Below are 144,179 nucleotides of genomic sequence, written 5' to 3' on the forward strand. Positions count from 1 at the left end.
TAATTGCTATGTAATTTAATGTAAATGTAATTTAAATTGTAAAAATTGCCTGTTTATAAGCATTTGATATTGTTTTGCTGAATACTTGATTTCAATCTTTCTATTACATTCTAAAATGTAATTTGATTTATTTTTTAAATGAATATTAGTTTTCAGGTAGAAGAACCTATAGACTTCTATTCTGTGATCATTTGCAAGTAGAAATTCTCTGTGGTGTCACCTGATCTTTGTCATGTTTTCCATGGCCAATATTGAAGAGCACTTACTGCTACATTTGTTTTTTTACTTTTGAGAAGGCCTATCTTTTCATTAAGATCTTCCTGTGCAAAAGAGATGTATTTTCTCTTTGCTTTCTCTCACTTATAGGCTTTATAAGAATGTAGGTGCTATGAAGATGCTTTGTAAGAAATGCTTCGGTCATTGTGCAAAAATCTGCTATTAATTAAACAGTCTGCCTTTTTTCAAGCTTCTGTGGCAGCTAAAAAAAAGATGTGGCTGTTTTTAAGAGTTCTATTTCTTAAGATATTGGCATGTTCTTTCATCTTCACATGGAAGCTTTAAAGGACAGATGCTGTCCAAGTCTGAAGCTTTTGTTCCAAATAATTTTCAAACTGTGCATAGATACATTGCTTTACATGGAGTGTTTTATTTTACTGTTAGTCCTCAATTTAAAATTGTTCATTTAACAATTGTTCAAACTTACAACAGCACTGAAAAAAGTGATTTACCATTGGCCCTTGCACTTATGACCACTGTCATGTGATCAACATTTGGGTGCATGATTTAAACAAATAGAAAAATATCATAAAGTGTTTCCTTGGACAGTAAGAATTCATTTTTGCCCATGCAATAAAACAAATATTCACTTAAATTGATAATTTATACTTTATATCTATTTTATCATATAAATGACTGTTTTAACTTTATAATATTATCCCCAGATTTCCCTTGACTTGAGAATCACCTTGGGAATTCAACAATCTAATCTATATTCTAATTATCTTCCAATATTGATATTTGATACCATAAGAATGTAATGTTTCAGTCAGTTTGCAGGGTAATACCTTTTATTCTGGCTGCATATGAATTGGAATACCTGAAATGAATTAGAAACAATAGTTAAATAGTTAAATCTGGATTTTTTCCAAAGCAGCTCAAGCCCTGTTTGATCTGGCTTAATATGAAGCTTAAGATTTAAAACTTTTTGACTGGCAGGATTTTAAACTCTAAAACCTGACCATGAGAGTTATGCACAAAACATGCTGGCCAACAGAAACTGTACTACAGTATATGCAGTCTTAATTCCTATATTGTAGTTTGCTGTAGTATTTGTTGGCTGTATTTTTCTAAAGAGTATAAGGACATGGTATTTGTAAGTCTTCAGTTTTGGGGTAGTAATCCTTCTGAGTGCATGGTTTTATAAATACAGATGAATTTGTTGTGTAAAAGTTATCCAAGCATTTTTCTAAATTGTGAAAGGTTTAATTGATTCATCCATTTGTTGGTTTACAACTATTACCACCAGCTACAACCAAAGCTATGTCATTACAGATTAACCATCATCACTCCAAGTGAGTTGCCTGTGAGAGACTGAGCACCATCACCCCACATGAACTGCTGTTGTTAGAGATTGACTACCATTATCTCCTGCAAGCTGCTGCTGTCAGAAACCAATAACTATTACCTCACATGAGCTGCTGCTGCCAGAGACTGACCACCATCATCTCACGCAAGCTGCTGTTGCTAGAGATTGACCACCATCATCTCATGAAAGCTGACCACCATCACCTCATGAAAGCTGCTGTTGCCAGAGACTGACCACCATCCTCTAATGTGAACTGCTGTTCCCAAAGATTAACTACCATCTCATGCAAGCTGCTATTGCTAGAAACTGACCATTATCATCTCACGCAAGCTGCTGTTGCTAGAGATTGACCACCATCATTTCATGAAAGCTGACCACCATTACCTCATGCAAGCTGCTGTTGCCAGAGACTGACCACCATCATCTAATGTGAACTGCTGTTCCCAAAGATTAAGTACTTTCTCACGCAAGCTGCTATTGCCAGAAACTGACCATTATCATCTTGTGCAAGCTGCTGCTGCCAGAGATTGACCACTGTTAAATCCGTGGGTTAAAAGCATTGCGAGGAAACGAATGGTGTAACAGAACTGTCGCTACGTGAGTAATGGCCAATGTATCCCATATGTATCCCAACGTATCCCGGAGCTGGAAGACCAGCAGAAAGGAGAGCCCCGGAGACGGAGCCAGCCAGTCGCCATTGCCGCATCGGCACCGCCCAGCTGGAACCTTGCGGGAGGACCGCCGTCGCCAGAGGACGACTGTAGAGGGAGGAGGAGAAACACTAGGCCCTTCTCTCCTTGTGACCTCTGGAGGGCTACACCCTTTCATCGTGTGGCCATGTTTGTCGGTCCGGCCTTGCGAGACCAGTGGGGCTGCCACGCACCACGGGGGGGGCTGGCTGGCACCATCCCGTTGTCATTGCTGCCGTTGCTGCCGGGGGGGGGGCTGGCTCTTTGTGACTCTTGACCTTGATTCTCAGAATCTTTTAGCTAGTGTATGCTGATTGTATGATTGTTTTTTAACCTTTTTAGTTTATTGTATTAGGGTGTGTATGGGTGTGAGTGATGGAGCTGGGAACAAGAACTGGTGCCCCCTCTGCTGAGTGTGTAAACAGAAGTGGAGGGGGGGCCGGATGTACTTCCCGGGTCGATTTGAATGTGAGATGTGGCCTGCCGGGAGGGGGGGATGGTGGGAGGGAGACCTGCGGGGTGGGTGGGGAGTTTTTGGGGGTGGAGGTGGGCTGGAACATCCCGGTTATCGTAGGGAGAGGTAGATATGGCGGGAGCCAAGGGGTGGGCCATCTTCGGGGAACAAGGACTCGCTGCATTAGAGCGATTACCTGTTCCGATCCCTTGGACTCTTCTCCAATACCTGGAGAGGGGGGTGTTCAGGACCCTGGCCTCAGGCTGCTGCTTTTTAATGCCAGGTCGGTTATTAATAAAGCCCCCCTCATCCGGGATTTGATACTGGATGAGGAGGCCGACCTGGCATGTATTACTGAGACCTGGCTGGGCCAAGAGGGAGGTGTTCCTCTCTCAGAGATGTGCCCAGACGGGTTTCAGATAATGCACCAACCGCGACTCCAGGGAAGGGGTGGGGGAGTGGCGATTCTTGTCCGAGAATCCCTGAGACCTCGCAGGATCCCAGCCCCAGAGGTTGTTGGGTGTGAGTCCCTTCTCTTGAGGTTGGATTCAAGGGTTCAGTCGGGTTTGTTGTTGACATACCTGCCTCCCAGCTGTGTGACAACAGCCCTGCCTGAGCTGCTGGAGGGGGTAGCCGGGTTGGCGGTGAAATTCCCCAGGCTTATGGTGCTGGGGGATTTCAATTTGCTGTCACTCGGCGAATCCTCTGGTGTGGCTCAGGAGTTCATGGCTTCCATGACAACCATGGACCTGACCCAGATAATTCAGGGTCCGACCCATAGGAGAGGACACACGCTCGACTTGGTATTCCTCTCGGGGCAGTGGAGACGTGATTTTGATTTAAGGGGTATAGTCACTTCTCCCTTGTCATGGTCGGATCACTTCCTGTTGAGGTTAGATTTCTCAGTCCTACTCCCCCACCGCAGGGAGGCGGAACCAATTAGGTGGTTCCGCCCCAGGCATTTAATGGACCCGGAGAGGTTCCAAATAGCGCTTGGGGGTTTTCCTGATTCCCTCCTCCACGAACCGGCTGAGTCCTTGGTCGCTGCTTAGAATAAGGCGGCATCAGGGGTGTTAGACCGGATCGTGCCTTTGCGACCTCTCCGTGATTGTGGATCCCGGAGGGCACCTTGGTTTACCGAGGAACTACGGGAGATGAAGCGTCAGAAGAGACGTCTAGAGTGACGCTGGAGGTCTAGTAACTCCGAATCCGACCGGACACTTCTAAGAGCCTAAATTAGGACTTATTTAATGGTGATACGAGTGGCAAAATGTTCGCATTTTTCCGCACTTATTGCGTCTGCAGAATCTTGCCCCGCCGCCCTGTTTAGGGTGACCCGTTCCCTACTTAATGTTCGGGAAGCTGGGGAGCCCTTACAGGGTAGAGCGGAGGAATTTGTGCAATTCTTATCAGACAAAATTGCTCGGATTCGGACAGACCTAGACTCCGATTGGGCAGGGCCTTTCGAGATGACTGGGGCAGGTTTTAGCTCAGTTTTATGGGATGAATTTGAGTCTGTGACCGCTGAGGATGTTGACAGAGCGGTGGGAGCAATGAGCGCCTCCACTTGTTTATTGGACCCGTGTCCTTCCTGGTTGGTCTCGGCTGCCAAGGAGGTGACACGAAGCTGGCTCCAGGTGTTGATCAACGCTTCGTTGAGGGAGGGGTCTTTTCCCCAATCCCTGAAGGAGGCGGTTGTGAGGCCCCTGCTCAAGAAGCCTACCCTGGACCCGGCTGATTTAAATAATTTCCATCCAGTCTCCAATCTCCCCTTTGCGGGGAAGGTTGTAGAGAGAGTGGTGGCGCTCCAGCTCCGACGGTCTCTGGATGAAGCGGATTATCTAGACCCTTTTCAATCTGGCTTCAGGCCCGGCTTCAGCACAGAAACCGCTTTGGTCGCGCTGATGGATGATCTCTGGCGGGCCCGAGACAGAGGTTATTCCTCTGTCTTGGTGCTACTTGACCTCTCAGCAGCCTTCGATACCATCGATCATGGTATCCTTTTGTGACGACTCGAAGGGGTGGGAGTGGGAGGCACTGTTTTACGGTGGTTCTCCTCCTACCTCTCTGGCCGGTCGCAATCGATATTGGTGGGAGGGCAGAGGTCATCCCCGAGGCCCCTTGAATGTGGCGTGCCACAGGGGTCGGTCCTCTCTCCCCTCCTATTTAACATTTATATGAAGCCGCTGGGTGAGATCATCAGACAGCACGGGGTGAGGTTTCATCAGTATGCTGATGATACCCAGTTATATATCTCCTCCCCGAGCTCTCTCAGTGAAGCGGCCGATGTGATGGGCCGTTACCTCGAAGCCGTGAGGGTCTGGATGGGGATTAACAGACTCAGGCTCAATCTTGACAAGACCGAGTGGCTTTGGATGTTGCCTGCCAAGGATCATGTCGACTGTCCAGTGTTGACTCTTGCGGGGGAAAATATACCCCCTTCAGAGCGGGTTCACAACTTGGGTGTCCTCCTTGATCCACAGCTGAATTTGGAACATCAATTGACGGCTGTGGCTGGGAGGACCTTTGCACAAGTTCGCCTGTTGCACCAGTTGCGACCCTACCTGGACCGGGAGGCTCTCCTTACAGTCACTCACGCCCTCACGTTTGGACTACTGCAACGCGCTCTACATGGGGCTACCCTTGAAAAGTATTTGGAGACTACAGTTGGTCCAGAATGCAGCCGCACGAGTGATGTGGGTGCTCCTCGATACACCCACGTTACACCTATCCTCCGTGAGCTGCACTGGTTGCCTATTGGTCTCCGGGTCCAATTCAAGGTGTTGGTTATTACCTTTAAAGCCCTATATGGCTCAGGGCCAGGCTATTTGCGAGACCACCTACTACCTCATAGCTCCCTACGTCCAGTTAGATCCCACAGGCTGGGCTTCCTTCGGGCCCCGTTGGCCAAGCAGTGCCATTTGGAGGGGCCGCGGAAGAGGGCCTTCTCTGTGATGGCGCCCACGCTTTGGAATCAGCTCCCCCCGGAGATTAGGACTGCTCCCACCCTGTTGGTCTTCCGTAAGCTACTTAAGACCTGGCTTTTCCGGCAGGGCTGTGGTTTATAAAACCTTACCCCTGGATGATTGTTTTTGTATTGTTGTTTGTTATGTTTTATGTGTTTTTTATTGTTAGCCGCCCAGAGTCCTTCGGGAGTGGGGCGGCTTATAAATTTTAAAAATAAAATAAATAATAAATAAATAAAATAAATTACAGCTGGGTTGTTATGCTAAATTAAGTTGTTGTTTTTTTCCTTTGTTTTGGCATTGATCTGCACCCAATTAACATATGGAACAGGAATGCTCCATCACATATCTTGACATTACAAAGGCACTTTGGCTAATATGAAACCAGTCATGCCATTACTATATTAACATATTACATTAAAGCATAATTTGACCCTGGTTTGTTTAAAATTGACTGGATTTGCAAAACATACTAAACCACAGTTACAAACCACATTATGGTACATCAAGGATAAAGAAATCACTTGTCTTACTAAAGTGCACTAAACTTACAGCACCATTGGTTTCAAAGTTAGTATTAGAAACATTTTAAGAATGCAACCACTTACTTTGGTAGTCTATGAACTAAAGAGAAGGTCACAGTAGTTAGTTATTTTTTATAGGCATTATTAAGTCACTTTGTTTTTTTCTGATAATATAGATCCAGGAAAGCTATTTATTATTTCTAGAAGAAGTGGTTGAAAAGTACTTGTGAGAATATTTAGTGAATACACAGATATATAATTCAGCTATATATTAATAAAGGAATACAGTGGTTTATCAATGGCTGTACAAATATTTTATGGATTGGATTAGACTTAGTCAAATTATAACTTCTCTATAATTCAATTGCTTCTGAGTCTTCATGAGCCATTTCTTAAGAAAATGTCTGTCAAAGACTTTCAGGGAAGATATGTCAAACTAAAGATAGCTTCCTGAAAGCAGATCTGACAACTATAGCAAAGATCAAGCTTGTTGATTTGGCAATTCTTGTATTCTCTCTAGTTAGATATTGTAAAATCTGTAGTATTTTACTAACCATTGAGACAAGCTTAATTGATTGATAAGTGGCACCTGTTTGAACATTATTTAGTATCACCCTTTTTGGTACTGGAGTATAAATTGATCTCTTATAGTCTTTTGGCCATTGCTGTTTTCTACGCTACTTGCCACAGGCCACATTGAAGTGCAGCATTTTGTAAGCTTTTAAATAGTTCTGCTGATATTTCATCAAATCTTGCAGCCTTGATTAAAGTATACTTTTTCTAGAGATCATTGAACCTTACTTACATACCTTTGTATGTGTAATTTCAGTTTGTGACTTTCTTATTTGTATCTTTATCCAATAGTTCTTTGTCTTTTTTGTCTTATATCTTGCCCATCTTTGTATAAAGATTTCCCTTGATTCCTGTAATTTTCTGAAATACGTTGTCCATTCTCACTTGATTATCTTCAACTTATTTGCACTACTTATTTACATTTTTTCTTTTCTTGCTCTTATGTAGAGCTTGACATGGGCAAATTTGTCTCTATTTTTCTTCAGCTATTGTCAATATGTTTGCATATAGCTATTTCCTCTTTCCCCCACATTTTTTTTTGCTTTAATGTTATAAATTTAAGTTCTGAGTTATTCTTTATTCATCAAATCTACTTTCACATAGTCATATTGAATACTGCAGAGATTCTATCTTGTTGGTTTTATGATTGTGTTTATTCTAGCTTAAGTTGTAATTTTGCAATGAGTTTATGATCTGAGTTGCAGTCAGCTAGATCTTGTTTTACTAACTGAATATTGCTTCTAGAATGTACAGAATTCAATTTCAGTATTATTTATATGGTAATATCCATGTATCCAGATGTCTTTGAGATTGTTAAGAGGAATTCATTTGTTATAACCATTGAATTTTCTTGGCATAAATGTATTAGTCTCCTCCTGCTTTGGTTCAGAACCAAGGTCAGATATTCCTATTATTCCAGATGCTGTTACTTTAACATTTCAATCTCTTACAAATAGTATGATACCTTTTTGGTTTTTCTGTCAACAGGGTTTCAAGTCATCATAAAAGTGTTGCACTTCTTCTGGATTTGTGGTATACATTAGGAACATATTTATTGATTTGCTTGCTTTGGACTCAAACTAAAATCATATATTTTGGTTTGTATCTTCACCTTTTTGTTTAGAATAATGACTATTTCATATGTTCTCAGTATATCTTGATGTTCTTCTCATAGTAAGTGATACATTTTGGTAATTTTGAACATTTTGTTGTTCATTGCATTCAAATGCATCTATGTTCTATCTTGATTATTTCCTCTAACAATATTATAATTGTCTTGGTTTCTGGTTCTGACATTTTATGTATGGATTGTATACATATCCTGCAGCATCAAACTTTTATTTTAGTTCTGGGCATATTTGTAGCATATTGTCCTTTCTGCTTTAAGCCAGTGCTACTTATACTTACTTTTTCCTCCGGTAGCTTTTGGGATATCTTCAACCTGAGGCTCATTCTATAGTATCATACTGACATTTTCTTGGTCCTGAATGTCTATATTGCTTTTATAATAGAATAGTGGAATCAGATACTATTTTATTTTCTAATGAATATTTAGCTGATAATTTATATATTACCTCCATGCTATGGGTTACCATTCATATACTTCCAAAGGTATAGCTCATATTGTTACAAACCCCTTTCACCAATACAAGTTCATAGTCCATGATGGGGCTTAAATATGCCAATTGAAATCAATAAGATTGTTAAGTTAATTTTAATACATCTGATCTGGATTCAGACTAGACTCAGTCCAATGTACATCTCTCTCAAGAAAGATTAAAATATACCCTTATGCAGATCTTTTAAGAGTAACGTATTTGCATACAAATCGAAGTGTCAGTCATAAAAAATACTTGTATACATTAATATAAAGTAGCCCCCTTTCTAGAAATATAAATAATAGTAAAATGTTTATATACTTTATATCTTTATATACTGGATCATCATCATGACATTCCTTTCCTCTAAAAGCTCATTGGTTTTAACCATACATTTTGTAGAGCAGGATAAGTGTTTATTTGAACATATGCAATCAGAAATAAAAGGGTGAGTTTTTAAATATCAAGAGGAAAATATCAGTGGAAAATATAAATATATATCAAAGTTTTTATGCATTTCAATATTAAGGTGAAGGAGTGAGTTTATGGTATTCAAATAGTAAGATAGAATTGATATGCACTGCAAAATAATGTCAACACTTTAAAAATATGTACCATTTATTAAACAGAATGTAGGTTTGTGAATTTCTAGTAGGAAAAATAATTGGAAAACAGACAATGGGATTCTGATACTTCTAATTCTTCTGGATTCCTCAATACTTTACAGGCCACAGTTATCAATGAAGACATCATCTTTAGCTTATTATTCAGTGAAGTGAATTTGTGAACCAGTCAGCTCTGCTTATTTTTTTTGAATGGGATTGTGTTCCCCTGTAAAGACCAGCTTCATCTGTGACATCATACAACCTCAAAATTAAACTGTTATATTATGGTTTAATGCAATGGAGACACATCTTTGAACATAGTTTGGAAATCTAAATCAATATGAATATAAGTGATTATATCAACTGATTTAAAAAAAAATCCTAAATAGTAAACCTATGCAATGGTTTAGATTTGATGGCTGCAAAAGGCTGCCATGTGTTCATAGTAACAGATGTGCCTGCTTCAAATGTTTATTTATTTAATGGATGGCTGAACTCCTGTATGACTCTTTGGCAGCTTACAATTAAAAAAAGCCTCCAACATATAAAATGAATACAAGAGACAAGAAGAGCAAATACAAAGACAAACGAAAACAAATCAAACCTATCCCAAAAGGGGTGCAAAAAAAAAAAAAAAAAGAATCTCTTGCAGAGTTGCAGATGGGTATTATCAATAAAGGAGAATATTTGTAGCACAAGATTGAAATGTGCACTGATGATGTTACCTAGTTAGGGTAATGAAATATCTGCAAGAAAACAACCAAGCTCAGAGACCACCAAGAATCCTCAGATAGGTGATATGTTCCTATATATTCCAAAGCACCCTTTTGGAATTAAATACCAGCCTGGCAAAACACTCAAAAATACTCTGAATCTATGGAGATCTATTAAGTGAGTTGTTTCTATTGCTCTCACATCTGCATTTGAGTTCTTTGCATGAGGCCTGATACATCATAGCATATGACATAGCAACACATCTGTTGATATGTCATATCAACACATAGCCTTCTACTGTAGAATTTTCTACCAAGAAACCCATATAATATGCTACTAGATTTCTGAAAGGAGATAACTTAAATATTATATGTTAAGGGATGGGAGAATTCAAATACATTCAAATACATTCAAAATGGCTATATGTCACAAATCAATTTTATTAATTTAAACGCAAAGTGAATGGAGGAAAGATTCTGTACATAATGGTTGACACAACACACTGTTTGTACAATAAGGGCCAGACATACTTTTAGTCAGCATACAGATTAACTCCCTTCCCCAAAAAGGAAGGGGGAGCAGGAAAAAAAATCCTTAGTTTTGCCTAAAACAAAAACCAGCTTTGCAACTGAAAGACTTACATGTCTGCTTAACCACAGACTTTAAGCAGTCCTAGCATTGGCTTGTTTTGGGTAGATCAAGTTACTGAAGATGAAGGGCTATATTTATAATCAAACAGTTTGAAATAAGTCACAAAATAATGTAAACTTTAGCAGCAATATGCATCCCCCACAAAAAAGGAATTGCCCCAATAAGGCTGCATGAAGCTTTGATTCAAATTGAGGGAGAATCATCAAATCAAATTTTCACACAAGTGCCTATTTGAATTTATTCAGCTAAACTTACAGATTATGGATGTGAATTGAATTTTTAAATTGAATTACAAGTTCAAGTTGGATCTTGGCCGAATCACATACACTTATTGCCTAATAGCTATTTTTGCTACTAGCTGGCTTAAAAGCTGGTTTATTCTACAAAAATAAAAATCTAGAAAGTAAAATATATCTAAAATATGTATTACTAGATAAGCCAGCTGAGCCTAATATTAAAATTTAGGCCAAGAATTTATACTCATGCATAGATTCAGGCAGGTTTGGTGTAATAAGGGCTTTGTTTAGTCATGGGTTTAAACATGGACGCTCACAGGATATTACATATATTTTCTCAACCTTTGCCAATTTTTCCTTCCCATTTATCAATAGCTAAGAATCCTGATTAAATATGAAAACATACTGCTGTTGGTATAATATAGTAGGAAATAATTTTTGAGGAAGATACAAGATGCATTTGTTACTAATTCTGGCCAAGTAAGCCAAACTGATTTATCTAAATCAGGTCAAAATAAAACTGTCAGGATTGTCGCAGATTAGTAAGAAAGGATAGAATTAATTAAACAACTACAAACAATGAAAACAAAATTGGCAATTACAATTTTACTGTGCCCATTGCCAGCAATGGACCAATACAAAAATCTGATTGTTAATGCGAAATTGTCAAAATTAAGGATCTTCCAGACATTTGCCATTCTTAGTTTCAATTCAAGATGTGGGTTTACAAATAAAATCATTTCAAAATGCTTGCAGGTTTTAAGCATTCTAATGCTTAAAGAAATATGCATCACCACTATAGCTTCTTATTTTAAGTAAACACCACATGGTTTGGGACATATTGTGCTCTCATGTAGAGTTAGAAAAGATTTGGAATTTCTGTTTCTAAATTACCCATCTTAAAATTCTTAACTCCTACTGTGCCTGGTCTTTTCAATAGGAGGTGTTAATGAGATTTGGGACTGCTATAATTGACATGCTTACTTTCGAATTAAGCTCATTGAATTTGGTGCTGGCAAGGCATATAGAATATGGTTATTAAAGTGTATAATTTTTTTGCAACAAATTGGTTATTTTTAAAAAAGTAAGACTAGTTTCCATAGTCAGTATGTATTGACTGACTCCCCAAAAGCATTTCCTGTTCTATTTTAAGATAAGATATTTAGGTTTTGAGTGCAAAAACATCTTTTTTACTTTATTAAATCATGATACATTACACAATGTTATCTTTTTAAAAAGTTCTCTATATTTCTGACAAAAAGAATAGATTATTACTCCACATTCAATATTTGCACAAGAAGACAATGACTTGAATGCAAATATTTTTTCATTGGCAGAATTCCAGTAATATTGCTCCTGACAGTAAAAATAGAAATAGGGAGAAGTAATTTTTGTCACTCTCTCCTTTCTCCTAAAATCCTGTTCTGGAACTTATCCCATTTGTTTGCAACATATTTCTGGGGATTCCTGGGGTACAAATAATAAAAAAAATGATTTTATCCATTAGGAGGATTCTTCTATTGTATCAACATCCTTCCATGGACAGAAGCTGTTCAGTTTATGATTCAAACCAGTTAAACAAAAGGAACAGAACACTGTGCTCAGTTTGCAAGCAGTACTAATACATATGATTCATATTAGTTAGGAATATATTTTCATGTGTAAACTTGCTACTTTTCTTGGCAAAGTACACATAAACAACGACAAATCAGGCCTCTATATGCACTTTAAAAGAAAAGTAACAATTTAACCAAGCAAATTTTTCTCATCTGATTTAAATGAAGTATATTTTGCACTCGAACCTATATTTTCAAGTACAAAGTATAAATGAGAAGGTAGCCTATTATAGGCAAGGTAAAATTAGGGATTTGATATTGTGATATAACAAATTTTCAAAGAAAAAACCTAAAAGAATGAATAAAAAGTGATTCCTCATTGACACTTGACAACCATGGTTTTGGTCTTGATCTTAAAAATTTCAATTTACACATTATACACAATTCTTTTATAAGGCACAGCACAATAGTTTGTGCACACACTGCCTCATTCTTCACCAAAAATCCATTACTACTATTCAATAATATTTGTCTAAACAATATGTAAAACATTGTCCATTAGAAATTTACACAAAAACATTCTTCCTGTACACGATTGTCTCAGTGATGTACTTATTTGCTTAAATTAGAAATACTTCTACTTTGCAATGTGCTAAAACCAAAATCTTTCTGTGATCAGAAGGCAATGACGAGATATAGCCTTCCCACATATTGTACATATCCACATTTAAATGATGACGTCAAAACAGAATCTGTTCATAAATAAGTAAAGATTTACAGAGTACCCTGGATCTGAGGAAAAAAACAAGAATAAAGTAAACCTTTAAAAATGTGTCCATGTTTTTTAAGTTCAGTCTTAGTTGTGCAATCAGGTTTGCTGTATTTAAGATGTGTTCATACCACATTGGAGATTCTAGAAATCACAAAGCACTTCCCAGTCTCTTCACATGTATGAACATTTAAATGTAGTGAATGTGGTAAGAAGACTTCGCTAAAACATTTTCATAATGGCTTGTTCTCATTGGATTCACAGTACTAGAATGAACAGCTGCTTCTGAAGAAAAAGATGTGATCTGCTATTTATTGAAAGGGCAAAGGTTAAGACCATCTGCAGCTGCACATCAACATGATGAAATCACAAAATTCTGTAGGCCAGTGCTGAAACAAGACTCAGGAACACCGTCCACAGATGTGAGGGAGGTTCCAGAGGGTACAAAGTGCTACTATAAGTATTCCAGTTCCAAGGCATGATGAAGCGCCATAAGGTCAGAGTGACTTGAGATCCTCCAGAATGGCATGGCATGCTGTGACAATATAAACACATTATAGGGAAACAATGTTACATGCTGTTTTATTATCACACTAGATTTAGCTTTTCCATATTGCAAACTAAGTCAACAAGAATGCAAAAACATTGTCAAAAATCATCAACCCTATAAGAAATGCATACTTAATTGTAAACAAAGAAAGACATATAAAGGCAGATCACACTGAAAGCAAGTACGTTAAATAATGCAAACTTACTGTGTTAAAGTCCTGTCTATTTTACTTTTTTTTGCAAGTATTATTACAAATATATCTCGAAATGGATTCTATTCAGGATAATACTTTCCATTAAGAATTCTAGCTTTTCACAAATAAAGATGCTGGAGCCAGGTGCCGCTATGGCCGATGCACAGAAGTAGTAATGCCTAAAGCAATCATTTTATTCTCTAGTAACATTTGAAAAATATTAATAATTATGCATTTAGTCTGAAGTGTGAAATGCCATGAACTACCCCACTAATGCAAAGTCACACTAGAGCAGGGGTAGGCAACCAAGCTGGCTCAGGAATTCTGTGAGTTGAAGTCCACGAGTCATAAAAGAGCCAAGGTTGCCTATCCCTGCACTAGAATAATAATTTGCTATGTATCTATGGGGATTTTCAGTTAGAACTGAAAAAGCTTTTTGCATGAGAAGCAAAACATCTTCAAGGAAAAACAAAGAAAGTCCAATTGCCTTTTGAAAAATCACCTTTGAAACAATTTGTTATGAACTTCATTATGTATTCAAATTTAGGACTAATGTTCTGAGATTCTTTTGCTAAGTGACTCTAAGTCAAGCCTATGTTTCCGAATACAACAATCTCAAAATAAAACAAAGTGCTTTGATTAAAAAAATGCTGAACCAGAGTGTCTTAAGTGAGCTTCATAAAGATAATACAGGTTGTCAACAATATCTTTAGATGCACTAATTCTTATCACTTGTACAACGTATAAAACAGCAAAATAATATTCATAGTTGGAATCCAAAGAATAATTACTAAGTGTTGCTATTTACAGTGCGTACGTGAATGATTGCCAAATGTCCTTTTAAGCCACAATACTTTACACTTCATTTAAATTCCACTCCAGAAGTTTCCATAACCATCACGACCAACTATAAAATGGTTAAAATAAGACGGGACAAATAATCTTTAAACCATGTGCAGCCCTCGGAATCCTAGCAAAGGTTCATAAAATTCCATAACATTCCTAATATTCATAAAATTCCAAAAATGCAGCTTACTGTTTTTTACCTGAACAATTAATTGTTTAGACTATAATTTTTTAAAATCTCTATCAGCCTATATGTCAATAGTTTAATCTGAGAAACAATTTGGAAATTCTTTTTAAATAGTCAAGTAGGCCAGTTTGGTAGGATTAGAGTTAGATTTAGGAAAGACAGAAACAAAATAAAGAGAAACAGTCTAAAATGATTAATTTGGTTACACATTTGGTGTGATGATTAATGAACTATTCATTACTAAACATTTTGTTTCTGTCTTCTTGTTGACAAATAAGTAGTCTAAGAAAAATCCTATAATATAATTATTTAACTTAATCCTTTCCTATTCCTTCATAGCACATGGACATAGGTAACATTGACCTTCCAACAAGAAAATTAAATATACAAGGAAGTATGCATATAAAATTTAAACATATTTGTAAATAATGCAAATACTGTCAATGACTGTACAAATACTCTGTACTCGTGTCAACAAGTTCTTATATTTTTTTATTACAGATTTTGTTCAAGGGACTGTTTTTTAACATCTTTCTTTATATGGCTATCAGCAAGAAACAATTGTTTGAAATAAGAAATATCACAACACAGGCTACAGCTTGGGATAGACTTATAAGTACCATATATTCCGGTGTATAAGGCAACCCGGCGTATAAGACGACCCCGGACTTCGGCGCCGAGTCGCATGCCTAGAAAGTCATCTTATATGCCGGAAACTACCGTTATTTCCGGCGTATAAGATGACCCCCAACTTCGGCACCGATTTCAATGCTTTTAAAAGTCGTCTTATACGCCGGAAAGTACGGTATAAACACATATTTTAATATTATTAAGATTGCTAAATTTTTAATTACAGCAATTAATTTGAATGGAAAATTAGGAATGAATGTAAAATAACTCTTCATCGTACCATTAGGTTAGACCAGGCCAGAAAATGAACTCCATAGGAAGATTAGCTACAATAATGGAATCTTCCAGTGCTGTTCCTCCTTCTCATCATCTCCAGCGAATCAGAGCAGGGCTTGTTAAACTGCTTCTAAATATTATTTTGTTTCCTAAGACTTTAAAAAGGTTTTAACCCCCTTTCTTTAGGTAATAGTTCTTGCCTGTTTTTCTATAGCACCTCACATCTCCAGTATCAGTAACATACTGATCTTACATACTACAAGCTCAAACTGAAAAAAAAACCCCACTCCTTTATTTTCATGCTTGAAAAATCACAATATGGTAATTTGGGAAAGGCTAGATAAATAACTAAGCATTATGATAAATATTGGTAATATTCAGATGTAGATATTTTCTAGTATGGTAAGCATGTCGTACATATAGATAAAAAAGTTCATACATCATGATTCTTATCTGCATCAGTTATCCTGTGAATTAGTCCAAGTAGTTTTTCTCATTTATTATTACATGGACAAATATTTTAATTATCCAACTGCCATGTATCAGCCTTGCATACAATACTGATTCTGAATACCTTTCATCTATTCTCCAATACAGAATAGTCTAGGCTCTAAGCCATAATATTTTAACAGCATACTTGAATTAGTTTATTGGCAGCAGAGATGACTAGAACATCCAGTTGAAGAGCAGCTGGCAAGATAGCAGCTTGTTTTTTGACTGTCAGCTGTAGTCAGGGTGGAACTCTAACTTGACCACTTGAGACAAATAGCAACTGGGATTGAATAAAATTAGTTTGTGTGGTATGTAAGAGTACCTAACTTAAATCCTTTTATTTTAGTTTGTGTTCTGACTATTCATACAGCAACGGAAGGAACATTTGCAATTCTTTGATTATATAACACCATCTGTGTGCTGTACATGTGTTATAAAGAGTTCTGCCATGGCTCCAGCTCACATCTTCCTGCAATTTCATCCAAACTTAGGCCAAAAGAATAGAGAAGGTACATTTGCTATGATGGGCAAAGAGCCAGCACAGTTTGTTCTTTCACCAAAAGATCAGGCATACGGGAGGAAAATCTCCCTGCTGGCAGCATTGGCAGCGTGAGATCCACAGGGTTTCCTTTATTATTCTGGATTCAGCAAAAACCACAATTGAGACCTTTACATTGAAGGCATATAAATATAGTCACAGACAGCCTGAAAAGTAGTGTTTTGGGGGTGAGGTAAGAATATGAATGGTCACAGACTCGGGAGGATGTTTTTCTCAGGCATGAATACATATGGTTACCAAATTCATTGTTGATATAATCCCATTTAATTCACTGTTGTTTTGCCAGGAGAAAATGTGGCTGCTGCCTTGTGTCCTAGGCTGGAAATTTCTTCCGGCAACAAAGAACACATGAAAGTAGTGCCTTCTGAGGATGGTTCATATTTATTTATTTATTGTATAAGCATCCAATTATATGAGAAAAAGCTTCATCAAAGTCATGAGAAAACACGATAAAGATTGCACTGTAAGTTGTAATTTACATTTTAAAAACTGCTTATTAAATGTTAGCACAAATTTAAGTGCATAATTCTTTTACCAAGCACAGTATGCTTTTCAATTATCACAACACAAAAGAAATACTGTTTAGACTAAATATAGAAATAGATTGCAAGGTAAATATTTGCAAGGGAAAGACTTTGGAGGACCGGACAAAGGGACGTTGCCAAGAGAATGGTCAGATAAGAGACAGCATAGCCTGCAGATAGAAGCAAGAGGTTCTCAGGTGTTAAAAGAGATGGGGAGGGCCATACTTTCAGACTTGCAATATTTTGTCACTGTAGCTTACAATAAAGTAGAATTAGCTCAATTAATTGTGAGTCTTACCTGGCTTACCCCATGAGGCCAACAGCAATCTTGCTAGGCTGAAAGCATAATTCTCCTCCCCACCCCCCGCCCAAGGTCTTTCCCACGTTCGAATACAATACTTGATTTTAAAATTTATCATTAAAGCTTAAAAATAATTTTATTTTCGACAGTTCTCCAACATTTTTCCTTGAACAATAGCTATAGCAGTGCAACCCAAAGGAAAAGACGTTGTTGCTCTAAGAACTTACTCTCTTCATCAAAGTTTCCCTAGTTAAAATTACCCAAGCAACTTCATCTCATGAGAACAAAGATCTCAGTATTTATCAAATCTCACAGATAGCAAACAGCATGAACTAGAAGTGCTAGACCAAGAAGAGTTACAAGTTATGGAAAGAATTTAAAGCCTGTAATGATTTAACATTTTGATTGTTCTAAACTTGAAAGAAAGCCCTTATGTTCTTTATTATATTATAACAAATATTTTCTTTCAAACTCCATTGTTTTAACTGTGGAAGCAACATGGATTTTAGTAGGGCTCTCATTCCAAATCTTTTGAATAAAACCAACCAACTATGCAACTATGGCAGATAGGCTGTCCCTGAAGTAACTGCAGGGGTTTATAGGTAATAATCAACACTTGAAATTGCATTTGGAAGCAAAGCAGCAAACGCTGCAGTTTGGAGAATAGAGGTGTCCCATGCCCACATGTTCTAGACCAGCTGAAGCTTCTAAGTAGTTTTCAAGGGCAGCATTTTGCAGTAGTTGAGCCTGACTAGGGCATGAATGACTGAAGAACCACCTAGTACAGGAAAGGCACATTGGCACAAAAATATTGCTCAGCAAAGGCTACCTGGCTACAATTGCCACTTTCTTTTTAAGCAGAAGTTGTGAGTCCAATTGGACTTTTATTCGAGAGTATGAATGGAAAGTCCTCAGATCCAGGGGTCCAAATATCTACAGCCCAACATCAATGTTGGTAGGATTGAGTTGGAATTAGTTCCTCCCCATATTCAGGCCTATTCAGCCCCTAAGCACTGGGACAAATCTTCAGTTTCCCCATTTAGCCAACCTGGATATAAATGGGTATCAGCATATTGATGGCACAGCATTTGCTGCTGCTTTTTGGCAAAGACAAAAACGCTGCTTGCACTTTGATGCAATTCTCCTTTTTCAAAAATCTGTTATGGAGAGATTAAAATTGATTTCAGTAGATATCGTGAGTGAAGGCAGGGATTATAAGAATGCAGATTGCATGTTATAAATATAAATAGAACATCTAATTCTATTAATGATTTGGCTGCCTTGGTGCATGTTTTTATTCTTTGAATTATATTATGTCCGAATGTAGTTGAATTTAAGGATGATTTAAAATTTCATTGAGGTTTTTGCTGTTTTGGACTGATTTGAGCTTTGGTATATAGATACCAACGCTCTTGTGTTTTGATCCTATTGAGCTTCATGGTGTCTTTAAATACAGATTTTGATAGTTTGTAAAGCCTTGGGCAGTGGAGCTTGTTTTTAAATTTTGGAGCGCTACTATAAAATAAAGTTATAAAATGAGTAAAACATCAACACTGGAATTTTTGCAGCTTTAATATGCAAACTGTCACAAATGGTGCAGTATGAAATCTTTTGTGTATATTTTGCAACTTTGCAAGTAACTATGCAGACTGCAAAATCAAATGTGTTGTCTGAACTTTTTATGTTAACACACACACACGTATATATGCATGTATAAGATGGTAATCCATAATGAGGTGGTAATCTGTGCTGACTACTATCTGCTATCCAAACTACATTAAAAGACAGCCAGAAACCCTCATAAGAAAATATGTTTCCCATTTAGTTCAAATATGTAACAAAAAGCCTTTCTTCTCTCACTATTTTCTGCTCCAAGTATCAGTTTTTATGGTTGCTTTTCAGGAACCTTAGAGAGAAAGTGTCTGAGAAGACAAATATGTATATTACCTGAGATAGCTTGGTCCTAAGAGAGAATGTTCAATGCAGTGTAACTAAAAGTTCATCATTTTCAAAGGAGGGAAGAATAATAGATTGCATACTAATTCACCACTACAAATGCATAGTCCTTGGAACAAGCCTGAAGCCACCTGTATGTATATATGAAAGCAGATAATGTTTATGTTTGATAAAACTTTTTATTGATCTTGAGGTTGATTGTTAATATATAATTTTATGTTATTTGTTGAACTATATCTAGTTCACTAAGTGGCCAAAATATTATTTGAGCAACATATTAATTTGGCTGGGGGGGGGGGTGGAGCTGTTGATTTCTTTTAAAATCTTTGAAGAAATGATTTGCATTTTCTGTTTTTAGCTTGTAAGTGTAAAACATTTTTATTTTATTAACATGGTTTATTTACTAGGTTTATGAATTTAAAAAACTTAAAATCAATAATCATGGATAAAAGAGTAAGCTATACTGAGCACCATGGGATCTACTTATGAGGAAGTATACGTAACAACTTTCTCTGACTTGATTGCCTCCAAATGTCTTGAAATGTCCTTCCAATTAGCCACAGTCACTATGGGCATGCTTGGAGGGGAGACAATGAAGATTTTAATTAAAATGAACTATACTTTATTTGAATAAATTATATAAGATTTTTTTTTTAAATCTTGTGTCATTACCTTTTTTGCTCCTTGTTCTTCTTCCACACCATCTCCTATGACAACATAAACTACTTTTCTTCCAAATCTTTGAATTATGCGCTCAAAACAGCTTTCTTTTCCTAGAAAGTTCAAGCATATCATCAAGCCCCAATTTGGGAAAGAATAATGTAGTTTATTTCAGTTTAGGAAGCAATAAAATGGCTGGACATGTTTGTTTTATACTGTAAAATAATTATTCCTGAACTCCTGTACTTACTAGGTAAAATTGATTTAACTTGATGCTAAGATCATTAAGTTATAAGTGGGCAATTGAAATAAATGTTCTTATAACAAAACCACATATAATAAATAAAAACATAACAAACCATTTAATGATCCAGGTCAGAATTATCCATGCTTATCAATAATGATTAGTTCTAAATAATTATATAATCAGTTTTAAATGCTCAATGAGATTTGGAACTTGAATAGTATGAACTTGAACATGAATAACAGATTCTGTTCATTGTAAACACTCACCTATTTTTGTTGCACTGTAAATATTTTCTATTGGAAATACCACACCTAAACCATATAGCAAGACTTTGGCAAGAGCTGGGATAAGCTGAGTAGTCGTTACTAAAATATTGACACAATTTGTCCTAGGAGAATGTAAAGAAGTATTTTATTATAATCAAACAAAAACTGCAATACCATCAACAAATTATTAGTTTCATTTAAAAACCTGGAAGGAAAATTTAGTCTACAATTAAGGCTAGGAAGGGTTCATAGATGGAGAAATAGTATTTCTATGGATCCAATATACAATAACTAGGATTCTCTATTTTCTGCTTTTTTTCTGGCTCTCGGTTCTTAACAAGGCTGATACTTGAAGGTATAAGGCAGACCATCAATGATGGATATTTAAAGGTTCCCAAGAATTCATGGAGACTAAGTCCACTGTAGTATTAAATCAAATTCTATGTTTATTATAGCATTGCTCCCTCCCCCCTCAAAAAGTACCCTAAGGCTGTTTATTCTACTTCAATATAGGGTCATATTTCCCAAAATGACCTAGAACAGAGAATGTCATTTGGTAAGGCTGGTAAACTGCAGGAGTTTAATTAGAATGTAGGTATTCTTGCTATCTATTCTGGAAATCCCAGTTTTTCATAACACAGAAATACTGTGTCCCAATAGTGAATATTTTGTAGTTTGTTGGACATATCACAAGTTGGACACTTGCTGTGGAATGCAGATGTAGTGCTACTTAGAAGAACTAGGAAACTGTGGATCAGATTAGGAAGGGCTATGTGACTGAGCAGAGTGATAAGAGTGAAGCCATACATTCCTTATGCAAAAGGAGGAGGAAGAAAGAGTATATATGTCTACATGCCAACTACCTACTGCAAAACTCTGGAACTTGGATGCCAGTAGATGCTTCCAATTATTAATGGGGTGGGTAGACTGGTAGGATCTGCATACATTCCTAGCTTGTCCCTCTCCCCATCTTGCTAAGCAGTGGAAAGAAGGATTAAAAAAAATTATATAGATAGAAGAGAACCCTTTTGAGTTCCAATAAGGTTTTTGTGTTGGAATCATATAGATCCTTTGAAAAAAAGGATGAGACCTTTATTGGGCTGCTTGATGAGATATAATATACCAAAAGTAGAGAAATCTTGTCCTTATGCCCCATGTTTCAAATGCATGGAGGTAGCACTCACTTCTGTCCCTGGAAGAAGGCTATACTGGATGCTATTGGTAAAGCAATGGTGTGTCATTATAGTTTATAACTATTCTGTATGCATCATAGGACAGAAACTAAACAGTTAATGCAGTACAATAGAAAAAGATTTATGAAATATATGGATACAAAGATAGTAATTGGCCAAATCTACCTTATAGGGCTATTATTGTGAGGTAAAACTGTTGCAAGTGGGGAAGTGGTCTCTAAACTTCCTCAACTTTTCTGGAAAAGACAGGCTATGAACCTAAGAAATAAATTTAATAAATTAAAGAGTTAAATTTTATTGCTATCTTGCCTGGGATATATAGAAATAATTCTGTATAATAAGTTAAATAGCAAATTTTCTCTTCATCTGTCACTACTATCAACTAATCTACTACAGCATGATGCTATAGGGGGAAAATGGAACAATTCATGTCCACTTTTATAACAACACTGCACATCAATTCACCAATTTTTAAAATGCCATATTTTATAAAACTATAAATTTTAATTAAACCAGCTATTCCTAGCAACGCATAATATATTAATTGTAACTTACAGAATTGGAAAATGTATATTTACATTTTAGATCCAGTTAGTCCAGGGGTGTCAAAATCGCAACATCACGTGTTTTGATGTATCACGATTTTTTTTCAATTGCCGGCAATGGGGTGGGCATGGTTTCACCATGACGCATCTGGCCTGTGGGCCGGCAGTTTGACACCCTTGAGTTAGTCTGTATTACTACTTATGTGAAATCTACTTACCTAGAGTGAATTAGTGTCAGTGCTTTCAGTGCAAGCGTTAACCACGAATCTGTAAGGGCTTCAATTTCTGTTCTAAGCTGCAACCAAGCTTCTCTCTTTGATGGGCCCAGAAGACCTGCCAGGGAATGAGTGAGGGAGAACAAGCACTATAGCATTTACATGTCAACTATAATCCCTTGTCATGTTTTACAGTTGTAAATAGGTGGGAAAACTTAACCACAAGATTCAAAAACTTCACACTGCAATGAAACAGTAATTACATGGACAAGGATATGATGGGTACTTGCCTCCAACATTATTTTTATATGTGTTATAGATTTCTTTTACTCGTCTGTATCGGAAAGCTAGCTTTCTCATCCAGTCCACTCCTCCACGCACCCCTGTTGCTAAGCATAGATTAGCACTGGTAGCTGCTGCAGGAAACCCATCTGTCCCAAAGTTATAGGTGCTGTTTTGGATGTAAGAAAATTTTAAAAATTATCAGATAGTTGAAGATAACTGAATTTATGCTGGAATTTTAGATGTCTTGGAAAAGAATAGAAATAACAGTATTCGGAAATTATTATAAACAATTTTATATTATAAAAAGCTGAAAACAAGCAGGCAAACAAAAACTTCTATTTTTTCTATCACTGTCCTATATTAGTGTAAATTTACCTTAAATCCTGGCCATTATCATCTGACGAAACATCATCAATATGAACTTGGTCACATTCCTATAATAGAGGAAAATCCACTATATTTACTTTAATTTGCCAATTGCAATACAACAAATACAAATAACAAATAGCAATTTTTAAAGACAATCATATTTACTTTTTATATTGCTATAGCTGAATTGATAAAAGTAATTTTAGACACTATTGTTAGAATTTAGAAAAAAAACTGCATTTGGAAGGAAGGTTGTTAAAATAATTATGTACATTCTTATACATTTTCAGCCACCCTCCAGTTTTAAGTTATTCCAAAGGGTTTTCAGGCAGTGCAGTGTATAACTCAAACCAGACTTCTTGGTAAATGTAACTTATTAGAAAAATTAAATCTGATGCTAACCACCAATGAAACTATGACCTCTGATTGCTGTTGAGCCACACACTAACACAGCCTGAGGCTAACATTTTAGAAGAGTGCAGACAAAAAAGAAAAAGTTATTTATTTTTCACTATTTCTGCTTTTTCTGAAAAGTGCAAACCCAGAGTAAAGTAGAAGCACTTCGAAGATTTACAGAATGCTCTAATTTACTTCTTAAATCCACTGCATAGAACAAGTCCTTTATTTGCTTATAATTGGGCAAATAAAAATACTTTATTATCTCAACATTAAACAACAGAATCACTATTACTGTTAGTACTGATATTTTACTGCTGATAAATAAAACAGCGTTCAGAATTGTGTTTAATCTAACTCCAAAGTCTATGGTTTCTTTTAAAAGTCCTAATGTAAATACCAATAGCAAAGATGATCCATTCGTAAAGTTGTGATACTCCAGAGATGCATATTTCTGTGTTACTGGTTCTCTCTGAACAATTTTTTCAATCTCTCTATGGGCTTGGAGGGAGGGAGAGGAGCTAGAAGTGGAAAGAAACTCAAAACAGCTGTTCTCTAACAGAATTAAAATCATGACCGTTAACCTTTTTTAAAAAACCCTTTTCTCAGCCAACCCTGTCCCAGCAAGCAGTGAGTTCCAAGGAGGAAAAGACTTTGACCCTATAACCTTCTTCACCTCTCCTGAGGTCAACAACCTCAGATAAGAAAAAAAAATGAAGAATGGCCTCACATTATGACTATGAGTGTAAGTCTTTTAAATAGAGAAAACATAGGCTACTTTAGAATAGCATTAGGACTTATATACCGAATAGGCAGGATGACAAAAGAGATATTGGATAAAATAAAAGAAAACTGCTACAATCTGTCTGAGGTTTAGTAAAATCAAAGTCACAAACTTAAAATAAAAAAATAAAAATAATTATTTTAAAAATTACATATTTGTTTCTACAATTCTGTATATTTATTCTGATTAAAAGTTTTATACCTTGTTAGAACAGAAATCAGAAACAAAGTAGGAGAACAAAATTCCATTCCCTAAGACATATTTCTCAGTTTCACGCCAACAACTCTGCACTAAAACAGAAGTGTATTTAATGCAAATAGATATTTCCATCACCAATAAAATTAGCAAAAGTACAATTATTTGCTCTTTACAGGTAGTCCTTAATTTATGACTGTTCGTTTAACAATTTTCAAAGTTACGATGGCGTTGGACAAAGTGTCTTATGACCTGCACTTGTACTTACATCCCTATTGTCATGTAATAGTAATTTGGGTGCTTGGTAACCAGTTTGCATTTACCAGTGGTCATGTGATCATGATTTTCAACTTTTTTTGTTGATTTCGGATAAAATAACAGCATAAGGGAAGCTGGATTTGCTTAACGAGTGCTATAAAATTGTCTTAAAATTAGATCTGACTCAATTTATGACTGCAATGACTTATGATGGAAATTCTGGTCCCAATTGTGGTTGTAAGTAAAAACCTATCTGTAAATTTGCATTTGTGAATGTGTGTTCAAACATACGTACACACTTTGCTTATTTATGCTAATTTACATTCAAATTTGCAAGTAGAATAGTTATTTTTGAATAACATAAAAAGTTCAAGAATAAAGTTTCCTTTGTTGATATTTTCAGGACCTTGCAAGTAAAGAAGAAAATAATTACATATAACATAATCAGCTTTTTCTGGAAAAGAAAATAAATACTAATTTAAATTCAAAAAAATCCTTTTATAAAAGTAGTGTAGGGGAAGCAGGGAAAGAAAATGGATGGGGTACAGTTTTATTGGTTTGTCTCTTATTTCTGGAGCTTCTGGATTATATCCTACACTCTTTTGGACAGTTCTCAAAGTCTCCAAGGAACGGTTCTGTCACATGTTCCAACTAATGAAGCACTTCAAAGAACTTTCAGGCATGTTTCCTAAAATCTTTATTGCAGAGCTACAGTTTTGCCGGTCGCCATGATGGACTGGTTGATGCCAGAATCTGAACTTCCTTTCGCTGGCATCAAGCTTTCCTTGCTAAACCCCTCCCTTCTCATGCAGTCACAGGTCACATTATCCAATTAGTGAGAAGGTCAAAAGTTTGCTTCCTCTTTCTTTCCTGGGCTTTTTCCCCCGCCCAGTCTAAGCTAAGTATTAACCCAATAAATGCCAGACAGTTTTGCATATTGTCAAAGCAAGAATATACAGTATTTGCAGCATTGACAGGTTCTTTAAGCTGAAGCAAATGAAATGAGAAAGGTGACTCAAGAACTATGGATTCAATTGATTTTTCTTCTTCTCTTCCTTTCTCACAGAAATTTTTAAAAAAATATTTAAGAAAGAGGATTGTTGTTTTAAAAGATAGTTACTACCTTTATGATAAACTTTATTATAATAATTATTTTTGTTTGTTTAAGTTATGGATAATGCTATTATAGTTCTTATCTTTTATTAACAATGACTGAAACTAATCTTAACAAATATATTCCTTAGGGCAATGGTTCTCGACCTTTTTAATGCCGTGACCCCCCAACTGGTTGTAAGTCGAGGACTAACTGATCGTAAGTCAAGGACTAAACCGGTCGTAAGTCGAGGACTACCCAACCGGTCGTAAGTTGAGGACTTTCCCTGCCCGGGAGCGCCGTGCATGCATGATGCCGCCCCCTGTGCCGGCCAAGGCGTAGCTGGCAAGCGGCAGAGACGGAGCAGGCTGACCACCGGCTGGGCCACCAGCTGGCCCAGCCCAAGGGAGTAAGGCACCCGCCGGAAAAGGGGAAAAAATGGTGGACAGCCTTGCTTGGCGACCCCCGTGAAATGGTCGATCGACCTCAAATGGGGTCGCGACCCATAGGTTGAGAACTGCTGCCTTAGGGTCAAGTTACAAATAGCTTATTTTTTTAGCTGCTTAGGTAGGTCTGCTACTAAACCCAAATTTTCTAGGCCCTGTTATAATGGTAATGCAAATGTCAACTAGATGATGGTAGATAGATACAGTAGGTAGGTAGGTAGGTAGGTAGGTAGGTAGGTAGGTAGGTAGGTTAGATAGATAGATAGATAGATAGATAGATAGATAGATAGATAGATAGATAGATAGATAGATAGATAGACAGACAGACAGATAGATTTTAAAAGGTATACTTAAAATTCTAGGCAATATCTATTCCACTATTTGCTATTTAATCAGTGTGAGATTTCTAAAAATGTTCTTTGACTAAATTTCAGGTGTTAAATAAAAAAACACAAGTGAGATGCATTATTGGAGCACTGCTTTGGATAAGAAAGTTAACTTGATTGCAGGGAAAGAAATAGTAGGAAAAACAATTCAAAACAAACATATATAGAAAGGCTGAAAGAAGAATGATTGTGATAGAAAAGAGGAGAAAATGTAAAGAGAAGTCATTCTCAGTTAAGAAGACAAAGGGCACCAAGTCTGGGCTATGAGGTGTCTGATCAAAAACATCCTAATAGAACTGCTTCAAAAGTTCTTGGGTGGGTCTAGCAGTGTGCGGGTGAACATTATTGTGAACCGACACCACACCAGAAGTCAGCATGCTCTAATGCTTGTTATGAATAGCTTGTCTGAGTTTTTGTAATGTTTCACAGTCGGCTTCTGACTTGATGGTCGAACCATGCTCCATGAATGTCACTGAACAGTAGTCCTTTGGCATCTTCACATTTGGCGCGATTTTCTATGGCACCACTTCCGATGTGGTATTGGTTCACGATAATGCTCGCCTGCACACCACTAGACACACTCAAGAACTTTTGAAGCAGTTTCATTGGAATGTTTTTGGACACCCCCCCCCATAGCCCAGATGAGGCGCTGAGTGGCTATTACTAAGGAATTTCAGATTTGGTGTATAATTAAAGTTCTGTATCTGTGAGTGGTTGTCATTGATAACCAAACAGAGGTTTATTTCTGAATTGCCCTTGTACATGTTGGTCTCCAAAAACCAGATTTCCTTCATATACAACATTTGGTTCCTTAGTAATTAGATAGTATTTAGCTCTAAATTATGTTATATGGTATGAAGGGAAGAGGGAAAAAAAAATTAGATAGGAAAGACTGAGGCTTATTTTTGCAAGAATCTAATTATACAAAACAATTAGTTTACAGGTCCTTTGTTTTTATAAACTTAAAATAAAAGTGAAACATTATCTCAGTATTTTCTTATAAATATATAACTAAATAGAAAATAAGAAGTAGAAATTTGTAGCTGACTGAAAGCAGGATCATATTCATTTTATTCAAATAAATAAAATAAATAAAATAAATGTAAAGCAAAGATATTCTCAGGCAAAGTGAAATGAAGGACATAGAAAGTCACTAAATAACTTTACACTTGATTAAAAGGGACAATATGAATAATATTACTAATGTAACCTCTTCTGAGAATTGGAAATCGTTACAGACTACAGATCCAAACATGCTGATCATAGTTAAAATGCAGTCCTGTGTTTATTTAATCTTTCTAATTTACCATGAGAAAACTAACACCATGCTGTCAACTAATTGTTTCAGTGATTTGCTTTACAAAGTAAAATGAGCTGACAGGGAAATGCTCCATCAAAACTAGCTCTTTTCCTCTATCCTTTACACATCACAGTGTCCTTTGAGACTTGCTGGACATTGGCCAACTCATAGGAAATGATCAGTGGATTCTCTGTTCTCCTCCTATCTGTCATTATGCAATTATCCTCCTGTTTCATTTTCTCTATTGAACGAACAGTAGAGAAATTTGGTCCAACTATGTGTGAGAACAAAATGTTTAAAACTGCAAAACTTACATATCTGCAAAAGCTCTGCTTAGTAAAAAAAAAAAAAAAAAGAGAACACTTTAAATTCAGACCAAGTATTTCAAAGAAAGAGCTTCATGTTTCGTTCCAAAATATGAATATAACATAATCATTTATTAAACCTACTAAAGTAAATGTTTCAAGAAAATTCATCTCATTTCTAACCGAAACAATACCAGGTATGTGAAATGATGTACAGTTTTCCTCTCCTTTCCAGTTTTTCTTTTTCGTTGTTTCACTACTAACTCATTTTAAAGGTATAAACCTACAGAAATGTATTTTGTTGTTAATATTTGTTTTTTAAATTGCATGGGGTTTTCATCTGGCAAAAACATGAGCAACATGTATGGTTGGTGGTGGTGGGCAGAAGACAGACATGGATCTATCCATAAATAGGTTGACAAGGATTTTTCATTTCCTATAGTTTAATAGAAGCAGCAATTATCCCAAATTATAATATTGGAATGAAAAAAAAACCTTCATGTAATGAGTAGATTTTTGAACTCGTAAAAGATTCATAATAAAAGTTCCAGGCTCAGGATTAATACCTTTTAATTTTGGTTCTTCAATCTTGGTGAGACATTTAAGGAATCCACAAGTTATCAAAATGCAAAACAGTACATGTTACTAAATAAAAAATGAAGTCATATTTCTCTTTGCAAAATGGCCCAATAAACAATATCACTGGATTCAATATCCCGACTTTTGAAAATGTTCAGAGCTGCCGCTATGTATGAAGTTCTTTCTAAAACTGACTCAAATTTTACAAAACAGTTGCCTGTTTGCAAATCCTAAAGAGTAGTTGAAAGTTGAAAGTAAAAAAAAGTAAGCAAATTAGATTACAGCTATTATTTACTTTTGTAACTGAAATACCCAAGTCAGTTTGTGTACTATTAGAAAACATTCTGACTGTCCTAAAAGCTGTTCTAAAAGCAAACAAACATTTTAAAAATCACTCTTCTCACATTTTGGAGATATAAATTCCAATGTTTAGAATCAACGTGTTTCTACAGTATCTAACATAGATCTCTTGTGGAAAACAGGAGAGATATCAACATAGACAATCATATGAACAAGATTAGAACTTATTTCAGGTAATTGCTAGGTAATTTGCTAGGTAAATCAAAACAAAATTATGTAATGTGCCTCTATTAAATATTATCTCACAATGATGATTTAAAATCTCTTTCTAAATAGAATTTTGACATTGAACCATAATTATAGCTATGTTGGACTCTTTTCCTCATTGCCAACATAGCTATTATTTTCATGCATAAAAATGATTTAAAAAATCTGCTTTCTATTTTCATGCTATTAAATATTAATTGCATTTCAATAATAAATGTACTATTTATAATATACTTTTGCACATAGTTATTTTTGCAAGAATTAAAAGTATTTTACTGCACCTTTTATATATTTATATGTAAGGTAGCTCTTGCTTTATGACTGGTTAACATAGCCCATAAGACTTCCAGTAATTGTAAAATGTTGTGCTGCCCTCTTCTCCATCGTCATACTTTAAGGTGCCTAACAAGCACATGATTTGCAATGTTTTTTGCTGGTTTCCAACAAAAATATGCATTTGGGAGAATGGATTCAGACTATTGACTATCTAATGTGCTTAAAAATCATCATAAATTTGGGTCTGGTTATTGTGGGGTCTTGTGTTCCAGATATTTATGATAAAAATTCCAATGTCAATTGCAGTCACAAATCAAGGATTATCTGTATGTATAGGCCCAAACCAGAAGCAAAAATTCTTATAAACAGTCATACAAAATAAATTTGCAAAAGTATATATCTTTATATGGAATCATAATGTGAAAAAAATATCAGAAATGCCCACTGTTTCTCAGTTGAAAACAATAAAAGCTTAAAATATGATGTATAACCCATGATCACAAAAATCTTTTTAAAATACAACATAAATCCATGTGAAAAAAACAGCAACCATTAGCAAACATGCCATCTTTGCCTGGTCTGTACTTTGCATTTTCTCATAATAATTATTCTTTTCAGAGAGTAGAGAAAAGATACAGATTACCTATGTGATAGGCACAGATATAGAAAACAAAGAGATCTCTTGAAATCCAATTCACTGAATTTGACAATTTGTGGATTAACAGCCAAGGAATTAAAACTGACCTTGAAGAATTTTCTTTTAAAAATAATGAAATGGATTTATAGAATTTATATTCCTACAAAAACAAAATAACAACAACAAAAAAACAAAACAAAACAAATGACAGAAATGAACACTATGAGGACAAAGTCTAAGGTGAAAATCCTGAGAGTAGAAATTAAAGTATAGGAAAGTGCTTGATTTTCTGCTTATGAAATCTGAATGTGTATGCTTGTACACATAATTCTTCATGTAATATAGAAGATATTTAGATTATCACCTCGAAAACTAATTCATTTATACTGAATATTAAATATAGTTAATATTTTAGGTATATATTGATGAATTTTAAATAGTAAAAATTAAGTTCTGCTGAAATAGGAAAACTATATATGCACCAAAATTAAAATTAAGATGCATTGGTAAATAAGAATTATTCATGCTTATGTAACAATGAGGGCATTCTGAAACACAGCAGTCTATCAGTCCAGATTAGCTCCTCATGTCTGTAGACACCGCCAACAAACCAGATGGCTCTGTCTAAGTTCATTGTGATGTGTGACTCAAAAATATACCAAAGTCAGAAGTAATGATTCTTGTTCTTTTATTCTTATTCTGAGATGAAAAACAAGGATATCTCATAATAAGACAATTTTGACAGATGCCTGACTTTGTAAGCTTTGCCCATCAGCCAAAGATAGAACACCAGTAGGATGCCCATTCCTGGTCTTCCATAATTCTTCAGAATTGTATTTTAGCAGTGAATGTGAATTCTTCCACTGTATTGATCAATATTCCTGAAACTTCTTAAATCTTAGCAGCTTGTTTTAACAATAGGCTTAAATTGTGAATCAGAATTCACATGTTATATATTACCCAGAAGAAGCCAAATTACAGTTTGGACAAACACGCTTTTGAAAAAAATATTTTTTAATAAAAATGTTCAAGGAAAACAAATCAAATGCAACCAACATGTAGATTAAAATTAGTCTCTACAATTTCTTCTAGACAATAAATATATTTTTTTTCTCAATGTAAATAGATATTGATGATAATCTTATATATTCTAACCTGCATAATTGCACTGAATAAAATGTATTGTATTTCAAAATAATATATCGAACAGAACTAATTACCAAATGGGGTCTTTTTTAAAAAAAAATCAAAATGAATATAAATTGAAAAAAAGAAAATAACTAACAGAGTTTTAAATACATTTAATTGACAATATTTCAGAGTGCACATTCTTTAATTCTATACAATTCCTGCATTTAGTATAATTGGAAAGTACCAATTACAAAATTCTTGGCAGGTCACAGAGAAGTTACTATTCGGTGGACAACCAAATAATAAGAATTATCCTAGATACAATGCTAGGAAACTAAGCAGGATAAAGTCATGTCTTCGCTTAATGACCATAATTGGGATTAGCAAACCTGTTGATAAATGAAGCAGTCATTAAGTGAGACTTTATGTGACTGCGACAGATTTATAGCCTCACTTCTATGGTCATTAAGTGAGTCACCATAGGTCATTAAGCAAGTCATCACATGAATCCAACTTACAATTTTACTACTGGATTCTCCATTTACCCTCTATGAGAAGCTGGCTGTGAAGCACGCAAATGATTACACATGACCATGAGATGTTGCAATATAATAAATGCCTACTGATTGTGAAATGCCTGAACCTTAAATCATGTGATTGCAGGAACATTGCAGTAGGCATAAGCAGTAGTGGGATTCAGCCAGTTTGCACCACTTCAGCAGAACCGGTAGCTAATTTTTGTTGCCCAGGCCCAGAATGGATTTCTGGAAGCGGCATCCAGACAGAGAACTGGTTGTTCACATGTTTGAATCCCACCACTGGCCATAAGTGTGTGGATCAGTTGGAAAGTTACATTTTCAGTTGCATCATAACTTGATGATTCACTAAATTGGACAATCATTAAGTGACTGTAGACAGTGTTATTTCGTTTAAGAAACTAAGGCCAGAATATATCATCACTATCTTCAATGTTAACGTATTTTACAATATATAAATAAGTTGGATACTTTATTATTATAAACCTTCCTGTACAAGTTTTTCATACAAAACAATGTATCTATATATTTAATCTTACCACACTTAAAAAAAAGAAAAATACAGACACAAAGAGACCTTTGAATAAACAGGCATAGTTGCAAAACACTGCCTCTTCACACTATTAGGTATAAAATGCAGATTTCATCATATCTAATAAAAAGTTTTAATCTTTTTATTTTCTCTTAATAATGTTCCTCAATAATACTTCTAACCATTCTGATGTAGAAATTGAACAAAATAGAAATTCCCACCACAAATATTAAACTCCTTGCAGAAGTTGAAGTCTTTGTCCTGAGAATGCTGTAGCCTACTCATATTCCTTCCATCTTCATACTCCTGCCTTGAAATTTCTAATTGAAATCTGGCAAAGTCGAATAATTAACTCAGATCTAATAATTTATCCTGTAGTCTGTCTATTCAGCTGTTGATAGAACTCTAATCAGCAGATGTTTACCTAGATTACCTTATTCAGCAACAGTGGTAGATCAAAAGCAAACTGCTGCTAAATCTGATCTATGTGTCTATCAGATAACAAGTCCAGGCAGTAGCATCTCCTTAAATACTAGACTTTTGTGTGGTTATGGGGCATTATTAACTATGGTAGCTTTATATAGTAGTCCTTGTATAGTGGTTTCTTTCTAGTGTTACTGTCTTCTGGGAATACAGAACAAATAATTGCTTATCTACCTCTTTCATTATTATGCTAATGTCACCTTACGAATCTCTGTTATTCAGAGCCAGGTAAAGGCTTTGGTAGGAGGGGGATATGTGGGACTTCAGACTTACAATTATCTCTTCATTCAACTGGACTGTAAAAAATCTAGCCTCCCTAGCTGAGAATGCACTGTGGACACATTTTCCACCATATCCAAAATAGGAGCAGCTCCAAGGAAGCCAATTTATCTTTGAAACAAAAGACTTTAAGTAGTACTTTAGTCTGCTCTTTGATCCTTCTTTCTATTCTTTTCCTTTTATGTTGCAGTTTTCAGATTGTAAAGGACAGAAGTTGTCTTATTAATTTTTATGAGATGGCCTATGATTCATTAGGCATGAATACAAATCACTCGTACGTAGATATCCATCAAATTATTTTACAAGTCTCATGCTTTTAAAAAAAATCTACATATTTTCATCATTTTAATATGCATTGTTCTATCATCTTTAGTATTATCTCTAATAACCCTTTGCCTCTTTTTTTTCACTAAATTTGTAATCTTTACTAATCTTGTAATCTTGCAATGCAAGAGTATATAGTCCAAAAGTTTTGCCAAAAATTATTCATTTGCAATAATATTAGCATTTTTTTAACTGATAGCAGACTATGAAAACTAGCATTTAAGAAAACGTTCATCCCTTGCTTATTTTAATATATTGGGTTTGGAAAGAAAAACATCAAGTGTTACCAACAATTCATTTCCAGAATTATGCTAATCTTAGAGTAAACACGATACGGTAGAGCCGAAAATGACATATCTCACACCATAATTATTTTGTAATGATTTGAAAGGCAAAACAATTTATTTTTACATTAATTCTGAATTTTATGTTTTGTTTCTAGGCCATTAATCTAAGCTTTGAACAGATGTTTTTCATTCACTGCAATCTAAAATCCACATAAAATCATGTATATTCATAGTGACAGGAAAAAATGGAACATCCTACTTAAGTTATACTTCCAACTGTGGGAATGTTCATATATAAATAACATTCCCAGAGAGGATCATGGAAGAAATTGTATTTACATGAATATACTAGGACCTGCTGAAATGGGTGAACAATTATAATAAATAGGATCTGATTCCAGGAGAAATAAATGTTTCACACATTAAAATGACCAAAATAACAATCTTTATTGAATAACAACAAACCTTGGAAGAATGGCATTCTTCTGAGCAAGTTGTTACAGTTATACCATAATATTTTTTGTGATCTCATTTTAACAATAGTTCCAGATTGGAAAAATAACAACTTTTCCCAGAGGCAATGTGGTTAAGATGGTTCCTGACAAACTAGAAAGAATGCTAAGAATTATGGAGATAATATAAATTGAAAAAATGTAACTGAGAAAGCTAAAACATACTAGCTAGTCTCCTACCTTTTATTTTGCACTAAGAATATTCATACAAATTCACAAGATTGTGCAACCAAGCATATATTTTTGAAGGTCTCGCAATTGTAAACTATATAAAAACTTAATTTTTCATTTTTTGCAACAATAAACAATAATTATCTATTGGAATAATTCAGCGGGCTTATCTTTATTATCATGGGATGTCGCATAGTCAATTTCCTTATCTTTATCATCCTTCAAGGTAATGAAAGGTTTGTGACTTTTGACCATTTATTAAGAGTCCACTCAGGACATATAATCATAGGGTAAATTTAAACAATAGGTTGTTCACACATCAGATCCATCTCTAGAAGAACATTTGACCTAAGAAGTGAAATTAAATACTCCTTTAGGTTTCTGGGTTTTCTTATTTAGTTTATCTAACTAGATCATTTGTGCTTGATGGTTTTTAAAAGCATTACAATGATATGTTTAGTCCTGGCTTGCCAATTTAAAATTAAGACAGCAGAACAATAATTCAGGACAGGAGTCTAACTATAGGATCATGCAAATACTATGACTTTTATCCTATGACTTGCAAAGACAGCATTTGACTGATAATATCACCATGTACAAATCATTTTTTTTTTGTCATCATGGTTTGTGGTGAATGCTAAGCTATTTCCTCTACTTTTACATTTATTTTTCAAAAGTTTACTTCATTTTTCCATTAAAATGTTCAGGGTGGCTTAAAGTCTAGTAACAAAATAGCAATAATATTATTACCTAATGGGGTAATGGTAATGTGGGGATGGGGAGGACAAAATTAATAAATATTTCAGGTTAAAATAGGATTTTTACAGATTTATAATTTCCCATTGGAGAGCAGGAAATAGAGAACAGAGAATTCAAATAATACCTTTATGGTGATATGTATTAAGAATTATTTTGGAATTCTAAAAATAAAATACTTTTAAATAAACCTTTTATTTTACTTACAGTTGCGTAGAGCATGAATGCATATGTATAATACATTTATCCTAACCTGATTCTGAAAAGGGAGTTTTCTGTAAAGCCCTAAATTTTGGGGAGTCAGGATGAGAAGAAAAATAATCTATTATTTATGGCTCAAAGATAGAGTAAGATCTAGTTATCTTGGTAGTGAGTTCCAGAAATTAAATTAAAACAAAATAAAATAAAGGGACAGAAATGCTGTCCCTTTATCATTAACAAGGTAGCCTATATACTGATAGGATGTAAAAGAAAGTCCTGAAGAAATCCTTAATGAGGCAAACAGTTTTATTTGAAATAAACATTTTAACTTTTTCAGTTTCAAAGATGCCTCATGCTTTAAAAGTTGTATAGAACCATTTTATCTGATCTGAAAATGAATTGAAGTCAGTGGAGCTTTTATAAGCTCCTAATATCCAGTTTCTGTCAACAGCCTAGAAAAATCTTTTGGGGCAGGTGAATTTTCAGACACCTGTCAAGGACAGTACCATGCAAAGAACTTGGCAGCAGTTCAATTATGATGTAACTTCACCACCTGGCCGCCTTGAAATTAGGTTTTCAGATATTAACTGAAAACACTGAGTTTTATATGCCAACCTAATAAAAAAGGTAAAAGCTCATGTATAAAATGAAATTGAATAAAGGTACACTTTTGGCCATGGATGCTGCCTGAATGTTCATAACTCAGATTCAGAATTATGTCCCAGAGCAAAACTGTATTATGTTGTAACTTTGTGTTAATATGGTAACACCTAATCCAAGAAAAGTTAATTCTTATGTCAGAATCAGTAGTTTTATCAGCCAGGGGCACCTATGTGCTTTATGGATTACATTCCAAATTCTTATCAGTTCAACCTCAAAAAGTTCAGCACAGAAAGAACAGAGTTGCTATTATGATGATGAAACTATTCCCTAAATACCGAGATTACTTGATTAAGCCATAAAGGAAAAAAACCCTGCACCAGGGCACTATATAGAAATAGTTGGACATCTCAATGCCAATAATGTCAGCATGAATCACTATATTTTGAAACTATTTGTAACCAAACTAACAATGAGCCTGATGCTGGGAAAGATTGAGAGCAATAGGGGACGACAGAGAATGAGGTGGCTGGATGGAGTCACTGAACCAGTAGGCGTGAACTTAAATGGACTCCAGAAAATGGTAGAGGACAGGAAGATCTGGAGGAACATTGTCCATGGGGTTGCAATGGGTTGGACACGACTTCGCAATTAACAACAACAACAACCAAACTAAGAAGCTATACATTAAAATACAAAGTGATTTGTGAATATTAAATAAATAAACTGATGAATTTGTATTTTATTTTTCCCTCTAAGATATTTTATATTGAGATTATTTCTCAAAAATACTGTAAGTCTAATGCTCTAAATTCTGCATGGCTTCAACATCATTTAAAGATAATTATAGAAACTTTTTTCAGAAAGAGTTTTTTAAAAAAGGTTTTTAAAACAAAGATTACAAAAGGCACAGAAGAAATAAGAAAATCTTTTTCCTTACAATAAATTATAAAATAAATCATAATGTTTTATATTTCTGCAACAGAATGCATATTATATTTGTATATATATATATGGGTATATCACTGCACCATTCCTTTCAAGCAACACAGGGATTAATTTAATGTATTTTTCACAGTAGAAAAATAAATAGTTTAAGGAACATAAGCAAGTGCCTTAGTTCTAATTTAATGATAAACTTTAATAAGTATTTTTTTAATGTTAGCAGATATTATGACCAGTTCTTAGATCATGAATTGCAACACTATTTATTTTTAATCCACTTTGAAACAGTTACAATTAAGTTAATTATCAATAAGACATTTTAATAGAAATCCAAATAGAGTCAATAAACTATCTTGCATACTCATAAAAATAAGAAACCCATAAATTTAAACTTCTGGATAGAATATATATGATTTCTCCCTAAATTATAGTCAGTATCAATGTAGAATTATTCTACAAAAATTATCATTTTGAGATTCTCTAATTAAAATGATGACTTTAAAAGATTTTCCAAATTGTTGAATTCTTTTCAGCCTTAAAATGAGCATCAGACCTAAAAGGTATATGCTATTTCAATTCATCTTAAATATCTATGACAAACTGCTTCCAAAATGTTGCCAAGAAAACTGCATGGACTTCTCCACACTGTTGCTAAAAATTCAGACTATCTGAAAGGCACTATAGAGACACACACAGCGTATTTTAAGGAATAAGTCATATTACTTTAAAACTTAATTCAGTGAGAAAGTGTTTACTGATGCCAATGTATTCAGCATAACTGTCTGTTCCATCATAAATAAAATATCAACACTGGAGTGTAGAAATCTCATAGATATCACAGTGTTTTTTTCAAGAGTGTAGGATATTATAGAAAAATCATAAGATGAAAAAAAATGAAAATGATATTGCTGCAATTGCATAGTGTCACATATTTCAGCATTTTATTTATTTAAAAAAATTATATTGCTGCCTACTCTCACATGGCAACTCAAGGTGGCTTACAGGAAATGAAAACACAATATAAAAGAAAAAATAATAAAATAAAATAACCCCCACCCACTATCCCAGCGACAACACACATTTATACCAGCCATTTAATGCAGAGTTACAATTATTTTTGAAAAGACATAATTCTAAAGCCCTATGCTTGCATCAACTTGCTGTCACTATTTGAGAGTGTAAGTGTGCAGATCTAGTAAGTTTGTTTGCAATTTCCACAAACCTGCAGGCATAATACCAATGGCAAGTTGGCTAGTGAAGAAAAGAGGGAAAGCAAAGGATCACATTATTTTTAGGATAAGAAGCATTTCAGCTCATGTCATACTATACAAACTAAAATGTTTTGCACAGGTAATAGCTGAAACAAGCAGAGATGTATATGGATATATACTGTTCTTACCCAATAGAGATAACAAACCAAAAGGTCAAAAATATTGTATTGCAAGCCCATACATAATTCAGTGCTTTCAGATAGCTGAATAAACTGATGCTAAAAACACCATGGGAGCTACAGTTTTTATTCATTGCTGCTTCATGTTCAGTTTATCTATAACAAAAGAAATTTATGATCTTACCACTGGGCTACATTAGAAAAAAAAAGGAGGTGCCAGAAACAGGAAGATCCAGAGCCAAAGGGATCATAGTACTAAACTTACAAAGGTTTACTATTGCCGATTAAATGAAAAGAGACTCAAAGCTTAATGCAGAGGGAAACAAATCTTTCTAAAGGTTTGAAAGTCTCAGATAACTGCCCTGCCATTGTTTTACATTTTTTCATGCCTCTACACTTCCTGGTTCTGCCTGAGACCAGATGTGCCAAAATACTTTAATAAAGAGTGTTGTCATAGCTCAGCAAGAAGCAGGAAACATAGGTAATCTTGTAAGCAGAAATAAAATCCCCAAATTTAAAACATCTGCATATATTTTCATTAGACCTAATATCTATAACATAGCCACTTTGCCTATTAATCCATCTATCTAACATCTATCTATCTATGACCTATCATAAATAAAACTGATGATTTCACTAGCATAACATGCCTGCAATTTCAATATTTATTACAGCATGCTGTTTTCCAAAGCTATGTTAAAGAGTAGGTGCAAAAAATTACCACATATTTTCCCTGTTTTCAACACAAGATAGATAGCATAGACAAATTATTTAAACTATTTATGTTCAAAATTATGGAATAGGGATAATCAGTTTTGGGGGGAGGGGAAAGGGAGGGTTGAAATACAACACAAAAGATCCCTCTGTCAAATAAAAAGTCGCTGTAATCCAGTATTCTGCACCATAGAGCCAACACATGGTTTTCAATGGTACTTGTAGCTCCATTCTAATGCTTTTCCTGACCATAGTGCAGGGGTCTTCAAACTTGGCCCTTTTATGACTTGTGGACTTCAATTCCCACAACTCTCTTCAACACTGGCTGAGGAAATCTGGGAGTTGAAATCCACAAGTCATAAAAGGGCTAAATTTGAAAACCCCTGCCATAGCACCTCTGAATTTATTGGCTGTAGCTACAATAACATGTAAGCACTAATACCTCTACCTTTCATGAATCTGTTGAGCTCATCCTAAAGTCAGCTAAGTAGTGACTATCACCATAATTACAAGTAGTGAAATCTATAGGTTACATTGCTTATCTGAAACTGCTCAAAATATTACTCCTTGTAATATATCCTAATTAAATAGAATAGCATGACTCATAGCAATAGTTCAGACATGTTCAATTGGAATCCTAATTCTTGATGCTATACCAGAAACTCATTTTTGTAAGATCCCTGTTTCAAAATCAATTTTATGGATTGAGTGAGGAACTACTACTCAAAACAATAAAACTTAGAAGTCATACTTGATACACAGTGGAGCTGACCAAATCCCTGAAATGTTGACATTTAACAATTAAATTAAGATATTTATGCTCAATTATAGTGGTATGCAATTATTTAAACATATGGATGTATATTCCATTTTGATTAGAAAAAACTATAAGCTAATGGGCACAGATAGAATACTCTTTCAGCTAAACTTGGGCTAAATTATATATTGTATATTCAGAACACAGAAACAGAATTTCATATATGCACTTGGTCAAGTTATCTTGTATTGAAACATGTTTATGTTTGTGTGTGTGCAACATGAAATTACCATACTGGCAACATTTGAAAATAGTGTTTATTTTAAATATTTAAGATACAATGTAATAATTTTATGTTAACTTGCTAATGTATCATTGAGCAGTTTCTTTCATAAATAAAACTGGAATATAGGACAATATAGGAGAAACCATATTTAGTGGTTGCACACACTAATTTCAAGTAACATCAGCTCATCTATTAAATAAGGTACATTTTGTTAGATTTGGGGAAAAAGAAACATCAGGGAATATTTAAAGGGCAATTGTTGCCAATTAACTTTGATCAACAAAAGTTGTATGTGAATCTTCAGAATTCTTTTGCCTGCCTAGAATAATGTATATTTATATTTTCTAACAAAATAATACTGTGATGATTAATGCTTATTGGCAACGCTCCCCAAGCTTGTTTAGTGGTTCAGTTTTAAATAAATAGCTGCCTTTATTATGACAGAAGCAAAATTTGACTGTCTTACCTGAGTTTGAAATTTTAATGAAAATATCCAAAAGTCTGTTTTTCCATTGTTAAATGAAAGAAACACACAAGTTGGAAACTACTATTCACAACCAAGGAAGTTCTTTTAGAGGGGAAAAAAATATTAAGACCAAAGATTTTAAGCTTTTGATATGGTTCTAGAAAGTTTGACATTACAACTAACTGCTAGAATTTCCCACGGTTCATGCAAAAGGCCTACTTATGTTTATTATTTACATAAACATTGTGAGCTGAAACATTTATCATCATAACTACAAAAGTATGAACCAGTTATTCAAGTTTCATTGTGCAATTACTGTGCTATTGATAACAAATATGTTCTTGTTTTGTTGTTTTCCTAATCTTGTGTTAGCAATCCAGACTTGCAATTACTGTATATGCCAGCGTATAAGACGACTTCCGGAAGCGCTAAACTTGGCGCCAAAGACGGGGGTCGTCTTATACGCCGAGTCATCTTATACGGCGGAAATACTGGTAGTTTCTGGCGTATAAGACGATGTTCTAGGAAGGCGACTTGGCGATAAAGACGGGGGTTGTCTTATATGCCGGGTCGCCTAATATGCCGGCATATACGGTATGAGATGGATGGCAGTATAAAGCAATGTAATAAATAAAATAAATTTTACAACAAATACACCACCCACAAGATACATGATAAAGAAATAATAGCATAGTGTGGAATTGGGAAAGACAGAAACCCAGTTTCTTACAGGCATTTAACATATGCAGTACTACTGAATTCACATAATTTCAACACAGTTTCTCACTCTGATTTGTATTAGAGCAAATGACCTAGGCAAATTAATTTAAGTAATTATTAGGAAGATAGCATGCTTTCTTAATAACTATCATATGGTTACATTTTAATATTTAAAATTTAGTCAAAATATTAATATCTTAATAACACCAAAGAAAATTATGATGACCATTAAAATTTCCAACAAGTTTTGCAGATATTATAAGCATTAAGCCCAGAAGTAATAAATGATAAATTTATATTTTTGAAAGAATATATATACATACAACAGTAGATAAAGTTTAAGTTTCTTTAAGTGGACAATACAGCTAATTGAGTGTTTTGGGTAGACATAATGAGAAAAGAACCACAGGAACAAACTGTGTAAATATTGTAGGGAAGGAATTATTTGTGGAGAAATACCAATATGAAGGAGCAGAAGAATTGTATCTATCTCAACCTATGCCAGGAATCCAATAGACAGCTACCTGAAACCAATGACAAATAGTGGGTAGCCTATTAGTTAGCTATACCTAGAAGCAGACAGCTAATTATCATGAAATTAGTATAAATAGAATGATAAAGAAGGACTCCAGAGCACTAACTTTGCCAATGTAAGTCTTCTTTTAAGTCCTTTCATAGAAAGTAGTGGTCACTCGGCCATTATTTAGTCTTTCAAAGATTATGTTTGTCGTTCAAATAATAATTACTTACTTCTAAATCATTAAAGAACAGATGCGTATCGGCCAAGTTGAAAATCATCTCCTCCATCCTTAATCCCAGTGAAACAGAAGTAGGGGGGTCCTCATAAAAGAAAAGAAAGAAAAAGGAAAAAATTAGACTTATCAGAGAACAAGCATCTTCCACATAACACTTTAGACTTAATCACTGTCAAGAAGAAAGGCAAAAAAGTTTGGATAGTACATGTGGCAGTACCTGGAGATAGCAGAAGTGAAGAGAAAGAACTGGACAAAATCACCAAACACAAAGACCTACAAATAGAAGTAGAACGACTGTGGCAAAAGAAAGATAGTGCCAATAATAATAACCACCTTGGATACAATTCCAAAACATCTGGAGCACCACTTGAATACCATCAGCATTGACAAAATCACCATCAGCCAATTGGAAAAGGCAGCTTATGATACCTTTAAATATTATTAAACAACATCAGCTTATCCCAGTTCCTTGGGAAGGACAAAAATATCTAAATATCTAGATGACTATGTGATAAACCATAACACAATAACAATAATAATCTCCTGTATGGACACCCATAGTCATGGAGATAGGTCTTGCGGTACTCTGTTGAGGTTGACAGCTCCGCTGGCATTAGTCTATTTTATCAGAAGAGTCACTCAGGCTCTGTCTGTATCTGTCAGCCCATTAACTATAGTGAGTAAACAGAAAAAGAATCCTGTACTAGATTCAATGACCTGATAAGTCATTGCTTGTTTCAGCAAGGACTGTATCAGGTGCTAGAGTTCCTGGGTAACTCTTGACAAGTGGGCAGCAGGACTGTGATTCAAAAACCAAGCCATTATGGCCTATTATAAATTCGAACCAACAACATGAAGCTACTTAAGCAAATTTTTAAATTTTAGAAAGAATTTATCCAAATTCAAATATTGCTGAACAGCTATTAGCAGACAAAAGGAGATTTATTATTAGAAATAAAATATTCAAGAATGCAGAACTGAAGAAGTTTAGAAAAATTGTGACAATGGAAGACCCAAAAACAATATAGATAATCCATACTCAACAACTATTTATTTAGTGACTGTTTGAAGTAACAATGGCACTGAAAAAAATAATGTATCACCAGTCCTTGCACTGATGACTGTCACAACATCACAGTGACTGTGATTTGGATGCTTGGTAACTGTCATGTATTTATGATGGTTGCAACATCTATGGTCATGTGATCGCCATTTGTGATCTTTCCAGATGACTTCCAACAAGCAAAGTCAATGGGGAAGAAAAGGTTGCAAATAGTGGTGATGTAATGTTGATTTAACAACCATAGTGATTCATTTAATGACCGTGTCAAAAAAGATCATAACATTGAGGATGGTTATGTGCTATCTTATTTAATAACCATACCACTTGAATTTTCTAGTCCCAATTGTGATCATAAGCCAAGGACTACCTACAGTAGTTTACTATCTACAGTAGTAGAAAACACTGAAATAACAATTGGAAATATAGAAGGACTAGCTGATATACGTAAACAATAAAAATGGTAACTTAGAAAAGGGTTGTCCAATTTTTGGGCCACATCAAGTGAAGAGGAATTGTCTTGGGATGCATTTTAATATTTAATATAATTAATGTATGTGAAAAACAAATTTTATTTGTTTATATTTTTTATGATCTTATGGGGTCATATTATAGTTGTCCAAGGCTTATGCGCCCCATGGGCCAAAAGTTGTTAGAACAAGTAATAACAAAAGAACTAGTACAAAACTGACTTTTTGAGAAGAAGAATCAAAAGAAAAAATTATGGCATTATAAATCACTAGTAGAAAGACAAACTGCTAGCACAAGAAAGTGGTGCCCCCCCCCCAAATTTTTTTGTGGCACCTATAATGAAAGATGAGTATAAGATGCTTGCAAAGATCAAGGTAAGCCTGGGACAGCTTTCAAAATAACAAAGCAACAAATAACAGTAAAAGGTAAGAAAACTGAATGCTATAAGGCACAAATAATCAAACTGAAGCAAAATCTACTATTCCAATCAGACCAGAGGTGATTCTATCAAAGTGGCAATAGAAATTCTAAAAATGGAAAACAAAAGAAAAGTGAAACAATCCAGTTTTGGAAAGATCTATGGGAAACTCAAAAAGATTATAATAAAAATGTTGAATGGATAAAATAATTTGAATATGAACTTAGTAAAAATCAAATGGCAGAACTAATAAAAATAGTAGAAAAGATTACAGTGAAACCAGTGAAAAAGATTTAAAAATGGACCTCTCCTGAAATGATTAATTTGCTTTTGGGTCAAATATTTGCTTAGCTTACATCCAATTATTAGCTTAATAAGTATTGCATAGAAAAGACATCAGCATCTGGTTAATAAATGCAAAAATTTAGATACGTTTTGAAAAATATCCCAGCAAAAGGAACAAAATCAGGAATCATAGGCTGATAATATGATTGCTTGCAATGTTTAAATTACTCACTAGCATAACAGTGGGCAAAGGTGGGCAACATACAAGATTATTTGCAATAAAATTATTTTACTTAATATTTAAACTTAGCAAACCATAAACAAGTAAAATGGAAAAACAATCTATATAAATTCCTATTTGTAAGCTTTCAAAAGATAACTAATTCAGCTGTTTGAATTAAAACAAATGCTAGATATGTAACTGTTTACACTAATTGAGAAAAGAAGTCTTACATTCATAATTTCTGGGTCCAGTGGTGAACAAAGCTTGTAGTCCTGAATTCTTGTCTAAACTAACCAATTGTCTACATGATTAATTTAATTATCTCCATTTCTCCCACATTCAAAGTGACAGAACCTATTATTATGATTAATATCGGTTTTCTACTACACATTCTCATATACATTGAACTAGAACAAAAAAATTATCTTCAGTATATTTAGAACTGATTGTGTTTTAACCCTCTACAAGTCTTTGGAGATAAAATATCTTTGTTCACTTGGACCCTAACAGAGAATCTAAATATTAAATAGCACAATTTTTTTTAAAGGTTGTATACTTGAACACAAAAACAATAGTGGCTAGAACTGGTTAGTAGACCGAGATAAAATAATGGAACATTAGAATCTTAATCTTTGTTTATTTAATTCATTTCTGAATAATTATTGCAAAATTAAATGTTTGAAAAGTGCAATGAACCATTTAAAAAGTACTATTTATAAATATGAATGGCATATTTATTATGATTTATTACTACACACATTAGTACGTCATCTTAAAATCCTTGCTCCTTTTGTTTTCTGGTGAAGGAGGAGTTGAAAAACAGGAAAGTTCACTTTTTGTTCCTGCCTCAGCTTATTTTCCAGTTAGCTGGAAAGTCAGAACTGAATACTTCTGTGGGCTTTCCCCTTCTTTTTATGTAACATGTTATGACATATATCTCCTAAAATTAAATCAAAGAAACAAAAAAACTTCATATTAACACTACAAACTTCAAATGATGAAGTGTTGAACCACAAGTACTGCTACATAAACAAATTATCAGAATTTTAGCTAAGTGTGTCCCATAGTCTTCTTTTAATGCTCTTCTGCACAGTGATTTCCTACCTCTTTCAGGATCTGAATCAATTTAGTTTTCATTTAATCTAAACTGGCAAACAGTTTTCTCTTTGAAGAATTAAAAATCAGTATTTGATAATGAGAATAGGAAAGAATCAATACAAAGCCTGACATTCATTTACGTTTTACTTTTCCTACTTTCCATTTCTTGTTCCATTTGTTGCAAGGGCAATTTGGGCTTCAAAAAATCAGTTGTCAGGTAGGAGGACCTGTCCATCTCACAATACATCCCAGCTAGTCACTGGTGAACTAATAAATAGTAAACAAATAGCCACCGATGCACAGAAGGCATCACTGCATATATTCAAAGAACATCTCCCACTAGTTCTATACTTTATTTTCAGCAAAATATCTACAGAGCTGTTAGTTATTGTTGCATGTGATTTATATTCAAGGTAGTGCTCAAAGAAAACTGTTTTTCAACAGCATTCAAATTATATACTTTATTCCTGAAAAAATATAATAATTCTCTCCTCTAGGGCTTTTACTGCTATCATGATTAGTATGAAAAAAATATTGAATCTTATAAACAACCCTTTGCTTATATCCACATCAATAATTATATCCAAAGTTATGCAAGTAGCTTTCTGTTAATGTAGACTTGCTACCTCAAAACCTTTTCTTTGTGTAACGCCCACCAAGCTTTATTCAAGGCTATTGCTGGAAAATCTAAAACCATACACTTTTCTTTTAGGACTGATGGATAAATAACTGGGAAAAATGTAATTTAGATTATAGAAATATGTAAGTAATAGTCTAACCACAGAGGGAGGAGGAGGAGGGGGAGGAGGAGAACCAGAAGAAAAGTGAGTGGATTCAGTTGCAATGGCAATAAATGCACCATTAGAAAATGGGAGAGACTGTCATGGAAAAAATCTAGCTATGTGGTCACTAAAAGTTAATAACTTGATGACATATAATCCATCCATCCATCAATAAATTATTTTATCATATCATAACCTCTGTACCATGTATAGCCCATTTATTTAAGAGCAAGATTTAATTTATTTTTCATTATAGTGGTATTATATTAGTACAGTTTGTAATACTAATCTAAAAAAAAATGAAAGATAATCCAGACAGGCATATATAGAGAGTTCTTTATGTAGTTCCCATAGAATATTTTATTTATGTCCAGTATTAAAAAGCTGGAACGGAACATTTTTTTAATCCATACCATGTTGGATTTACTTCATTTTAAAATTCTAATAACAAATTGCATTTAATAATTTTGTACCTTTTTTCTTTCATCCAGTGGAAAAATAGAGATTACCGGTATATGTATTTAGAGATATGCTATTATTTAGAATGGCAAGTTTATAAGTATATAAATAACTTTACTTTTACAATTATTTGGTAAAAGTTTTCTGAATTCACTATCAGCTCCTGCTGACTACATGGAAACATTTGTACTGATTTCTTTACAAAGTATGGGTATTTCTAGAGTGTTATTTCTTTTCCAATTTCCAGAAGGTTTCCAGAATTGACCATTTACTTCCAATGTTTCATAAGCACTGAAACCCCAATGACAATTATTGTTTTTATTTTACTTTTAGCTTCAACACTTCATCCTATTACACTAAGTTTTTACTTTTTTCTATAGATTGCTTCTGATTGCACACATATACAAATGTTGTCTTTTATACTTACTCTTCCATATCTATTAGCATATGATCCTGTGAGAAGTGAATGGAAAACGATGATTGTCTCATCCAAATCCCAAATGAATACTCTCTATAAAAATAAAATCAAAATATTTATACTTGTCATGTTTTATAAAGTTGGTAACTATAGTAGATTTACCTAAAGGAATTGTTCTGAAAGTTGTACTTATTATAAGCTTATCTATTTTTATTCAATTTCAGACCAATGTCCATACTATATGTCAATAATAATGTCATAATGCAAAATTTCTCAAGATTTAAAATGGATGGTTGCTTATTAAATAGCCATATCTTTTTCATGATTATGCAAAGTTTTAAAAATAATTCAGGTACTGGGATATGCTAAGCTCGTGTTCCTCTGCTTTTCAAAATATATCTTCCAAATCATTTCTGAAGTAAGCATATCTTTAGTCCATACATATAACTGTCATAAAATTAGTTCAAGCTAGATGCAAATATTTATAGCAATAAGGGTAGATTCAATTAATTGTTGAATGTTATAAATTTAAACACAAATTTGACCATAAAAGTTGCTTTTCACATGGAAACCCACACTCTTAGTTCATTAGTTGTTTGTTTTATCCATAAACACAATCAACTTACTAGAATATTAATTGTAATTTAAGTTATTTCTTTTTAAAATGTGATATTCAAGATTTGAACTGAACTATATAACTATATATAGTCATGAAAGAATTATGTAACTGTTTACCTTGAGAAAGAAACAACAGTTCAGCTAGAGATGAATAATTTTGTAGAAGAAAACTCACTTGTAAAGATACAGAAGTGGTGCTAAGTATTGTTTCAGCTAATTTTACTTTGTTTTCAACAGTTTTCATGAATTCATCTTTGCTTTCCTTACCAACTCTCTCTAACACTGCTAAAAAGGATAAATCAATGTACAAATAAATAGCTATTTTGCATCCAATACCTCTAGGTCAGAGTCAGGTGGTGGTGAAGGATTGTTATTCCTTCTGCCTCGGCCACGAGATTTGCCATCTGAGCTGCGACGCAACCTATCTGCCTCTGAATCTTTAATTGGTGTTGTAGGAATTGTACTATACTCTGCTGAAAAAGAGAAGAGAAAATTGCTCATATTTTAATTCAATTGTAGTTTTCTGAACTTCATTATTTTAAGTAAGCTACACAGATTTGGCCAATTTTGTGTATACTGTAGCATTCATCTTGTGTTAATATTAGCATACCTGGAAGATCTCTTTCTAATCTTATCCACAACAATCAATAGATAATAGAAGTTTACTTTTTGTCTATAATCAAGTGCTTTTTGCCTAATTTTTTTTTTTAGAACCCAAAATATGTTCCAGTTAAGAATGTCTAAATTTTGGTGATATCAATTAAATATACTTTTTTGTTCCCCATTTTTTTAAAATTATCACCATAAAAACTTTTACTTTAAGTGGGCTAGTGATGAATGAGGTGTAGCAATTTTTATAGAGACAAAAAATAAATTTTGGTTGTTTATTGGAGAGATTTGAAGAGATCCTTCCAATTATTTTTTTTCTTAAAAAAACCAGAGTGGTGTTTTTCAGTAGCCAAAAGAACTGTCCATTGTACAAAGGAAATTTGGGACAGAATTTGGTTTTAGTGCTTATCAAAATAAATAGCACATGTGCGGCTAATTTTACATTCTTACTCATGGCTTAAGCTCATGATCAGTTTTAACTATATTATAGGGTTAGTAAAAATAATACGAATTAAGCATTCCCATAGAGATTTTTCAGGAAGGTCAAGGTTCATAATATGATAGACTTACAATAATAGTTTCAATTTACCTATGCATAATTAATTCAATTTCTTCAAGAAATTGAACATATATATATATATATATATATATATATATATATATATATATATATATATATATATATATATATATATATCCCTCTTATATTTAATCAGAATTGTTTTCAAGAGTTCTTTCCTATAAGGATCCTTCCTCAATCTATTGCATTTACAACCCATAATCAATCTAGCGTGAAGTAGGAATATTTTCCTTTGGGAAGAGGAGACAAAAGTCTCTCATAGTTTTATGACAATGTTCAGATGATTAGTAAAATGCTTGTTCGTTTGGAAGCATTGATATCAGCCAGTAAGAGCTACTTGATAACTTTCTAAGAGAAGAATACTAGCTCAGTATCTTAACTCGGCTTAGTGCATAAAGCTCTTATCAGAATATGCCAACTCTTACTTATGTAATGTCTCTAATTCTAATCATACACAAGCACATTTAGCCACCGAAATCAATGAAACGAATTTTCAAACGTTTCCTTATCGCATCTGCTAGTCAGAACAACATTTCTTCAGAGAGATATAATCTGGTATGTCATCTAAGTCCTGACCTTAGTACAAGCATAATAAAAACTGGGAATAGACAAACAAGGTGTTCAATACGTTGAGCTCTCTATGGACAAGTTGTTTTGGGATTGTATCTTAGGTGTACTACCTTTTCTTTAGTACATAGAACAAAGGATAATAGGGTTGGAAGGGATCTTGGAGGACTTCTAGTCCAACCCCTTGTCACTGCCATTCTACTTCTATTTGCAGTCTTTGCATTTTTGTGATTTTCTCCAGTTCTTTCTCTTCTCATCTGTTATCTCCATGAGAGAGAACAAATAAAAATAATAATCTTTTGAGCCTAACTTGTTGGAATTAAATTTACTTTAAAGTTATACATATTCTAATTTGAAATTTTGGTTGTGCTTGTAGTTCCCTAAATAGAGCAGCCAGAAATACAATTCTATATCTTTTTCCTCTCTGCCCGTACCAGGAAAAACCTGTACGTAATGTTTTGTGGCCAAAGATTGCTTTTCTCAAAAATGTCTTGTTCTGGAACTATTTTTATGAGCTTATTCAAAACAAATCTCTCTGGGTTTGTTTAAGCATACTCACATACAGTATAAGCAGCTACAAAACTGCACTCTTAGCCCAGCACCTAAAATAGTTTAGGTAAGGAAGTCAGACTCTTTAAATACTATTCCTCATCTTGCAATTTTTATTACTGCAAACTTTGACTATTTTACAAGAACTGTAGCAAATCATGCACCTGAAAATTCATTGCTATACAATTTATCTTTAATCCATCTTTTCAGTACTAACAAAACAATAACATAAATTTCTATCTTTATGCATCCAATATGTTTATTGAGACAATAAAATAGAGCAATTACCTGCTGGAGGATCTGTTACAGCTTGATTTGTGATGCCAGTTGGTGGTTCTTGAAGTTGGTAAGTTGCATTGGAGGAAGGAGTTGTTGGGCTGGTGTTGCTGCTTGCCACATAATGTGAGGGATATGGAGAGCTATTATAATACTGTGCATATTGACCCTGGCCAAAGGTGGGATAAGATGGATATTCCTATCAGAAGCAAGAGAATGCTGAATTACACTTTCCATCAGCATGCAATTACATTTTATTTACTTCTAATATAAATTCAAATTCTGTATGCATTTTCTGTTACCTTAGCTTTAAATAAATTTTGTTCTTACTTTATTTTTAAAGAACAGTTAGTTATAGAAATTGTCTCTACAAAAATTGAACTACTGTAAATTCCGAAAATGAAAGTTATATACTGAATTTTAAAAATTTTAAATTTTAAAATTCTGTTACTAAAATAAAAGTAAACTCCAAAGTTCTAGATAATTTCAAATTGTCTTTTTCTTAGTGAAGTACAGGTAGTCCTTGACTTACACCTTGACTTAGTAACCTTTCAAAGTTACAATGACACTGAAAAAAAGTAACATGACTATTTTCACACTTAAAACAGTTGAAGCATCCCCTTGTGATCAAAATTCAAGCACTTGGCAATTGACTCACATTTATGACTGTTGCAGTGTTGCAGGGTCACATGATCTACTTTTGCAACCTTCTGACCAGCAAAGTTAATGGAGAAACCGGATTCACTTAACAACCATGTTATTAACTTAATACCTTCTTAACACCTGACTTAATAACTGTCTCACCTAGCAAAAGATTTTCATGCTGGTTATGAAATGCGTAGACTAGATATTTACTGTTCAAGTACAACATTCGGAAATGTACAAAGGTACATTTATTTCATTGAGTCTGTCTCTCTCTGTGTTTGTGTGTGTGTATGTGTGTGTGATTATTCTAAATACCTGAATCCCAGGTGTAAACATTTTTTAAAAAATCAATAAAATTAGTGAACTCCGGGATATAAAATAGCCTTTTTTATTACTGAGCTTTTGTCAATTTGCTGTTGACATCATCAGAGTAAGGGCTGAAGATTGGAAGAGCTTACAAACATGCTTGTGTGACTGTTTTAACAGTCAGGTCATGGAACGTATGGTCAGCACGCCCACCACCCGCTCATCTGTATTTAGCCTCACTAGTTCCGGCTTGTTGATATAAAAGCTGGTCTCGATCTGAAATTTGAAAAATTCCTCCTCACAGCTGTTCGGCGCGTCAGTCTCGCTGCACTGCGTGAAGCCGCATGTCAGTTGTTAGTGTCCTCGTGATGCAACCAGGCAGATTACACGTCTCATGAGGACACTAACAACTGATGTGCGGCTGTGCGCAGCACAGCGAGACTGGCATACCGAACAGCTGTGAGGAGAGATTTTTCAAATTTCCGACCGAGACCAGCTTTTACATCAAAGCCGGAACTAGTGAGGCTAAATGTGGGTGAGCTGGTGGCGGGCGTCACCATATGTTCTATGACCTGACCATTAAAACGGTCACACACACACACAAGCTCTTCCAATCTTCAGTCTTTACTCTAATGATGTCAACAGCAAGTTGTCGAAAACTCAGTAATAAAAAAAGCTATTTTATATCCCAGAGTACACTAATTTTATTGGTTTTAAATATACACACAATATACATATACATACCTGAACAGGGCTTTCCATTGGCACCTGGAAGGTGGTATGCAGCCATGCCCAGCCTATCCAAGTATAGTAGGAGAAGGAACAAGCCAAAGCGGCGCAGCACAGGACTTGCCATGAGAGAGTCCTTGGGATGAGGCAAAAGCCCCATGATCGGCACTTCCGGCACACCCGGAAGAGAAAGGAGGAGGAGGGGGCAGAAACAGCAAGGGATATAAAAGGGATGGATGGATGGAAGGATGGTACAATGGAAGGGAGAAAATGAAGGAAGGAAGGAAGGATGGGACAATGAGAGGGAGAAAAGGAAGGAAGGAAGGAAGGAAGAGACAATGGAAGGAAGGGAGGGAAGGAAGGAAAGGACAATGACAGACAGGGAAGGAAGAGAGAAACAGACAATGGGAGGGAAGGAAGGGAGGATGGGACAATGGGAGGAAGGGAGGAAAGGAAGGGTCCCACCCCCCTCCACCAGAGACCCCAGGATCCCCTGCACAGCCCCCCCCACCCCCCACGCGCTCTGCGACCTGAATGACGTTGAGCTAGCCACGTCTCCTGGCCATTGACTTCACTTATCAAGATGTAAAAAGTGATCACCTGACCCTGGGATGCTTTGACCATCATTAAGTATGAATCAGTTGCCAAGCATCCAAATGTAAATCACATAACCCTGGGGATATTGCAACAGTCATAAGTGTGAAAAATAGTCATAAATCACTTTTTAAAATGCCATTGTAACTTTGAATAGTCACTAAGTGAACTGTTATAAGTCGAGAACTACTTGTACTTTATCAGTTTTTCCCCTTTTTTTGGTCATCAAGTTTTTGATATCTTGCTAGTGGTGATACTCGAATATTGCCGTATCTTAAAAATGGTAAATTTGTGAAAAGGTTGAAAATCCTTGTACTAGAGTAAATAGGCTTTAATTATGGAGTATTTTGAATGAACATACGAGCTGAAAATTGATTGCCAAAAGCAGTGATGAGTATATAATAGAAATGAAGGAAGTGTAAGAATAAATAAAATGATTCAATTTAAATAAAAAGCGAGTTTGATTTATGTATGTTGGTGGTTTATATTTGGATAAATCTATAAGGTACTGTGGCAACATTAGAGGTGTGGATTAAATACAAAAGTGAATGATTCATACGAAGAAAATACACTGAAATGGTTTGATCACAGAGAAACTAGATAAAGATCAAATCAAAATGGCAAGCAAGAGTAAGTGGATCAAGAAGAAAAGTTTGCATGGAAGTCTTAAAAAAGTTGAGCTACTTCATTGAATGGCAGAGGGATGCTATGCTCATGCTTGCAAGACATCCAAAACACTTTTTTCCCACAATCCTACCAAGTGTTCCTTTTTATGCTTTTCTCTTTCCATTGCATATTATTTTTGTCATGTTTTTTAAGATTATAAATAATGGGCAGGAAGTCAATGTTCATTCTTTCAGGAAAGGTACACTGAGATTTCAATGAAAACCAAGAAAAATATTTCAAATAACTTCACCTCTCATATTTACCTGCTGCGAACCATTGAATCCAGTAGAATTTGTAAGTGAATTATTTCCAGCATATATTCCAGATGATGTTGTGAAACTGCTTCCTGAAATAAAACATTGAAGAGAAAGTATATAAATCTTTAGTATAACTACATTCAGTCAGATTAAAACATGCTGAACAGGGATATACAACACATTTTGAATTTGAAATTGAAAGATTGAAGAATAATCTCAAGATTAACATAGTTTTTCCAATCTTAATGGAAGTGTTGCAGTGCTGTTTTAACAACTCCATTTTGTGCTCAACATATTAGCCCCATTTGACCTCAAAATACCAGTTGCAAATCAGAAACAGAGCTGTTCAAAGCTCAGAATAGTAAGGTGACAACAATCTGTTCTGAGCTCAAGACAAAAAAATTAAGTTTAAAATACTTTGAATTCAAAATGTAGTGCATATTCCTAATATTTAGTTCAAGGACAGGACATAAATGAAAAAGCATCCCTTTCTTGCTTTTCCCACAGCTGGTAGTCAAATGACAGAAGTCTCTCTCTCTCTCTCTCTCTCTCTCTCTCTCTCTCTCTCTCTCTCTCTCTCTCTCTCTCTCTCCCTCTCCCTCTCCCTCTCCCTCTCCCTCTCCCTCTCTCTCTCTCTGTGTGGTAGTATGTATATGACATGCTTTTGACTTAAAACAGTAATTCAAGAAAAACAATGTGATTAGTCTGACTGGGTACATATTGGATGTAATATGAAAAGATTGTGTCAATATCACATGTAAAAATAGCTACAAACTATTTTAAATTAATTTCTGTTGATCCTGGAAGAAACTAGTTATCCAGAGTTTTAAATTTAAGCAGTTTAATATCACTACGTATACCTTCTTGCTATAGAAAGAGAAAGTTTTAGCTGAAGGCAAACCTGTGTCGTGTCTAATAGTGGCACAGAAAATTATAAATTATTTTAGTGTTATTGACTATATAGCCTTGGGCAGCACTTTTCTCTTTCTTAAGAAGTTACTGTTTCTCCTGATACACAAAGCATTATTACAGTACATGGCATTTCAAACAGAAAGGCTACTGACTAAAAGGGTCTGGATACTGCAATTCACTGTCAACTTTGTTTCCCAAATGGACAGATGGTCCTCTTGTTTTAATGTCTTTATCTAAAAAGCTGTATTTTCTTTTAAGCTCAAAAGCTAATTTGAACATATGGATACTTAGAAGGAAAACATGTGGAGGATGAATTTTAAAAAAAGCAATAAAGAAAAAAGCTGTAAGTGATAAAAATATTATATATACAGAAAAGATGCAGTAAATAACCCTTTAACTGTTTCATTCATTTGATAATCTTGTCAGATGGAATTATGAAAAGGAAAAAAATTTTAGTGGAACGATGATCAAAATTACCGGATGATCCATACATATATGGATCCCCCAATACTGTATTCTTGACACATATTAATAAACCTGAGTACAACTAACCAACATATATGCTTATTTAATATATTCATAATATGTGGAATTATATAGCAATGTAAAACATAACTATGTAAGAACTAAATAAAATGAGTATTTCTAATAGTATTTGTTACATCTTGATTAAGTTTTTTCTTGGGCTGGTTAATGACTGCAGTAGAGTTATTTAAGATTAATTTTTGAGAATATGCTTAATGGAGTCTTTGCAATACTTATAGTCTAAAGGACTATCAGCTTCAAAATAGGTCAAAAAATGAAAAAGCATTTTATTTTGACTGATGTAAGCCCCATTCACTTTATTTTTCCAAAACACTGAAAAACTCTGGAAGTGGCAAGATAATTTCAGTATTGTTTCTAGGGATTCAGAGACAGGAGTTATCCTACCATGGAGCAGCTTTGCACTGACTGGCTTCAGGGACTATTCCACTTTCCCCCCCTGTAACCTTCAAATATCCCATGCATTCACACATCTCTTTGGTGGCAAGAAGTATGAGTTTCACCCTCATCTGCAAATGATGGATCTCATTATTGGTGCTACTATATAATAGTATATGATACACCTTTATAGAGCAACTGAAATTACTTTTACAATGCATTGTTATAGATGCCCTTATCTTTATCTATTCCTACATAATCACTTTTCTTTAAGCTCAATTTGATTTGCTCTGAGGTTAAAATTTACAGAATTACATCTGAAGCACTGTATATATCAGCGGTTCTCAACCTATGGGTCACGACCCCATTTGGAGTCGATCGACCATTCCTTGGGGGTTGCCAAACAAGGCGATCCGCCATTTTTCCTCCTCAGGGGGCGGTGCCGCGCATGCGTGCCATGCATGGGGGCGGCACCCCCATGTGCGCGGCGCTGCGCATGCGCGGCATGTTTGTGTGATGGGGGTCGCCGTCACACAAACGTTGAGAACCACTGGTATATATAGTCTCTCAAGATTCATCAATTAATAATAATTTTAAAATGCATATTAATTAGTAAATGCATTTCAGTATATTTCACAAAATCATTAATAAATGCATGAAGCAACCCATGTCTCATTTAGGCTTCATTAGTGTGAAAGAGAAAATTAATATTAATATCCAAGCATTGCTACAATATCTAGGCAATTATTACAATAACTGTCAAATAATTCTTGATTAAAATTCCTTTAACTATTAATACTTTTGGAACTGTGCAACGGTCCAACATATATTCATAAAAAGTGCAAAAAAGCCAATGACAACTATTACTGCATCTAGAGTAGCATATTATAAAGAATGGTTTTTTAATGTTATAGCTATTACTGACTGCTACAGAGAATGAGTAAGACTCACAAAAAGTGTAAGAAATAGAAAAAGGATTTCTGAAATCTGTATCCAGGCCACTAGAGTAGAAATTCTTTCATGTTTGCCACATCTTATCAAGGTTTATCATGACATAAAAGTTTACTGCTCTTCCATTAGTCATTAAGAGCCTACAAAAATAGTAACTACTGTATTCTAAAATACAAAATCTTTATTGTAACATTAAATATTATACAGCTTTGAAAACCAAAGATATGTTTTAGAAGGGGCGTTGACTTACCTGAACGCCTTTTCTCAGCACGGAGATGGATAATCCACGCAGTGGGTTGAGACTGTATTCCTGGCCAATCAGATCAGTCAGCCAAAGTTGCCACGCCCCGTCTTGGACCATGATCCTTTAGTCTTGACTCGAGCGCAGCCATTAACTGACAGTAAGACGTTTTGGCTCCACTAAATATACCCTATTATTCTAGTCTATAAGGGTGGGTGTGGATTATCCATCTCCGTGCTGAGAAAAGGCGTTCAGGTAAGTCAACGCCCCTTCTCCAGCACTGGAGATGGATAATCCACGCAGTGGGACATACCAAAGCCTATTGTCCCTTGGGTTGGGGAATAGACTGGTCCCGTGTGCAACTTTGGTCTAGCACCTGCTGGAGAACCCTCCTACCGAAGGAGGCCTCTGCAGAGGAGTACCTGTCGATTTTGTAATGACGAATGAATGGAGAGGGCGAGGCCCAAGTGGCTGCCCTGCATACCTCTTCAATAGAAGCCTGCATGGCCCATGCTGCTGAGGTGGCAGCACTCCTTGTGGAATGGGCTGTGATATGCTTGGGGACTTGCAAGGACTCCGCCTGGTATGCCCCCGTGATGCATGCCCTAATCCACCTACCGATGGTAGAGGACGAGACCTTCCGGCCCCTAGTAGCAGGGTGGAAGGATATGAAAAGCGCTTCCGAGCGTCGGAATTCCGCTGTGCGTGAAATGTAATGTCTTAGTGCCCTGCGTACGTCCAAGGTGTGCCATTGTTGTTCCAGGGGATGAGCTGGGTTTGGACAGAAGTCTGGTAGGACTATTTCCTGTGATCTGTGAAAAAGGGAGTTGACCTTTGGAATGAATGAAGGGTCTATTCTTAGGACTACCTTGTCCCTGTGAAAATGGCACAGGTCCTTCCTCATTGAGAGAGAAGCTAACTCGGATATCCGCCGAGCTGACGTGATGGCTACCAAGAATGCTACCTTATGGGTCAGATAGCGAATGTCACATGTTTTGAGTGGTTCGAAGGGCGCTCTGGTAAGAGCTTGTAGTACTCGTGGTAGTTCCCACGATGGATACCTGTGCACGGTTGGCGGTCTGATGTTTGCAGCCCCCTTGAGGAAGGATCGTATTAAGGGATGCTTGCCCAAGGATTCACCGGGGCTGGCAGAAAGTATAGTTGAGAGGGCGGCGATTTGCCTGCGCAGTGTGTTTGGCGAGAGGTCCCTCTCTAGGCCATCTAGTAAAAATTCTAGGATCTTGGGAATTGTGATCCCTTCGAGTAACAATTCCTGTTTAGAGCACCATGATTGGAAGCTTCTCCACGTGGCCTCGTAGATACGGTTCGTGGAGGGGCGCCTTGATGCCTGTATGACCCTAATTACACCCTGTGAGCAAGCCCCCTTGGCTAAAATTGACCGTTCAAGAGCCAGACGGCTAGTTGTAGCCATTGTGGCTCTGGGTGGGAGATCTCCCCCTGCTTGAGGGAGATCCTCTCCGGAGGAATCCGCCATGGATTCGTGCAGGAGAGACTCCTCAAGTCTGCGAACCAAGGTCTCCTTGGCCAATAAGGGGCCACAAGGATTACCTCGGCCCTTTCCCGCAGAATCTTGCGTACTACCGCCGGAAGGAGAGGTAAGGGTGGAAACGCGTACAGGAGCCCCCTTGGCCATGGGCTCCGTAACGCGTCCGTCTGCTCTGCTCCCTTGGATGGGAATCGGGAGAAGAAGCGAGTTAGGTGGGCATTGGAAGGAGAGGCAAAAAGGTCCACCTGGGGAAGCCCGAAGTGGTGACAGACCTCCCTGAAGATCCTCGGGTGTAGTTGCCACTCCGAGTGATCTATTGTTGATCTGCTCAACAGATCTGCTTGGATGTTTGCCTCCCCCGATATGTGGTCGGCCTTTATGGAGGCCAGATTTTGTTCCGCCCAGGCCCCCAGTAGGAGGGCCTCGGCCGAGAGCGAGCGAGAGTGTGTGCCCCCCTGACGGTTTATGTGGGCCTTGGCTGTCACGTTGTCCGTCAGGACCAGTACGTGCCTGCCTTTTATGCTGCTGTGAAAATGCCTTAACGCTAGGTGAATAGCCCGCAGCTCGAGCCAGTTTATGTTGTGTCGGAGATCCACCGCTGACCAGCGGCCCTGTGTCCACTTGGTCCCCAAGTGGCCTCCCCAGCCGAATAAGCTCGCATCTGTTGTGACTACTACTCTGTCTGGTTCCCTGAAGGGGGACCCCCTGAGGAGAGCTGGAGATAGCCACCACCTGAGGGAGTGTCGTACTCTCAGAGGTATGCCTACCCTCTTCCGGGATGCACTGATTTGTTGTCTCTGAAACGGGAGCATGAACCATTGCAGTTCTCTTGAGTGCAGCCTTGCCCAAGGAACTATTGCTATGGTCGATATCATCTTCCCTAGCAGCTGGGAGAGGCAGACCAGCGTCACTGACTGCCCGCGGCTTACCTGTTTTACGGCTTTCTTTATGCTGCTGAGGCGTTCCTGTGATAGGTACACCTTGCATTCCTTTGTGTCTATGACCGCTCCCAGGTGGAGTATTCTCGTAGTTGGGGTTAGATGGCTCTTTGGAAAGTTCACCGAGAAGCCGTGGTCCTGCAGCATTTTTATCACTAACTTTAGGTCCGCCCGAGACTGCTGGGCGGACGATGACTGGATTAGAATATCGTCCAGGTAGCACTGGACTCTGACTGGTACGTTTCTTAGTTGTGCTGCCAGAACCGCCAGAATCTTGGTGAACACCCTGGGCGCTGATGACAGGCCGAATGGAAGTGCCCTGTATTGAAAATGGTGCCCCCTGTAGGCAAACCGTAGAAAGCGGCGGTGAGCCAGAGAGATAGGGATGTGCAAGTATGCCTCCGTGAGGTCGATCGATGCCAGAAAATCCCCTTTCCTTACGCTTCCAAGGATGGAGCGTAGTGTCTGCATTTTGAATTTGCGGTATTTTATGTAGAAATTTAGCCTTTTCAAATCCAAAACGGCTCTCCAACCCCCTGAGGGTTTTGGGACCGCGAAGAGGATAGAATAAAACCCCTGGTCTCTCTGGTTCATAGGCACCGGCTCTACGGCCCGTATGTTTAGAAGGTGCTGAACGGCCTCGTTCATGAGCCTTCTCTTTGTTGGGTTTGTGGGACAGGGGCACGGGCGGAAGCGGTTCGGGGGCTTTGAGAGAAATTCTAGAGATAGACCATGACGTATGGTGTTCCTGACCCATACGTCCGTGGTGGTCTCTTCCCACTGGGGAGCAAACCCTGCTAGTCTGCCCCCTATGGGAAGGTCTGGGCGGGAGTCATCTGGTACGGCGGAAGGGGCGGTTGTTCCCCCGAAAGGGCCGTCTTCCCTGTGTTTGCCTATGTCTTGTGTTCTGTCTGTCCCCCTGTCTTTCCCTATCCTGTCTAGCTTGGAAGGGTTGGGAATTTTGAAAGTAGTTGACCCTGGCTTCCGTACGAAAGGATTGTTTCCTTCCCCAGGAGCCGGGTCTCTTGTCCTGCCTTTTAAGCATGTGTTTAAGGACCTTGCGCTTGTCCTTGTTCTCTGTCAGGTATGGCGTTAGTGCCTCACCAAACAGCTTTGCCCCTTGGTACGGAGCCGAAGCCAATTTCCACTTGGATTTGGTATCCGCCTGCCAGTTCTTTAGCCAGAGGATGCGCCTGCTCGTGTTGTTTGCCGCCATTGCCTTGGCTGAAAACTTGGTCGCTAAAAGTGTTGCGTCCGACGCATATTCCGTGGCCGCTACCATTTTGCTGAGTTCCTGGTGAGTGCGTATATCCTCCATGGGAACCCGGCCCTGTAACTCACGGAGCCAACAAAGTGTGGCTCTGGAGAAAAAGGACGCAGAGGTAGACGCCCTGGTAGCCCAAGCTATTGCCTGGTGCGTTCTCCTGTAGTTGGACTCACTCTTTCGGTCCTCGGCTTTAAGAGCCTCAGCAAAATCTCCTGATATGGCCGTGTCCGATATCAGGGGACCTATGGGTTCGTCCACCACCGGCACCTCCAATGTTCCCTCTAGCTCCCTTGCTACGTTAAATAGCTTCCTCTCCGCATTGCTAGGAAGCGGTAGGGAGGTTGGCGCTGCCCACTGTTTCCTTATTGTGTTTAGGAACATGGTCGGGCATGGTATGCGGTGTTGAGTGGTTACCTTTTCGGCGAACGTCGGCTCAGCCTCCGTGTCAACTGTGACAGGCTCCGCTGGTGTCCCATGCCCCAGATGGGCTGTGGCCTCAGCCTTGCGCAGAATAGTAACAAAAAGAGAAGGGTTAAACAGGCCGCTGAAGGACGGCCCTTGAGGTGAGGTGTCCTCCTCCTCCTCAGACATTTGAATCCCTTGTGACGTACCTGGCTGGTCCAGGTAAGCTTCCTCAGAGACCGACGAGTCTGAGATGGAGGAGAGGTCCTGATGGTCCTCCGTTTCCTCCCGATGCCTCGTTCTAAGTCCTAGAGGCTTGGCTTTTGAAGTTTGAGCCCTGGCCTCAAATGCACGGTCCACTGCCTGTGCTATTAGGGTAGCTAGCAGATCCCCTGTCAATGCAGGAGGAGTGACCATTGCCTGCGACCCTGCAGGTGCTGTGGTTAGCATGGTCCTCGGGGTTTCCTGTAACCTCCGTGGGGAGGGGGATCGGGAGAGCGATGAGAATTTGCCTATCCCACCCTCTGTTTGGGACTGTGATGAGTTCCCTAATGACCAAATGGCCCGTGGGGATGAAGGGAGACCCAGCGGTAGGTCAGGACCTATTCCCCCATTCTGCCTATTTTCAATTCTGGCCCTTTTCTGGGCTCTGTCGAACTCTTTTTCTAGGGCTTGGTGTCTTCTGATTGCCTGTTTGTCAGCCTTCTTTGATGACTTCCTTGCAGCCTTTCTAGGGGCTGCAGAGGATTCCGAATCCTCTGAAGCAGGTGCTCCAGAGGATGAAGGCGGGGCTCCAGTGGAGGGAATGATTGCTTCCTCCATTCTCCACTAACGCTGGGCCGCGATAGGGGGGACCCAGGTAGTAGGAGAGCTCCAACTTTGAGTAAGGACAGGCGCACTACTGGGGGCGTCTGGAACTCAGGAGCAGACTCTGCAAAATTGTCAGAGTTAGTCACTGTGCACGGATAAGAACAGGCACGCTAATGGGAATGCCTGGAACCCGGCTTGACTATGGTGGGTAAGGACAGGCACGCGACTGGGGATGCCTGGAACCCACCACTAAATCCAGAGGCGTACGGGCCACTAATGGGGGACCCGAAGTCTGGGAGGAGCCAAAGGCAACTAAACACAGTTAGTTATGAAAGGTTCTTATTTACTTTAGGTAGAAGACACCAAGTCCTGGAACCAGTAGCTATGTGTCTGATTTGAATGTCTCTGAATGAATAATAGATGCTTTAGTACCCCAGTACTGCTTGCCTATTAATTCACTCCAGCGGCTGAACCTAGCTTTCTTAAGGAACTTTAACTCCCCTGTTTGGACAAAAAATATGGCCGCCGCTGCCAGGAAACTACTGCGCATGTGTTAACAAGGCTGCCTATGCCACGTGCGGTTGTAACAAAGAGCTGCGCGTGCTTCCAGCTGTGCAGACAATGGCGCCTCGTTTAAAAAATCCTGAGCAGCCTGGAGTGAAAAGACTGCTCCTTCGCACGCCAGCTGTTTCCCTTAATCAATCTCCCTCCCAGCATGCGTCCCCTTTGTCCTCCGCTTCCCTTGCTAACTGCTTGCCTTTCTGTCTTTTTTTTTTTTTTTTTTTGTTTGTTTTAAACGCGAGGGGTTGCCCGAGCCTCCCCGTTTGTTTAAGGCGGCTGCCGGCTGCTGGAAGGTGGCTGGGGTTGGTTAGGGAGGGGAGTTAGGGATTTCCCCCTTTTAAGTGGGGGTGGTTTCCCCTGTAGGAATCTGACTTCCTGAGTTTTACAATTTAGCAAGGAAATTTTTGAGTGGTCAATTAAATTGAATTAAATTATCTCTAATTAACTTTTAAACTAAGCAATTTCAGCTACTAGAAAAAATCCCCCCTAATGGAAAGGAACTATACCTGCCCAGGAGCCAAAAGTTGTAGATGTCTCGCATGGCCAGATCAGTCAAGACTAAAGGATCATGGTCCAAGACGGGGCGTGGCAACTTTGGCTGACTGATCTGATTGGCCAGGAATACAGTCTCAACCCACTGCGTGGATTATCCATCTCCAGTGCTGGAGAAATGAAACATGCTCAGTTGCTGGCACCTGGAAAATGCTGAGATCATCATCATTTATATGCAAAGAGATTTTTGCTCATTACTTCCATAAAAAATACCCCAGTAGTTTATATTATTTTGTAAAAGTAAAAAGTTGAGGTTTGAAGTTGATATTCGACTTTACTGCACCAAAGGAAGTCGGAAGTCAGTGCCTTTTTTCTCCCTTACTTCACTTCCATATCTTTTCTGCTATTTACTTTCATTGCATTGTATATGATAAACTAATAAAACTTTACATTAAAAAATATCCCACTAGTTATATGTTTGTTACACACTCCTTGGGCTATAGAAATATCTATGATTAAGGTCCAAAATATATGAAACAAAAATCAGCACTTGTGTTTTAAGGCAAAACTACCATGGACAGACAGCATTATAAATGTATAATTAATTGCTGTTTGTATTTTTCTTGTTTTTAAGGTACTTATGACAACCTTAGTTTTCACAATATCATCCCCATAATATATGCCTAAATAATACATATATATTTGGAGTTATTTCTAAAACACCATGCAAGCAGTATTATATTCAGCTTTCAATGTGGTGTGATATAGTTTCTTTAACAGTAGTCAAATACAACAATTATTTAGGCATATAGTGGAATATATGTCTGCCTGTATAATAACATACACATACCTTTTACAGTAAGTCTTTAATGAGAAAAACAGAATAAGCAAACAACTTATTATTTTGGAATATTAACACAAACAATGAGAAATATAATTATCCATGAGAGGTTGGATTAAATGACCTACAAGGTCCCTTCCAACTCTGTTATTCTAAGTCATATGACAAAATATTCATTTGAATATCATGATGGAAGCCATAACCATGACTTTTGACATGCCTTTGACATTTAGTGTCCTAATTTCTAATTATAACCCAAACTACCCACATTGTCCTCTACAAGTAGCCCCCGACTTATAATTATTTGTTTAACAATGATTCAAATTTGGAACAGCTTCGAAAGAGGGGACTTATAACCAATCTTTAAAGTTGTGACTGGGGCATCAGCCTGCGCTCCTATGATCGCAGTTTTAGCATTTGGTAACCAGCCTGCATTTATGACAGTTTTATCATTTTGCAGCTATGTGATTGCAAATTATGACCTTCTCAGTTGGCTTTCAATAAGCAAAGTCAAATGGAGAAGCAGAATTTACTTAATGATGCACTATTCAGTTAATTATCATCATCATTTGCTTAACAACCAAGTGATTTGCTTAACAACAATAAAAATGGTTGTAAAAATTGGTCTCGTCATGTGATGACTCACTTAATGGTATTGCTTATTGATCAAATTTCCAGTTCCATTTGTAGTTCAAAGTTGATGACTACCTGTACATGCTAATATGTTTGACTCTCTCGACTAGTTTCCATGTTAATTATTATAATTATAAATTCCTATGTTGGGATCAACTATTAAGATTCACATTTTATGTATTACATGAACTTGGTACAAAATTAGTAATAACTATAATAACATAAAAAATGATAAAGAACACAAACCACAGGGATTCATCATTGATTGCACTAAAATATTATTATTTGCTTTTACACAAAGCTTTAATAAAATGGTTAAAGTCAAAAATTATCAAAATAAACATGAAACTAAACCTGGATTTTCTACCTCAGGGGTCCCCAACACCTGAGCCGTGGCCCATTATTGGGCTGTGGCATATTTGGAATCAGGCTGCATGAGCAGCTGGGGTAGCTCAACTCCTGTCCCCCCCCAGACATGCCGCCAAGCCCCAAAAGTTGGGGGCCGCTGGTCTACCTGACAATTTCAAAGGCAAGAATATTAACTTGTCAGTGTTATATTAGAATTTAAATTTTGGGTTGTTTTGTACTGATGACTGACATAAATTGATCATTTCCTGTTGCAGAGTAACATGATATCATCTAGTAACCATAGGACAAGGATTAATAGATTTATCAGACTGGGATTAATTTCTGGTGAGGCCTACTGAATTCATTAGTATTTACTATAAATGTCAGACTGCAGCAACTTATCAATATTTACGATTCTCTTATTTGTTTCAATTAAGCTTGCTTCCTAAATATATAATTTAAAATTGCAAGCCAATGAATGGATATCAATACCCTAATAATTTTCCAGAAATTATTAACAACCCAGTTTTCCCCCAGATTTGGGGAAAGGATGGCTGAAGAGCCTCATAGTTTTTATTCTTTTGTAATTATAATTATAATAATAACAACAATAACAACAATAAAGTTGAAAAGGACCTTGGATTAAATCTAGTCATCTAGTCCAACTCCCTGCTCAGGCAGGAAATCCTATACCATTTCAGACAAATGACTGTCCAGTTTCTTCTGAGGCTGTGTTCTAATTGCTTTTGAGGATTTTGCCATGTTGTTTTTCTTTTCCTTTTATCTGTGTGGTGCCCCAAATCACTAATAATTCAGATGGCCTCTAAATAGAATAAATAAATAAAAATAAAACTAGTGTGTTTGTATATACTTATCCATGTGAGTTTATAGACTTTCTTAATCTTAAAATGATGTGCATGCATGTGAATATGCCCACTTAGAACTGTCAAAGAGAAAGAAACACAGTTTACCAAGTGTTTCATTCATGTAAACGTGTGTCACATATCTCTTTTGAATGACTGAAACTGATCTATAATTATAATTCTTTAGGCCTCACATAAATACCTTTCTGTTCTCCTAGCTTGTAATCATTCTGAATAGACATTATAAGACTTGTGATCTGTAAAGCACCAGTGTTGTGTGGGCTGACATGTTTTAAATAATAAAAAAGTTATATATCTTTGAAAATGTTTGCTAGTTATTCAAATTGTATTTAGCGTTCACAAGGGATAAAAAAAATCATATATTAAGAACAAAAATAGTACAACACATTCATTACCAGTTGCGACCTTACCTAGACCGGGAGGGTCTCCTTACAGTCACTCATGCCCTTGTCACCTCACGTCTGGACTACTGCAACGCACTCTACATGGGGCTACCCTTGAAAAGTATTCAGAGACTTCAGTTGGTCCAGAATGCAGCCACGCGAGTGATAGTGGGTGCTTCTCGATACACCCACGTTACACCTATCCTCCGTGAGCTGCACTGGTTGCCTATTGGTCTCCGGGTCCAATTCAAGGTGTTGGTTATTACCTTTAAAGTCCTATATGGCTCAGGGCCAGGCTATCTGCGAGACTGCCTACTACCTCATAGTTCCTTTCGTCCGGTTAGATCCCACAGGCTGGGCCTCCTTCAGGTCCCGTCGGCCAAGCAGTGCCATTTGGCGGGGCCGCGGAGGAGGGCTTTCTCTGTGATGGCACCCACGTCTTGGAACCAGCTCCCCCCGGAGATTAGGACCGCTCCCACCCTGTTGGTTTTCTGTAAGCTGCTTAAGACCTGGCTTTTCCGACAGGCCTGGGGTTTATAAAATCTGACCCCTGGATGACTCTTATTGTACTGTTTGTTTTGTCATGTTTTAGTGTTTTTATTGTTAGCCACCCAGACTCCTGCGGGAGTGGGGCGGTTTATAAATTTTAAAAATAAAAAATAAAATAAAAAATTAGTACTTACACTTTTAATCTGTCATGTTGTTATTTAGCAAACGTAGAATAATTATATGATAAAGTCATTGTGCTCAACAAGATTAAAGCAGCAATTGTATATCAGAGATAAAAAATATAGTTTAACCTTAATACTTGATCATCATCTTCAGCATTAAAATTTACTATTATTTCAGAAAGTATTAACCTTGCTTTCCAGCTAAGGATTCTGTATATGTTTTCTAAAAGATAAGCTCGACCTCCATTAATATGTTAAAGTTTCTGTCCTTCATAACAATTGTGTAAGTGTTGAGGTTGTCCCACTTTAAATTTATAGAGATTATGTTTCTTTCCATTTGTTATTTCAAAAGAATACTATTTTTAAAAAATACTGGCATAAAAATATACAGTTTATTAGAAAAAATGTACACTATTGAAGTTAATAACATTTAATCAGTAATATTTTATACTTAAACAAATTCCAAAGCTGTCTTCCAACATTAACTAGATTGTACTGACAAGTTAATTTGAGAGATTATTTTAAATTTTTAATAACAAACCCATACTTATGAATACAACTGTCTCAAACTTAGATTTATATTCTTGAAAATTTTTCCACATTATTGTATTTTATTGTGATGGAGAAGTAGACTTTAAGAAACATTTTTGAACCTATTGATATTCCAAAATCACTAAAATTGGTGAATGCTTATTCACAAATTGTATTCAGACGTTCAGACACAAGAACAATGAACTGGCAATAAGCCCTGCCCACCTACAATTTATATATGTACAGATGGTGTAGCAGTCAAAAACACATATAAAAATGTTTATGTTTTGATTTCCAGACAATAAAAAACCTGTACTGTCACTGTTTCTGCTCAGATGGAGGCTAGAATATTTACAACCCACAATTCCTTTAAAGGTATTTTCATCATAAATATCTATGTTGTATTCATATAATAATTTATACAATGTGTGCATAGTCAGGGGCTTATGTGGAATGACTAAAATGCAAAATATATAAATGTACAACTGTCATCAACTGATTCACTGAATGAATTGAAGTCCTGAATTTAATAAATCAAAACAATATGTTAAAACCAAATGAATTCTAATCATTTATACAGACCTTGCATCTGGTAACTGTATGGAGCCTGTCCTGGTTGAGGAGCGCTAAAGCTTGCACTGTAGCTCAGAAAGCCTGTCTGACCAGGTGACTGTGTTTGTGTCAATCCACCTTCTGTCTTGATGCCTGCCCACAATGCACCTAAATCAGTTAGTGATAGCAAAGCTATTTGTTCATTTTCAACACTTAGAGGGCATTAATAAATCACATAATGATCCATGCATTAAACCACAATTCATCATTTAAATTACATCATTGTAATTTAAATACTTAATCTACAGTAATCTAGTATGATCAACAAATCCTAGATTATATTATGTACAGTGCAATTCTATGAATGTCTACTAAGAAGCAACTTCAATTGAGTTCAGTGGGGCTAGTCTGAAGAATGATCATAGAATTTCAACATAAAATATTACATTTATGCCCTTTAGAATTTGGTGGGTTTAATTGTTGAGTAAGTAAAAAACAAGGGCCTTGTGAATACAGATCTTACTCAAATGTTTCTCTATATAGAAAGAAACACGATGGACAGCATGAAGTAGAAATAACAAAGCATCGTTTTAGTTTAAAAGCATGAAGTATCTGATGAACTTTTTCTCTCTCATTCCAACTGATATAAAGTGTTTCCAATTAAACACTTTATGACTAGAAACTGATAAACACGAAGTAGTAGTAAAAAAGAAGAAAGATGGAAGATATGTGGTTCTAAATTGAAGCTCATAATAAGGGATTTATCTTGAATTAAAACTGATTTTCCTAAAACTTAAATATTATAAATATAAGAATGATCTACTAACAGAAATAAATTCAACATTTTGATTTAGTTTATGAACTTTAGTATGATTAACTTATAGATTAAACAATGTTTGTATTTATCAATTGCAAGGATCAATGTATACACATTTAAGTTTTCTGCAGTTAGCACTGCTTCTAACATCAAATTATGACAAAAGAGCCATTTAAAAGAAGGGCGTCTTTTTCAGCCTGGAATGGACTTAAGAATACATGTCCGTTGGGGCTGTGCCAGGATTCAAAATAATTGGGAATATATGCTTCAAAACCATCTCTGCTGTTCATTAAAGCAACTTTCTTAACTTTACAGTCTTTTCTTCAAATTTTTCAGGAAGAGATTAAAATAAACCAAATAGGGTTTAAATACTTACTAAAATGAAAATTCATATCCTATCCCAAAAATGTTCACCCTTATTAAATTAAAAAAAATATTTGCAAATATAGAGATGCACTCTAGAGAAACTTTCTTCTCCAGCATAACAATATTATAATAATAATAATAATAATAATAATAATAATAATAATAATAATAATAATAATACCAGGTGGTCCACTGTTTCTTCGGCCGCCTATGCAAAGAAGCTGAAGAAACAGTGGACCACCTGGTAAGCTGTTGCAAGAAGATTGCACAGACTGACTACAAGCAGCGGCATGACAAAGTAGCAACAATGGTGCATTGGAAGATCTGCAAAAAATATCATTTGCCTGTAAGCAAAAAATGGTGGGATCATAAATTAGAGAAAGTCATTGTTGTTGTTGTTGTTAATTGCAAACTCGTGTCCGACCCATCGTGACCCCATGGACAATGTTCCTCCAGGTCTTCCTGTCCTCTACCATCTTCTGGAGTCCATTTAAGTTCACACCTACTGCTTCAGTGACTCCATCCAGCCATCTCATTCTCTGTCGTCCCATTCTTCTATTGCCCTCAATCTTTCCCAGCATTAGGCCCTTCTCCAGTGAGTCCTTCCTAAATTAAACTGCTCTGGGACTTCAGAATTCAAACAGACAAGCACCTGCAACATAACACCCCAGACTTAACAATTGTCGATAAGAAAGACAAAAAAGTCTGGATAGTGAACGTGGCAGTGCCTGGAGACAGCAGAATAGACGAGAAAGAACTGGAGAAGATAACAAAATACAAAGACCTACAAATAGAAATAGAAAGACTGTGGCAAAAGCAAGCAAGGGTAGTACCAATAGTCATAGGCTCCTTGGGTGCAATCCCAAAACAACTGGAGCACCACTTGAACACCATTGGCATTGACAAATTCGCTATTAGTCAATTGCAAAAGGCAGCCTGACTAGGAACTGCTTCCACCCTGCGACGATATCAAACATCCACATCTGCCTATCCCAGGTCCTGGGTAAGGACTCTATAAGTAGACAAAATGCCAAATCCAGTCTGAACATCTGGCTGACTGTGCGATGATCAATAATAATAATAATAATAATAATAATAATAATAATAATAATAATAAAAAAAGTTGGAAGGGATTTGGAGGTCATCTAGTCCAACCCCCTGCTCAGGCAGGAAACCCTATACTATTTTGGACAAATGGCTGTCCAGTCTCTTCTTAAAAAATATAGACATTTTTTTTAAAAAAGTCCTATTTATGCAGAGTCAGTCTAAAGATATGTTAAGATGTCTTTAGTTAAGATTATCAAACTATTAGCCATAATATTTGACTATTCTTTTCCAATTTTAGGGACTGCAAGAAAAATCTGTACTGGAAAGTAGTTATGTATTCTTGAGACTTGGAAATGCTTTATGAACTTTTATGTATTGCAGCCTTGTACATGACTTTCACTTTGTGGTTGGTTTCCATACCACAAGTCATTGTATTACATTGCAAAAACAATCTATTTGGAATAAATAAATATAATGACTTGACATACAGAGGAAGCTCATCAAGTGGATCATGCCAATATTGTTTCAAGCTATACATGAGCTATTTTTGTGTTATGAATAGGCCTGAAAGCTTCTTCTCCTTGAGGCTTATTGAAAAAGGAAAGCTGACATTATGGAAATATTACATACAGCACTGGTGTAAATTTTTATATGATCCTGTTAGTCTATGGGATGGCTTTATTTTAAAAGAGTTTCTTAATATTTTACTCTCTTTATTTATCTTTAGAAGAAAAAAATATAAATGATATTATTCAATTTTGGTAATGATAGTAATGAGAATTATGAGGATCTACATATGCATATTGAACCCTAATATAAATAAAATGAAGGTCCATTAAATATGTGAAAGCAATGATATAAAGAAAAATACTGTGGAAACATTATAGATCAGAATGCTATAGACTTCAATCATCTCTATTAACATTCCCCATTTAGCAATACTATATTACATAATGGGGGAATGGAAAGAATCCATTCAAAAATGCACCACACTAAGGTACTCCAAAGTAGGCTGATATGTATGTAATTAAGATTTAAGAGTGGTTACACTGATTTTATTTTGTATTAAAAATGTATATTAAAATAACCCCACCTTTTTTTGTTTGACTATTGTACTGTATAAAATTTGTTTTCATCCAGAAGTAATATATCTATAACCATTGGTGATATTTATTTTCCAAGGTATTTTAAGTGACTCAGCAGTCTTTCAATATATTTAGGTCATAGATCAATCCCAATTAATTGACATAAGTAATGGTGCTTAAGTAAAGCTGTTAAAGCCTGTGTCCGCTATTGGTGGTCAGCTGCAAAGAAAGTTTGCAGTTCAAGATTAACTAGGAAAAATCTGTTCTGCATTTATTACATTTTAAAATCTCAAAATCTTTCTATCATTTTAAAAAAGAAATCTGAATTTTAGTAAGCTATTTAGAAAAGAGGTAGCAACTTGGTACAGGCATAGTATATATATTATACTTTGTAACTTCTATTATTGCATATTACTGATGTTCTTGCATTGAGTGTGGCTTTTATTTACCATTTAGCACAGCCTGGCTGCAGCAAATTATAAATTCACATCTAAACAAATAGAATTGGGGTTGTATAAACCTTTCAGAAAATGTTAAAATGTTAAAACAATTGCATCTTTTGATAGGTTTGCACAACTGGGATGTCATATGCTACCTATCTCTATATATGCAAAAAGGACTGGCATCAACTTCCTAGAAAAAGATGCAGCTGCTTTAACAATTCAAAAATGCATGTATTTGCACAACTTCTTTCAAACAATATACACAGCTTTAGTGATTACTTCAATTTAGCACCATAACTTGATTCAATGTATAGATTTAAAATACTCAAGCCTAACTAAAATCTTTTTAAAGTTTTACAGTTATATTTTTAAAGTCAAGTTCTTTTTGTACCTTTAAAATAATATTTGCAAATTGTGTCAGCTGGTTAAATAACATTCTGCTTATCCCTCTGTAATAGGGATACCTGTTGCCATTTTCCAGTTTCACTCACCATATGATGGGATTCCATAGTGTTGACCAGGCTGTGGGTATGCTGAATAAGTAGAAGCTTGTTGCATTCCAGTGGTAAACTGTGTCTGCCCATAGGCAGCCATAGTTTGCGAAGAAGGGGTAGGGAGAATATGTGGGTATGGTCTGCTGTTACATGCAAAAATGATAGAAAATAGAAAAAAAATCTTTGCATTAAAATAACAATGATATATTGGTAAAAGTATTATCTAAACATTTTAGTGATATATGAAAGTATATTAATATAGTTCTATAACTAAAGATTTATTTTGTTATTTTGAAGTTCATTCTTTTGCAATAGGAAACTGATTTTAACTACAATTTAACAGATGGAGTCAATCACAGCAATAAAAAGCTGGATATAACTTTTCTTTTTCAATTTAAAATAAAGATATCTTACTTGGAAGGATATAGCTGAGGTGAGGAAAACTGGTGAGTTTGTCTTGGGCTGAAGCCACTGCTCCCAATTGCTATAGGGAAGGGGGGGGGGAAGCACATGGAAATGTAAGCACATATACAGAACATATCTAATCTAAATATTATTTTTGTTAGAGAACTTTAGACATTTAATTAAACTAATATCAAGTGGTAATTTATTAAAGTCAGACTAGCATGACAACTTCCTGTATCTTTATTACAAATTACATTTTTTCAATTGCTCCTAAGGGATCATTCATAATTTTTACCTCCTGTCATACTTGGCTCTATTTAATTAATGTTGAAGTTACTTTTTTTCTTTCAACTTCACTCTTCCTTAATACTCTACATTTTATATGAGTGATATTTTAATCAGAAGCTAATTATCTTTAACTAACAATCTGATTTCCTTTTCCTCTCTCACATGCTAAAAACCTAGAGCTGAAATTAAACATTTATTAATGTAAATGAATGATATCTTTAAAATCTTGACTTCAACAAATTTATACAACTCAGGATGTTCTTTATATCACTGCAGATTTTTAATCCATTACTTTCTAAACCAAAACTGAGGAGTATTTTTCACCTAAGGGCCATGTTTGTTGTGTTTAATCTTCAGATGAATCATAGAACTCATCAGTCAGGGTTCCCATTCAAAGCACAAATGATTAGGATCTAATTACTTTATTTAAGGCACATTATATGAGACTCAGTTCTCCTATCAAGTTTGTAATGCTGTGAAAGTATAGAGAAGAAGATGGCAATTAGTAGCAGGATAGATGCAATCAATTATACCAGCAACAAGTGCACCTCTGGAAAACCTGAAGGGCTAGGCTGGAGACACATTATCCTGGTGAAGGTCCATCTGTTTACTGACACCAGCTTGATGGTACATACTCAAATTTTCTTTGAATCATAAATTGACAGCACTGTTTTTTTATATGGACAGATTGGCACACAGTGCAGAAATTCTTATAGAGGACTGGACAGCAACAAAATAATACAATTTTTAAAAATAGCAATTCAGTTATGAATGTAGCAACATTTTTAGTTTCCTACATATTCTACCTAACTTTTGAGATAGCAAGAGAGTGGATGAATTAATTTCCTAAGCAGGATCTCTAATCATACATTTGCTACCAAAGAACTAATGAATTAGAATTGGAAGCCTAGCAAATAGTATCCGAGATTTTCCATTTCTGTTGCACATTATTTGACAGTAGTCTCCCAGGGTTACAATGGATCTTTTCAATAATATGTAAAGATCTGAAAATTAAACATGGGTCCAGTCTACATATTTTCTACTGAAATTCAGAAAGATATGCAGAATATCAAGAAGTTAAACATGGTACTACAAAGAAAGTTCAGTGCTGAACAGAATCTTAAAATGTAAGAATATTCAGATTGAAAAGATGTAAACAGTATATTTTCAGAATAAGATTGTTTAGTCCCCCGAAAATATGCAGAAGCAGCAAACTACACAAGCTGCTTGGTTGTTACCCATGAAATTAACAAGAAGAAGTCATTCACTGTAATATCTGGAGCTCAACTATTTTATTCTTTATTCTATGAATATCAAAAGGTTCAGGAAAACTATTTCCGTATTGTGAACTGGATTAGACTGGCAGGTGATTACTTCACAGTTTCTGCCATGGGAGATTCAGAGTTAAGCTGCTCCTACTGTGCTATGGATAAACAAATGTTTATGAGAAGTTCTTAAGTGAGATAAGCAAATAATACTACCTTACCTCATCAGCAACTGGTGTTAAGAAACATAAAGCTTTTTATACTAGACCTAATCTATATTAAAAATAATGGTCATTAACATATTTATCTTCTATAAATTTGTCTAATATCTGTTTAGGGCTCTCCATGCTGGTGAAACTTATTACATGGTCTAGAATTAGATTCCAGAGTGTAGCTATATACTTCATTATGTAAAAACAAATCCTGTTATTTGTTCTGAAAATATTATGAGAAAGGGTGAGAAATTCTCTTCATACTATACACCATACATGTCCTACATGCCTTTCTTGTATTTTCCTTGCCTCTAATTCTATTCTGCAACTTTTCTGGTTCTGTGTTAATCTTTTTCAGTTGCAATAGTTAGTCAATATATCAGTATGATTTAAAACTATTACAAAACTGACAGATTTATTTTTTATTCTTTTCCTAATGATTCCCAGTAATAAAACTGTTTTTATAGCAATCACCCCATGGAATATTTACAACTCCAAACTCTATTCCTAGCCAATTACTATAGATCCCAAGAAAGAAATATATATTACATACACAAACGTACACACACACAAAGACGCACATACACACAAACTCCACAGCTTGGAGTTTGATACTGACTGGCTCAAGGTTGATTTAAACTTCCATACTTCAAGGTTGGTAAAATGAGGACCCAGATTGTTGGGGACTGTATGCTAACTCTGTAAACTGTTCAGAGCGCTGTAACGCATTATGGAGTAGAATATAAGTCTAACTATTACTGCTATTGCTATATAATTTTCTGCCATGAAAACAACTTGTTAAATAAATATTAAAACCATTATTTGTTTTATTTATGAGTCAGACATTTAGATATGGTGAAAATATTTTATATCTTACCTGATCCTGAGAAATTCTCTAAAGACCTGTCTGTTGTTGTAGTAGCAATTTCACTGCTGCTCATTGGCTCTGTTTTAACTAAAAAAACCACAAATAACATGTGTTCTATATACCCTATTATTTGTGCACAAACCCATGCATACATGCAAAACACGTACATACTATAAGCACTCAGTGGGATCACATACAAAAATGCAACACATCACAAACCACAACAAGTACATTTATAGAATACAGAATCAAGAAATGTTTAAGTTAAAAGTAAGTAAATAATTCATTAATAATTAGTTAAATGATACATTATTTTTCTAGAGAAATATCAAAAGCGATGAACATAGAAGATAGTCAATATTCTCAGATCTGAACTGGATCAATCCAGTTGTATAATTTTTGAATATATATTACATTGTAATTAGAAACCAGACTACTTTAATTCTTTATATGCTGCAGGCTTTTTCTTATATGTTCCACTTGCTGAATACAAGCAATTTCAGAATTTTGGTCCATTCAATATTATCTACATTGATCAACAGGTGGTTTTAAGGATTTCAAGCAGGAACTTTCCCTATTCTATGGGTGATGGAAGAAGTTAAAATTTAGGATCTTCAAGAGGCAAAGCATGTGCTTTATTCCTGGTTTAACACTTGCCCTAATTGTAGTGTAGTTTCTGGAGTCTATTTTATTGTGAGAAGAAGACATTTATATTAAAAATAGTTGTTCTCATTATCTTACATTAAAACTGTTGCATATATAAAAAATGTACAAAAAAGCCAATTAGATGGTTAATACAGGATGTATTATAAATGTGGAATAAAATGAATCAGTATAACAATAAGAATTTCTAAAGATACCTTTTTAAAAAGAAAAGCTGTAGCTGCTTTCTCTGTACATAAGAAGTGTAACTATAGTTACCTTTCCCTCCTTTTTGAGTTACTGAAGTATATATTGGGTTTTCCCTTAGAATGAAATCTCATATTTCTACTGGCTTGGTCAGAAAGTGTTTTATTCCTGAGGAATTGTTTTTTATAGTTTTATTGACTATCAAGGACTCAAATGCTTATGGTAAATGACAAACGAAGCCAGTCAGCATAAAAATTTAACTTTTTTTGAAGAGTTTTCTTGCCTCACATTGTATGATATGATAAAAGTGCTTCAGGCTTCAAGCATCTATAAAATATTAAACAATTTACACTGTTTTTGATAATATAGAATGTAGAACATACAGTAGTTACTTTATTTCTAAAAATGCCAAATTGAGCTAAGACAATGAAAAGAACAAAATCTGACACTTTATTTTGTAAAATATGGAGCTGGGCTTTTCTCTATTCAACTTTTCCTACTATTAAGGAAAGCCTTAACCACCAAATATCATGAAGACAAATTGAAAAAAAAAATCAAACTCAATCAAACAAACACAATATACATTTATACATTATTGCTTTTTTAGATTTTTTTGCATACACAAGCATTAAGAAACAGAGAAAAATTGTTTTGCTGCACATAACAGTTGCTACAATTAAAAGTACAGGAGTACTTATGATACAGGAGTAAGAACTTGGAAGAATTTTCTAAAGTTTGGCAGCAAAATGACATATTCTCAAAGTAGTCTCAAGAGTGAAAACAGAAAGATATTGTAAGACATTTCAACATGCATTCTTTAATTCTAAAGAAAAATATGCTTTGGAATGCAGCAAATGTGTATAAAAACCACTTTACCACATTTAAAAAACTCCACTATTTGAGCAAATGGAAACCTTATTCAATCACTGCAGGAATTTTGCCTAGCTTTGACTATATTTTTCCTATATTGCCAATTATTCCTCTTTCCAAATCTAACATGATCTTCCAATATTATATTTCCCTTATCTTAATTTTATCCCTTTTATCCTGATCTTGTTACAATGGTTACTACATCACTACTACACTTACAAACATAGACAGAAACAAACATTTGATAAAGATCAAACTATGCTTTATGCTAATTATATATTCAACAGTTCTCTTAAGCAAACAGGACCTAAATCAGACCCGGTCAGAGCAAATACACTGCAGACATAATTTTCTCCAGAACGAGATACTTTAATAAAAAATAAAATGCTCCCTTCCCCTCCTCCAACTGTCAGGCATAATTTTGCTTGTTTTTAAAATAAATTTATGGGCCTAATCTAAATCTAGATTCTCATATACAAGAGGTGCATAAAAATGGAAGTCAAATGAAGATTGGGCACATGCTACACAATGATATAACATAGTTAAGCACCAAGATAGCAACCAGATGTCTTTAAAGCAGGTGTGTGGGTGAGTTCTATATGTGGCCACCTAAAAAGTAATGCAAGTTATTTTATGAAAAAAGAAAACTGAATCCTAAGCCATGTCTATTGCATTTATTTCATAATACAGAATTCTGTAAATGTATTAAAATATATAGCATTTGTTTTTCAGTTACTCATGCTTACAAAATGTACAGCTATCTCCTTTTGAGTGCCAATATGTAATGTAATGACAACATTGAGGCCCTTCCTTCCTTCCTTCCTTCCTTCCTTCCTTCCTTCCTTCCTTCCTTCCTTCCTTCCTTCTTTCCTGCCTCCATTTCCTCCCTCCCTCCCTCCGTCCCTTCCTCAATCTCCTGCACATATGCCTCTATTCTTTCCTTCCCTCCTCCCAATATTAACAGATTTACTTATAGATGCACAGCAAACAATGAAGAACCTAGCAAGAAAGAGTCTAGACCAACAATAGTAACAAGATCTAAATATAGATAAAGAGGCAAAAGGAGGAATTGAGATTATATCCCTGAACGTTAATGGTTTTAACTCCCCACTGAAGAGGAAAAAATTTCTAAATAAATTGGGTAGGATGAATTTAGACATAATAGTCCTGCAAGAAGTACATATTAAAAAACAGCACCAAATGGACATGAGGGAAGGCAAAGGCCTATTGGAAAAGCATACATACGTGGTTAGAAAAAATATTGGGCGAACAAGTGGATTTTAAACCTGAACTCTTTTTACTAGGCATTATGTCTGAAAAGACTAATAAGCAGAAATTATATTTAATTCTACATATTACCACAGCAGCAAGAATAATTTTTGCACAATACTGGAAGAATGAAGGATTGCCATCAGAGGAAGAAATAATCACGAAAATATTGGAATGTGCAGAGATGGACAGACTAACTATAAGGCTAAAAGATAAAGAAGATACGGACTACTATAAAATTTGGAACTTATTTTATTCTTGGTTAGAGAAAAGAATGAAGGATTAGGAATTGAACATGTATTAGCTTAGCAAACTCCAGACAACTTGTTGATTGGAAAAATTAGCATATGTTGATGGAAAAAAATAATAATAAAAAAGATTGTTAAAAAAAATAAAAATAAAAAACAGCACCAACATCTACTAAATTGTTCCAAACTGGGAAAAATGTTTGCAGCACTCTCACAACAAAAAAAGCAGGAGTAGTAGCATATATTAATGAGGAAATTCCAACAAAACATACATATAATGATGAAGATGGCAGAATCTTAATAATAGAAGTAATTTTGAACAAAATAAAAATAGCTCTAGTGGGAATCTATGCTCCTAATGAAGGCCAGAAACAATTTTATAAAAAATTATATAGCATTATTAGTGGATTTGATTATGACAACTTTTGTATAGTGGGAGACTTCAATGCGATTAAGGATAGACAATTGGATTATAAAAATCATAAGACCAGAAAAGGAATTAGACCAACACTACCTAGTACTTTCTTAGAAATGGCGGAGGAGTTCAACATTCAGGATATTTGGAGGGCGAGGAATACAGGGAAAAAGCAGTATACATATTTTTCGGGGCGACACCTCTCATGGTCCAAGATAGATATAGCGTGGTTGTCAACAGATCTGAATTTGGAAGTGAAAGATGTTATAATTGATACAAATTTGTGGGCCGACCACAATCCAATAGAATCAAATGGAGAGAGCAAAAGAAAACAAGAAGGTAGACTCTAAAAAGAGCAATTTTAAACCACAAAGAATTTAAATTAAAATTAGAAGAGCAAATGGGCCTATTCTTCCAGATGAATAAAAAGGAAGACACAAATTCTCAAAACTTATGGGACACAGCCAAAGCCTACATGAGAGGTGTCGAAATTGCTTATATGGCTAGGGGAAATAGAACTAAAATATAGTGACAAAGAAATCTTGAAGAACTTAGTAGAGTAGAGGAAAATCTACAAAATGAACCACAAAGGCGTGACCTGAAGCAACAAATAGATTTAATTAAACATAAGATAAATATTATTGAAAAGGAAGAACTGGAGCAACAAATAAAATGTACCAAACAAAATTTGAAAATGCCAATAAACCAGGTAGATGGTTGGCTTACAAGATAAAGAAACATAATGATAAAAAGAGGATTAATAAACTATACAATGAAAAAGGAGAGATGGTTTACCAGAATGAAAGGAAGAAAACGGTGGCCTATGAGTTTTATAAAAATTTATATGACAATGTAGAACGGAAAAACAAGGATGACATATTAAAATATTTACAATTAGCTGATCTACCAAAAGTTCCAGAGGAGACTAAAAATACATTAAACAAAGAGATAACACCTTTGGAACTATTCGAGGCAATCAAGAAACAAAAAAATAATAAAGCCCCAGGTCTGGATGGTTTACCAACAGAAATATACAAAATAATGCAAGAATCTCTAAGTCCAGTGTTAATAGACCTATTTAACGAGGTTCTAAAGAATGTGAAGATTCCAAACTCATGGGAAGAAGCAACTATCACTTTGATCCCCAAGAACAACTCAGATTTGGCGTTCATTAAAAATTACTGTGGGTGTGCGATTGGATTCAACTGGAAAATTGGAGATTATTAAAACTGGAAGGTCATGACATGCAGACGGGATGGCATGCCATGTTATGGGATGAGAAGCATAAAGTTTACCAGTACTTCCGGAGGCACTACATCAGACGGGCACTAATAGATGTATGGATCAAAATTCGATGACAGAACTACAGGCAGGTCCTAATTGGATCTCAATATTAGAAATGTACATACACCCAAGGTTAATTCAGTTGGGGAAAGTAATAACCTATAAAAACATACTAGATGAGAGAGGAGAATTAAAATCGAGGAAGAATCTCCAAGATGCAGGAATAGAATTAGAATGGTGGGCATACCTCCAACTACAAGCAAGATATAGTCAAGATAAAAAAGAGTGGGGTATAAAGATAGAACCGACAGAACTAGATAAAATTTTATTATGTCCCGAGGATAAAATGATTAAAAAAATATATCATTTTCTTTTAGATCAGACAATGTATGAAGAACAGGTTAAGGAGACCATGTTAATTTGGAGTAAGGATTTTGGTTTTAGTATCGACCTACATATTTGGCAAGAACTGTGGGAAGGGAATAGGAAACTCACTTTAGCTACCTCATATAAGGAAAATCTTTACAAGATGTTCTATAGATGGCATTTCCCATCCGTAAGGTTAGCCAAAATGGGTTCAAACATTTCACCCCTATGCTGGAAATGTAAAACAGCATTAGGTTCATATTACCATATGTGGTGGGAATGCCCAAAGATCCGTGAGTATTGGAACAGGACACGAAGCTGGTTGAGGGATATATTAACACTGGACTTAGAGTTAAAACCTGAACTCTTCTTGTTGGGAATAACGACAGAAAAATATGACAAGGGAACAATCTACCTGCTGTTACACATCCTGACTGCAGCTAGGCTTGCTTTAGCGCAAAAATGGAAGAGCAAGGAAATTCCCACAAAGGAAGAGTTAATACATAAAATATTAGCATGTGTGGAAATGGACAGGCTCACAATGATATTAAAAGATAAATGTGGATCAGTTTATTATGAAACCTGGGATAAATTTTTAACCACTGGAGGAATTTGAAGAGGACAGTAGGGATTAAAGACGAATGTTAAGATAGAAATATATGTTATTTTAGAACAAGTATTGTATATAAAATTTAGATATATATGTAGAGATGAAGAATTGATTGTAAAAAGTGGAATAATCTGATAAGAATGTATATACTGGAATGTCACGTCAAATCCAATGTTTGTTTGTTTTTAATTGTATTATAAATAAAATTTGTTAAAAAAAAAAAAGAACCTAGCAAGCAAAATTAGCTATTTTAGAGCAGAATGAATAAAAATCATTTAATATCATGAAGTTCACAAGTGAGTACTGCAAAATAGCACATATAGTGCCAACAGTGTTTTCTGATGTATATGCTATGTTTTTGTTTGTTCTCTTTTTTTATAACTTTATAAAGTTAAAAAGAAATGAAATTCTTACATATAATTGTCAAATCCATACCTCTTTACTAAAAACATATTTGATTAGTAATTTCCTATGAACATTCACTTTGAAACAAATGTACTGATTACAAATTGCTACAAAAAACAACAGAATACTAACAGGAACAGTTTTGAGCCATAAATAGAAAGCTTTCATTGAAATAAAAAATGTCTAGAATAAAAATACAATTAATAAAAGAACATTTAAAAATTGATTTGCACCAATTTCAGATTTTACTCTAAACAGATTATAAATTTTAATATAAACTTAAAAGTTAAAACCCTCAATCCTTTTAAATACATGACCCTTTTCTTTATAAAATATACGAGGTGTTTTACAGAAAAAAAGTTGGTTTAATTGAAAGTCTAAATATTTAACTATGCTACTTGCCATTTATTTATTTCTATAAAAATATTCAATATTTATGATTCTGTCAAACAAACATGGACTTTTATGTTTCAATCCAGTCTATATAAAACTGACAAGCTCTCATTTAGTCATACAATAATGTAATATTTTCAATAGATTCTCATACTTCTGCCTGAAAATATTAATTCCAGAGAAATTTTATTTAATGTATATAATGCTTTATATATTATATGAGAAATATTATGATCTCCAAATTCCTTTCAGGTTTGGATTTTGATCAGCTCTGGTAAACCTTTGCTTTAGTCCCTTACCCTATCTCTTTTAAACATTAACTACTAACAATGGAAAGAATGAACAGAAACATCTTTTTAGTACCATTTTACCTACATACAGACAAGAAGACATTAAAAATAGCAGCAGTGAAATAATAATAATAATAATATAATAATAATAATAATTTACGTCTCACCATATTTTTTATGGGAGAGACACTCTTTGTCTGACTCCTCTGATGAGACCTGTTCAGTATGGTTGAACCTCTGGCATAACTCTCAATGGAGGAAATACCATAAAGGCAATCAACACCTGGGCAATCCCAGTTATTAGGTACACAGCTTGAATAGTGGACTGGACTCAAGCAGAACTAAAAGCAATGGATAGGCAGACCAGAAAAATAATGACAATGAATCATGCCCTTCATCCACGCAGTGACATTGATAGACTTTATCTACCAAGGCAAATAGGTGGGCGGGGAATGCTACAAGTACATCAGATGGTTGAAGAAGAAAAAATGGCTTTGGAAGAATATCTGCAGAACAATGATGAAGATGCACTGAAATTAGTATATCAGGAAGGCTTACTAACTACTGGAGAGACCAAACTGGCCTACAAGAAAGACCAAATGAAGAACAGAATAGAGGCATGGGAAGACAAAGCACTACATGGCCAATACATGAAAAAAATAGATGGGAAAGCAGATAATAATAAAACCTGGCAATGGCTAAGAGCAGGAAAATTGAAGAAAGAGACCGAGGGACTAATTCTGGCTGCACAAGACCAAGCCTTAAGGACAAATGCATACAAAGTCAAAATTGAGAAGACAGCAACAGACAGTGCCGCCTATGCAAAGAAACTGAAGAAACAGTGGACCACTTGGTAAGCTGTTGCAAGAAGATTGTACAAACTGATTACAAGCAACGGCATGACAAAGTAGCAACAATGGTGCATTGGAAGATCTGCAAAAAATATCATTTGCCTGTAAGCAAAAACTGGTGGGATCATAAAATAGAGAAAGTCATAGAAAATGATAAAATTAAACTGCTCTGGGACTTCAGAATTCAACAGACAAGCACCTGCAACATAACACCCCAGACTTAACAATTGTCGATAAAAAAGACAAAAAAGTCTGGATAGTGGACGTGGCAGTGCCTGGAGATAGCAGAATAGAAGAGAAAGAACTGGAGAAGATAACAAAATACAAAGACCTACAAATAGAAAGACCGTGGCAAAAGCAAGCAAGGGTAGTACCAATAGTCATAGGCTCCTTGGGTGCAATCCCAAAACAACTGGAGCACCACTTGAACACCATTGGCATTGACAAATTCGCTATTAGTCAATTGCAAAAGGCAGCCTTATTAGGAACTGCTTCCATCCTGCGACTATATCTGTAATACCATCAAACATCCACATCTGCCTATCCCAGGTCCTGGGTAAGGACTCGATAGGTAGACAAAATGCCAAATCCAGTCTAAACATCTGGCTGACTGTGCGATGATCGATAATAATAATAATAAAGTTGGAAGGGGCCTTGCAAGTCATCGAGTCCAACCTCCTGCTCAGGCAGGAACCCTACACCATTTCAGACAAATGGCTGTCCAGTCTCTTCTTAAAAACTTCCAGTGTTGGAGCATTCACCACTTCTGGAGGCAGGTTGTTCCATTGGTTAATTGTTGTAACTGTCAGGAAGTTTCTCCTTAGTTCTAAGTTGCTTCTCTCCTTGATCACTTTCCATCCATTGCTTCTCGTCCTGCCTTCAGGTGCCTTGGAAGATAGTGATTCTCCCAAGGTACTATTACAATTCCCAGAGGGCAGCACAATAGGCTGTTTCTTTTTTTGCTTTTAATTTTTGATTGAGGATTTACATATGCATTAAATGCACTGCTTGAATGAAAGAAAGCTTTATATCCCATATTTTAATCTTCTGATCAACTTTAGAGTGAAGGTAAATTCTATGTAGAGGCAAATTCTCTCCATAATATTTAATCCAATTAATTCTTTTTTAAAAATCCTACAAACCACATTTAAAACTAATAAACTCTAAAATTCTATGAAGACAGCAGTAGTATCCAGACAGAAGACAGTTAACCGAAAGTCCTGGAATAAATACTTCTATGGCCAGTATTGGATATTCATAAGGGTTAGTTAGCATCAACTATATTTGAACAGAAACAGAATTTTATAACCACAGCAGTAAAAACAATTTAATCAAGATTTAAATTACAATATGAAGGAAGAGGAAATTAACCCTTTAATTATGGTGTAACTGTATGTTACAGAGGATTTAAATAGCATTAAAAATACATTTTGGTGGCATAGTATCTGATGAGCAGATTGCATCCCTTGTCTATTAATATAACATGCGAAGATCATCAAAATAACTTATAAACTTAAACTTAAATTATATTTCTAAATTTAAAATCAATCCAAAACAATGTATTATGAAGTATCCCCAGATGACTCTTCATAAAAAGTACCGAATGTATCCAGACTGAAATATATAAATTGTTAGGATGTCTGTTTCACTATGTGAATATCACATTTTTTTTGTTTTGTTTTGGTAGCACTAGTAAATTTGTTTCTGTTTTAGAATGAATTATTTATCATTTTAAACTAACAGATAAGAGCAAATATTTCTCTAATCCATTTAATTTGTTAAATAGTTAAAATATTGTTATATTTTAAATATATAGAAAACAAAATCTATGAATATTAATAAAAATAAGGATTTTTGATGGAATCAGCTGAAGCTTAGTGAAGCTGAAAAATTAAGTCAGCTCTGAAATCAGAGAGTCAGGGAGAACTGCAGTTCTTGCTTTTGCCATTAAACAGCGATACATAGTCTAAAACCATAGCAGATTTTTTTCAATGCTACCATAATCCTTCCTAAGATTAACATTTTTATTAGTATAGAAGCAAAAGAATCTTGTATCACAGACATTTATTACTTTTATTAAAGGTAAAGGGTCTTTCATCACTTTAAAAAGTAACATATCTGACATGGACATCTCAAGTTATTTATCTGCTATATACTTTATGTATTGAAATGCTGCAAGTTATAGAATAAAATTTCAATAATTTCAGAGGAGGCGATAAAAACAATGCTCTAGTATCAGGATCTTATCATTTATAGTCTTATAGTTTTAAATTAGGGAGCAGATTTAAAGCAGATGGCTTTAAATTCCAGAGAGAAACAGTAAGTAGGCAATACCTATTTTAAGTAAGCAATATTTTTTCTTATCAAAACCTATGAATCCTGGAAGAAGACTGTCACTGAATCATATTAGTTATGTAGGTGAATCTATTTGTATATATTCTCTCCCTCTCTCTGTCCCTTCCTCCTTCCATCCATCTACTGAAAAGTTCTAAGAAATGTTTCCAAATTTTGGTTTACTTTAAGGTATAAGGTATACCTTAAACTATAATATGTTATTATATTTCTGCAGTTAGATTTTTGAACAGGACCAGAGATACCTCATTTTAATATTACTTGATTTTTGTAGGGCAAAGACTATGTAAAATTTTCACAGAGATGTAGATGATATTTGAATGATACATCCGAGAGTAATATTCCAATGTTGGCAAAATCTGGACAATGGAATGAGGTAGGACAGGACAAATATATAAAATATATTAAACAGTGTAATGTGGTAGTTAAGGTGTTGGATTAGGAGCACTGAGACATAGGCCATCCTGAGCCATGGAAACTCATTGGGTAATTTGAGGTCATTCAGTCTCATTCTCAACTCAATCTTCTTCATAGGATTATTATAATTAGGATAAATAAAGGGTTATTTCCATGTACAGTATGTAATTCTAAACTCCCAGAGAAAATGCACCACCAACAAAAAACAGCAATAGGTTACAAACCAGACAGACCCCAAATGGATACTCAGCTTTAAGATTTGACTCAAATACAAAATACTCAGTAAAACCTGCATATTGGTTTCATCAGTCAACATTGTTTATGTTAAAATGTATTATTCAAACTATTATAACTAGGTAATATCTGTTTCACACATAACTACAGTTTTACTTATAATCATCATCTATAAATATTTTCATTTCTTATTTTTCCATTTTCTCTTTTCCTCTCCTCAACAACCTGTCATGCATGATCCCTCCAAAGCTTCAGATATAATAAACTCATTATTATTTATAATGATATGAAGTTACTGGTTACAGCTTGCTAGTACATCTAACACTTTGTAAATTATTTTTTCTTTCTGAATGAATAAATAAATATATAAGGGTAACCAATTTTCAAAAAAAGTCACATTCAGCAATTTTGCTTTGGTCTACTATTAGAAAATTAATATACTTTCCAATTATTGTTTGCATTTTAAGGATATAATTCTGAAAAGTTTTGTTGATGATTGTATTGCCACAATGTCATTAGTACTGTGCTTCATCTATAAATAATACACAGCTGCAACTTATTTTCTAAGAATTCTTCTATAAAAATATTATAGCAGAGTATAAGTGTCATAAAGTAGATAGACTTTTATTTATCCATGTTATCAAGGTGATTTAATTATGAATATGAATGACCAAATATGTAATTGCAATTTTAATTTCAGCTAATGGTTTTGCACTAGACAATTGGAAACAAGAAGAGATAATAAACTATATATCCATATTTAGAAAAAAATAACTTCAAAAGTCTACTTTCATCAATAAAACAAATATTAATATTGCCATTTCTAAAATATGCAACGAAGTTCAGCCCCATGTATCTTTACAAGAATTCAAAATGCATTTCTTGCTTATAATAAAACTGCTCATACAGGTTCAAAGTGGACCACAACAGCTTAAGGTTAACATACACTTTAAATAATTATTGCTAATGTTTAATAGCAGAGTACTTTGGTATTCAGTGCAAGAAAGGTGGAAAATGATAAAAAATGTACAATGCATTCTTTGCTCCATTTCCAATTGCACTATAGGTCTTCTAGGCAACTCTCTCTTTGCAAGTGTTTGGGAAATAGAGTGAACTGCTGTTTCATCTATAGAAACTGCCCATATAGCTTTTATAACCCTAAACAATAAACTTAAACCAGAATGTTATTGTTCTAAAACTGTTACTTTTCTCCACTAACATATTTCTTACCAAAAGGCTGTTTCTGCATAACCATTCATTACATCTTTTATCCACAAAAAAATCACCCATGCAGGCACATTACATATTTTGGGATTGAAGTCTAAAATTACCTAGTTGTTTCAGATAATTTGCTTTAACACAAAATCCCTCTTCTGAAATTTGCTCTTCTGTAGCACCTTTTTATCCATAATGCTGAACTTTTGGGGTACTGTACTTGCCTTGTAAAAGACATCTACTTCCAATGTAAGATAGTGTATGGAATTTCTAAGAATGATGCTACATAAGCAGGTGCACAATAAAAAGAATAATGCTGTGGTGCAAATGCAACATTTAAATGCAACATTTAAATCACTAAATATAACAACTGATAAAATAGCACATACTATCATCATTTTTGTTACAATAATCCAAAATCAGTGTCTCATATCAACTAGTTAACTTCAATATTATAATCATTTTAAATCTTAACGATGAACAAGTTTGCCTTTGAAGAAAATTGATACACTCTATAGAGAGGTCAAAGAAGTCTTTTAGTGTGCTTCTCCTTTCATAACACTGCAAGTGAGTCTACTATGATCATCAAATGCTTTTACATTATAAGTTTAGACTCAAAATGCAGGGTGCATAATCCCCACTGTACTTAGAGTAACCTATCAGGCATATCTCTCATACCAACTTCTGCACTGAAACTCTATTTAAATAGTTAAAGTTTTCTATACCAACCATAATATCACATAGTATATAGAAAATTGTACTTGAATAATCTTTCTTGTGAGGAACCTAAGTATCTCTGCCAATTTTTAATTAAGCTTTAGTTTTCTATAATACATCACATTTTAACCTGGGAAAATATATGAGAAGGAAAAATATACAAGTAATAAACCAAAGTGATGTACAATAAATTCTCAGTTATAAAGCATGAATGAGTTTCAATTACTTCAGGTTAAAACTGAAGCCTGATAGGTTACTCTAAGTACAGTGGGGATTATGCACCCTGCATTTTGAGTCTAAACTTATAATGTAAAATGCTACCTTACACATAAATAATACTGATGCAATTCATGTCATGTCCTATCAATGTGATTTTGACTTCCTTCTGAATAAACATATTTATGCAAAGGCTAAGAAAATGTTCTCTGCATGTTGCCATATGACATACAGATACTATGATTTACTCTGAAGTCCTATGCACAGTGAGTCTAATTGAGTTCTATGAGTTTATTTTATTGTTTATTTTATTTTTGCTAAGTGTGTTTAAACCAAACTAGTACTTTGATGGGAGACCACCAGGAACGCACAAGGCTGTAGGCAGAGAAATATTGTGGAAGAGAGGAATGGAAAACCATTTGCTTATTGTGTGGATAAGAAAAATTAGAGAGATATAGTCATCAAATGTTTAGTTTGTGTCAAGGAAAACTTTACCTTTATTATTTTTCATATAAACTAAATAGGTTTGACCTTATTTATTTAACCCTAACCCCTTACACTATAAATTCACATGAAGCATGTGAGAACAAAATATGGATTGCAAAATGCTTTGTTCAAACCCAACATTATCATTTAAAAATGAATATTATCTGTCTATTGTAGAAAGCTGAATATCCTCCAAATCCTATAGTTGTCAAAATAATCAAAGTAAAGCAAGAGAGAAAAGGAAAGGAAACTCCTCTTAACAAATATCAAATTCATTTTAAGGAGATAAAGCAACACTCGCTGTATGCCATAGGTGCTATATATTTTTTATATAGGCACATATGAAAATTGTATAGCAATCAATGGAGCTTACTTCAAGTATGTGTACATAGTACTGTGAATTAATTACCTTTCAATAAAGTTAACAGCACTAACAAACAAGAGTCAGAATCTTAAAATGCATGCTAGAATTTTGCATTCATTTTGGCTACACAAACCTGCAGTGGTCTGTGTATTAACATTTAACAACCAGTCTGCAGTGTTGAGCAGAGTCATGTCACCTAAAGGAAAATTGCAAAGAAAATAAAATGCTAGTAGCTTTTCCATATATGTCACAGAATCACATCTATATAATATCCATCAGAAAAGTTTTACTTCTTTTAAATTGGTATGGCATGTTAAGCTCTGTTTCTTCTCTCAATCACTTGGAATTGTTGCATTAAAATAATTATAACTTAACATCCTGATAGGTTTAGAAAGAAACCCCCTTGTGGATTTCATTAATTAAAGTTGTTAACTCCAGAATATAATAGTTATCATCATACTTATACTTGCAGCATATACAGTACATGCAAATCCGAAAGATTTTTTAAAGTAGCACCCCATCTCCCATTTAATTTTTAATTAAAACAGAGAGCAAAGATGATTGGGAGACGGGGAATGACAATGGTCAGTGGAGGGGTATCTCTCACTTAAAGGAATGCAGTATATGTACAAGTGAAACAAAACCTTTTTTCTTTTAGTGTATAAAAAGAAAAATACTAAGTTAATATACTAAACTTTCTTATAAAAAAGTTAAATTTTTCTATTACCTTTTTCACATATTTCAAAGGAAATTGTTAATTTGTTCTACACAGCATATTGTATGTATAGTTTCCCTAAAATATTGCCGTGCTAAGATCCTTATTCAATGCATATTGGAAAGCTAACAAGCCCTTTGCATTTGCATCTCCTATGGCACCATGTGTTTATGCATTCTAACCTATTAAATTACAATTTTGCACATTTTCATATTAAATTATCTTTTTAAAATATATACGTAAACTGAGATAGCAACAGAGTAGTCTGGATTATTTTCTTTATATATCACAATATTTCATTTAAGTGGCAAATTAACCATGTAAATGAATGTGCAAGATAAAAAAAATGTTGAAAAGTTACCAACAGCAAGCTTCAAACATCTATAAACTACTAACTAATTATAACTGGTCTCTAGCACCACCTTATATTCATTAAAAATGTACACAGTAGCAAAATTTATCTAGTTAAGCATTCTCTACTAGAGATGTCTGGTTTCCAAGATGCTAAACCTGAAAGTCATGATAGTAACTTTCAGATGCCAAAACAAAGCTGCTGCTTAAAATCAGCAAACAAACAGCTAGGTGAAAAAGTTGGTTATCCCTAGCCTTTATGCAGACAATTGGAGAAGGATTCCAGCATACGTTCACCACTTTCATTCAAATAGTAAAGCCCAAATGTAATGGGTAAGGCCTAATATAAAATTTCATATTAAGTTTACAAAGTATATATTGATATGTGTGTGTGTGTGTGTGTGTGTGTGTGTGTGTGTATCAATCAATCAATCATAGGCAACATACACAATCAGGAACTAACCTTCTGTGCCATTCGGTGTCATGGAATTATTATTTAGGTGAGAATTATCAAGTTTTGGACCATTAGGAGACTCACTGCCAGCACTCAGACGGCTATGTGGGCTGGCTAAATCCTGCATTTCCATAGGCCTAAAAAAAGAAATAATTTAACTTAGAAACACAATTCAAGACTTTTCACATACTATAGCTACAATTAATTTTTCTACCTCAAATACATAATCATTTCTATAAGTGCAAATCTACATATATTTATAGCTTTGGAAAGTCTGTAAGAAATAAAATCCAATGGATCGTATTCTCAGGTAAAGAGTTTTGCACCTTTCCATACACAATGCATTAATGTCTAATGAGAACTTTAACATAGCAAAAACAAGTTTCCTCTTATAATATATCCATTATTTGTATAAATTATGTGTCAGAGGCAATAACAGTACATTAAAAGGTGAGTACCCAAAGCAATACATTAACACTGCTTGCTTGCATATAATTTACCAACCAATTACAATTTAATGGGCCTCCAAACCAAAGAAAACACTTGAAGCAATAGTTGAACCTAGTCTACTGACAAGGAATGAGATATTCCTGATGTATGTGTTTACTTTAGCAAACTACTTAATTGTTCCTCTGTTTCCATTGAAACAAATGCAGCATTAAAATATTATTATGTCTGTTCTCATGTTTGCTTTGTGGATTACATAGAGTGTGCCCCACTGAAAAGGGATAAGACCAATGCACAATGAATGGTTTTAGCATTAATATATCTTAGCACTTTGCGGTATTGTCATTTAAATAACATAAAAATTGAGCTAAATAAAAATTTGCTAATGTTTTGTCCTTTAACTATGCTTTAGTTTAAATGCAAGCATTCTTACACATATCAGTTTTTATAATAAATTTCCATTTGTGGTTTTAAAAACATAATCATATAATATATATAAGATTAAGTTAAGGCAATAGTCAAAACATATATTCTGAAATAAAAATGATTTTGAATAAAAATAGTTTTAGAATAGTTTATTCCTTTTTCCAATATGAAACATCATTGGAATCAATTGTAGACTTTCCAAAATGCTAATAAAACTGGTTTGGATTTTCAATTTTGTTTGAAGAGGGTTTTTTGTAAAATGCTATCTGAAATTATACTTACAGGTAGATAAAGTTCAATAGTGCAACTGAACTGAATCTTTCCAGACTTACCTCATATTCTGTCAAACCCATGCAAACAATCATATTTTTCAAAATTTATTCTGATGTATTTAGTTTTCAATATTGTAATTGCTTTCTTGTAATAAATTCTTTTGACAATGGCACTGTTTATCAAATTCATATTTAAAAATGCACTAATTTTCCAACTTATATACAAGGCTCTGTGCTACTGTGATTTAAACATTCCAACCAGCAGAACATTTTTTAAAATTCAGATAAGTATTTTTTGGAAATAATCATTTCAGAATATTTAAAGCATTTTCCAAAGATAACATTTCTCCAGTTAAAATTTAGAAAAAAAGCTCATTCGTATATTTGTCACTTGAAGTAAACAACACAACTTCATTCTAAGCTTTTCTTTCCATAGAGAAGTGACTTTCACTTTAACCTTACCTGGGAAAGGATGAAACAGCAACATCTGAACTGACTTGGGCTTTTTACACCTGCAAACCAGGGACACAAACAGAAACCTATGTTATCCTATGTTCATGTCAGGTCTTAATCTAACTAAACAAAGAAATCTTCCTGGGGATCGTAATGCTGTTTTTTAGCCTAAAGAGGAGGGGGACAGCACTTCGGTGAAAGACATATTGTCTTTAAATTGAAGCCTCAACTGTTGTTTCCTCCAGCAAGACTATCCCCCTCCTGCCCATGTCATGAGGAAGGCAGCCAAATGACGGGATAGTGATTCATCACTTGTCTATGACAGCTGCACACTGCATTACCCCTCCCCCAATCAACATGTAAAGCTGTCTTCCTAGAGTAGTTTAGGAAGAAGTGCCTAGGTAAGGAAGCTATTAACAGAGCAAGCAATTTTAAGGGAAAACGCTCTAACACTCCTACAGCCTCTAAAGATCTATCAGCCAGCTTTTATTATCACTAGCTGAAATATATCTCCCTCCCACTCTTTAACTCTTTACAGTCTTTTATGCCTAGCAGGTTAATTTTTATCTTTTCACACAATTTATGTTTTAAAGTTCAGATGCCAGAAAGTTTTAAAAGATTTCAAGTCAGTGCTAAGCATGTAAAATGCAGCTAAATTATATTTCTATAAATCATCTGTAAAGTTTCTTCATATCTAACTGGGCCAGAGATTCTATAGCCTTCCGATCTGTGCCCTCCTCCTCCAATTAAGCTAAAAATAACCATACATGCCTCAGAAAAAAGGAACTTTATGGAGTCTTTTAAAATATGAATCCCACATATAAAAATGGTATTGCTAAATAAACTACTTTATGTTCTAAATGAGTATCATCCGTCAAGACAATTAATTTTTTTCAAAAATATCAGAATCTTTTCAAACTTCTATAATGTAAGACTAGCTTTTAAATTTGGAAATAACCTGTAAATAATCTGTGTTTAAGAGCAGACTTGATAGAAAATTTGTTTCTAAAGAACAGGTGATATATCTCAGGTGAAGATCCGCTGCTAGCCTGAAAGTACAAACAAAACTTCTCCAACTATGGCATATATTATTTTTTTAAAAATCTGAATCTAGAATTTCACCCAACCTTAACTGATATTTCCTAGATGATCACAGAACAAAGACAAGAGAGATGAGGCATTTTAAGTGCCATAAAAGTCATCTAAGCAAATCTCACTTATGTGTTTGTAGTTTTTGTTATTTTTAATCTTAGACAGAATTACAACTTTAGAAACTCCTATAAGCAGCCAGACAACATATAATGTTATACTTAAGGGCAAAAAGCATGCTGTTACAGAGCTAGAACTACAATATTTTTCTTGTGCTGTTTTAAAATGCCGCATAGTGTATTTTTAAGAGACCATAAAAAGCTAATTCAAAGTATCAAGTGTGTGTTTGCAACAGCTAAACCTTCTTTCAAGATTTTTTATCAAGATTTTTTTTTTAAAAGACCTGTTAAATGGAAACTTTTTACTCTAACACTCAAAATTGCGCTGTAATGCCTTTAGGATATGTTCTCTTATGCTTCTTGAGTACACTTTGAATAAATTATAGGTGGGAAAGTAACATACTTAAAACTATCTGTTCTTAAGAATACAGATATTTTAGTATTTTAAATTAACTGCTATAATATATATTTTATATTATTTGTATAATATTTAATATATAGAATATAATGTGCTAATCATGTACAATAATATGAATGTGTCTTTTGTAAGCTAGAATTACATATGATACCATATATAATACAAATATTTGCATAATTTTCATTATAAAAGCTGTGAGAGTTAATTTGCAAGATCTTCATACTTCAGTTGCAATCCTTTGCCTATGAAGGATTATTTAAGGCATGTGTTATACATTATGCCATTTAAAAATAATTCTTTAATCAAAATAACTTTAAAACTACTAATCTCCTATTAGATTGGTCAAATGAATCCACATAGTGGTACAGGAAAAATAAATCTACTCTCAAGAATGCAAATGCAAGCAACAATTAAACACAGATGTTGGTGACATTATTATAATTTACAAAATACTATACTTCATATGTTTTTGGAGGACTATGGGAGATGCAAAATTACTCTGTAGTGAGTAATTGCAGTATGACCAATTTGTAGAGAACATGTGGATGAATGACACTTATTAGTACTTTAATTAATACACATTTACTAGCTTAAAATTGTACTCAGAAATTGTAGGTGTTCAAAATCATGGTTGTACTAGTCAAATCATTCCATAGATCAAAAGCTTGCAGCAATAATTAGAATCAACTAAAGAATCGCTGCACTAAAATGGAAGATAGTGCAATATGCAATATTATTGCAATATGCAAAAATTTCATTGTGAAATCAGACCAACAAGTTTTGAAAAAGCAAAATCTGGAACTTCTTTGTCATATAAGTAATCACTACATGATCATGATTCAAGAACTGAATATAAGTTAATAAAATGCAAAATTGCTTTTTAATTGTTCCTAAAAATATGATGAAATTTTTAACTTCATTTAGTAAAATTACAATGACATTTAGAATAGTGATAATAGACTTATGTAGCTCTGTAAAGTTTATTTGTGAGCAGGCCTGCATAAAAGTGCACTGTTAAATATCTTCACAAATAATACCAAATTGTGACCAACTTATAAAATCTTTTCAGTTGGTCTTTTTTTCTAATTAACTTCATAATTCTTCACAGATGTAGGTTTTGTTGATATTCAATTTGTCTCTCTCATTTTGTTAAACCTCACATAGTACTCCAACAATCCAATGAATAGCCACATTAAATCTGTTAATACCATGCTCTTCAACCCCAGAAATTATTTCCAGAAGGCAAACTTGCTTTAAGAGTTCATCAAACAGAACTTAAGGTACACATTTTATCACATTTTCCCTACCACAGAGCTCAAGATGCAGAAGAAAATTCATGACTTTTGCACTGTTTATTATAGTTTGGTAAATTACAAATCAAAAGCATCTGACAGAAAATCATGTATGAAGCCAGAAACTTAATAATGTTCCGTGAAAAGTAAACTGTAAATGGGAAGGGTTTCTAAATCTCAGCAGCACAGAGCAAGTAAAGTGAAGATACTTGTCTAAATGATTGGTTTTCCAGACTTTTTAAAAATTGCTAGAAGCAATCCTTATAAAAAGGAATTTATAATTTAAAACATTTCTTCTAACCAAAAGGAATTTCTTTGAAGTAAAAATACTCTATAGTTCATATTTGAATTAATAAATTATATTCAGCCAGTTATAATTTAAACCCCCAAAGAGTTCTTTAGTTACTTTTTTCAAACAACCCCCTTTTTTTTTAAAAAAAAAAGTTGACTTACAAGAGTCACAAATGTTGCCAGTCTCAAACATGGAGTTAGTTAAAAGTTACTTTACAATGCATGTATCAAAAGTGCTCGAATTATTAAAACTGATTTTAAATAGCATTGTATCTTCACTCAACTGTTATTGGCATTACTAATGAAATATATTGACATATGACTCAAATATAAAACTGAAGACTAGATCTTCTGAAATAGACATGGAAGTCAAAATAAAATATTTTGATTTGTACAGAATGGACCTTTCTTTTGATAAATATATATATGATCTCTGCTCTTGAATCAGGGATCTTTTTTAAATTCTATGAATAATCCCAAAAACATCAAACAAGACATTCCTCCATTTTTCTGTACCACCTGAAATCATGTATTTCCCAACTGTATTTATGAAAAATGAAATAATGGCTTGTTTTCTAAACCTGTCATTGTGCAGGGATTCCTAAGACTGATCATTTTAAGGGAGTACTGCAACTCAAATAATACCAAGATTTGATAATACATATTTTGTTATAAACAAACATTGGGACAGGAAGACCTGGAGGAACGTTGTCCATGGGGTCGCGATGGGTCAACATGACTTCGCAACTAACAACAACAAAACATTGGGACATGGATTAACATAAACTATAATTCCTTCAGAAAAATAGGAAAAAAACTGAGCAGTGTTAAGATGCATACTATAGAGTATGTTTTCAAGAAAAATACAAATATAAATAAAATATTCTAATTTCTAAAAAGCTATTCTTAAAATTGATCAATTTTTCTTTTGCAGAAAAATATATTTAATTGGTTTAAATAGTGAAACTGTGAATTCAGATTTTATCATTTTCTTGTAAAGTGCACTTAAATTTGTTATCTGAAGCTAATTTAACATGATTATGGTTTGGGTATTTTAAACATGTAGTGGCATTTATAAAATAGGTCAAAATGAAACTTACACTTTTTTATGAATGATGAAAGTCAGAAGCTTCATGTAAATACAGTAATGCATTAATGCTATTTACTCGTAAGCATTTAGTTTTCAGAAATACCAAAATTTTACATTATACTTATGTCAGGTAGCTTGATAAAGTCCTCCTTTAATGCTCAGCAATTTTTCCAGGATTTCCTCCTTCAGAGTAAGCTGTCAAGATTTCTGCCACACATCCTTCCTCCAAATTTATTTTCTTTCCTTCTGAATTGTCTTTCACCAATTCAAGGATCTTTTTTAAATCACTCATCACTGGGTTATTTATTTTCAGTGACCCGCGAACACTTGAGAAAACTAAACAGTCATATCAAGCAAATTTAACACAATAAATACTTTAGAAGCACAGAACATCTGACTTGAAAGACGTCTACATAAAGCTGAGCCAAAATATACTGAAAAAAATGTGACGTATATTAGGTATTAATAGGAACGGGGGGAAAGAAATGTGCATATGGTACCTCGGTGGCGGATCACTTAGTTGCTTGGAAAACTTGTTTTTGCAACATAGGACATTCTTGCGGGTGACTTCCTTATAAAGCTTCAGTCGGGCCCAAAAAAAGTGTGTGTGGGGGGGCTTTTCTCACCGCTTTACAAGAAGGGAGAGTTGTTGTCAAATCCATGCAGTTTTCGAAACAGACAGGTTTGTACTTACAGCGAACGGCTTTGCAGCATCCACCAGGATTAGGTACTGCTTCACGTGAACCAACCAGTGTTGCTCACATCGTTTTATTCTTAAAAGCTCAACAGACTGTCTTGGTTGAAAAACAACAAAACAAACCAGTAACCCCCGACCCACTCCAAGCGCAGCCTAGAAGCGCCGCTCGCTCTGGAGGACAATTTCGCGTTTAGGGCGAGGAGCTGGTGAGGGTGACTTCTGCTGCTGTTGTTGCTGCCGCCGCGGGCTGTGCTTGCCAAGCGTCTGTGTGAGGCAAAGGACAGAGGGAGAGAGGGAGGCGGCGGCGGGAGGGGCGGGGTGGGGGAGCCTTTGGGTCTCCAGAGCGAAATTGAAAACAGCCAACGAGGACTTTCCCAGGAAGGCTTAAAGTCGGAAGTGGCACTGAGGGGTCCGTCTGCGGCAGCACCCAGTTCCCAAATCGGCGCGCGCCTAAGTTCCCGCTCAAATCCTCTCTCAGCAAACCAAGGCGCTCGCTCGCTCGCTCTTCGGCTGTCAGCAAACGCGGCCGGAGAGACGGTCGCTGAAGAACAGACAAAGGAACAAGCCGAAGTCTCGTCGCGCTCGCTTGTTGCTTCTATGTTGGCCCAGGCTTGGAGGTCTGCCCCAATCTAGCCCGAAGGCTTTTCCGCCTTCTTCTCCCCCCCCCCACACACAACACACCCCTCCTGCGACTCGTCCCCTTTTGTTTATTCCTAATGCAAACCACAGCTAGTCTCTTGCCCTTATTGGTTTGAAAATGCGAACAATCGAAGTTAGCCTTGGGCTGACTCGTCGGAGGCCACCTTTGCTGGCAAGCAATTTTGGTATGCAAATGAAGGATCCTGAGGCATGTGCATAAACAGCTGTGGAGGGGTGGGTGGGAGAGAAGCAGCTGAGCGCGCCCTGTCAAGAAGCGGGCCGGCGGGCTGGCTTTCTGCTGCGGAGGCACCGGCAGTACCGAGCCACGTAGAGCTTCGCAGAGTAGGCGGCACGGAAAGCCTCCTTTGCACCTTCCAAGCGGGCTAGCCCGGCAGCGGACTCCTTAGCCGAGAGCAGAGCTGGGGGATGGGAGAGATGTGGATGGACTTAAAGCCTTGGCCCGATCCTCAAAGCAGGCGGCCAGAACGGCGTTCACGGCACTCTGGAGATCTGCTTAAGTACCGCTAAAGAGGGCGATCCAGCATTACGAGCAGGCAACTCTTGCGTCGCCACTTTTTTGGATGTGTATCGGATTGGTTCCTGGTTGTTCCTTAAAGAGGCAAAAATACGAAAGAGAACAAGAAGGCTAAACGCTAAACCCCTAGCCCGTGCCAACCTCCAGCAATTTGTCAGAATAACCACCAAACTTTCAACTGTTAATAATGCAGGGGTAAAAACGATGGTGGGCAAAATGTATTATTTAAATACACTCCTACTTGGATTCAATGTTTATTTTTTGGAGAGGGCGGGAGTAATTCTGCATTATCCTTATTTCTAGCCATGTTTTGCACAATGACTTTGTTTATATAGTTGCGTTTGCGTATGTTAAACATTAACATTGAATGTGAATACTTTAGGAACAATTTTTAAAGCTAATTCTTAGATAAGACAATTATCTAAAATCCAGTTAGCTAATATATGTTGTTTTGAGCTATTTTAACCAATCTCAGAATACAGACCCATTTCTAAATTAATTCTGGTCCAATTCCAATACAAACAATGTACTATCAAAGAGAAAAAGATTGTTAAATCATGTTAAAATACCTGTAAAAACTGTTTCTGAATGAAGGTTATAGTTTTGCCTGAATGTATTGTTACAAGAAGTAATATGAGTACCCACTTGAATACTGGAATATTGTACAAAGTTAGCTTCAAATTATGTTTGTTATAAATAAAAGCGTATAACCTCAACATACTTTACAAAAATATTGTGCAATATCCAGTTTACATATTTTCAGAAAAAAATACATTGGGTAAGCTTTCCACTAGGCAAGGGAATTGTGCCATGACAACCTTGAGCAGAACTCTGGTTGCTTAGTGAAGGCAAAAAAATAATGATAGACACCTTCCATATATGGAAGGTTAAGGTTAAAATCCACATATGTCTGTTAGGTCTGCTTCTGTAGCATGGCACATATATTCATAGATATCCCCTCTTTTAATTCTTAAATATGTTCAAAGTGGAATTTGTAATGTTATATTAAATTGCATTGGCAATAAATTCATATGCAATATTTCAATACTTTACTGAGGTAAAATACTTTTAGGATGACAGAGAATGCTCTTTATTTTGGGAGTTCTTTTCATAAGTAATTTATTTAACTAATTTGTAGTAATATATACAATCATGTCCTATTCCTCAAGTATATGATTAATACAAAACTTCCTTGGAAAAAGTGGTTTTATGTTTATTTTGAAACACATATTATTAATTTTTCCCCAAAAGGCAAGAAAGGAGAATATGAGGCAGTGTGGCAAACACTAGACTTGTGCTAACCACACTTTCTTACAGTGCAGACCAATTCTGGCCAATTCAGTTTACTGAGAGTTATGCTCAAGAAAGTGAGTATAAGATTGAAACCAAATCCTTTTTAGAAAATATTTTAAAATGTTATTTTACCAATGAAAATACAATATTAGATATTTTGCATTTTTCAGTATTACAAATCAATGATAATGTTATATACTTGATAAATTCAACCTGAATTTATTTATGTTTAAATAATGTCTATTCATATATATTTACAATAATTAACATATAAGCTACCTCAAATAAGACAGATGCTTTTGATTTGCATTATTTAGTAAAACAATGTATACCTACTATATACTAAATAGAGCTACTGGTAATATGCTGCTAAGCAATTATATGTCTGTGCTAGCAAATATTTAACAAAGTGTTATACTTGGTAGTGGCATTAGAAAATGTGTTTTATACTAACATTTATTTTAATACAGTGCTTTTCAGCAGTTAGCCACCTACAATATTATTACCTGGGGGGAATAGAATTTTAAATATTTGATTTTATCTTGTCTTCTTTATAGTAGATGAAGCTCTTGCACTCAGTGACTTTTTATAACTTGACTGTGTATTCTTTTGTGGGAGGAGTGTTAAGTATTACTTATCATTGATTCCTCCTCTTTGTCACTGAATATCCAATCCACGCTCTCAGATTATACTACTTATGCATAACATATCTGGTAGAAAATTCTACTGAAATCAATGGGGGTAATTTAATGTATTTAAAATCAGGGTATCATACTTAAGTGAACTTCTTTGACCATTAAAACAGTTGAACCAGACTTTAAGTGCTTTAGTTTATGAAGTGAACTTGCATAGGCCCACAGTAGTTATTCTGAATATGTTTAAAGAGTTGCTTTCTCCAGAGGACAAAGCAGAATGCCATAAAATAACAGTAAAGGGTAAGTTTTATTTGTTTTCAAGAATGGTATATTTCCATTCAAACATCTTTTTGGAATACACAAATCAACAAGCATCACTAAGATACAGTGCAAGAAAATGTTCAAAAGTCTTTTTATGCTGCTGGACTAAACCAAAAGCTTTTTGTTTGCTAGTACTGTAAATATCAGAAGGGGACAATTCAGCCTGGTCTCTAGGGTAACTTCCGGAGATGAAGAGAGAATGGTCTGTCTGGTATTCTTGCCAATCTGCGTATGGAGTATTGGGATATAGATTACTCCCTATGATGTCCAAAGCCAAACAATCTGGAATCTCTTACATTTCAAATATTGAAACAAAGGGCAAAAGATGGTTAGCATAAGGCAATTACAGATAATATCTTACTATCTTTGATTTTTTAAAATAGCAATTTACTTCATAAGCAGCTTTATTTAATACTGAATGGGAATCATTTGCTGGCATGCAGATGTTGCGCTAGCAATACTGTACATACATGGAAATATAAAGTTATATTATGACATGGCCTACAGTATTTATTTTGTGAACACACAAAGAATATTAAAAGAAGTATTAAGAAAGTATTCTTTTTTCTCTCCTTAATATGTAAGTTTAGATGAAAGTTAGTTTAGGCACATTCAAGCATTCTCAGTACTGTATTCAATGAAATACTTTTGAACAGCTGTCCCTAGTGATGTATCACAAAACAGCTTCTGAAATACTGTGAAGTTTCAAAACGTGATGCTTCTGTTTGCGAATTTGCACAGGATATATATGGAACTGACATACTGCCAATATTCACAAGAAGATGTGGTACTTGGGAGTTTTGATAAAAATGTATATCAGACCAAAATCTGAAGACAATGATTAAGAAAATTATTTTAATTTCGGTGTTATTTCAGTTCTGTTAGATCCTAAAGTTACCTATATTGATCCAACAATTCATTTTGCGTTGTAGCAGAAATACACACATATAAACACATTTATTTTAAAAAGCTTAATTGCTTCAGGTGGTAGTTTAAAAGTAAATGCATGGCTTGAGTAAACAAGTAGACAAAATTAAGGAAGGACAAATCTGCCATTTCTTTTTTCTCGCTTTTTAAAATCTCAGTTCCAGTTACTACAGTTATGAAGAAACGTATAAATTTCAGGAGAGTGTTATTCAGAATGCTCAATTTGAATAATATTAACCATATATTCAAATTCAACAGATATTATTGTTAACCACATTGGCTGTTGTAAAAATAGTGGCATCTGAAATAATGTATCTGAACCCCAAATTTTAAGGATAAATAAGAATATTTTCTTTCATTCCCACTAGATTTTATTGAACTCTCAAGCTCTTTCCACTGTTTTTAATGCAAATAATAAAAATAATTTAATGAATGTTTATCAAGAAAAAAATGACCCAATTACAAATCTTATTCATATCTTTGCAGAGTGAACTTTCAGATCCATCCCAAGACCACAAATTCTTATTTCATGGCTTGTTATAGTTACTTCTATAATAGGAACCAGGAGGCAAATTCTTTATATAAATTGATTGATTAGTTATATTTTTTCTTTCTCTTCAAACTACTTTCAGAATGGCTTGCTTTCTGAAGAACATTCAATCAGGAAAAAATATTAGTGACAAGCCACCAACAAACTTACTCAACATAAATTTGATAGGATGGATCCATATATATCATTCAGATCTCATTCCTGACACTTTTTAAGCATCCAAACTTTTCATAATTCTTTCTTACTTGCATCTATAGTTACTATTAGAATAAATTTGACAGCTGTGACTTCTTTGCTTGTCTTGAGGAAAGGTTGATGAGATTGCGTTTGTTTAATGAATGATTGTATTTTACAGAGATAAAAAGTGCCTACATTATTTTGAATTATATTTTCATTAGACTTTCAAAACTGAGAAAGCCACTACTTTTGTCTGTGTGATTCTATAACATCATGTTACATTAAAGTCATATCCTATTGGAGTCATAGGCACTGTAAGAGTAATTCAGTTTTATCTATCAAGAACTTTTAAAATATAAATTATTTCCAAAACAACATGTTTCGGTTACCCTGATATGCAACAAATAGTAAAATATGATTTAGAACTTCTAGCTGTTAAAATTAGTTTCTTTCTCATACATAATTCCTTTGAGATTTAAAATATATGAAACAAGCAGTTTCTACATTTTATTGCCCAGAAGGTCAAGATAAAACAGCACAGGAACTTTATAAGTTTTCTGCAAAACACTGTGCACAAGATTTATAGAAATTTCTTTAGCGTACTCTCTAAACTAAGAGAGAAAACAGTTAATATCATGGTCATTTGCTAGATAAATTTTCAATAATTCATTTTAATAAACCACTCAATACAGACAATTATAGTTTTTCATGATTGATTATAATTATTATGAGTGTATATTTAATTGTATAAGAGCCAAACTATAATTATGAGATAGCAACATCTTTTTAACTTCTGCATCAGTTCATGGACTTCTATGAAAAAGACAAAGATTAGCATCCATGTGATTAGAAATCCCAAAATCTTTTAAAATATTCCAAAAGAAAATAAAAACCAGAGTTTATCTTTAAAAGGGTATGTACAGTAGCTAGCAGTGGATAACATCTTACGAAATCTAAAAACATTTAAAATAAATCTCAGCTATTGATTTCAGTGAGAAAGATAAAAGCAAGTGCTTAATTGTAATTGAAGCTAAAAAGAATTTTAAATCTTTAATTCCTTTTACTATTTATTTATTAGATTTACATCCAACCTTTTTCTCTATGAGCTCAAGGCAATGCATAGAGTACTATTTCCTCCAGATTTTTTTGTTACAATAGCAACCTTGCAAATGCATTTGTCAGTGATTTAGCAAAGAGTAATTGGCGACGGCACCAAATAAGCTGCCATAGTTGAGCTGGATTTTTATGAGGCCTTCCCTTTCTTAGTTCAATGCCCTAATAATATTAATTGATTAATTATGTGCCATTAAGTAGTTTTTGAGTCCTAGCCATCACACAGATATAATTTTTCTATGGCAATCTGTCCCCAATCTGTTCTTTCAGGCTTTCCAACAGTGTACTCATTGCCACTGTGACTGAGTGTGTCCATCTTGCTGCTGGTTATTCACTTCTTCTCTTTCTTTCTACCTTTCCCATTAGTAGAACCTTTCCAGGGAGCTAGGTCTTTGCACAACATGTCTTAATATATATATTCATTCAAAAGGGCTGCCAGTTATTTCAACAGAGTATCATCTCATACTTATTGTCTCCATCTGTATTTCTGCAATGTGTTATATAAAATAAGAGATGTCCTTTGTTTTCTTTTCAATGCATTAAGCAAATTCCCATATTTTATTATCTCCAAGCATTGTATCCGCATAATATATATCTGTGTTTTCTACCTAGAATTTTCCTGCAAGTGCAGGGTTCACTTACTTCAGCTAATCCATTGGTTGCAACAAGAATTGACCGATCAGCTTGTTGGCTCAAGCATGGCATTGTGGGCTGAGAGAGAATGACAAGCCCAAAGTAAGCCAGGCGGCTTTCATACCTAAGATAGAATTCATGTTTTCCTGGTTTCTAGGCTGGTCAATCACTAGGCCGAACTGGCTCTCAGATTGCATCCATATAAATGCATCACAAAGTTTTGTTTTAAAATTATTTTCTATTAGTTTTATTTAGAGTACTGATTATTGGAATCAATCCATATCTAGGATTTACAATCTGAACTCTGTTTCTTATATTAATATCTATAGTACTTCACCATTAGGAATTTTACCACTGATTTTTCGTGTAGCATAGATTACATCTGTTGTTAAGCATTTCTGCGACCTAACAAAGAGTTAAAGTATGATTAATTTGTTCCATTCAAATCAATTGAAGAATCATTCATTAAAAATGTTTGGACTGGATTGAGCTTGTAATAGTGCTATCAAAACAGATCACCAATTTAAAAAAGGAAATCCATTTCATAAACATACCTACCTAACATCCATTAACTTCAGTTAACTAACATGACTTGTTTTGATCCTCCATACAATATATGTGATTTTGTGTTAGGCAGAGGTATCAGAGCTCCATTAGTCTGCCAGAGATTGCACTCACCACTTTCAATCCAGGCAGGATAAGACATTAGAATCAGAGTAGTAATGATAGATACAGAATTTCATATTTTAGTTTTAGTAAATACTTAAAGCCCAAGCAGTTATATTTACAGAAGCAATGTGAGCAGGAAATATAGCAGCTTCAAAGATTCTGCCCTCCCCCTTCCTTTCAGGAGCATTTAGCTCCTTTTCTGCAGTCTCAGAAATCGGAAAAAGAGTAACCTCTAAAGCTGTTTTAGACTGAAGGTCAGAATTCAAAGGACTGGTAACTTAATCCACGAACTCTGTAATCACATTGCTATTGGAAACACACGAAAGAGCACCCGTATTCTAGATATTTTTAAGCAATGTCAATAACTATACAATCTGGACAGGCTTTTTTCAACATCATAAAGCTTAAAGTTTTTTTAGGCTGGTAGTTGCAGGAAACTGAGTTGCTTCATGCTACTGAATTTGACTTTATGCTCTGGAAGTTAAGAAAACCAAATTGTGTATAAGCTAATGAAAATAGCAGCTTTGGTTTGCTTATCTAATACCCAGAAGAGAGACACCTTTTTCAGACAAGATGCAAAAAAAGTTTTAACTATTATTAGGCTTTAGACACTTTCAAAGTACTAACAATTAAACATAGTAACAGTTAAACATGTTTCTCATCTAATGTAAAAACATTTTCAGATATCTGTGTTAACCCCAGTCAGGCAGGCCATATATACTGTATGTAAAATTAAATAAAGTTTCACCATAAGTATAGAAAATGTTGGTTATCTTTTCATCAAACTTAATTCAGGAAGCAGCATATAAATCTCAGTACTCTGTTAAAAACAAATGAGACTTAATTTGAAAATGAGACACCATTGTATGGAATAGTGATTGCCTAAGATTCATGTTACTTTTAGGAAAAGAAGTCACTGAAAAGCAATAATCACATGTTACTATCATGTCAAATCCTTCTGGCTCATTAATAGAACTCCAATTAGCTGAGGGCTAATCAGAAAGTCAATCATTTTTCTTTCTCTGCCAATCAGAGATGAAGTTCCTGACAGAGACTTGGTGGGTGAAAGTATTACCAAAATGGTTTTATATATGTACAATTTTAAATGTAAAACCTATTTAAGAATATTTTAGTAATTTTGTTTTACACAATAGGCTATTATTTATTTGACAAGCTGAAGGATTAAGTTAGTCCAAGTACTGTTACACTTATGATGGATATTATGGCAACTAATTATAAAAATATGCCTGACTAACCGCAGACCGATATAATAATAATGTGGGGACTAAATATCATATAATACAATTCTTTATTGGCCAAGTGTGGTTGGACACACAAGGAATTTGCCTCCTTGGAAGATTATTACTAGGAAGATTTATTTGTTTGTTTGTATTCAGAATACCAGAATGAAACAATGAACTGATGTGTTTAGTGCTTTTCCCAAGATATAGAAAAAGACAAGACAGGACAAGACTGGAAATCAGCTGGGTTGAAGCACTGGAAGAGAATCAGCAGTTAAAGCCAGAGTTCAGCTGAAGGAGCACAAATTTGCAGACCTACAGAAAGAAGCATCATAGAAAGGTGACCCAAAAAAAGAGAAGGAAACAGAATTGAGCTGAACTTCTTGGCAGATCTTTGGCCCTGGAACATTAAGTAGCAATAAAAAGAAAGAAGGCCAGATTAAGAAGGCCACATGTCTTAAAAATGACATCTGTTAGGACGGAAGAAGCATGTCTTCTCAGCTGCAGTGCCCACTCCCAGAGTACCATTCCCCCCTGAGATTTGTGGAATCTCGACCTTGCTAATATTCTGAAAATCCTTGGGTATGAGAGCTAGAGGTTAGTTGATTCTGTCACTATGTTTGTTTCCACAGAAATAGAGCACAACAGTGATGAAAACTGTCCTGAATGCATATGGGTCAATATAAAGGGGGGAGGGGGAATGACATTGCCATAGGTGTATACTATAGGCCGCCCAACCAGAGGAAATAGATGAACTTGTTGCTAGTCAGCTAACTAAGGTATGTAGGAAGCACACCACAATAGTAATGGGGGACTTTAATTACCTTGACATCAACTGGGAGAAACTCTGCACCAAGTGGAAGATCAAACAAATTCCTGACAAACCTAGCAGACAATTTTGTCTCCCAAAAAGTAGAGAAAGGAACCAAGGGATTAGCCATATTGGACCTCATCCTCACTAACAGAGATGAAATGACAGAAAGTATTGAAGCCACAGGAACCTTGGGGGGAAGTGATCATACAATATTGGAATTCAACATTAGGGAAGCTCAAGCAACAGAACACGGTCAAACTAGAGTCTTGGACTTTAAGAGAGCTAATTTCAATAAACTTAGAGAGAGCTTGGGAAGGATTCCATGGATGAAAATCCTCAAGGGGAAAACTGAAGAAGCTTGGGAAATTTTGAAATAATAAAAGCCCAGTGTAGCACAATACCAACAAAAAAGAAAAATAACAGCTCTCAAAAGAAACCAGCATGGCTGCATAAAAAACTCTCTGATAAATTGAAAGATAAAAAGGACAAGTATAAAAAGTGGAAAGAGTGGTACATAACTAAGGCAGAATATCAGCAAATAGCCCCAGCCTGCTAAGATAAAGTGAGGAAAGCTAAGGCTCAAAATGAACTAAGGCTAGCGACCAAAGTAAAAAATAACAAAAAAGCTTCTTTCAACATTTAAAAAAACAAGAAAAAGTTTAAGAAAATGATTGGTCCATTAATGGAGGAAAGTAGCAAGAAGGTGAAAGCAACAGGGAGAAAGCAGAACTATTCGTTTTTTGCATCTGTCTTTACACAAAGGGAAAAAACAGTCCAACCTATCAAAAACAGTACCATAAAAAACAGATTAGAAACACAAGTTAAGATAGGCAAGAAAATGGTAAGTGAGGATTTGTCCAGCCTAGAGGAGTTCAAATCACCAGGACCAGATGGATTACACCCCTAGGTTCTCAAGGAACTGGCAGAACCACTGAATTATATTTTTCAAAGATCCTGTAGCACTGGGGAAGTACCAGAGGACTGGAAGAGAGCTGATGTAGTTCCCATCTTCAAAAAATGGAAAATAATAGATCCAGGAAACTACAGACCTATCAGCCTGACCTCAATACCTGGGAAGATTTTGGAAAAGATAATCAAACAACGAATCAGTGAATACCTAGAAGCAAACAAAGTCATTACTAAAAGCCAACATGGGTTTTTCAAAAACAGATCATGCCAGACAAATCTTACTGCATTCTTTCACCATGACAAAATTAGTGGATATAATTTACTTGGACTTCAGTAAGGCATTTGATCAAGTAGATCACAACCTACTACTTGATAAGATAAAAAAATGTGGGTTAGACAGCATCACCACCAGATGGATTCGTAGCTGGCTGACTGGCCGTACTCAGTGTGTGTCCTCAATGGAACTGCATCTACATGGAAGGAAGTGTGTAGTGGGGTGCCCCAGGGTTCTGTACTGGGCCAAGTGCTCTTCAACATCTTCATCAACGATTTGGACAAGGGGATAGATGGGGAACTCATCAAATTTGCAGATGACACCAAGCTGGCAGGAATAGCCAACATTCCAGAAGACAGGCTTAAGATACAGGAGGATCTGGACAGACTTGAACACTGGGCGCTATCTAACAATATGAAATTCAATCGTGAAAAAGTAAGGTTCTACATTTAGGCAAGAAAAAACAAATGTACAGGTATAGTATAGGTTGTACCTTGGTCAATACTAGTAACTGTGAGAGGGATCTTGGAGTCCTGGTGGAGAATCATTTAAATATGAGCCAGTAGTATGCTGCAGCTGCGAAAAAAGCCAACACAGTGCTAAGCTGCATTAACAGGGATAGAATCAAGATCATGTGAAGTATTAATACCACTTTACAATGCCTTGGTAAGGCTACACTTTGAATACTGCATCCAGTTTTGGTCACCACGATGTAAAAAAGATGTTGAGACTCTAGAAAGAGTACAGAAAAGAGCAACAAAGATGATTAGGGGACTGGAGGCTAAAACATATAAGGAACGGTTGCTGGAATTGGGTATGTCAAGTTTAAGGAAAAGAAGGACTAGGGGTGACATGATAGCAGTGTTCCAATATCTCAGGGATTGCCATAAGAAAGAAGGAGTCAAGCTATTCTCAAAAACACCTGAAGGCAGGACAAGAAGCAATGGATGGAAACTAACCAAAGAGGGAAGCAACCTAGAACTAAGGAGAAATTTCCTGACAGAACAATTAATCAGTGGAACAACCTGCCTCCAGAAGCGGTGAATGCTCCAACACTGGAAGTTTTTAAGAAGAGACTGGATGGCCATTTGACTGAAATGGTATAGGGTTTCCTGCCTGGGGTTGGACTAGATGACCTCCAAGGTCCCCTCCAACATTTTTATTGTTGTTGTTGTTATCTTTCTTATGACCTTAGTTGAATTTTTCCTGCCACTATTACTTTCTTTAATTTTTTGTTATTGTGTATTGTGTTCTTTTTTGCTGACCTTCCTTATACTTTTGCTATTGTGTATGATGATTTCTTTTAGTGATTTTAATCCTGTTTGCACAACTCAGAGTTACAAATGTGAGATGTTCAACCATATAAATATATATAATCAACCCATAAATAAGAGCTGAGCCACACTGAGAGATTCACTAACATTTTGGAAAGAGAGGAAGCTGCAGTTGAATAATTATCTCCTGCCCAACATTCCTGATGAGAGAAACTGGTTAACACACAATGGCAGACTCAGAAGCACAAATGGTCCCCATAACACCAGTGGTGCTGTAACTTCAGGAATCCCACAACACAGAAATGGAGGGGAAAGGGGAGAAGGTTCAGGAAGCACAAAGCTCTAGAGGCCAAGAGCTAGCTGGCAAGGTGAAGAAATGGAAGGAACCCTGAGAAAGTCACAACCACCAACTTTCAAGAAAGCTAATTCCTTGTCAACAGCAGAAGGAGCCTTCAAGAAACAAGCGAAAGGCAATACCCAGTCTGCTTGGGACATGCAAGTCATTGGAAACACAAATAGTTCAAGTAGAATAGTTCAAGTGATTCGAAATAATTTAAAAAGAAAAAAAATTGTGTTTGTTTAAACAAATAAATATAGTAGAAAAATATTAGTATAGGGTTGGGTTAGGGTAGTGTATTTAGGAGTGTATTTAGAATTAAGAATTACATGTGACTGGAATATGGAATGGTAAATAAAGCAGAACTGGATAGGCAGGGGACACAAGATAAAAATAATTCATGGGAATAAGGAAAAAAACAAAATTCTTTGTGCTATACATCTTCGTATATATCTAAGATATCTTTATTATGAAGTATACTTTTATAACAAAATTATTTTTAAGAGATTTGTTCAATTTCTTGTCTTGTTCTGACATCAAAGGAATCCAGAACATGTGTGTATGTATGTATATATATATATATATATATATATTCTGAGGTTTTCGCGGGTATTTGTATGTAAGTCTTTGGTTGTTCGGGTTTTCTCCCGCGTAAAATTGGAAGTGTCTTGGCGACGTTTCGACGAAGTCCCATTCGTCATCTTCAGGCTGGTGTTTTCAGCTTTGTGCTTTGAGCAGCAATGTGTGGTCTTAGCTGTTTCTTCCTTTTAACTGCCAGTGGGGGTATGAACTGATTGGGTGGGAGCTTGGCTGTGTTCTGATTGGGTGGAGGTGTGTTCTGAATGGTTAGGGGCTTGGCTGTGCTCTGATTGGCTGGGGGAGTGTTCTGTTTGGTTGTGCTCCCCCAGCCAATCAGAGCACAGCCAAGCCCCTAACCATTCAGAACACACCTCCACCCAATCAGAACACAGCCAAGCTCCCACCCAATCAGTTCATACCCCCACTGGCAGTTAAAAGGAAGAAACAGCTAAGACCACACATTGCTGCTCAAAGCACGAAGCTGAAAACACCAGCCTGAAGATGACGAATGGGACTTCGTCGAAACGTCGCCAAGACACTTCCAATTTTACGCGGGAGAAAACCGGAATAACCAAAGACCTATATATATATAGTAGGAGTCAAAAAATAGTACAAAATGCAATAAATGACATTATTTAACAATAAACAATATAAATATTGTTAAAATAACTATTGACAATTCTTAAAAGCCAGAGGTGTGTCTTAAATCCCTTTCTGAAATGTCATGAGAAAGGATTTCACATTTTGGAACCCATACATGAGAAGGCCTTTTGCTGTTAAGTACAATAAATTGGCCTTTATAACTAGAAGTGTCCTCAAATGCTTATTTTGATGTTAATTATGAGATAAATTAAGATACTAGGTCATTATCTTCAATGACCTAATCCCAAGCTATTTAAAAACTTTAAAAGTTAAGACCAACACCTTAAATTCAACAACTGAACAAACAGTTGAGATCCAATGTAGATATTCCAATATCAGTGATATGAGATTGCATACTATTGGCAGTTTTTCTGTAGCATTTTGCACCAAATACAGCTTCTGCCACTGGAAAAACCTGATTGTCAGGCTTTTCTCAAAAGCAATGCACCTCAAAACAGCACAAGCAGGAATTCAAGGATACAAATCTCTGATAAGCAAATTTGGTGTTTTTCTTTTAAAAAAATAGCTAATGAAGCCATTGAAAAATAATTGTATACCTGCTGTATATCAGAGGCAAACCCTATTTATAGTAAAGTTAAGGTTTAAATTCTTGTGTCTTTTTAATCCTATCTATGTTATGCAGAAGTGTTGAAACTATTCTTTTTGGAAGAAGGATACTTTCTACCTGTCCTTTGTTTCAGTAACATGCTAACCTGGTTTCAGGCTATTCTTACCTTGCATTTATCTGCACTACCTATTTGCGCTTCTACCGGTTCCAAACTGTTTCAGGATGGTGATGTCATTCTGTACTTAAAACCCCTCACCCACTGTGAAAGCTATCTTTAGGGGTGTTTTTCTGCTGCATTTTCTAAGTATTGTTTTCCTGTTTCATTTGCTTAAACTGGTGCTGCTGTTTTGCCTGGTTTTTTAAAGCCAATTCCTTCATTTGGCTACATTGCAGAAGTAAGATTGCCCCATCAACTGGCTTCATTGTTGCTATGGACTCCTAATATCTTTCAGTGTGATTTTTCAGAACAGTGCTGCAAGAGTTATAACATTTCCCCTTCACAGGGAACACTGCTGGATTCGAACCCAACAGAAACTGAAAAATATATAAATCTTTCCTTGAACTTCATCCATTTTCATTTAATCTCCTTGAAAAAAATAACTTGATTGACATTCTGTTTAATCATTTTTCCTATCACTTAAGGCAAAAGTCTTGCTACCTGGGATTTGGGAACCTTGCTATTTGAAACCAGCATAAAACTGTACTGTATCAGGAACAGTACACTGGGGATAAATATAACAACATTCTATTACCATTAAATCCATTGAGAAGTATCCTTAGACTATACACTTGCATATTCAGGGAGGAATTCAAGCCAATTCCAAGCAGATTAAACTACAATAACTGAATCCGGTTTCCTGTTGATCAACAATAGCTTTACATGCATTTAACTCTAGTTTGCTCACTCTCATATGGTCAGTTTTTAGGCTTGGATGGTAAGAACCAAGCGTTACCCGTATGTTGATGGCAGCCAATTCCAAAGCCTTAAATAATATCCCTCAGGATATTATTTCACATAAATTTTGAATAGTTTCTGAAACAAAATTGATAACACAGCACTCTTGATTCTGAAGAGCATTTCTCCAACCTCGTCTTTGGGACATCTGTTTCTTCATCTTGTAGCTTGTTATTATGAATCCAATCAGCATTTACACATTTTGACTGGACAGGTGAGATAAATAAACAGAGCTAAGCATTATTTAATGAATGTAATACTAAGAGAATTTGACTACTTGTACCACAAATTAATTTGTAGACACAAGAAATATTTGTAAATAAAGGAAGGAAGAACTCCGATAATTCAACCCGTTAAAACCTAAAGCCTTAATACAACCTACTTCTTAAATGAATATCACTTTTTAAAAAAGATAATGAAGTTCATCAATGATTATCTTGCCATAATTTATTATGCAATCTTTAAAATTTGAATATTGAGCAATTGGCATACGAATTCCTCCCCACCCTACATGTACAAATACCAGCAAAGTTTTAACCACACCAGCCAGGTGATCATTTTCTTCTATAACAAATTCATAGATTATACTGTAAAATCAATTTTTGATCAGTATATAGTACAAATATTTTAGACAGATACGTTTGTATGAATGGATCTTTTAGGAAAAAAGAACAGTTGTTTACGACTTCTTCTCTAAATGTGTATGGAGATTTTCAGTCATCCAGGTCATAATTATCCCAAAAGTGCTTTTTCACCAGGCTTTCTTGTTTTTCTTTGAAGACATTTCGCTTCTCATCCAAGAAGCTTCTTCAGCTCTTCTTCAGAAAAACAAGAAAATCCAGTTGCCTTGTGAAAAAGTATTTTTGGGATACTTCTTCTCTACTAATGGGCTGTTCTATTTTCATTATGATAACATATCATAAAGATAGCAGTACCCTTTTATGCTACTACTGAGCTTAAGAGCTGAAGAAAATCTAGAAAAATAGAATGAAAAATCTAACCACTTTTAAGAAAAATTAGAATTCTCAGAATGTATTAAAAAAAACTGCTAAAACTGTTGTCTGTGAAGATATATTGGTCACTTCTCCCAACTCATGCTCTCCATTCCACTTTTATAACACATCTTATTGACCCTAAAACAGTTAGATGGTAAATAGACTTTAAGCAGATGTTTCAGTGGCCATGGGAACATGGCTGGATTTTTTATTTTTATGTATTAGAGAAGTGAGTTATCCCATCATTTCATGTCTCTGAAAGAGATGACTCCTTGAGCAATAACCAGTGGTGGGATTCAGCCAGTTTGCACCACTTCGGCAGAACCGGTAGCTATTTTTTTGTTGCCCAAACCCAGAATGGACTTCCAGAAGCAGCATCCACACAGAGAACTGGTTGTTCACATATTTGAATCCCACCACTGGCAATAACCCACCACTCAAGGCAATTCTTTTCATAATCCCGTAAAATAGGGATACAATCTGAAATAATTTGCTGGAAATTGTTGATTGAACAGATCAAAACTTATTTGGTAGGCAGAGTTCTCTGGATTTGCTCATCTAGATAAGACCAAAGTTTTACGAAAATGAGCAGAAGGGAAACATCCACTTACATATTTCCTGGTGGAATGGCCTTTTTTCCTTTATTTACTCTTAGTGGAATTGATATTTAGGGTGTAAGGGAAAAATCTTCTTTGATACTGAGGCCCCAGAAGATGTAAACCCATATCAAATTCTGGTTATTTCTAATGGAATCAATTTTTTATTTCCTTTGGGACATGAAGACAGGCTTAAGAATACAGACTGCTATATGACTAAATTTAGAGATAGGCAGGATAAGTATGATGCAGTTGATTCTTCTGGTCCTCAAGTCCTGTTTGAAAGTTAGCCAGAAATTAGACACAATTTTCCCTGTATTGTACTGTATCTATACGTGGCCTATACTTTTCAGTGTAAGTATTGGATGAAGTTATATATTGAATTAGTTTTTAATGTTTTGTATGTTAGTTTGGTTTCTGCTAGTAGACCCAATAGTCCATTTCAATGTTATTTGCTTCAGCAATAACTCCTGCGTGGATTATCAGGAAAGTGGTCATTATTCAGTGGAAGAGCACATATCTGAGTGTCAGAAGTTTTGGGTTCAAAGCATCCACGGCTTTGAATATGTTTCTCCTGGAAAATTATGCATAAATTTATATGTTTTGAGTATATTATTATGAATAACTTTGCATACATTCAAGTCAGGGTAAAGTGGCTGCTACTATATTGTATATTCATTTTGTAACAGTAAATAGGCAATGAACTTTATTTGAAGTTACACATAAGATAATCTTGCATATCCTTACCTGTGAATAAATTAATGGTAGACCAGAAATGGACTCTACTCCAGTATAAATAATAACATCAAATAGAATGAAATAAATATTTTGTGACTTATTACTTAAAAATTAATACATGATTATGATTAAAATGCTAAAACTGAAAAAGAGCCATATACCATCACTACATAACTAACCTAGTCCTTAATCAAGAATTAAATTTAAACCATATAGCAACCTATTGCTCTGTCTTCTCTTTTTTATAATAAAAGACATTACTCCAGGTATTTGAAGATTTTGCTATCAGCATTGCATAGATTGTTTGTGTTTTCTTAGTGATACATATCCTTTTAGTGCCCTTCATGGCACTATAAACTCTAGAGCTGTATGCTTTGGGTATTTTTTGGAAACTTAAATTTTTGTAATGGCATTTTTCAACCCCCTGCTTCTAATATTTATTGCCTAGTTTGTCTTCCGATCATATAAATCACATGAACTGTGGTCATAATTACAGAACAAAGAGCTGGAGATAATTGGTTTCAGAAAGTGGTACACAAGAGGGAAAGAACCTCATTTTCCTTAGGAGGCAGAGTTGTAGTTTCTTTCCAAATTGTATTTTCAATGGGCTGCAGGCAGAAGGAAGAGATCAACAAGATTGCCTCCAGGAGCAAAGGCTGGTTTCTTCTATGCCTGGCAACATTATTGGGCGCTCACGTCAAAAGAAGCATTGTCCTTGTTGTTAGTTGTTAATTGACGTTTTATGTTATGTTGTCTCCAGAAAGATCAAAGCATTCACAGAAACGCCTTAATAAAAATACAGAGTCAATTAATTGTTTAATTGAAAACATTCTTTAAATGTTAATTAAGGATTAACATTTAATCCTGCTTTACTGTTGTTTGCCTGGTTTGACTATTTTTTTTTCTTGCTGCAGACAGTTAGACCATAACTTTCTCTGGCTGGTTGTTGTTGTTGTGCCATAGTCTTTGGTGTTTAAGTATTATCTGTGTGATGCAAATGGTTTATTTGGTTGCCTCTGAGTCATGGTCTGGTTTCGGGTTGTTGGCTGGCTGGCTGGCTGTTGTTGAGACGTGGTCTGGTTTCTTGTGGGGTATTGTGATTTTTGTTGCTGTGTGCCTGGTTGTTGTTGCTGTATGCCTGGTTGTTGTTGCTGTGCCTGTTTGTTCATTTTAAATGCTGCCTTCGGGATTGAAATAGTTCTTTCGTTCTCAGTGGTAGGTAGATTAGGTCCATGTCAATGTGTCTGTTTATTGACATTGGTGGAGAACCAGGTTTCAAGGAATTCTCTTTCTCCCCTTGATTTTGCTTGGGTTACAACTATGATCCTGGTTAGATGGAACTTGTGTCCTTCTAAGTCTTTGTGGACGGATATGCGGGGTAGTGGGTCATGTCTTTTGATAGTCAGGAAGTGTTCATGTAGTCTGATGGATAGTTTTCTTCCTGTTTGGCCCACATAGTTCTTTTCACAGTTGCTGCACTGGATTCAGTATATGACTCCTGATCTTTGGTTTTTTTCTATCTGTTCCTTAGGTTTTGACAGGGTCGGTCTGAGAGCTGAGGCTGGTTTGTGGCTATTGCAAAGTCATGTTGGCATAGTAGTCTTGTTATCATCCCTGAAACATTCTGTACATAGGGAATTGTGGTTTGTCTGGTCATTGTTGTTCCTGTTATAGTTGTTGTGTTGCTTTGGTGTTTGTATGGTTTGTGTGTAGCGATCTCCAGATGAGGTTTTGTGGGTATCAATTTCTCTCGAAGACTATAAGTATATAAGTGTTTTTGTTCTGCTGATATGGTTTCTGTGGTGTTGCAATGGGATTCCGCTCTTTAGAACAGTGTTCTGATGCAGCTTTGTTTGTGGTATTTGAGGTGGCTACTGTGGAAATTGAGGATTTGATCTGTATGTGTTGCCTTCCTGTACATGGATGTTAGAAGTTGGCCATTGGTGGTTCGGGTTACAAGGACATCCAGGAATGGCAGTTCGTTGTTATTCTCAGTTTATAGACGAGCACAATTCAAAGCGCACTGAATGGAGATGAAACGTTTTCAGCCAAATCGCCAAGCTTGGAGATCAAACCCCAAACGGCTTCCATTTCTCTCTTCTTTATATCTATTTTCTTTACCTTTTATTGGCTGATTAATCTATTTTCCACTGGTTCATCAGAACCTATACTTTCTCTTCCTGAAGTTGTTCTACATTTATTCTTGTTCTACCTATTTCTTTTCTTCCATGTCTATTTTTATCCAAAATCCATTCTCACACTCAGATCTCATCTTTCTATTCTTTAGGAACGCTCTCAGGTGTCACAACATCTTTCTCGGTGCACAAGAAAGGACCAGTAGGCAGGTACGAGTGACAGGCGGTTTATTCCATACAGGAGAAAAGTCAACGCTGGGAGTGAACTACTCCCAGTGCTTAACATAGTTTCCCTGCTTCTGCAAGCCAGATCCGGCATGAAGTTCACATAAGCAGCTGTTCGGGTCCTCGCTTCCTTCCCTTGCAAAAGGCACGCAGCAGATTATTTCTCGGAGCAGACCCCAGGTTGCTGAATTCCGGCGCCCAATAGCTGATGGCCTCCCGGAACTGGCCCTGACCTTGGCTGACGGAATCTGGTCTGTGGACAGTCCTGGCGGTGGCGTCGGCCGGCAAGGAGATCAGTAGGGAGACGGTGGTCCAGCGCTGGGTTCCCCCCCTCCTTTGCGTGTCGGGCCCATGGGGCTCGACATCAGGTTTTCACCATCATTAACCATATTAATCATACTTTTTGACTAATTAATTCCTTTGTTACATATGCATATGAATAGACCAGACAAAATTGTATACATCAATAAAAATAACATTCACCATTTTCTTTTCATGAAGTTCCACATTGTATTTGTAACAATCTGTAGCATATTGAGGAACATTCACTGTCATCATACTTCAGTTGCACTTAATAAATTGCACCTTCCCTGAAAAGAAAAGGTGATGGATTGAAAAATGTTTAGCACACCCATGCATAATTGATAGGCTCCCTAGTGCAAATAAGTGTCTACTAAATAATTAAATTTAATCTCATTATAAGAGTTTTCATAATGGGATAATTTAATTAAATGAAAGCCAAAGGGTTTCTATGGGTTGAAAGATGCTCATGTTGCTATATTTGGCTAATGGTCTAGGGATACTATAGTGAAGAAGGGTAATTCACAGAGGTGCATGCATTATTTAATGAATCCCTTTAAGATAGAAGGACAGATCAATGATAAAATGACAAGTTATCATTGCTTACAAAGCACATTTAAACAATCTGGTAATTGTTCAAAAAGAACAAGTATGCAGTCTGTTATAAGGGAGGACGTTTTTTTTTTACTGACATTTACTCATTCTTTTCTTCTCAGATGTTTTAGTTTGTTACATTGTTATATTATAAAATTTTGTCTCCATGTCAGAATGAAAATAAAAAGAAAACCTTACAAGCTACTGGACAGTTAGCTCTAAGTGAAATTATAATGGCTGCATCATGTATATACGATACTAAAAACGGATAGCTGTGTCATGTGGGACCCATTAACAAGCTTTTTCAGTGGGCAGAGTTTGGGATTGTGTCTCCAGAAGCACTTATCTATACTAGATTTTTCAATCCATACAGACTAAGTAGTTGTCTTGCAGGTGATCAGTTATGAATTAACATGAAGGGAAAAATGTGCATCTGAGAATGAGGAAAAAAAATTCTGTGAACAATTATGATCAAAATACAAACTCATAAAATGCAACGGAAGTGACCCAGACTAAATTAATTGCTTAATTATATAACTAGAAATGCAACCACAAAGTTTGTGCATAAACAAAAATAGTGGTAGATTTCTGTAGACTACAAGCATAAGTTTGCTGCATGTGAATGAACATAGCTAGGTTGATTTGTTTCAGATTAAAGTTCAAGAAAAGAAACCACAAATATAAGAGGAAACTGAAATACTGTAATGGCTTTTGCACTGGAGTATCATAAATCAGGAACTGAGGTTTTTTTTTTTAAATGTCTCTGATTACCCAACAATACACTGTAACTTTTCTGGAAGACAGTGAAAATGTATCTTAAAAAGGAGTTTTTAAACATATCAGAAGGGCTGCATATACTCTGTTGGGAAGCTATGTTCCATCATCTGTTTTAGTCATGCTATCAAATGTTCAGAAGATATCATGTAGTCCTGTATTTATATTGCTAAAGGCCATTGCAACAAAAATTAAGCTTTTTCATTTTGTATGTATGCATGTGTGTCAAAAAGCAGATCTAGATATAAACTTTTGTTTTCAGGAATGTTGCATCACCATCACAACACAGAAGAACATGCAAACACAGATGTGTCCATAATTGTTAGAAATAAGAAAGTTCTATTCAACTTTTCATTGGAATAATTGATTTGGTTATTTAATTATTACTGATAGTTATATTCAGTTGCATAATTGTTTTTTCCAATTTCTTTTATTATTTGTTAGCCAATATTTGTATTTTGAAAATTACACAGCTTTCAAGCTGAGTTCAAAAGCACCATATTAAACATATGTTTTTCAATCATCATTCAATATTCTATAGCATTTAAATAATTATGTCAGTTGCAAGGAACCAGAACAACTTTGCGAATAGGTCAAACAGTTTCTTTATTGTTGATCACCCAATTCACAAGAATCTCACTAAGGTGGCTGCATTCCCTTGGGAACCAATACATAAAGTTTCACTAATCAACTCTATGATGTTTCTTTCTAGGAAACAACTCCTGCCTCTTTAGTCCTCTTTCGCTGTGATTCCATCATAATTATGTAGGATTGCTTAAAACAAACCATGCAGTCTTGGAACTTTGTCCATTCAACCTAGATACTCTGAATGTCTATGGATATTCTTAGACATCCAGGTCATGGTTGTCAGAACTGAAAAAGCTTCTTGGATTAGAAGTGAAAGGTCTTAAGGAAAAAACAAAGTCCAGTTGCCTTTTGAAAAAGCATCTTTGGGACATTAATATTCTGAGTTAGCATCCCATTTAGGAAAAGGAACAAATATTTGTTAATCCAAAAGTCTTAAGAATTATTTTATGAATTTTATGCCATTTGCAAAACCATATAATTCACATAAATGATATCATTTGCAATAAAATCTCCATTTAACAGTCAAATCCTTGATTCAGTGGTCCTTCATTATGCAAAAAATATGTCTGCTGATTTGAGGTCAAATAAATAGAAAATTGAATGTTTTGGGACTACTGCTGAACATTATGTAATATCAAACTACTTTTATGATTGGTTTAGAATGTAGTTTTAGTTTAATTTCCAGAAGTAAATGTGTATAAGTTTGTTTGGCATTTAGTTTGATCTCAGTGAGATGTGTAATTTAAGGTGACCAACCGTCCTCCTTTTGGGAGGATAGTCCTCCTTTTGTGAGTTCTGTCCTCCCTTGAAAAGTGTCCTCCTAAATGTCCTCCTTTTCCATATACCGTCCTTTTGGGAGAACAGTCCTCCTTTTGGGAGTTCTGTCCTCCCTCGAAAAGTGTCCTCCTACATGTCCTCTTTTTCTATATATGAAGACTAATCTGCAGGGCTTTTTTTTCCCTCATAGAACGCTCAGAAGGCGTTCCAGGACCTTTTTTTGATGTTTTTTTTCAACTTTTACATGAGCTGTGCTACTCCCCCTATTGCTTTCGAAAGCCAATAGGAATTGCTGCTGAGCACGCCAAAACACCCAGGCGACAAACTTTGCACGTGCAAGTTGCAGGAACTTTGCACCCCTCACTGCTACCCAACTACACCATCTACTACTTAGTTCCGAAGATAGCTGGAGGAGACTGGAGCAGTAAGTTTCTCTTGATCTTCCCTGTTCAGTTCTACACGGGGATGCACAGGGTAGGCAGTGGTGCTGGGGGGCGGCTGGGGGGGTGGCTGCAGGGTCAGAGCTGGCACGGCTGGTGCTTTGTGAGCCACGGGGCCAGCTCTACTGGGATGCACAGGGTGGGCAGTGGTGCTGGGGGGCGGCTGGGGGGGGTGGCTGCAGGGCCAGAGCCAGCGCGGCTGGTGCTTTGCCTTTGCGAGCCACAGGGCCAGCTCTACGGGGATGCACAGGGTGGGCGGTGGTGCTGGGTGGCGGTTGGGGGAAGCGGCTGCAGGGCCGGAGCTGGCACAGCTGGTGCTTTGCGAGCTGCGGGGCTGGCTCTCCACGGCAGGGCAGCAGTGCTGGCAGGGTGGCTGTGGGCGTGGCAGGCAGTTGACCTTCCATGGGCCGTGCCAGCTGGTGGTCTATGCAGTGCTGACCTGCGCTGCCACCACCTTGCCCTGCGCACCTACGTGGCCGTCCTGGAGCGCCTGGCTCACAACACCTGCTTCTGCCACCCACCCCCACACAGTCCAGCTGTGTAGATTTTTGGACAAGTGAGAAATCAAGATTGAATGTTGATATTCTAGCTGCAGCACTTGCCGTAAAATTCAATATGAAGGATATTTGTTGTTCAGATATTTCCAGTATACTGTTAGAAGATGATACATTGACAAAAAATATTCATTCAATGGAAAAGTACTCATTTAAATAATTAATAGGCATGTAAGCATAATTACAATATAAAATGTTATTGTTACAAATGTTTTTATTATGCATTTATCATATTATAGTGTATTCTGTATTATTGTTGCAATAAATACAATCTTTCTTTTATTTACGATATTTTTTTCTTCAATTTATTCATGTCCTCCTTTTCTTTGTAAAAAAGTTGCTCACCTTAGTGTAATTGGGTATCATCATAACATCATATGATTTACTACTCTACTGCTTTTCTTGTTGGACAAAATCTTACACATGAATTTGATACTATATCATAACAAAAAGATAATTGATTGATACTCATTTATTATGTATTTGGTAAGTTAGAAGGAAAACATAAAAAACATAAAAAGAAATATTAGCATAGAACAAAGAAACTGGTCTAGCATAATTGAGAGTCTTCACATTTGGGACCTCTTTATTATGCATTATTTCCTATCAGGTATTTTAAAACATTGGAGCCTATTGGACATTTGATCACCTTGATATTGATATTAATAGTGCCAGATGGTTCAAGTTCCATGTTATCCACCCGTCCCCCCAACAATTCACAATTCCAGTCTTTAAAAGTACAAGGTAGTAGTACCACAGTTCAGTTTGCCTGTTTTAGACTTTACTTCAAAATTGTAAATTTTTTTATTTTTCATTTTGGCAATTCTTTCTCGTGTGTAGATTTCAAGCACTAGAATTAATTAATGGTATGTATAATGGTAATAATTCAAGGTGAAGGAAACTAAAATTGGGGTTTCCCAATTGACAATAATCAGCCTCAAAAAGTTATTCTCATGAAACAATTTGAATATTCCACTTATGTTTCACAGCTTAATAATACTGTATTGTTCTTAACCAGGCATTAGCTTATTATTTGATTTAGATAATTTCTGCCCTGAAAAAAGTTAATCCAAATATATTAATTCATTAATGTAATATTTGTATCTAAAAGTGTGTGTGGTTTTTCCATTTTTGTATATCTGTCATAGATTAAAACAAACAACTAATGAAAAATTGAAATACACCTGATTTACAATGTAAATACATTATTTGTATTTAACTTTAAATTGCACCATAACATTATCTCATCAAACCTTTAGCTGGTTTCTTATCAGTCCCAGATTTTTCCATTATCTATCTGTTCTTATGTCAAAACACCCAAACTTTCCTTTGGTTACACAATAATATCACTCTGAACTCATTCTCTTATTCTTGTATCAATTCAACATTTTCTTTTCATGTATTTCCTTAGAGTATATCTGGGACTTTCTCTCAACTCTCTCACTTTTTTGGAGGGAAAGGAAGAGGGGGATCCTCAAGATGACTTGTTTTTTTCACATATACTTGCAGAGTTTTTGTTTATTTAGTTAAAGAAGTTATATGGCTGCCAGCTCACACAGTGAATCCAGGCAACTCACAACACTCAGTAGAAACAACACCATAAAACACATCATATCCTTCACACAAGGTGTGAGAACCATTCACACTGTTGACCCCTATCCCCCCATCCAACATCTTCTTAACCAATACTTGGGGGAGAGCCATCCCTTCAAGGACTTTTAGAATGTTAAAAGAGTGGCCTTGCTCTCCAACTCAGGTGGAAGCTATTCCAAAGGGCCAGGGCAGATACAAAGAAGGCACATCATCACCCTTGAGGAAAGGGACATGGATGTTAACTAAAACTGCATGCTAGTATAAAAGTTGAAGCAAATGTCCTTTAGAACCACTTGCAAGAAGGCAAAGAAATGTCTCAGTATTCTTAAGAAGCATTAGTAATAGAACCTTTGATGACAAGGTGTGGTTAATTCTCAGCAAGCCATATGAAATTGTAATAAGTAAATGATATCTTAAATTTGTAGTGGTCCTCTTCCACAGATGATAAGACCTCAAATAGTTTATTTTCTAAGTTATAAAAACCACAATGCATAAACTAATAAAGTTATTATAAAGGATTACTTCTGTAATTTTCCTTTATAGTAAATAGGGAATGGTTTTTAAAGTTAATTTTTCTTTATGTTATGAAAAAAACAGATAACTGTAAAGCAGTTATTTGTTTCTAGAGGATGGGAAGAAGTATTTTATTGTGAAAATACTGATAAAGCTAAGAAGAGCAGTTACTAATTTAATAAAAGATTAGGAGTTTTCTATTCCAAATCCTTCCCTTTTTAAAAATGTACTTTCAGTGTCAACACATGTAGACTTTCTTTTCCTACATCACAATATCACTCTGAATTCATTTTCTTATTTCTGTAATAATTCAACCTTTTCTTTCCTTGTATCTTGTTACACAAAGTACACAAATTTATGTTGGGGAGGGACATCATTATAGTTCACTGTTCATTTAAACTTCAGACCTCTACGTGCAGATACATAGTCAGAAATCTGTTGACAGAATTTCCTGTTTTCAGTTTTCCAATTGCAAGAAAAACAAATCCTGTATTCAGTTTGAATATATGATTGCACTTTCCAAGAAGAAGAAAATTATGCCACTTATATATTTATTAATTTACCAAGAGAAAATTTCTCCATTGCTATTATTGATACTGCACGTATAGACAGCTTAAACCACTCAACATGCTAAAAATAATGCTCCTTTGCTGAATAAGATTTTCTTTATATTCTTCAAGATTTACCAAACTTTATAATGACTGCACAAAAGAAAGGGATGGAATTTAAGACTTTTAAAAAAGTTGTAAAAGAAGCAGACTTGATATATATATTTCAAAGTGGCAAACATATCTAATATTCCTTCTTCCTTCTATTTTCCCCAGAACAACAATCCTGACAGGTGAGTTGGGCTGAGAGAGAGAGTGACTGGCCCCAAATCACCCAGGTGGTTCTCCTGCCTAAGATGGGACTAGAATTCACAGTGTCCTGGTTTTTAGGGTGGTGCCTTAATCACTAGACCAAACTACTGCTCACCCTAACTCCCCTGAGTCAAAGCTTCAAGAATCTAATATGTGCTCACAACTTTGTTATGGCTTCTTCCTCACAGCTGTCTATGAAGAAATTCATTAGGCAGTTGCGTGGCTTAAGACCATTTGCCTTTCCTATTATGCTACATCCACTTAGATTAGATCAGGAAAGGAACTGTACACATAGAACACCTGTTTGCATATGACATTCCATAGCCAGCTGAGAGGGCATGTGTGATTATTGTGAAAAACTTGATTGTCCTAAACTAAAGGTGGCTTAAGAAACAATTACAGTTGATGGCCTTTTATTTACTTATTTATTGGATTTTGATAATAAGACACTCACAAGGAATCATTACCCAAGTCCAATTGATATGCATAGTGGAGTTCGTATTTTATCTGTTCCTGAATTCATGGAAAGCTTTACGTAAAATCTTACAATTCTTTCATTTCTAATTTAAGAAATATAGATTAAGTTGTCCATCCAATGAGACTGCTTTTACTGACACTTGGATTTTTTTAAATAAAGCTCTATAACAATAATTTCATAGGCATACTTTCATAACACTTATAATCAACATTCGATTTATGTGATCCATTTATAATATGACACCCTAACGATTAAACATAACCATTTACAACAAACGGAGAAATAATTTGTTTAGCGATATAATCAGAGCAGAGGCCACACACAATAAAAGAAAGCATTCTGGTTCTAAAATGAATAAAAATTGATTGTATCCCTATAAAAAGTAAATTGGCAGAGTGTTAATTGCATTTCACATAAACATCTGCAGCAGGCTGACTCGTTACTAGGCTGTAATGCAATACAGGACACTCAGGAATAAATGCATCCTTCCAGATGAGTTCATAGATATATTCTAAAAGTGCCTGATGAGATTGTAAAAATCTGATTAGTCAGAACTGCTAATGACACTTAAAACAAAGGGAAATCTTTAAATAAAGTTATTTTGCTTTGCTTTCCTCCTGACAAATGATATGCAAATCAGTTCTGATTGAAAAATGTTTGCCTCAAGGTAATTTATAATAATGAAGAAAAAGGCTTTCAACTTCAGAAAAAAATACACTTGGCAAGTTGTTCTATAATTTGTAAGCAGACTCACTTTTTTTCATGGAATGGTTTAATCTGAATTATGATAGATATGCATATTTTTTGTCTATTTCTGTTTTCAAAGCAGATTCATTCATTTCTTAAAAGCATATATTTTGATGAATTCATTTTAAATTCTTAGGTCTGCTCCTCTAAATCAAATACTAATGCCAGTATAATAATATGTAATTCATATTTCACTTTGCGGAAACTTGCATTAAACTTACATGGTTTCTTCAATTTCATGAATTTTTGATTCACAGAACAATAGTACCATTTTCCATACAATCGTGACCCATTAACATTTAAAGGTTTGCAGAGGATTCTTCACTGGCTGTTTGTGGTTGTCAGACCCAAATGCAGCTGTGGTACTTCTTTTAAATCTTAAATACACCGATGTGCAAATATCCTAAACCAGTGGTTCTCAACCTGTAGGTCGGGACCCCATTTGGGGTCGAACGACCATTTCTGCCAAACAACGCAGTCTGTCATTTTTTTCCCCTTTTCCTTAGCTGTGCTACTCCCTTTTATTCTATTGGCTTTTGAAAGCCAATAGAATAGACTCTCTTGAATAGAGTCTAATTCTATTGGCTTTCAAAAGCCAATAGGAATTGTCCAGGCTGTCTCTGCCCTGCTGAGCCTACCAAAAGTCCCATTCTGAAAACGGTGCTGCACCAGTTGAGTAGTCCTCGACCTACGACCGGTTGAGTAGTTCTCGACTTACGACCGGTTGGGGGTCGCGGCATTAAAAAGGTTGAGAACCACTGTCCTAGACCTTCCTTTAGGAAAGGAAACTATTCTGTTATATTCCATAACATTTTTTTTTCAGCTAGAAAAGGTTCTTCTTTATATGCAGAGGCATCTCTGGAGGGGAGAAGTCAAATGGCTGCATAAATGCGTGGTCAAAGCTCTGGTCCTTTTTAACATCATTATACTTTTGATGCACATAAATTAGAGCAGAGCTGCCACCTTGATTGTTTGACATTCTTACAAATAGACTTTTTCCAGTATGCTCTTTCCTCAACCTTCAAGACTTTCAACGGTCACCCTCTACCACTATAATTGAGTCCACCCATTTATTATGGGTTGTCTTCTTTTTCTCTTGCCTTCTATTCCCCCCCCCATTATTAACTTCAAAAAGTAGCTGGATCTTTGCACAAGGTGTCCAAAATATGATACTTTTACCCTGATCAATTTGTTCTATGACCATTTGTTTGCTTTCTTGGGTATCCGTGATATTCTCACAAGTTTTGTCCAACATCAAAATATAAAACATTCTCTTTACGTCCTGCTTTTTAAAAGTCCAAATTTCCATTCTGTAGAATGCCACAGGGAAAGTTATTGGTTGCATTATTCTAATCTTTATAAGGCATCTGAATATAAGTGCCAGTACTTTATTCTTTTTTTATGCTATCTGCTTTAGCTATCAACTGTAGCAATCAGAGCTGAATCTCTTCCAAAACTGTTTGGAAGAATTGCTTATCCCCAAACCTGAATGAAGTTAAAGATTCTTTAATGGTATGTTCTGTGCTTATATGATAACTTTCATCTTTCAAATTATTTTCAATGTGTGCTTAAGCCAAACAACAAAGTATTTAAGGATTGCTTGGACATTATTACTTTTCCACTTTTCAATTTTCTGTCCTTTCAAGAATCTTCTGTTAACATATTCTTTACAGGCTTCTTTGGAGCAGTAATCGAAGTAGTGATTCTGTTTATGCTATCTGGTGATGTTCAGATTCTTGCAGCTGATAGTTAGTAGCCCATGGGCTTCTGGCTGCCAGCATTTTGCTACTTTTAAAATAATCTCAGTAAATACTGAGCATTAATTCAGTAGCTTCAATACCATCTGAACTGCAGATCTAGACTTTTGGTCTTCTCCCCACTCTTGAATTACCAATGTCTTTAGAATTTTCAGAAAATAAATTATCTCATTTTTTTCCCATGCAGGAATCAGTCATCTGACAAGTAAAATTACTCAACCATTCCTCAAGTCATAGTCCTAAAGGAATTTTCTGTTTCTATCAAAGTAACAGTTAAAACACTGGAAATAATGATTAGTACAGTAACTCTGTACTTCAGATAAAGCTTAAATCTGCTGTTGAGTTCACTATTCTTGATTTTTATGTGCATGAAGGAGCCTCTATGAGTGCATGTAAAAATAAAAGAGGCTCTTGTGTATAGAAGGGTGGCTCAGTGGTTAATGTATTGGGCAAGGACTGAGAATCAAGTCGAACCACAGTCATAAAAACCTAGTGAGTACTTGAAAATAGTCTCACGTTTTCAGCCAACTTTCCTCACAGGGTTGTTGTTGTTGAAAGGATAACATGAAAAAATAGTAATATAGCTACCTTGAGATCCTAGCTAAATCTCATAAATAATATTAATGGAGAATAGCCTAAGTCTTTTTCAACTTCCTTCATGTGGAAAAGTTTTATTGTGCATATCTGGATGCATATACTGAATCCCCAACCTATATTGATTGAATAAACAAATGGCAAAGGGGAAGGGCTGCTAAGCTTAATGTCTCCCCTGGCTCTATCATTTGTTTCAATGCATAGTAGGAGATTAGATAACCCCACTTAAATCAGAAGGAAATAGTATTCCTTATAATTCTTTTTATACTTTCGCTCATCAGCTAAAACATTGCTGCGCTTATTCAGGCAATAAAATCAAAACAAAGCACTATAAAATTACATGCTCAGGGAAAATGGTAACACAAAAATGTGTTTGGTTAACAGCCGTATAAATGCTGAATAACTCATTGTGTAAAAGTTGAACATAAATAGTCAAACTAATTATAGTCCACAGTCTCCTCTGGACGAATCAGAGCTGAAAAAGTTATAAATATCAAAGTCAAATGATAACAGCCTTATGAGCCAGATGGAAAAAGGAAGAGATAATTTTGCCATTTCCCTTAGTTGATGCCAATTGTTAGCTACCTCTCTCTGTCATTTTGTTATCCACATAATATTAGCTTATTGCAGCCCATGATCATGCCAAGGATGAGAACTGACAAAGTGATGAAAGCCTACCTTGCATAACGAACAAAATGGGAGAAGTCAAGGACTAGCTTCCCATGCCAGGCATTGCTAAGCTATAATGCGGTATGCTTGTTTGTGGCTTAATGAGTTATATGCACCCAGCCATTGCTGTTTTTCAAACCATGCCATTTGGCTTTGCACAATGTATGAACACAACCAACTGTGGGTTATCCATCAATCAGTGGTTAAGCAAACTTTGGCTTAGCATTGTGTATGAAATTGGCCAAATTTGACACAGGCTTGCAGCAGTTCTGCACTGCTAGTAACACATTACCACACTGTCACAAATATTTTTTTCTTTTAGAACCCACATTTTCTAACAAGCTGGATTTTCCTCTCCATCTCACTTTAATCATACTTTTTCCTGAATTTCTTAAAGAATGGCTACTCACAGCCTGAACTGATAGAAACTATACAACAGATTGGAAGCAGGTTGTCTTGCAAGTTGAGTTCTTCAAAGACTTTGCTTAAAAATAGGAACTCTCTATCTGAAAAATCAGGAGTTACTCTCTTTTTTGTAGTTAGGCAGAAATTAAATAGGACAACGGGGTCTGGCATTTATGAAACACTTATTTGTAGCAGTTTCATATACAACAGACTCTAATCAAATACAAGTGTTCTTGTGAGACAATAGCTCTCCATACTAAAGTTTTAATATTATTAGTACCAAGCCCTGGATATACTTTGATTCCAAGATGAAAAAGGCAGACACTTTGGATTTCTTTCAGGAATATCATTACACCTCTAGAGCTGAAAGGGAAATATTTGATGCTTATATGCATCTAAGTGGGGCAATTATTCTAAAAAAATGTGCATAATGCTTATACACAAAATATAATTATAGACACAATTTATCAAATATAAGAAAAGTTATCATTTACCCATATAGAAATTTTGTGTGTGAACGGATATGGTGCTTTGTCAGAATGGTAATAATAATAATAGCAGTTTGACAGCTGCAATTTCCTATAGATACAGTATGTCTATGTCTTGGATTATCCTTTAAGGAATCTCTGCTATTATTACCAGGATTAGAAGCCCATTTCACTTGCAGAAATATTGTTTTCTCTTCCAGCTGCATTCATGCTTCAGAACAAAAAGAAAGAAAAAGAACTCATAGTAAAATAAAAAGAGTAAAATGCATCCTGTTTTTGTTTCAGATTTATTTATTTTTACTTTTTATTTTTACTCAGATTTATTTATTTTTACTTTTAAGCTTTTAAAGAAAAAGTTATATTGAGCCAAGTTTTGCGCTGCAGTTAAAGCAGCTGACCCCTCCTTTGGGAGTAAGACCCACTGGTGCCTGATGCTGTCGGCTGCCGAGAACTAAATATATTACCCGCATTCTGCTCCACATTCTGTTTGGAACCTTGCATGCCAGCCATGGCAATGCAAGTAAAGGAACAGCTGCCAGGAGAGAGACAGTCAAGACCCTGAGCGTACATTGATTCATAAAATGGACTCAAGAACCGATCATGTAATAAATTACTAATAGCTGTTGCAGAAGGCTAGAATGAAGATCCTATCTCTCCATTCACAAAATATCACCAGCTGCAAATAACAGCATAATCATTCTCATTGGTGAAAATTCTATATTTTTTCTGATTGAAAAACACATGAATATACGTAGAAACAGGGTACTTGAAAATTCTTCCTTTCAGAAGTCAAATGCTAGGATGGACCAATTCAAAGCTAAAGAAATGGCTCTTTAATTCAATTTGAAGAAAATGATAAGAAATGTGATTTTCAATGAAGGCATAGGAAACCTCCTTGTATCAAAGGAACTGTAGAGAATAAGATGATCTGAAGCATTTTAAAAATTCCAGAGCAGCAACGTGACATTGGAAAATAGGTAACATTGGAAAACACCTCCCTATATATATAGACACCTCCCTAATTAACAGAAGCATAAGAAAGGGGAAAAGGTATTTTATTATTGTAACCACTGTCTTGTTTTATATATTAATGTTTATTAAAATGTTAAGAGCAATAAAAATAAACAAATACAGAATAAAGAACACAACAAAAGAAAAAATAAAATAAAAACAAAAATGCATAAAGAATAAAAGAAAGAAGCTTCTGATTTCTTTTGCAGCAAATATAAGTACAATTACAAAGTTATCTCTTACTCTATGATTACAAAAAATCTCAATTTTTTTCTATTATCCATTTTTTTCTAATTAAACCATAACTCATAAGTGCTTTTTTCATGCAGAAAGCCTGTAAGGGATTTCTAGTCAGCCATAAATATAAACATTGTCTTTTCTCTAACCAAGGAAGTTATTTTAGCCATCTCTATAAGTTCCAGCCATTTACCAACCATTCTTCCATTATGGTAGTGTCGAACATTTTCACTTTTGAACATATAATAGTCTCGCTGCAGTTGTCATGTATAAAAATAACATTGTATGACTTTTTTCTAGTTGCCTCTCCCTTAGTCCTATAAGAAAAGCCTCTGTCCCAAAGACATTTTTATATGAGGCAACTGGACTTTTTTGTTTTTCTTTGAAGACATTTCACTTCTCATCCAAGAAGCTTCTTCAGCTCTGACTGAATAGTGGGGAATGGAAGGATTTATACTCCTTGCAGACAGCTGGTCATTTGCATTATTTTAGAGAGTCGTTGATGCCACCTGGAGTTTTATCTGTGTCATCAGGGTCACCTGAGTAGTGCAAATGGGTGTGGAGCCTTCTTGGAATTGTTGAAAGGACTGTGTTGTAGACTGAAGATAGATGATGTCATATTCTTCTCCTTCTGTTGAGAGAGGGCTGTTCAATTTTGACATAAATGGCCTCTTTGGCCTCTCTTTCAAACCAGCAGTCCTCTCTGTCCAAAATGTGGACTTTGCTGTCTTCAAAAAAATGGCCTTTGTCTTTTAAATGCAGACGGACTACTGAATCTTGTCCTGATAAATTTGTTCTCTTGTGTTGGGCCATGGGTTTATAAAATGGTTGTTTTGTTTCCCCAATGTACAGATCTGCACACGGCTTACTGCATTATACTGATCTCACTGATAATCTGAGCTATTGTCAATAGCTGATAATATGAACTATAGCCACAGTCCCAATCAGGGCAAAAATACTGACTTGCTATCAAATTGATCACTCTGGATTCATATACTGCACTAAGCAATGGTTTGTTTAACTACAAATAATTGAATAAGCTGCAATATACTGGCTTTGCACAACACAATAAGCAATAATGACAGACATTTGTTTGAAATCGTATAGGGTCTTCTCCTTGAACAGGGGGTTGGACTAGAAGACTTACAAGGTCCCTTATAACTTTGTTATAAGATATGGTATACAAACCACAATGTCTGGATTTACACAGGATGCTAGGCCAGAAAAAAGTGGTGCATTTTTAGAAATTTAGATAGAACTATTTTGTAACAAATAATTTATATTTTATTCTTCTGCTGAAGAAACTTGGAAATATAAAATGTAAAACAGATGCATTCAAAGCAATCTACATATACATTAGGCATGCTTGCATGTGGGTTCTTCTGCAGAGCACCAATTTACTTCTATCTGCAGCATTTGTATTTACTTACTTATCTATATATCCATATAGATACACTAAATCAATATGCAGCAAATTAAAATATAACATAAAATTGGCAGAAATAAAACTGCTAAAATATTATTGTTACAATAGCTTGAAAACAAAACCGAGCAGAGCTGATTTTTAAGAGTATGCTTCCATTTGTTGAAAACAGATTGAAAAACAAATGCAATGGCTTAAAGCATATTCTGATTTTTCAACATTCTGATAACTACTGTAAATTTCAATTTTTTAAAAAAATGGCTTATAGGACAAAGAACTATTATAATTAATGTTGGAATTACTATAAAATTACAGCATTTTCTGCTGTCTACCTCACTTCATAATTCTTTATGCCTGGTTATATTCCAGATTGCTAATCTTTCTAAATTAGACCAAAGCATTTTCTCTTTGGTTTACCTAAGTTTTGAAAATGGCAGAGAAGAAAAGAAAGAAAAATCCCCATGGGTCATTGAAAATTATCCTTTCATTCCAGCCGCCTGTTTCAAGTCAGTCAAAACATTCCAGACTTCAAAAGGTTGCCTTGCGTGTTTAGTCCGTTCTGGTGTCTTTCGAAGGTTGGCCTAGGAGGGATTGGTTATTTGGATAAATTAATTTGTGGAGCCTGCTGGCCTTCTAGAAGACCTCAGTGTCTGACTGCAAATTAGTTCTACTGAACACGTAGAAATCCCTGGGCAGACTAAAAGAAATAAATGATGATAAAATCTAATACTACAATGTTCGTAATGTGATTTTATTCTGCCATGTTCCTTGTAAGCAAAACTAATGTTGAATTATTATTATTTTTTTAAAAATAGGTAATTTAAAAAGGTCCATGAAAGCATAGAAATCAGATCAGTATCCCTAGTCACAGCTGAGCAGGCACGCTGCCAACTTTAAAGGAAAGCTTCCAGCAAGAATATTTTTCAAGAACAAACAAATGTCCTAGTTTTCCACAGAATCAACTAGGTATTTACATTACGGATGCACCCCTGCTTAAGCCAGGAAGTCACACAGTTGAATTCTGCTGGAGTTCAGGGTTGTGAATAAACGGCTATGCAGTCATTTAATGCATAGTTGTACAAGTGCCTAAGGATAGTTTATCCTTAAGGAAGAGGAGGAATTTGTGAGCCAAAACTAACAAACATGGGTCCTCAAGCGGAACAATGGGCCTAAAACTCAGTCAAAAGGAAAATAAACTTTGCTAGCTGTTTGTTTTTTGCTGTTAAGAGTTAAGCTACAACTTTATCAAGACTTTACAGGAAAGGTAAAAACAACAGCAACATATGCTCTACGTTCCCATGACTGCTGGAAAGCTCACGGCAGACTGTCTAATCTTATATTACTACTCTTAAACTATTTTAAATCAGGCACTTACAGTATATATTGCTACCTCAAGTACAGCCACATCTGGAGACAAATATTTCAACCTAAAAGATATGGGACATAAACTTTCTTTCCGATATATATATATATATATATATATATATATATATATATATAATATTGGTATACCTACAGAGAATTAAAAACATAAAACTTAAAAGGAGAAATGTTACTAGCCAATCTGTAAACAAGCTATAAACAGACATCTTCCTTCCATCCTTTTGGATTTTTAACATATGCAGAAAAATAGATGTGATGATGTAATTAATACTTCCCTATGTGAATGGACTTCTTTCTTTATGCTTAGTTTCAGCTCCTGAAACAAGCTTGTTTTTTAAATATGTTTATTTATTTAGTATAGCTACCCATCTCATGACAATGACTCTGAGTGGTATATAAGAATTAAAGCAACACTCAGATAAATAAGTCATGATGCTTAAGGTAAAAACAATACATCCCAATCATGAAAAATCACAGAGCTCATTTAACCTTTTGGCTCAAATATAATGTGTTGTGCTTGCAGACCAACACATACTTTTTTAACTTGGTGCTTTATAGATGTAACACATCCAGAATTAGAATACTGGGGAGATGAAGATCCAGTATATCTGGAATGTACTAGACCACAATTGACCCCCAAATTTCTGTTGCTAAGTGAACATTTGTTAAGTGAATTTTGTCCTGTTTTACGACCTTTTGTTGCCATAGCTGTTAAGTGAATCACTGCACTTGTTAAGTTAGTAACATGGTTGTTAAGTGAATCTGGCTTCATCGTTGACTTTGTTTTGTCAGAAGCTTACAAAAGTTGATCACATGGCCCTAGGACACTACAACCATCATAAATATAAACCAGTTGCCAAGCATCCAAATTTTGATCATGTGACCAAGAGGACTCTACAATAGTTGTAGCTGTGAAAAATGACAGTCACAAGTCAGTTTTGTCAGTGTTGTTGTAACTTTGAACAGTCACTAAATGAAGTGTTGTAAGTTGAAGACTACCTGTAATGGTTAGTCTTTGGTTGAAACTGCACAATAGGGAAAGATAGAATAGGAAGATGAACCTTTGAACCAGTGGTAATGCAGGAACAGACAACCCCATGTGTATGAATTATAGGCGCTTTGTTTTAAACTAGTCTGATGAGACATTTTTCTCTCTAGAAATTAGGTGCTATTTTTTTCTTTTGATAGTATTTAACAATTCTTGATCACAGCTACTTCATAAGTTATGTGTCTTGTTTTCCTTCCTATGATGCACAAAACAAACAAAATTAGTTTAAAAATTAAAACTAAGATGGAAAATGTCAATTTAAAAACACAATTCTTAGAATAGCCCTGCTAGATCAGATCAAGGTCTACCTTAATATAGTATTTTGTTTCTCATAGTGGCCAACCAGGTGATTCTAGGGTGCTTGTAAATGGGAGGTGATGGTATTTTCCATGTCATATACTTTGATTTGTATATATTCACATCAATACAATCAATGCATCATAACACTGTTGTACTAAGAAACCAGTGTGTGATAATTCAATCTTTCAAAGTATTCAATAATGTTTCGGTAATGTGTCATTTATTGCAAACTGCCAGAGTAGAATTCATGATCCATGAATAACTCTTTAGAATGTATTTTTTAATTGTAGAAAGTAATTATAACATTTTGAAGTTTTCAACTGCAATTTTGCTATGCATATTCATCACTAGCCAGTATTAGACAAGTTATAGCTATATTAATTGGAATTTCTACCCATAATTGAACATTTTAAACTAGTAAACCTTTAAATATAATTTTAAAATACTGTAATTAAAGAATGTATTATTAGAATTATACTCTGAATTTATTTGGGGCAACCCAAAGGCACAATATATACAATAATGCTCCCTCCTGTTACTTTCTGCAGAACAATTCTGTGAGGCATATTGGCTGAGAGAAGGTAATTGGTCCTGAATCACCCAAGTGGCTTTCATGCCCAAGGAAAGACCACAATTCAAAGTCTCTCGGTTTCTAGTTGAGCACCTTAACAATTGCACCAAACTGGTTCTTTAGAATCTAGAACCGCATACAGTATGAATTGGACTGATCCATGAGATCTTCCTCGAGACTGTTTGCAGACTATTTGGATTTAGAAAGCTGTTTGACATAAGTCAGTCTTTTTGGCGGAGAAGAAGTTTCTCCTGAGAAATTTACATTTGGCTTTTTCAGTGATAGCTTTCAAGCGAGCCCTGAAATGTCATTTTATTTAAACTTTGTATTGTCCTTGACAACAGCAGCTTAGATATCTTTAAAAGAAACCAATAATTAACTACTATTAACATCCACATTTTTAAACCTCTCTCATATATAGGATTTATATCCTTCCCTACTTTGATTACTTACCGCATGTACCTGCAAAAGTGATCCTGACTCACAAGAATTTATGGCAGAATACATTTCCCAATGTTTGGCAAGTAAGCAGGTTCTTTCCAGTTATTTTGGACATCAGTTCCAGTTACTTTGGTCAATGGTGTAGGATTTTCAGGTGGTACCAATACAGCCCCACTACCGTTTGTCACTTATTCTACTTATTCTATACTTATTCTTTATCTGTCAGTCAGATAAACTGAGTGGAGTTAATAAAACTAATTAACAACTTAACTTGTTTTCAGACTAAAATTTGCTAATACACAGGCAAGGTGGATTTTTCTTATGACATTTATACCAAGCATAAAGCAACAACTCTAAAATACATTTGCAGTTTAGGTTTGAGGTGGCCTTTAACCTTTCCTAGTGTAATAAATCCATTTCTCAAGATCATTTAAAAGTAGGACTGTACTTTAAGGAATTTCCAACCACTTAGTTATGACAAAAATAATTACTGCTTTAATGGCAATAATTCTTTCCTCTGGGATGACATGCTGTTTACTTACAGACTCTCCATTTATCCCCTGGGGGTATTCTATTGAAGAGATCTTCTTCCAAGTTATGTTGGCTGTAAAGCTACAATATGTTTCAAACAGTCCCAAGACAGGAACACCTGGAATAAACAGCAGTGCATGGCTGTATTAATTAGTTGGCATAAAATTAAGAGCAGACTGTTATATGTGAAAATTTCCATGGAGAAACATCTATGCGTATGTCAGGAGTGTTTATCTTCAATGTACTAGGCTGATCTTTAAAGCAAATATGCAGCTTTGGTAGGAAAACAGGTTTTTGGTTGCAGCTGAAGTGACTAAGGAGGCAGTATAGTTTTTCCTAGCCATTGCTCTGGCTAAAGAGGTCACTTTTTCTTGCTCTCTTTTGTCTATCTCGCTCTCTTGCTCTCTCTGCCTTTTAAAAAAACCACACTGCTGTTTTGTCTTGAGTGTCTAACTTTTATATGGAAAGGAAGGAGGGAAGAAGGGAGGGAGGGAGGGAGGGAGAGAGGGAGGGAGGGAGGGAGGAAGGAAGGAAGGAAGGAAGGAAGGAAGGAAGGAAGGAAGGAAGGAAGGAAGGAAGGAAGGAAGGAAGGAGTGCTTTGGAGAAAACATTCTAAATGTCTGAAAGTTTATATTATGTCTTATAGACCATTTTACATTTTCACTCCTTTACTAAAAACAAACTAAGTTCAGCATAAAAAAGGACACTGCACAAAATAAAGATTATTCTGACAACTGTGAAATTATAAAGTAGCGCATTATTCAGTGAGTAAACTTTATTTTTCTCTAAAAAAACATTGTCCCATAGAATGTGCTTGCAATTATCTCTCACTTTCATAAGCCTAGTTAGATATTTTTCTGAGAAATAAAATTCTAAGAGTTGAGCCGAGAAGGAAAGTAATAAGATAAGTGAAGCAAAACAGACAAAACTGAAAGTAAAATGAAGGGAAAGTAGAGAAAAAAAAATGAAAATAGCAGGAACAAAATAGCACTACCAGGCAAAAAGCTACCATTGAAAAAGCAGATTGTGCAAACATTGTGAAGTAAAGGATACAAGCAAGAGAGTCAACAGTACCTTACATAGCAATCAGACACCACTTAAGGAATTGTAGCAGAATATAGCAGGGAAGATAGGATGCCATCTTCTTTTGTTCTTTGCTGTCCCCCTCCAAAGAACTAGCAGAGTTGTATTATGTGCCAAAGAAAAAGAGTACTGGCACATAAAAGAACTACATCTAAATTGTGGGAAATCTGGTCATTTCATATATGAGTGTCCTGCTAAGTCCCATTATCCAAAACATCATAAAGAATGTTATAATTGGGAAACATTTTGCAAACACCTGCTCTAAACATTTCAGAGGCTAGGGTTAGAAGTGAGACCAGATATTATATGCTGGCATCTAGTCTTTTTTGTTGTCCCCATGGATCCGTTTTTGAAGAGCCTCATCAGATTCTGGTGTCAAGAACATATTTCATTTCACACAAAATTTCTTCAGCCATTCAACTTCTTCAATCTTCTGTCAATTCTGTTAATTCTTAAGCCAGAATCCATCACAGGACATATGGAGCCCTGACTACTCAACACTAGCACTTATCACTCTATTTTCTAGGTCTTGGAAATGGATTATTTATAGACTCACAATTCCAATATTCAAATGAAACAGGCTAACATTGCTTTTAATTTCTGTGATGCAAGATATGCACTGTGAAAGCCTTCAGATTCTCTCTACTTACTAACCCTCAGCAAAAACTCCCTTCTGCCTGCTTACCAAATACGATATATTGACTAATCCGATATGTTACGTATTATGTGGGAGAAGCACAAATCTTCTACTGGTTTTGTGAGTGCATAATGATTCTTATTTCCAGAGCCCAAATACCTGGAAAATGCCACTACTTAATTTCAGAAACAAAGTAAGCATGCATGAAGGCATTTATCAATGAAAGTTTGGAAAAAGATTTTACTTTCCTGTTACTATTTCTATGTTCAAGAGGAGATTAACTCGCTCTCTATAGTCCATCATTACTGGCTTCTAAACTCTGTAGCCCTGTGATCATTACTCTCTAGCCCCTAATTTTTTGGAACTCTTACATAAAAAATACCAGATCAAATCTCAGAGGCATTTTCACATGAAACTATGAAAAATGGCAATTAACAAGTTGTAGAATATTTAACTATAAAGTAATGTCTTCAAAATTCATGAATCACATTTTCTATGACTATCTGAACAAATTTAATTACATAATTTGATGATTTGTTTTGGTGATCTTGTTTATGACAATCAAATTCAAGCAATACTTTAATGCCTCTTTCAGGCTCTTAGCAATCCAGTTCAACAGAAAAGAAAAAAAAATCCTTGAGTTTGTTTTAACAACATTTATAGAAAGGATAGAAAAAGAATACAGACATCTCTGAATTGCTTCAAGTTTAGAATCTAATTTATCTTCCAGTTTCCCATGACATAGATTTTTTCTTATGCTTCTGTTAAGGAGTTTATTATCTTAACTGATAAATGAAAACTGAATAGGTGGTCAGCATGTTAAGCTCTTGCATATCATTGTAATTAAGCTTCTATGCTGAACTAAAGAAAAACTCATTTTACCTGTCTATGTTGGACTATTTGGATCACCATATTTCCTCAAAAGCAATTCAGAAGGATCCAGCTAAAGTAGAATCTATTTTGTTCTGGAAATCTCCCATTATCCAGTTTGTACATAACTGTGTACATGTGTGTGGTGTATCTCTATTTTTACCATAAATTCATCCTGACTTTTGTTCTGAAAGTGCTTTTTTACTTTTTTTTTTTTAAACAAAGAAGGGTGTTTAGTGGAAATGGGAATGGAAAGCACAATAAAGCTTTTTTCAATTTAAACAGACATTAATTTTTTCATCTTCTGTCATTTATATCTCATCCTTTCCTTGGTTATCTACTGTAGTCCTGTCCTCTGCACATTCCTTTCAAAGGAACTATTTCTAGTTGAGAGGAGCAATGATGTTTTTAACAAAGAGGTTTTGACCATAAAGGAAGTCTTTTACCATTGACATTATTTCCTCAATAGTGCTAAACACTCTCTATATGCCAGATTAAAAGGACACGTTTTTTCTTATTTGAATTTTGAATCTCTTACATTTCTAGCTTGCAGAACAAGCATGCTTATACTTTATTACATAGGCTAGAATATTTCTTACCTTATAAATTCATCGCTTTCAACTTTTATTCTGCTCACAGAAATCTTTGACAATCCTCCTAAAATGTTAACCACTTTGAGACTCTCTGAGAAACGCAACAGAGGTTTCTTCTTTAACTGATTTCATCCAATTTTATGGATTCAAGGCTTAGATAGATGATCCTCAGGATGACTCTCTGTTCCATGATTGCCATCAAATGTCAAGCTAGAGAATGACTCTGAAAAAGACTTTCTACTTGATATATGAAAGAAGTTGGTTAAAGCTTTGAAAATCAAAGTGCAAATACAAATGATAAACCAAGAGAATGACCTGGATAATGACTTTTATTGGTTTTTCCAAAAGAGGTTTGCTAAAGCTTTGAAGAAGCCTTTGAGATAGGGGGAAAAAAATCTACAACATCTGAATCAATTAAAGGTCAAGATTGTCAGAAGTAAAAGGAAGGAATATAAAATTGGTTTGTTTGAGCAAGGTTAAACTAAAGCTCTTTTATAAAGCTCTGGTAATCCTTTACAGACTTTTTGCTGATACCAGGAGTGAAAAAGTTGATGATTTAAGGATTAGGATAAGATAAGGGGTGGGTTATAAGAAGAAGAGATATTTCTTTGCAACCCTATTGGGTGAAAAGTTATTAAGTTTGTTTACATTTGTAAGGGAGATTGAAAATCACTTCTTCATATATTTTCCTTTCTTTACACTTTTTATTCTTTCTATTTCTCCTTCTCTCTCTAAATTTATTTATTTCTCTTTGCTTTTAGTAATTAGAATCTTTAATAAAGATTTTTTTTAAAGAGAGAATCTATCATCTGGGCTACCACATCTAGGCTAAATAATACCAGACAATTACTAGATAATAGTGATGTTTTTATTATCATCTATCCAACATTCAAATTTTTTGTCTCCGAGAACTAGTAGCCCTAATATTATGTTTATAAATACATTAAACTATGATTTGTTTAATCATATTTTATTCCATAAATGTCAACTAATTTATTTAACTCACTAATCTATAAATCGTGATTTATAAAATAATGACTGATTTCATTATAGTCTGAAATACTTAAACCAATTTGTTACCACATCACCCCAAAGTAGCAACAAGTGAGATCAGAGGGTTGCCGGGGGGGTGGGGGGGGAAGGCGAATTGGCATCTATTAGAAGTGGCAGGCCTTTCCTTATTAAAAACAAGGCTGGGCATAAAGGATTCAGATTTAGCTCAAGAAATATAAGTTCTCTCTATACGGAAAGTATAAGAAGTCAAATCCTTCATGTTAATTTGTTCCAGATGATAGCTGAAATGCATTATTATCTCTACCTTGCTTAAATATGTAAACAGTAGGAAGCTATCTTCTATTCAATAAGATTTACTTTGCATTAAACCCTGGCTTGCTTTAATTATTATTTATGTAAGGTGCAATAGTGAGTTCATATAATTCAGTAAGCCAAAAACCATGATTCACAAATCACTATCTTTGGACATATCAAGTCAAATGCAAACAAACCACATTATTTCAGTCAAGAATTAGGCTGCCATTTTAAGCTTGGTTTTGTGGTAGATCATAGGTGTTTGAGCCTTTTCCTTGCTATGAGACTTGCAACACATTACTGAATACATAAATAATAATTATACTATGAATGCTGCTGCTTCAGTAACTTATTTTATGAGAGTGTAAGTATACATAAATGTTCTCTTCAATGTGGTTTTCTTTCTGGTATTTTACAAATCAGGCAATCACATCCATTCAGGAATATTTGCACACATAAGCAAATATTTGATTAGCACAGGAACAATGGCAAACTGATTTTTACTATCTCATAGGTATAACTCAAATCTGGGCATAGTGTTTGTACTCGAGAAACTGCTGTTCCTTGTACAGTTAGTAGCCTCAGAATTCATAGTAGCTCCATCAGGAAGGGATGATCTCTTGCTATTATCTCTTTTATTTTTGCCACCAGCTGGCAGGTGAGTTATTATAACCACATAACATCTGTTACAGATGCTGATATATTTTCTGAAACATTTCTAGGTAAAACTTGAAGGCTGGTTTTAACCTATAAAGCAGATTTCCAAGATCATCTCCACACTGGAAGTTTTTAACAAGAGACGGCCATCTGTCTGAAATGGTATAGGGTTTCCTGCCTGAGCAGGGGGTTGGACCAGATGACCTCCAAGGTCCCTTCCAACTTTATTATGGATCATCACACAGTCAGCCAAATGTTCAGACTGGATTTGGCATTTTGTCTACCTATCGAGTCCTTACCCAGGACCTGGGATAGGCAGATGTGGATGTTTGATGGTATTACAGATATCATCGCAGGATGGAAGCAGTTCCTAGTAAGGCCGCCTTTTGCAATTGACTAATAGTGAATTTGTCAATGCCAATGGTGTTCAAGTGGTGCTCCAGTTGTTTTGGGATTGCACCCAAGGAGCTTATTATTATTATTATTATTATTATTATTATTGTTATTATTATTTATCTCGGGGTGTAGAAAGTACTCTACCCCTCATTTCAAAAGTTTAATAAAATGGTACAGAGACTGCATTTCTCCATTGCATCCCTTTTCCTTTGGAAGACTATAAAAATGATCTTCATAGAACATTAATTGTTTACGTGCCATCAAGTCCTTTTGACTCCTAGTGAATACATAGATAGATTTTCTCAGGGCTTTTTTTGTCATAGAACGCCCAGAACAGAGTTCTGGCACCTTTTTTGGATGGAACCTTGTAGGCAAGGCGGGTTGTATGATGTGTGTGAGTTCCAGCACCGTTTTTTTTTTTTTTAACAAAAAAAGCACTGGATTTTCTCCATGCTAATCTATCTCTAACTTGTTCTTTCAAGTCTCCCAACAGTGCATTCATTACTGTTATAACCGAATCCATCCACCTTCTTACTTTTTGTCATTTTCCTCTCTCCCTTTCCACATTTTCGGTTTTAGAGCCTTTTCCAAAGAACTGGGTCTTGCATACTGTATCCAAAGTAAAGTCATTTGAGCCCGGTCATTTGCATCTCAAGTGAAAAATCTGGGTTGATTTGTTCAATGATCCATTGATTTATTTTCTTGGCTGTCCATAGTATTCTCAGGACTCTTTCCCAACACTGAAGTTCAAAGGTGTCAATTTTCTTCCTATCCTATTTTTTAAAGTTCAACTTTCACATTGATAGAGTCTCACAGGGATATCGCTGAGGCTGCTGCTGAATGTGAAACCTGAGAGAGCAATTTTCTGAGAGGCAACATATATACCAAGCCTGCCTGTTCATTCACCATCCAATTATGCTTGAACAAAGTCTTACTACAGGCTGATCTGAACCCAGAATATGTTGTGTCCACCAACATATCTTCTTTGACCTGTCACTACTGGGTCCCAAATATATGCAATTTGTTTTCCAATATAACTACTAAATCTATCTCTCCTTCTCAAGGTCATCTACAGTCCATTAATACACTATTCTGGTTTTCCTTTACCACTGCTTTCCACACACCTTCAATTTACCAACTACAATCCATCTATTCTATTCCATCTGGTGGTAAAACAATCCCTACCGTCAGTCTTCAGATAACCCTTCCTCAGGTTCTCCATCCAGGAAGATTTTTATACCATGATGGAGCAAAACCCAGTTTAACCTCTTTTCTCTCTAGAGATTGGGACAACCTTTCAATGGAACACTAGAATTACTGAGCTAATCCATAGCAGATTGAATCTCTCACGTTACCAGAACTCAATCAAATAATTTTCCCAAGGAGCTCCTACCCAAATTTATAAGTTCCCTCAGCTCTCACCAACTTCAGTGAGCATTTAGTAGAGCTCTTTAGTTCTCTGATCAAGGATGAAAGGAAAACCTCTGTTTCCACTTTCTTGACGTTCTGCCAACTTATTCAAGCTCCCAATTCCATTGTTGCTGATGCTTTGATGTTTCATTTTCAGTTCAGGGAAAATCTCATTGCTTTGAACAATAACAAGTCCCAAAACAAACTAGCAGTCCTCCATGAGAACCAAATTCAAATCCCCTATCTTCTCAAACACTCTATTCTTCTATAGAGTGGGGTCTCAGTCTGTATTCTGGTAGGAACAGGAATTTTAATTTTCTTCTCTAGTTGCAGGCTTCTAGGCAATAGAGATTGCCATTTTATGCTGGCTGGCTGATACCATTTATATTTTAACATTTGAATACTACTTCTCATTTGGAGATCCATCTTCTCAGGCATTATTCTCCATCATACAAGCAACTTCTTCCCCATTCCAGCAACCTACAATATCTTCTATGAGCTTTTCAGTTCTTGAAAATTTCCACATTTCTTTGTCTAGCTCTTCATTCTTTTCCACTCTTTCTATTACACTCTTTTTTATATACTTCATTCTTTCTTTCATTATCTTGCTAAATGAATGAAGAAAGAAAGGAATTTCTCTAACAAATCTGGAAAGCACAAGCTTGGGAAGAGTGATCTTTGGTGTTAGAAATGGTACTCATCATTTTTATTACTGTTCCTGGGTCTTTTTTCCTCCCCATGTTGTTTATTTTGCTTCCAAAATATTTCTAACTGTCCACACACTATTTCCATGATGGAAGAACTGATCACCTTTTGTCCAGAGAAAATATGCACAGCTGGAAGGACCTAGATTGCACAATGAACACAAAGGGATTTCTGCCCATGCATCTATGTGTGTGCATGTATATGCATACAGTGCTGGCTGGAGAATTCTGGGATCTGAAATACACATATCTTAAAGTTGCTAGGTTGAGAAACACTGATATACAATATAATATTCTTGGAATAGGTAATTTCAAAAGCTGAAACCTGTTTGAAATCTGTGAGGGCTGATCACACAGCTTTAGCAAAAGGTGCTTGATGGAATTGCTATGTTACCAGAAGACAGAATAAGGATTAATAGTACACTATCCTTTTCATCTTCAGAGGTTATTAACTTTTTTCATTTCTTTTTATATAAAGAAGCAGAAGAAAAAGGAGGGGAAACATTTAAAACTATTAATTTCTTGCTTGTGATTATAGTATATATTTCAAAGCTTTGATATGGTATATTGAACAAAGTGGAATAAATTGTCTGTAAGATCTCTGTAAATATTTAGTTTAATATTTTAAAATGAACTTCATTTCACAGTGTTCAGGCCATTTTTTGTGACATAAATAGTCA

The 144,179-nt window shown here is 35.3% G+C and overlaps 1 protein-coding gene across 24 annotated transcripts; it reads right to left on the reverse strand.

The window, feature by feature from the left end:
• Positions 1-10,127: 10,127 nt before the first annotated feature.
• On the reverse strand, positions 10,128-100,664 carry EYA1 (EYA transcriptional coactivator and phosphatase 1). 24 transcript variants are annotated; one of them, XM_039345418.1, is made up of 20 exons: positions 96,989-100,658; positions 92,005-92,054; positions 90,407-90,534; positions 89,011-89,073; positions 75,036-75,113; positions 72,403-72,472; positions 71,986-72,131; positions 67,767-67,904; positions 53,898-53,980; positions 50,707-50,893; positions 48,450-48,586; positions 47,505-47,588; positions 42,277-42,366; positions 23,221-23,279; positions 22,851-23,011; positions 22,564-22,678; positions 20,608-20,729; positions 20,107-20,207; positions 19,426-19,565; positions 10,128-13,455 (listed from the first exon to the last, which is right to left on the reverse strand). In XM_039345418.1, the coding sequence occupies exons 3-19, from the start codon at positions 90,528-90,530 to the stop codon at positions 19,470-19,472; spliced, it is 1,854 nt and encodes a 617-aa protein (XP_039201352.1). In that variant the 5' UTR covers positions 90,531-90,534; positions 92,005-92,054; positions 96,989-100,658; the 3' UTR covers positions 10,128-13,455; positions 19,426-19,469. The 24 variants fall into 24 exon arrangements, with proteins under 24 accessions (XP_039201352.1, XP_039201353.1, XP_039201347.1 ...); XM_039345419.1 differs by lacking the exon at positions 96,989-100,658 and adding an exon at positions 96,795-96,893; XM_039345413.1 differs by lacking the exon at positions 92,005-92,054 and having other exon boundaries at positions 48,450-48,583; positions 96,989-100,664.
• Positions 100,665-144,179: the final 43,515 nt, after the last annotated feature.

Source organism: Crotalus tigris, unplaced genomic scaffold, assembly GCF_016545835.1.
Source record: "Crotalus tigris isolate CLP2741 ecotype Arizona unplaced genomic scaffold, ASM1654583v1 scf7180000017952.28453644438:3035480, whole genome shotgun sequence".
NCBI classification, from domain to species: domain Eukaryota; kingdom Metazoa; phylum Chordata; class Lepidosauria; order Squamata; family Viperidae; genus Crotalus; species Crotalus tigris.

Coding starts and splice junctions, on each gene's coding strand:
- EYA1 (XM_039345411.1), bottom strand. CDS start 97,008: ATGCTGCAAAGCCGTTCGCT. Junction 20,730..22,563: donor CTGACACTAATTCACTCTAG/GTAAGTAGATTT, acceptor ACATTCTCCTAG/GACAAATTGTGTCAATATTT. Junction 19,566..20,106: donor AAGAACAAGGAGCAAAAAAG/GTAATGACACAA, acceptor ATATACATACAG/GTGGCTTCAGGCTTGTTCCA.